This window comes from Argentina silus (assembly GCF_951799395.1).
Source record: "Argentina silus genome assembly, chromosome: 8".
Taxonomy (NCBI): domain Eukaryota; kingdom Metazoa; phylum Chordata; class Actinopteri; order Argentiniformes; family Argentinidae; genus Argentina; species Argentina silus.
Genome location: NC_139662.1, coordinates 12,156,542 through 12,300,720, shown reverse-complemented (window position 1 = coordinate 12,300,720; position 144,179 = coordinate 12,156,542). Strand labels below are relative to the sequence as shown.

Below are 144,179 nucleotides of genomic sequence, written 5' to 3'. Positions count from 1 at the left end.
TAAATCAACCCCAAGTTATTTGATCAGTTTTATGTCTGAATAGTATTTCTTGCCATTAAACATTCAGTACCTTAGTAGTACATATCACTAGTAGTATAAAATATGTTTTGCTGGTTATACTTTAGCATATTAGTAGTACATAACATCAGTAGTATATAGTGTGCTTCTTTGCTGATTATATTTCAATGTGTTAGTAGCACACACAGATACACACAGTATCAGTAGAATGTAGTATGTTTTGGCGGATTATGTTTCAGTGTGTTAGTACTACATACTCTCAGCATCAAAATCCAGCTGCGGGTAATCAATGTCACAAAGGAGCCCTACCACATATTCCTCCGTAGCCACAGCCTCCGTAGGTACCCCCCATCCGCCACCCCCGACCCCACCTCAGAGATCGGAGTGGGAGCGGGAACCGTCACAGGGAGGTCCCCAGGAGAGACACTGACATCCCATCTTCCTCTCCCCCCTCTGGCTCAACAACCTCTTCTTTCAGCCCATCCTGAATCATCCCCTGAGCCGAGCTCATCCCCGGACACTTCTAGCCTGAGGACACGAGATGGAGCCAGCCCCCCACGCCTGGGCGCTCCATCAGGAATCCACCGGTACCCACGTGACACCGCCATCCCCGCTCGTCCATAAGGGAGTCTGCCATGATTTAAGCTCCGAAGCCCCCTTCTGAAGTTCTGAGCGGCATGCTCAGGTGGAGATGCAGGTCGGGGGAGGGACAGACTTTCGACACCACGGAACAATCCCGTCCTTCCAACTACCCTCACGACATGCTACGCTGCAGACCACACCCATGTCACCGTACCTTAATTGAAACGCATTTCTTATCCTATGTCTAAATGTATGTCAGGCACTGAAATGTAAATGCATTTTGTACTGAATGCACATTTAAGTTAGAAATGTTTGGCATGAGAACCTGTAAAATGCATTATCATAGGTCTGTGTTTTAACAGAGGGGGCAGAGGTAGTGTCAATGATAAGGTGGATAGAGCTTTCTGTTCAAGATGAGTTGCTGGCTCCTTACAACTGCACCAACTCTAAACTCACTGGCTAGCTAACTGACTGTCTTGCATTACAGTTTAGCTAAAGTCAAGCAGACAAACTCATTAGTTGAACTGTTATCATAACTAACTAGCTAGCTAGCTGTGTGATTTGCTTAATGTCAGACAAAAGTCTTCATTTGAGCTGCGGTGCAAGTGTCTGCGGTCCTGTGAGTGGAATAAGATAACCGTTACCTCAACAATAGAGGAGTCCAAATCAGTGTTTAGTAATACTCTGACTTCAACTGGCTCCTTCTTGTTATTATTATTATCACTATGTGAAAGGAGTTTTTCAAATTTCTTTGCTCTGTAATGCTATTTTTGTTGTTCAAGGTTTAAGCATTTTCTGTTTTTAAGTTATTCAGTTTTGTACAGTATATCAGAAAAACCTTTCCATAAATATGTTACAGTAATGAAACCTGATCTGTTCTTCCCTTTTCTCCCTCTCTCTGATGACTCTCTCCTTTCTGCCCTCTGGATCTCAGAACTCTGTATGACATAAAAAATGCAGATGAACTGGTTGAACAGAGGCTATAATTCAAAGCCACGTTCCTTGGTTTCGTACACTGGGAGTCATATTGGATGTACCATTTAAAAACGTTTCCCAAAGCTATGAGAAACCCCCCAACCAGGGATAGAAGGAAGCTCCTTATGAGAGTCAGACTGAGACCTGTGGTAGAAGCCAGCAGAGGACCTTGGGCAGGGCCCTAGGAGGAGGTCAAACAGTAGGGTTAGAAGTAGATAGAACATTCATAATTAGTCTATAGATCAGTTAATAAAAAGCTATAACTTAATGTTGAAGTTGTGCAGTAGTTGTTTTGGTGCTGTGTAAGGCCCTTAGTGGGTAATGGTTGAAGCAGTGATGGCTCTCCTGCAGGGTTGGACAGGGCCTCCTGGTCAGGGTCAGGCAGGATCCTCGAAGGCAGGCTCTGGTCCCTGGATAGGAACCAGTGGAGGACCCAGAGCACAACAGCGTTCAATACCATAGTCCCCACCAGACTGGCTGAGAAGATGATTGGTTTAGGACTGAACATTCCCCTGTGTGCCTGGATCCTGGACTTCCTGACGGCCAGGCCACAGGTGGTCAGGGTGGGTAGACACATCTCCAGCATACTCATCCTGAGCACAGGGTCCCCCCAGGGCTGCGTCCTTAGCCCCCTCCTCTACTCCCTGTCCTTCTCTAATCTTGAATCTTGAAACTGAATGGTCAGGGAAGATCCACAACTGGATCCAGTCAAGTTTTCTTCTTTACTCCAAGCTCCACCCTTTATACACCTGATACACACCTAAAGGGTAAAGTACAGTTGGCTACAGCACTGTAAAACTATTTTCTAAGGTACAGGTGTTCGTTTAATGTTTCTTCGTTTAGTCCGAAAATAGACACAAAACAGGACTTCAACTCTATAAACAGCAAGATACAGAGCGATAGCAGGAAAAGAGAACATTCTACTGAAACTTTGACTTTTGGATGCTGTCATCCAAACTAGGGTTTAAACATGTTTAAACGTGAAAGTTAACTGCTCCCTTCAGAAGACATTTCAGAAGGAGGGAGAAAATGGCTTCCAGATCATCTCTCGCAGAGGAGTATCTCTCTTGCCCTGTGTGCTGTGACATCTTTAAAGATCCTGTCGTCCTGTCATGTAGCCACATCTTCTGTAAATCCTGTCTGCAGGAATGGTGTGAACAGAAGGAATCTCCGAATTGCCCACTTTGCAGGAAAAAGAGTTCCATGGACCTACCTCGCAGTAACCTGGTTTTGAAGAACCTGTGTGAGGCCTACTTACAGAAGAGAGGTCAGACAGCTTCACCAGGGGCTGAGGTGCTCTGTAGTCTGCACAGTGAGAAACTCAAGCTCTTCTGTCTGGAGGATAAACAGCCAGTGTGTTTGGTGTGTCAGACTTCTGAAAAACATTCAAGCACACAGAGAGGCAGATTAGGGAGGAGTTTAAGAGGCTTCACCAGCTCCTTCGAGAAGAAGAGGAATCTAGGATAACTGCATTGAGAGAAGAAGAGGAGCAGAAAAGTCAGATGATGAAGGAGAAGATTGAGGGGTTGAACAGTGACATATCATCACTTTCAGACATAATCAGAGCCATAGAGGAGGAGCTGAGAGCTGAAGACATTTCATTCCTGCAAGTCAGTCCTTCTCTTTTTAAGTTAACATGAGTTGTTGGTATCATTATAGATTGCCTGCTGAATATTAATTCAATCTGGTCTTTTTTTCCTCTGCAGAACTACAAGGCCACAGTGAAAAGGTAAGTGACCTGCCCTCCTGTCTCTCTCTTCTCTGTGGTTTTTAACCCAACAACACATCAGCACTGACTCCTGAATGCTCTTCCAGAGCCCAGTGCACACTGCCTAATCCACAGCTGGTCTCAGGAGCGCTGATAGACGTAGCCAAACACCTGGGCAACCTGCAGTTCAGAGTCTGGGAGAAGATGCAGGGGATCATTACATACAGTGAGTATCAAAGGTGCATTCAAGTGCTCCTAGGAAACTCTGAGCTTCCCACTAATATTTAGCATTAACCCTTTGGTTAATTCTGAGATAGCTCAGAGTGAGAAAATCGGAGATCTCAAAGTATCATGAGTTGCAGAGTCCGAAAAGTCGAGTTATATGTGGGTCCTGGGCTCAGAGGGCTTTAACTCAGGGACACACTACTGGGACGTTGAGGTTGGAGACAATACATCCTGGGCTCTGGGTGTGATACCAGAGTCTGTCCAAAGAAAGAAAGGGATAAGGGAAAGATACTGGGGATTATATCACTCCAGTGGTGCATACACAGTATATTCCCAAACAAGACCAGGCACTTCTCTCTCAGTGAGACAGAAACCCAAGAGAATCAGAGTGCAGCTGGACTGCGGCAGAGGAAAGCTGTCATTCTCTGACCCTGATAATAACACACACCTACACACGTTTACACACACTTTCAATGAGAAAGTCTTTCCATACCTTAGCATTTCCTGTACTCCCCACCCTCTGAAGATCTTACTAGTGAAGAACAGTGGAACAAAACTTTAACTGTATTGACATAGCTACTGCAACCTATCACAATATTACATATATTGTATATTGATTGTTCAATTCCTTTGTTTAATCAACTTACAGTGGTTTACACCGGGTACTGGGTGAGTTTCCCGATAACGATGGATCTTGAGTTTTACGAACCACTTAATTAAGGACTTAGCTAACGTAAGCTACAAAGGGTTTCGGGAAACTCACCCCAGTTCATTTTGTTTGCAATTGTGTCAGTATGAGTAGGCCTTCATTAACATTAACTTTTGTACAAGTTTTGGTGAACACGGTCAGTCACATGTCGTTCACTCAAGGAGCTGCTCACACACATTCGCTTCAAGAGAGAGTGAAACTCTCTGAAATTCTTGCTCAGTGTCAGGTCCTTTTATCTTTGAGTATTTATACTTCCTCAGCCCCATATCTCAGCTGACCTAACAACGTGGCAGGGCCAGACTGATTAGGCCTTTGATTGATGATCTATGAACAGCAGCCAATGATGAGCGCATCAAGTCTGTATCTGTATAATACATTATTCACCACGAGAGGGCATCCAAGACCAATGGAGTGTAAGGTCTGTTGAGTGACTGTTGAGATCTTTTTCTTGAAACACATTGTAAGATGTCTGTGTTTCCCAGGGTTGAGGTCAATTCCTTTTCACTTCAGGCTATTCCAGGAGTGAATTGGCATTTCCCTCAAAATAAGTGACACTTTTTGACTATCGAATGAATGAATTGAACAGAAATGGAATTGACCCCAAGCACAATTTCCCAAAAGTGAACTGACCATGGGTGAGATTCACAGAAGCTTTTTAACTTAAGTAGTACTCATATAATGTTTGCATTCTGTGTCTGATAAACTACATTTGTTGAATGAAGAACTTTGCTGGGAGGCGTGGGCCTGCATAGTCAAAGGAAATAAACTACCACTTTCACTACAATGCTTTCAGGATACTATTCCTTGACCAATGACCGAGTGCACACACATTCAAAAATGACAGTGGCTCTTAGATCTTGATACAGATTCAGCCATCACCTTGGTCAAATACATGTCCACAAAAAACATTTGAGGTATTTGAGGTGTGCTTGATTTCATTTAGAGTTTGCACTTTAGGGACTTTTCCATTGGCTCCATTGTACCAGGCTAACTAAATCAAGCACAGCTCAAGTATTTGGCCCAGGGCAGCTCAACACCAACAGTGAATGTTGTATAGCCTACTCTGTGTGTGTGTGTGTGTGTGTGTGTGTGTGTGTGTGTGTGTGTGTGTGTATATATATATATATATATATATATATATATATATATGCAATGTGCTGTGATATATGTATGGTAAAATGTCTTTCTGCCAAAGGGAAGTGATGTCCTCTTACAAATCACTGTTTCATAACACACACTATCACTTTTCAGATTAGGCTACACAGCTAGCAACAACAGGAATGATAGGACATGTGTCTTTACAAAAAACAATGATAATACCCACCATGAGAACTGGCTGTGTTTATATAATGACAAACAAACGATACACTGTGTCTTTTTTTCAGACAATGAAGTCTCTGTTCCGCTCAGTTTCATGATAACACATCCACTTTCCTGTTTCAGGTCACACTTGCTGTCGCAATGAATACTTGTTTGGGAGAAGCTGTCCTGTGACCCCACAGTTGATAGTCAGTTCATCCTCTTTCTTATGTTTTAGTGGGGGAAAGTATGAGTAGTTCACTGGTAAACGTTTCACTAGAGCTCAAACATTTGTAATGGCCATCTGTGCGTTTAAGGACCACAGGGGGACCTTCTCCGATGATGATGGCGATGATGACAATTATGATGTTGATGATGATTTAATTGGATCTGTTGTCATTCATTATTTTCCGTAGATATGAAATCATCTCCTTAAAAAGGCAAGAAAAACAAGGACATACGAGTCCCTTGGGGAGCAGTCTTATAACTGGGGCCTAACATGAGTTTTTTTTTTTCTCAGATCACAAGGTCAAAAGAACCGACTGGCCATACATACAAAACAGTTTAGTATCCACAGACGTATTGTATTTCATACTAAACGATAGTCTGACAATGAAAACAAACACTGAAAACTTTTAATAAATAAGTTATTTTATTTATTTAAATAGATTAAGAATACATAATTCAGAGTTGTCAATAAAAAAAAGCACTTACCAAAATACTGTAGATATATTACCCATAACATAATAGCGCTGTCTGCCTTTGTCATAGCCCAATCAAACAATGTCAAGTTAGAGAACAAGCCTTCATAAAAATGTCAACATACTTTGACGTAACAAGTGTATATTATTATTATCATCATCATGTAAACAAGTTTCTGAACATCAGGGTAGCACTTCCTTTTACAGGACCTTGAGTACTAACAAATAATGGTAAATACTAATAGTAATTACTTGAATTTATATAGCTAGTAATCAAGTCGAGAGAGTTGGCACTCACAAGGACTTAGAACTTAGTGCTCCTTTTTCTTGAGAGCTAGTCTGTGCTCTTAATGCTCAATTCCAAATACAGTATATGGAATTCCTTCATAAAAGGTGTTAATTTGTTTGTTTAAACTATGCCATATTTTGTCAACAAGGACTGGTAATCAAATTCCAAATCAAATTCACTCACCTCCGAATGTATTGTACTAACTTTCAGTGACCATTTAAGTACAGTTAGTAATAATATTTACCTGTTTATTACACAGCAAAAAGCACTGTATGGAAGTGTAACCAATATATCTAATATCACACAATTTCTTATCTTTTCCCTTCCTTATACAGTAACACATGAATCAACACATCAACAATCAAAAATACTGTAAGGTGAAAGCAAAAGCTAAACCTGGCCAAATTATAATTTAAATATGTTTGAAGGCAGAAAGTAAACACAAAATAATCTCTAATTTATTTCATTTAAGCCATTTTGGAGAAAAGAGAGGGTCTTTTAGCATTTGCATGGTAGAAGCCAGCTATCCTCTGTGTATGGACCTCCACTCACTGCATGGACCAGTTATATTGAGCTTTCCTCCACCGAGTAGAAAATGTGACATTATGTTTGTTATAATCGTTTTTGACCAGGCCCAACTAGACCTATTGTTATTAGTTTAACAGACATGGAATCCTTCAAATTAATCCTTCAATAGATTGGTCTTTCAAGAACAGCAAAATAATGTTAAACAAAAATAAAATTTGCATAGCAGTGATACATCAAGGGAGAAAAGCATAAGACCCGCCTATACTCATCCATCACAATATTTTCTAATGAGGTGACAGTAGAGATTTACGCCAAAACTCCCTTAAAAAGTCATGACAACCAACAGGAAGCAACAACAATCACCCTTAAATCTGGAGGTGATAAACTCTGAAGCCTCCAGCTAAGGTAACTATCATTGCAGTCATGCTGTATGGTAGGTCAAGTGAGGTAATTTTAGGAAAGTGTTTCTAGGGACTAAATAAATGAGAATGTGAAAGCGTGGGGAGCGAGAGTCAGCCTCCAAGCTTCCTGAATGCTGACACTCTTTATGTTGACTGGAGAGGGGGTTTCTGCCACTCAGATGTGCATGCGCTGCTGGAAGCCTCACAGTCCGCCTCAATGAGGAACCTCTCTAGCCTGTCCATGTAGGCCGGTCGTCGGGGTAGGAGGAAATAGTGTGTGGCACTGGCCTTCCTCCCATCCTCCATGACAGGCACGATGCAGGGGGAGGGCGGACCCAGGGAGGGACGAGCTGCCGCTGCCCTGTCACTCTGCTGCTGCCTCTGGGGGACCCTGCTGACGTACTTGGGGTTGGGGGCAAAGCTCTGGGTGGGGGGCATCACCCCGTTGACGTATATGGGGAGGGACCTGGGACTTGGGGTGCGGGGCGGGGCACTGGGAGTCAGCGGTTCCCGGGGAGGGACCGCAGGAGGCTTGTCTTCATCCGTGTCGTGGACAGACCAACGATGACAGTCTGCAGTGAAGGCCTTTGAGGGGCGTGGGGGGATGGGGGCACGGGGGGGGACCTCTGGCTTGTCCTGGGGGTAACCTCTGCAGCTGCCGTGGTGGTGGGGTTGGTGGTGGTGGTGGTGGAGGTGGCATGCCAGGCGTACGCCGGCAGGCTTGAAGGACCCTGCAGGGCCAGAGTGGGAGCGACGCAGTCTATTGCGTTGCGGACGATCAGGCTGCTTGCTGGGGACGTCCCTGACTGCAGCCGCTGCCTGCACCCCTTGCCCAAACTGGGCATGTTGCTGCTCCAGAGCTTCCCTCTTAGGCCCACCACAAGTCCTAACATTAGCATATCCACTAGCTCCAACTTTAACACTAGCTCTAGTTCGACTGCTGGTCCATCCATTAACCTCAATACTAGCCCCATCGTTAACCCGTCCGCCAGTCGCACTGCTGGCCCATCCACAAGCCCCATCACCGCTAGCCCCAGCAGGCCCCTCGTGGTAGGCATAGTTGACCTGGCCGCAGCCCCTGAAGCTGCGTCGACTGGGGGCTCCATAGCGTAGGGCGAGGGCCTTATCAGGGCAGCTCAGAGGAAGCAGGCGGCGTCTATCGTCGGTGAAGAACTCCACCTCATCATCTGCTGCGTCATCCGAGGAGTGCCCCTCCTGGTCAGGAAGAGGGGGCAGGGGCTTGGGGCACCTTTGTGGGCCTTCATACACCGACAGTCTCTGGAAGGAGGGGACCACCTGGTCACCCCTATGGGAGCGGGGCATGGACGAGTCCTGGGCACCAGAATAGAGTGGAGAGTGGGGGAACTTGCCTGTCGAAATAGACAGAATTTACGGTAACCTGTTAAAACTACTACAACAGTGCATGAAAATTTAAATGAAACACATTCGATATACAGATTGATATATAGATTGCTACCATTGAGGGTTCAAACGGAGGGAATATACAAAATTGTACAAATCATACAAAGAGCGACCATTTCAGTCACAAGGAATTGACAAGGTGCCATTATAGAGAGACCTCGAAACAAAAAAAAATCCCAAACTGACAAACTACTAACAAGACACACTGCTCTGCTCCCGTTTGTAAAACATCAGCCACAACACAGATTATTTCAGGAATCATTTTTTATCAGCAACGCAAGTGACAATCTTAAGAGCTTCCCATAACCTTCTGGGCTTCCTGAGAAACATCCTGCATGGAAACATCCGATCTACTACAGACCTCAGGAACAACCAGTGACCAGACAGTAATAGCTTCTTCTTCTTCTTCTTTTTTTTCTCTCTCTCTCTCCCTCCCTCCCTCTCTCCTCTCTCACCCCCCTCTTTCTCTCTCTCTCCCTCTCTTCCCCCCCCCCCTCTCTTCCTTCTCCCCCCCCCCCCTCTCTCTACCATCCTACCCCTCCTCCTCCTCTCTCTCCCAGCCCTCTCTCACTGGACATGCACACCAAGAAATCTCCTGCTGTCTCATGGGTCACTTGTTTCTTGTCTCCTCACTTGTCATCTACAAAATTCCCTGTGTGCATCTACATAGATGGTTAATGTATGCATTAATGTATCGATTATTATTATTATTATTGTACATTCTAAGTATAACTATGATATGATAAAACAATTATGTACTAAACCACACAATTATAACAGTATAATTCATAAAACGTCATATGTAGCTTGGCTATTGGGTAAGAACTGTTTCCGGCAGAGTTGTCGCTCTGCTCTGCCATCCAGAACACGATTTCAATTCGGTTTTGTCGCGTCGCACTGTAGTGTCGCCGGGGGCCCGAGTCGCACTGTTTCGCCAAGTGTCGCTGACTTTCATTGGAAATAATTAATTTCCAGCCGCTCTGTCGCTAACTCTGACGTGAATAGTCCTACAAAGTATAGACCGGCCCCTCATACTCAGTGCTCAATTCAACAATACCCACATTGCAGCATTTAAATACCTCACTAACCTCTAAATAGACCCTAACGGCCTTAAATATTGTAAAAAAAAAAAAAAAAAAAAACAGACTCCAGGTAGACTCTGATTTTGATTCCTGGTCTAGGACTCTATATCGATGGGCTCCATTGGAAGCTTCCAGTATCCATGATAAGACAACCACGTCAACGTGAAGAAGTTTGTAAACAACAAACATACAACAAAGAACATAACCATACCGGGTCTCATTAAATTCAGCCCTTCCGACGCAGACGCAGAAAACATTGCAGAAAATCCATGTAATTCACACTTACTCTCAAATCCCTCCGATACTTGTTGATGCTCTCTGTGGTTGTGTTCCATGATGTCAGTATCTAGGCCAAAGAACACGCTGCAAAACAGAAGATGACTTTATACTATACCTCTTTTTAATTAACTTCTCTAGTTTCAGATATCCAAACAAAAACAATAAATCAGCACAGTCACATTGCATTGGCAAATAGAACATTACAAATAAAAACTATATTTAACAAACCAACAAAGACAAAGCAGTGACATAAAGGAAGAAGACAACTTGAATTCGACAACACACATTCAATAAATATACTGTAAATAGGTCCTGCCAAAACCCCAAGTAAAGAGAACAAACTCTTTTGGGGCAAAAGAAAATGAGAGCAGTGACGCTTCATTATTAATTACCATCTCCAGATTTACTGCCAAATTAAGGAGATCATTTCCTCAAAATACAAATTCACCAAATTTGTCACTCACCTTGGCTATTGCCAAGACGCAGAGTTAAAGGTGCAATTTGCAACTATGGCAACAAAGTCAATTGCAGTTGAATTCAACAGCTCACTCCAGGATAATTTAACAACAACACAAAGCTACTGTAAAGATGTGATTTTACAAGCTGAGGACAAGATCTCTGGCGGTGAGTTTTTGTTAAGGTAGCTACAAATTGATTATGAACATTCAATTATATGTCCCCATAAATTAGTTGCAAATTGGACCTTGAAGTGCATATTTGGGACAGTGGAAATTATGTACATTTATTTGAGTAAATTACCCCTTTAAGAAGCATTTTATCCTAATTTTTATTTACTCACTTGTTCATGTCATTTTGCTGTCCCCAGTAAGGCTGGGTTCCAGCCATAATGTAGACTGGACCCTGTTTTTATGGGGCATGTGGGTCTGTGAAGTACCTAGCCTTGTCAGCACCATTCATTAGCTCATTCAGACCATCCTCAATGGGTGACAAGTCATCCTGCCTCGCTGTTAGCTGCTAACATACCTGAGAGAGAGCGAGAGAGAGAGAGAGAGAGAGAGAGAGAGAGAGAGAGAGAGAGAGAGGGGGAGAAAGGTTTACAAAAAAAACAACCAAAAACAGCTAAATAGCACCCCCCTTCTCCACCTTCCACCCCACCCTGCCACCAATAACCCAACCATACCACGTCTACGAGCAGTGGCTTTACTTTGCTGATGCATTGTGGCTCCAACTCAAATAGACTTGTTTGAGGCATGGGCATTGCGCAACCTCTGGGTCACCAGTGGGAAGGCCAAAGCACTCCCTACCCCTCTTGCAGCTGTGCCAGCCGTCCTCTGTAGTATTTAGTAGAGTAGGCCGACACTATGGGGCCCTCAATCAGGCCTTTCAACAGAGGCAATTGTGTAACACTCCTGTGACGCTGAAATGACAAACTCCCCAGTGTGACAGTGTGTACACATACACACAGTCTACTGTACACTGTTGGTTAGCAGGAGAACAGCACTGACACCAAGCTACAGTGCTTGTGTACTATGAATATTTCAAGAACACTACAACAAGTTTATGTGTCTACAATATCAAAGACGTCTGTTTCTTTTTGGGACAATTAAAGTCTTGTTAATTTTCCTTCTTGCTCTCTCTCTGACTTTGATGCATGTGCTGTGTGCAGACCTTTTGAAAGTCAGAAAAATACAATATTTACAGCTAAATACAGTATTTCAAAAGACTCAACAATGACAGAACTGGTATCGGTATCAATAAGGACAACAAGACAACTGGAGAAAACAGTACAAAATGTCCCCAACGGAGACAACCTGTGCCTTTCTCTTCCTGTCATAAAAAGTTCATGGTCTTGCAGTGACTCTTGCTGTAAACATCAGTCTGACAAATGATGAACTGATTTTCATATTGATGATTCAACTAGCATTGAATTACATTTAGTCAAATTAAAATTAAAATAAATCATATTTTCATAGATTAGGTATTTTTACATAAATCTTAAGAACACCAAGCTACAGTATAATTCATAAAAAGAAATGTACATCCAACAGAATCAGTTTTTCTCCATTAAACACTCCTCATATGTGGTCACATATGTATACTGTAGCCAGCAACCTACGTGTGCATTGTGGCTTTTACACAAGACATATACAAATGTGTCTGCATATTTATGTGTCTGCCTTCTACAGGCAACAATCAACAGCGTCATTTCCGTCAGAGAGCTTCGGAGATAGAAGAAACTAAACAATAATGAATTCTACCGGCAAATAACTCCATGTGCATGAATGGGGCCACTCTAAAGCATGAATGGTCCTTTGTATGTATCTGTTGCTGAGAGAAGCCTGAAAAAATCAGAGTGAACTCTCCCATGAGGTCAGGAGCAAAGACATGCCATGGAGACATCCAGGGATGGCTGAGGTATGAGCGCAAGCAACAGCCCAGACGAGATTAAGACCGAAACACAAATTTACCTAATCCTTCTTCACTACAAAGCGATGTTTGCTTATCTGCGTTTGTAGTCTTGGGGTGTCTCACAGGCAAAGTGCCCCTATTAATAATGTGTTAACAATACACCATTCATTCGATGTATATCCATATAAAGCAGGTGCATACTATGCTATCCGTCATATCATGATTCTCTGTTGTGAAATTGTCAAAACGAGCTTGTATAGTGAGCAAGCCATCCAAGCCCAGCCAACAATGAAGGTGACAAGTGGGTGAAAAATTTAATGTAAAAAAAAAAATGTAATCTAACATTATGCAGATGCACCTGCTTGGCTACATTAAGATAATCCTAACAGGTCTATTATAGTAGCAGCAGCAATACGCCGGACCAAGCCTGTACAGTTCCTATCATAAGAACATTTGAAATGGATGTAAAACTACTAAATTAGGCCTACACTGAATTGAAAGCATTGTCGCCAACATGTGTTTCTAGGCAAGTCTACCCGCTCTACTGGTGCAACAGGCACAGCCTTCCGTGCGAACAAAACACACCCTGTCCTGCCCCGCAAACTCACCCAGCTGACCCGTGACTCAGGTGCGAATCATCTCCCAAATAGCGTCTACATTAGGCGTATTTCAACTACTGTATTTCCGATATTGTTAAGATATGGAGGAAAAACCAGACAGCACAAATCCCTGTTGTTCCACAATGTTATATCATATCTTCTTTCGTTGCTTTTCAGTCTTTTCAGTCTTTTCTTGACATGAATGGCAATTTGACGCGTCTTTCCATTTGATCATCTTTCTGCGCACACTTTTAAATAGGTCTTTTTTAACATTTTGCGACTGTATGCTATCTCTATTGAACACAAAATAGCATCTCACTTAACTTACCTACCATGAAAGTTATTATTCCCAAATGATGTTTCATTCAAGATCCTTCAATTTTCTGACACGTCTCCCCAGTGAGTCGACCGCTGACGACTGGCCACTTCAAGTGTGATTCGGTTTCCGACAACATTCACTCGTGAAATTCGTTCTCTCTCCGCGACGCTCTTCCTTTTTATAAGCCTGGCTTGAACGAGGCTCCACCTAAATTGCTCTTAAAGGCACCCGTCAATTATTCCCTCTCCTCAATGTTGATGATGTTGATCTTTTATATTTAATCCGTTAGGATGATCCATTTGGGTAACACTTTACTTAATCCATACAACTATAATTCATTCATAGCGCATTTTAAGATTTGTTTTATAATGTATTATGCATTATATTATATGTTATTATATTATTATTTATTTATTATTAGTATTACAATATAATAATAATAATAATAATAATAATAATATATGCATTAATGATTCTGAGCTATCATCAGCAATTTTCTGTCAGTTGAAACATTTTTCTTATAGACAGACAACATATTCTAACATATTATGAAGACATTATAATGGCCTAGCCCATTCCATCTGAATGTGGCCCTGGCTGCTAGAGGTCACATTTTGATTGGCTTTGAGAAGAAGTGATTTTGAAGAAGTGAACAACAACCCTCTCCTTTGTTTCCCTGTACCTCAAGCAAATCAGTCTGTGTTAGCCAATCAACTTAGCTAACATTACTAAGTTACTTAGTTACTTACTTAATTACTAAAGAAGTCACTGGTCAACAAAGTTGTTTTTTTGCTGATTGGTGGGCTAACACTCTGTGCGGCTCCTCCTATCGCTGTGACATAACAAACTTCATTATGACATAGGCTTATCGAATATGTTATACACAGCATTATGGGTAATGTTGTGCTGCTACAGTTTTGAAAACAGCCTACAGTGATGTGGGCAAAACATGATCCTGCAATTCATGATTTTTCTGGCCTTGAAAGAACCATGTTTCCTGTGGGCAAGCGGTGATGAGAGAAATGCTCCTTGAACTTTGTTCTATTAACTAATGTTCTCCATCCTCCTACTACCCTTCCACCCCCACCCTCTCTACCCTCCCACTGACCAAGTATTTGATCTGTTGTCATAATACAGAAAGGAACTACCTTATAAGGCCAGGCTCCGAAGCACCTGCAAAGAACAGTGGTATATTTTAACTTAGCTGCACTGCAAGTGCTCTATTGCAACACCTACACTATAGAATAATCTGGAACGTTTATGTTTTTACAGTAAGTGTCAAATAAACACACATGACACGTGTTTTACACGTGTTATTGCATGAATCAGTGTTGTGAGGCCCTCTCGTTTAATAACTAACATTCTTTGTTGAAGGAGTAACACAACAGCTCACATCTGCAGTCTAAAAACAGCTTCTTTACGACCTAGGTCTCTTTCTGCCAAGCTTTCCACACACTCGGATGCTGCATTCTGCCTGGATGATTCAAGCAGGGAGGAACATGATGTCATTGAATCACTTGTGGCATAATTATTAGTGCACCAGGACATATTATTCCCTTCACCAACAAAACACTTGAAGGGTGCCTCCCTACACATGAGGGGTGCCTTCCTACACTTGAGAGGTGCCTTCCTACACATGAGGGGTGCCTTCCGACACATGAGAGGTGCCTTCCTAAATATGAGGGGTGCCGTCCTACACATGCAGGGTGCCTTCCTACACAGGAGAGGTGCCTTCCTACACATGCAGGGTGCCTTCCTACACATGCAGAGTACCTTCCTACACATGCAGACTACCTTCCTACACATGCAGGGTGCCTTCCTACACATGCAGGGTGCCTTCCTACACTTGAGGGGTGCCTTCCTACACATGCAGGGTGCCTTCCTACACATACAGGGGTGCCTTCCTACACATGAGGGGTGCCTTCCTACACATACAAGGGTGCCTTCCTACACATACAAGGGTGCCTTCCTACACATACAAGGGTGCCTTCCTCGTGAAGCGGATTGAATCAAGCTCACACTACTGTAAACCTGCACACTAGAAACATTCCATTGCTCTTAATTCACAAACTATATTATACCAATGAACCTTTATGACAGTAATGCTCTATTCTCCAGTCCTGTTTCCACTGGTATTTACAGCTGGTAATAGATATGTTCTTGTACTTACTAGAATTCAACACAATTGGTAACTGGTACAAGGTTAGGAAGTGGTGCTTGTTTCCAAGACTCCCAATGAAGTCTAGATGATAATAATAATGTAATTGATAGATAGATACCAGTAGATACCATTTTACAGTATACATGTAAAAAAGAGGTAAATAGTGAACCGTAAAATAGCAACAAAAAAAAGAGTAACAGAAATGTTGTTTTGCGTCTAAGTGCTACATAAACCTGTGCTTGTTCAAAGTTTTATGGAAGCCCACTTTGTGAGAGTACATTATCAAACATTCATGATATGGAAAAGTGTAGCATGTAGTTTTGCTTGTTGCTGCCCTCTTTGGTGACACTGAAAAATTTTATTTAAAATATGCCATAGCGGCAAATGTATGCATATTCAAAGTGTACAAATGGCGGGTAAAGGCCAGTGGTCGTCCAGAACACCAGATTTTAGAAAGCGCCATGTCTGGACCAAAACAGTGATCTCCAGTAATCTACTATTTTAAAGCTCAAATGTATGATATCTCCACACTGTGCTATTTTTCTCCCTCTGTCACCCCTACATACTACAGGCCCTTTCAATGGGCTACAGCTCTGGGAGTGTGAGGCTGGGAGCTATGGGGGTTGAAGCTGGGGTGGGCCCAACTCCCACAGGGGAGGTCGAGTCACTTCCTGCTTGGAGACCTCCATCCCTCACAGCTGTTAGTGCCATGCAAACCCCCCCTCTAACCCTCCTTCAAAGACGTGATGGATTGCTCCGGAAGAGTAAATCTTCAAGCTCTTTGGCATCAAACCGTTGGCTTGAGCAAAGGCAGTGTTTTTGTTTGTTTTAAGATGTGTGCCTTTACTGCCTTTTCTGACAAGAACACTAAAGAAAACGTCTTATTCTACATGTGTGATGTAATATGACCTTGACCATAGTAGCAGTACAAAATAACCCTTGTCTATAAACCAAAGCAATCAGTCAATCCTGAATTTAATTGAATAATGACGATTCCATTTTTTGTGATAAGAGTCAGATAAAACTACGAATCAATCTTCGTTGACTACAAATATGTTTCCTGCCAGAGCAAAAATACGAATCAGAAGGCAGTTCAAATTTAAATACCACATTATATTAGGATATCTTCCCACTGATCTACTGTACACAGCTCCAATCAGTCTTATGTATTCAGGGCAAGTAGACTCTTGCTGTGTAAAGTATGAAAATGTGAATTTTTGGATTTCCTGAATAAATAGATATAGCCTACATTGTATACATTTTGAATGATCATTATGTCAATAGCTGCCCACACTGGCAGATACATACTGTAGGAAGTAAAATACAAGTAATCTAGGAGGTGTTTAGACATGGACTTACAGTCTCTGGTAAATACATTATGTAGGCTTTACCGGATTACCTCATGTCAGGGGGGCTATATTATAGAGAAACCACCTGTGAACAAACATGTAATAGTAATTAAAGCACAGGAGGAACAAGGTTGTGTTGCTTTGAGGGGAAAGCACAGGGCTTGTCTTTAAGGTTTGTGAGTGGGATAGCTAGACTCTGTCACTGACCTAGAACCCCATTCTAAACATGATTTTAAAGCAGTGTTGCAATGTTCAGGAGAAATCGGTATGACCAATTGTATAGTGAGGCAAATCATTATTTGTATCTTGTAATGTTATTTACTATATGAGTGTTGTATACAGTTTGCGATGAGCATGATAATTAAGATTATAGACATAAGTTAGAGTCAAATCAAACTTTGTTTAAAGTACACCTAAAACATTTCCATACACTTCACTGAACAGGACAAAACCAGTGCTCCACTGAGAAGATGTGAACTGAAGACCAGGTCACAGGTTTGTTTTAACGTTATAAGTAAATAATATCCAGTCTTGCATTCCAGTTCCATGTGCTCATACCTGTACTGTATAATATCCAAGTCTGTCACATAGTGTACACAACCGGTCCCTTTCACCGCTTTATAACCATTACAAATCATCCACCTCTCTATTGCAGGGGATGTCACAATCAAAATCCCGAAACTTTTATGAGGGCTTTATGACTAACATCCTTAACCATGTTCTTACTCACCTCCTACCCCAATTGTTTACACCTATTATGTTTTGTGTTGATTGATGCAGCAGCTGTTTCCTATTTGACTCAATTGTTAGTTTTTGTATGTCTTTGTAAGTCTGACCATTCATTCACTCTGCTCATACTGCCATGATGAAGGCAGTCGCCAAAACACGTTGGGGGTGAAGGCAATAAAGGCTACAGAATTGATTTGCCTTGGTATTTTTGGGGATAATGGCTTCTGTTTTTACATGTTTTACCTCAAAGATACCTACCTACCTTAAAGATAGACTGTGAAGCACAGCAGCACTCCTTAATCTTGTTTTTTCTTTTCGATTGCTTGCCTGGTATGTTCTAATGCACTGTTGATTTGACCCGGACCCCTTTAAATGCAAGCTGATTTATATTTATTATTATTATTTCCTGGGACAAACTTGTAGGTGAAATAAAAGAAAACATGCACTGGGCCAAAGACCATTAATATATTGACAAGATACATATATGGGTTCAATGGGAATTGTTATCGCCAACATGGGAGGGTTGGCTCATAAATAATTATATTCATGAGTGGGAGCCAGTGGGAGCACCAAGGCAAGAGCAATATTAATATTTATAAACGGTTGACATTGTGCGCATGTGAAAACAGGCACAACTTCGATATAAAGTTGTTTTTCTCAAAGCTAGCAACATGACATACTTACTTACTCATAGCAGTACCTTCTTGACAACCTAGGCATCATTAACATGCAGGTGGCTTAGCTAAGCCTAATGTTATTAATGAACAATACATCTTTTTGTTTCGTTGCTATGGCGCCGTAATGGTAGCCTACGAAGCTCATTATTTGTGCCATTATGTGTTTTCTTGTTCATGGCTTTTGAGTAGGGTGTTGGTTTTAGGGAGCTGATTGAGTGTAGATTGCTTTGACCATGTGATTTTACTCCATAGTGATAAGATCGCTGGAAGTCCTGCATTTGTTTTGTTTGTTGCGTTCCCTAGGAATCGAAAGATGCATGGAGACCCGGGCCTTCCTTCGTTACACTGTGCCAAAGTAAAGAGGAACGAGAGCTTGTCGTGGCTCCCTCTCCCGGTGTGGTCTGTCACTGAGCTGCTGAGAGCGTTCTATCCATCAATAGACCATGTTGCAGATTCAGATTCAGAGTGGTTCATTGCAGATCACATGCAAGCACAGGAGGATGCACGCCAATCCCTCAAACCGTCCCACAAATCTTGAAGTCCAACTCCCAATATCATAGCCAATTGTAGTCCACTGTCTTGTTGTATTTGTTTGTTTATTGTTGTCTTCTTGGCACTGTAATGGCAACAGGTGGTGTGGATTGGCGCCGGCGCCAGCACACAGACAGGGTTCCACATGTCACCAAAAAGGGTTCTTCAAACCCTGAATGTCAAGAACCCTTTTTGGTTCTAGGTAGAACCTTTAGTTTTTTCGAGGCAGGTTTATGGTTACCAATGATTGCATATTGTAGTTGGTGTAACCCAGAGGGGTGATAGGGCCTTTAACCAAGGGGGGCAATGTGATAATATCTCTACTAGCTAGCTAGCCACGTTGCATTGTGTCGTGTAGTTGTTCACATCTGCTACATAGGCAGCTATGGGTTCTCTGTGTAATCTGAATATCCTGGGGCTGTTTCCCTCCTCTAACACGTCACTGCCTTTTCCCTCAGATGTCCTTATTGAGTTCTCTTCAGTCTGAGTGATGGCTGCCCATGCATCCTCGGGCTACTCTCTGGGGAGGATGCTAGCCAGATTAGCCAGTGCTTGTGGTTCTTCCCCCCTGGGCTCTGGAGGAGGGACTTCCCTCCTGGGGAGAGTGGGGATATAGCTTGCCCGCTAGCGCAGTCCTATGTATGGTAATGAGATTGCAGTACGAGACAGCAACTCTGCCAAACAGCTTATTTTCCTCTACCCCCACCATTTCCTTAGCCTTGTACCCGATATGGAGGATACAATCTCTTGCTATCTCGATTAGAAATGCCAGACGGGGTAATTTTACTAAATTGATCACTGATAACAATCAGAGGGTGTTCTTCTCTAGAATTCATGGCCTGGTTAATCTTGTCCCGGTACTTACCCTTGTGATCTGTTCTCCACATCTAAATGCAGAGACTTTGCAGCATACTTCAGGGATAAATTCTACTTCACCTTTGAGAATAGGAAGAAGATTGTCTAGGCAATGCTCCTCCCTGTACTCGACTTGTGTCTTCATGAGGAGTGTATCAAAACACCTAGTAGAGCAGGGACTCCTGATAATGAGTGTATCTATTAACATATCATTCAGCGTGTTGGGAAACTTCGGAGGGAAAAGTGTCTTGGAGCTCCAAAAATAGAGGTGTTCCAATTCTGCACATGAATTGATTCAAAACACCATGGTATGTATCAGACACCTCTAGATTAGAGTTTTGAATTTGCTTCACAACTCTTGATTTACTAGTCTCACAACAGTCCATGTCTCAAAGCATCTCATGATGAGTGTTTCATACATCCTAAAACATGTCTCAAAACCTTCACAAAAAAGGAATTTAGTAATTTATGTAGGGTGCAAACACCTGAAAGAAAGGTTTTGAATGCTTTAAAATGGTGGCAGCTTAGTTGCCACTATTTCTTGGGTTTCGCAACACTTCCTTAACAGTGTTGTGGCTGCTGAGAGACATTTCAGCTACAGAGGAAAAACAGATCGCCTTCCAAATCATTTTGTGACCCATGAGGGCACTATGTGAAAGTGAGGGGAATCTTCCACTGGCAGAAGTTATCCCAAACAGAAGAGATGCAAGCAATATTCAACCTGGTAGTAACAGCTGTAACATGGATTGGCTAGATGGGCTGTCAGTCAATCACAAAGGATACACATCCTGTCAATCCTGGGGCTTCTGAGCTATGGAAAATCTGTATTCATAAAGGCTAATTTGTTTTAAGTTAAATAACATGAAAGCTTGAGTTTATGCAATATTGTAGTTTCTCTGAGATAACGTAGATGGCTAAATGCATAACAAGAAGTAAATTCAGACCAACTTTAACCCGTAGATACAAACCATGCATACAAACCCCTATTCCATTTCTGTGTGTTAACCATTAGCTTTGCATCTTGCTCCAGAAAGAGAGAAAGCTCTGGATATCGGGTTTGGTTTAATACAAAGGGGGCGTGAGGAGGAAATGGACTCCAGTCCTCAGATATCTGAGTGGGCTGCTGTAACCTCTGAACTTGACCAGGAAAAGAGCAGCTGCGACGGCCAAAGAGTGCTGAGCCATCAACCATAGGGAGGGAGGGAGGGGAGGATGGAGCAAAGAGGATGTTGGTTTTTCTTCTGTGAGTTGGTCATGGAGGTGAGTGATCTTAACTGGGTCACAGATGAATATTGTCATACTGTATGTTGGGAAAGTAAAATGTCACTCCCGCTTTTTTTGCGTGCAAAAATGTATTTAACAACATTTAATTAATTCATGAATTAATTAATTCATTAATGAATGAAATCATTTCCTTGACCTTGTTTGAAAACGTCACAAAGTTAATGGTAAGGATGGCAGAAAGAGTCCAAAAGAAAGAAAGACCCTAAAAATATTCCAACCAGTATATATGGTCACTGTACCTTCACTGTGTTACCGGAATGTCACATGAAGCAAAATTTTTAAGGATTTATGACTACATGTTTAATTCACCAAACGTACTAATAATAACACAGTACAGTACAGTGAGCATATACAGTGCCCTGCGTAAGTAATGGGAAAGTGAAGCATTTTTCTTTTCTTTTGGCTCTATAATCCAAACGTTTGGATTTGAAATCAAACAATTACTGTGAAGCTGAAGTACAGATGCTAAGCCTAACCCTAACCCTAGCCCTTTATTTGAGGGTATTTGTGTATATATTGGTAACCATTTAGAAATTACTTTTAGAAAACACCCTAACCCTAACCCGTTTTACACATCCCCTAATTCAGGGCATACATAGATTCATTTGACTGATAACAGGAAATGGAGGATATACCGTAACTTCCATCCAGATTTCCGAAAAAGCCCAATGAAATCGTAGATATAGTAATTAAAGTATTCAACAGCAGCTATGGAATAGTCACAAAAGTGCAATATAGAATATACAATTGATCACATAGTTTCAAGGACTGGCTTAGTTTCAGGGGGTTGTTGCAACCAAAGCAGGGTCTCAAGCAGGGTCTCTCAGACAAGTTTGTAGAAAGTAGGTGCCTGAAGAGTTCATGAAGATTCATGAAGATTTTTTAGCCCAGTTAGCTAATGTTTTTCGTATGATACATTGGGCATGTACTGTATGAGCCACACAGATTAGAACTGAATTTATCCTGTCAAAGTTCAACAGGACAGCTAGGGCATGGGTTTTAATGAAGAACATTTGGTAACTGTAGTTAATTTACCAAATGGAGATGGAAAGTTAGAGGATTAGTACCAAACACACACACTTGCACACACACACACGCACACGCACACGCACACGCACACGCACACGCACACGCACACGCACACGCACACGCACACACACACACACACACACACACACACACACACACACACACACACAGAGCCTTTCCCAGGATTCCGAGAGAGCTAAACAAAAGCGAGTCAGTGGACTAAACCAAGTGGGCAAGGAAGTGGCACAGACTGAGGTGATTAAAACCCAAACAACAAATGATTTAATGGTGATGGAAAACTATGAAAGGCGAGCTCTGGAATGAAAGGGGTGATTCTTTGCTGTTTGCCCAGGATACGGCACTGGAGGCCTGGGCAGCTTCCATACCAGTGGTCCCAGGCCTCAGCGAGGGCAGAAAGATTGCAGGCCCAGCAGGAGGCCTTCCGCAGCTCATTGTGAGAAAAGGCCAGTGCATTAATTTATCACTGATGTACTTACAATTAAAAAGAGGGAGAGAGGCAGGAGGGGGAAGACAGGGTGACAGAAAGATACTGTGGTTCATTCAAGAGGGAGATGGATTGGAAAGGGACTACTGCTTTCCACACACACACATTTTTTACATTTACATTTTTTACATTTAGCAGACGCCTTTATCCAAAGCGACAAAGTACATTTGTCTAAAGTAAGTGAATCATCTGTATCAGCCATCATAAGAAAAACAAATCTATGCTAGGAGCAGGGGCCATTGGCAGTCACAATGCTAGAAGAAGGAAGGATTACTTTTTACAGATAGGGGTTGTTCCCTTTGCCGCCCGGTAGGTGAGCACCAGGGTCTTGATATCTGATGCAAGCTGCTACCGGGAGCCAGTGAAGCGTGCAAAGGAGGGGGGTGACATTTGAGAATTTGGGGAGATTAAACACCAGACAGGCAGCGGCATTCCTGATGAGCTGCAGAGGTGTGTGTGTGTGTGTGTGTGTGTGTGTGTGGTGTAGCTCACACACACACACACACACACACACACACACACACACACACACACACACACACACACACACACACACACACACACACACACACACACACACACAGGGATGTGTACTGTACTGTAAACATCTAGGTACTAATGTTTGGCTCAATATCATGTCTCTGTATAAAGCAAGTATAACAAAATACTACAGCATTAAAGGTGCAATCCGTAAATAGTTTTTCAGCAAAATGTCAGACCCGCAACTTGTTTTGGTATAAAGTTAAAAGATAGGGCTTGGGAAATCAAGTCTCAAATTCATTGACAGAGCTCTGGGTGGTATCAGTCCATACAATTAAAATGATAGTTTCAAACAAATTTCAAAGCTATACATTGTTTGTTTGTGTCAAGAGGTAGGTAACCAGGTAAGTAGGGTACCCTCACACAACTTGACTCAACAGGTTCAAAGAGCCCACGACAAACACAACCACAGATACGAGTGGTAATCAGGAAAAGGTTCTTTATTAAACAGCAGCAGAGTTAGTCAAATTAGTAAAGTCAGTCCCCAGTCACGTTACCAATGTACGTTTCTAAGACAGTTCAGTGCAAAAGCAAAAACTTAATCTGTTCCCGTTACAGCCAATGTGCGTTTTCCGTATGTACGCTGCGTGATGACGTTGTGGTGTTGTCTTTGAGAGAGGGGGTCCGGTGGCACTGTGTCCCCTGATAACTCTGGCAGGGAACACACAAAATAGAATGAGAGACTATACTGGTCAACAAGGTGGGACTCACTCACTGGAATAAGCACTTTCCTTTAGCAGTGCTATAGCGAGTGCTGTAATAGTGTCTTTTCGGTGTTCGGGTCCGGTACTCTGGCTTGCAGCCCGCTGTCCCTCACTCCGTGTCGGGCCGTTGGGCTGTAGATCTCGTTGTAGTTTTTCCGCTGCGTTGGGTCTCTCCCACATCAGAAACATAGCCAAACTGTAGGCATGCCAAAATCAACAGTTCGGAACATCATTAAAAAGAAAAAGACACTGTGAGCTCAGATATCTCAAACAGGTTAGTAGGTCAAGGAAGACTTCGAGGAAGAATGCTCACCATAATTTTAAAAATCCCCAAAACAAATGTCCCACAGATCGGGAACACTCTCCAGGAGGTAGGTCTGAATGTGTCAGAGACTACCATCCACAGAATACGTCACCAGCAGAACTACAGAGGCAAGATGCAAACCTCTAGTTGTCCACAAAAAGGATGTTCAGGTTACAGTTTGCTAAAAAGCCTGCAGATGTCTGGAAAAAGGTATTGTGGACAAATAAGATGAATATTATCAATATTATCATGTACCAGAGTGAGGAAAGCTTGGAGAAAAAGGGATCCTCATCTGTGAAACACGGTGGAGGGGGTGTTATGGTTTGGGCATGTATAACTGTCACTAGAACTGGCTAACTTGTCTTATTTGATGATGTAACTACTGAAGGCAGCAGCAGAATGTATTCTGAAGTGTACAAAAACATCTTGTTTGCTCAAGAACAAGCAAATGCCTCCAAATTCATTGGATGGCGTTTAATCATACAGTAAGATAATGACCCAAAACATACTGCCAAAGCAACTAGGGAGTTTTTCAGGTCCAATTGGGGAAAGTTCTTGTCTGGGCAGTCAATCTTCAGATTTAAATCCACTTGAATATGCATTTAATTTCCTGATGATAAGGTTTTAGGCAAAAAGACTTCAAAACAAACAACAACTGAAGATGGCTGCAGTACAGGCCTGGCAGAGAATCACCAGAGAAGATACCCAGTGTCTGATGGGATCAATGGGTTGCAGACTATATAATGCAACGGATTGTTGACCAAACACTGCATTATTTGAACATTATATGAAACTGTCCTATTACTTTTGGTGCCCTGTGAAATAGGGGACTATGTATAAAAAGTGTTCTAATTTCTAAATGGTGAAACAAATATGTACACTTATGAGCTGAGAATCTACACTTTAACTTCATAGTACTTGTTTGATTTAAACTTAGTATAGAGCCAAAAGAAGAAAACATGCTTCAATATCCCATTACTTATGCAGGGCACTGTATTTCATAAGTTGAAATTTAAGAGTATAACAAATCCAAGGTTGTGCCAAGGTCCAAGGTTGTATCAATCCATCCGGCGAATTTACAGAAGCAGTGACTATGTATATTTTCGGCCCACAGATTTCCTCTGAGGCCCTCTGGTTTCTCTCTCTGCCAGGAACTTGTTTTAGAGTCCATTGGTATGACAGAATCCTTCCCCCCTCCCTTCTTCCCTCTCTCCCTCGGTCCTCCCCTCACTCCCAACCTCCTGCCTTGCTCACCTCACACTCCACTTCCTGTTGAGTCATAGAAGACAACAAAACCATGTTACACTGTTTCACAGCTCCACTCATCCCTCCCTTCCTCCCACTCCCTCTTCCATTCGTCTTATCCCTTACTGGGGGAAATAATAGTTTGACATGTCTCCAGTTACCAGGATATAAAGTCATTGGGCAGCAGGCAAAACTGATAGCCTATGGTACGAGTGTATAATAGTATCCATTCCTGGTATTTATAGTTCAGTGTGGCCGTGATTCATTTTTACAGTTGGTGACTAAGTGGATCATTGAAATATTAGCCTTCCAGAGACTCATCCACCACAATAACATACTCAACACAGCATGTCACTATAACAATGTCAATGTAGGTCATGTGTCATAGCAATCATTTCCTGTATATGGACTTTTTTCTATGAAATGTGTTAATGTTTATCTCAATTTCGCTTTGGCAGGGATTCAAGCATATGGAGTGAAGGAATTGTTTTTTTAAGATAGATAGATAGATAGATAGATACTTTGTTGATCCCCGAGGGGAAATTAAGGCTTGACAGCAGTTCTCATTACAAACAACAACAACAAAATAAAGTGACAATATAATAAAACATACATCTGAAACATTATATACAGTAAGAACAGTCCAGTTATGATTTAACATCCCCCAGCCTGACTCTGATCACCCCAATCGAGCCAAGAGCCAGGAGTTGTACGGTCTTATTGCGGCAGGCAGAAAAGATCTCTCATAGCGCTCCTTAGTACAATGTGGTTATAGTAGTCTGTTGTTTTAAAACAAACTTGACAAGTGTAATTTACAACTGTGTATAGAGAACGTTGTGTTTATGTTTTCCTAAGTGGGTTTCCACATCATATTCAATGTACCTTTCTCCTAAACCTCTAGAGCTAACTCTGTTGGGTAGGATTTAAAAACTGTTGCTTGTTTTTCATTGGCTAAGGCTTCTGATGTGTGGTTACTTTTCACAACAGGTGACCTAAATTGAATCCATTTATACACAGATTTAAAACAGGTGTTTTGATGCAATTCTTTTTTTTTTTTTTTTTTACTGTTTTGAAACACTTTTACCTGTCTTTTTTCTACCTATGGTTTCAAACCTGCTAAATATGTTACATATTCTTACATAACTGTTGTTTCATGGGGCATCAACCAGCTCGTAACCATGGGTGATATGATATGGTTTATAATGGATTACAGATTATTTTACAAAAATAATTTTGGTGGATTTGCAATATCACATATATTACCGAATGGTGGTCAACAAAATGTTACTCAAGAGTACTCAGAGGCAGCTGAAGAGCCAACGTGAAGTGTTGTTCTTCAAATGCTTTTTGCACAGCAGTGACTGTATCTGAATGTGTGAACGTGACTGAATCTGTGTCCTGAGATCCTGAAGGAGATCAGCCACATAGTGTGGAGCCAACCCATGAATGCTTTCAAAGTAATAAGGAGCACTTTGAAGTCAACCCTGAAGCTAGTGCAGTGACTTAATGTTTAGCCTTAAATATATGTGTAATAGATCAGAAAATAAGATGTGATCCTTATGAAAAGCACATCTAACAGTTTCATACACCTATATCAAGAGATAGAGATGGATTTAGAACACATTTTCATTGATCCATATACTACATACAACTCCAATAAAGTTGCAAGCTCCAAATGAGTTGGGCAACTGTGACACCTGGTGGCAGTCAAGTGCAATTGAATCTCAATTTCGGTTGCTGTATTGTTCCTTGCATCACGTTTGCAGGAGTCAATTCAACAATGTGTTATTTAAATGGAACAATGTTAGCACAGTATTGCGACATTATAAATGCCCCTCAAAGTGTGCAACATTGTAAAAAGTGTGTAACATTCTACTGCACGTGTTTAAAAAAGTGTAACCATAATTCCATCAGCAAACGGTCGACCTAGGGAGCGGTAAATCAACCAGTCGCTAAATAACTGCATATTTACCGTTACTTTTTTCAGGTGACCTACTATTTTTAATCAATGTGACCTGTATTTCATAAGTTTAATAATTTTAACTTAGCTAGCAATAGCAGCAATGTTGTTTGATGATGACTGCTAGCAGCTTGCCATTAACACATGTACTAGGCCGAAGCTAGCTAACTAGCTAATAATAATAATAATAATAATAATAATAAGAATAATAATAATAGAAGAAGAAGCTATCTGCCTAAGGTAGATAGCAGAGTCTGTGAGTTAGGGCTCATGTTGGCCCTCTTAGTAATAGTTAGAGATTTCGGCTAATAATGCCACTCCAGCCTAATGTTGATCTATTCCTCAACCCCTGAATTTCTCTCCTTCCTTCACAGAATCACAAGCATTCACAATGCGTCGTAGAAGATCAGCCTGTAGTATGTCAGACAGCAGTGAAATAGATATTGATCTCCTTGGTATGCCACCCATCTCACACAGTCAGCCAAGTATACATTCATAATACCTGTATAGCTATCCTGGCAAGTATTTACTTTAGCCATGTATGTGGTCATTTAAATTGATAGCCGATCATATAGGGCCTTTATATCACTTGGTCAGAAAACAGCCTCACGCAGCAAGACATGTATACATGTTGTTCTTCAAATTCTTTTTGCACAGCAGTGACTGTATCTGAATGTGAGAATGTGACTGAATCTGTCCTGAGATCCTGAAGGAGATCAGCCACATAGTATGGACATGTATACATGTACATAGCCTACATATCCATACTTTGTCAATGTGTGTTGCAGCTGAGATAGAGCTAAACAAACTCCAGAGGCAGTTACGTGTCATGGAGGGAGACAGGCAGGCATATGGCATCGAATCTCAAGATCTCATCCGCAGACAGCTGTGAGCATCTTTCCTCAGAATGGCACTTCTCTGTAATCCATTGTATCCGTATTTAAGTTCTTTTGCCTATGTTTAATACGGCTTTCACATAACTATGCATCATTTGATAGCTATTTATTAGAGGCCTGATTGACAAGGATATATAGTTGAAGAGACATGTATTCAATGCCAACCGAAGGCTTAATTGATTATGTGTAACTAAAATGCCTCCTCTTTATCTACATCATTACACGGTATTAATTAGGTAACCCTAACCCTTTGTATTGAGAGAACCAAGCACAATGTGACATAAGGACATGTCCTCCTCTTCATCTGTAAAATGTTCGTGCATCTGTCGCTCAATCAGGCGGGAGATCCAAAGGCTCCAGAGCGAACGGGAGGAGCTTCTACGTAGCCTGCGCGTATCGGGGAGCGCATTCCGGCGCTGGAATGACACAGACGCCACACACAATCTGAGCGGCATGCTGGTCTACCGTGACAGGGTGGAGGAACAGCTGAACTCAGAACAAAGGAAAATGGCTTATTTGAAACAGGAGGTAGTTTGGATTTTGCACTTTTTTTGGCTGTTCACAAATCTGATTTGTCCCCATTCATCACTGACATACCCAATCTGTAGACCAGACCTATCCTCTTGTTTTATTTTATTCATTGTAAATGTGCCAAGTCACATTCTTCAGGAAGTGAGGAGAGAAGATACATCCTCTCTCTGGACTCATTTAACCCATGATCTGATTGAATCTCTCATGGTAGATTTTAAATTGGGAGAGGAAGTTGGCAGGTCAGAGGAGAGGAGGAAGCACCACATGCCTCAGTCAGAAATCAAAGTTTCACCAGACTCAGAAGGTCAGCCACATCCTGGAGAACAAATTGGATAGGGTAAGCAGCAGACAGCCAAACAGATCATTTTGAGCCCACTAAACCTAAGATGCTATATTATATGACAAGACTTAGTTAGAAGACCAATGTACACCAGGAATGGAAAAATTGGTACTCTGGCCCTCAGCATCTGCTTTAGTTCAAACTTCAAATCAGCTCACTCCTTTAGACCAGATAAACCAGGTGTGTGCACTCTCTGAGCCGTCAGTGACTATACACAGACTATAATCTCACAGATGTCAGACTAATAGGGTCCAAACCTTATATGTGAAATAAACAACCATGGAGGCCTGTGGTAGATACAGCACCTCAAATTCCTTCAATGTATATTTCTGCACCAGGGTCGTGTCCGCTTCAACAAGCTGTTGGCCAAGAACGGGCAGCTTAGGGAGGAACTGAAGATCCTGCATGTGGAGAGAAAACAATTCCTGCACATTTACTCCAGGATGGAGAGGGTAGATGCTCTTCCCATCCCTAACTGGCCTTTATCCTAGCCTCTATCCACTTGTGGAGATTAGGGCGTATTTCATTAGTTTAAGTAACATGGTGGAGACTTTTTGGAATAGCTAATACAAACTTTGTGTCGGCTTATAGTTTCTATGTTTTTTTTTCTTTTGTGATTTTTGTGAACTAGCAGTTGGTTCTGGTAACCGTTTCTTAATTCAGTAAGATAATAACATACAGAATAATTGGAAAATGGTTCCCAGAACCAAACGCTCGTTACAATACTCAGAAAAGAAAATGTACAAGAAACCTGCCTATATGTTACACAAAACCTACACTGCGTTCGCTAAAGTTACTGGGTATTTCAGGTTCATGGACTTTATTTTGATGCAAAACACTTCAGAGCCCTAACTAATAGGCATAGACATCCCTGTGGGGAATCCGGTAATTGAATGCCAGTAGCAATTAGGGAGGGATATGAGGAGAGGAAGCCACTATAGACCTTTTACTGTAGGTGTACTCACACACTGAAGAATGTCTTGTTTCAGGAACTGCAGGAGATTCGCAAGGCCATCCACGACATGATAGCTCAGTCCACCGCTGCCTTTGAGGCCAGGTGACGCAGCTTTTGTTTTGAGGTCATTGAGAGAGAAGGGTTGAATGTCTTTAGATATTAGTGTTTGTACAGTACTTTGTATGCAGTGAGTCGTGTTGCAGTTTGTGGATGAAGTACTGTGTTTTGTATTGTTGCTGTGGTATAACGAGTACGTCCACCCCATGGGCTGTTTCTATTCTTTTATACTGGTTTGGTTCTTGTACCAAGAATGTTATCCTCTGAATGAAATAAGAGTGTAATCTGGTGAGGAGAATGATGGGGTGACAACATGTCATGTCCTCCGCTCGGCCCTCCAGAGTGGAGGCTCGGTGCAAGAGGATGATGCTGAAGGAGAAGAAAGTGAAGGACCTGGTTCAATACGGCACGGAGATAAGCGAGCTGGAGCGGGTCATCACGCGGGACCACTGCCTCAAAGCCTTCCTGAGAATCAAGAGCAACGAGCGCAGTAGCCAGGAAGAGTGCCAGGACCTGAGCCGTAGACAGGGTAACAGAGCAGGGGAGACCTGAGCCGTAGACAGGGTAACAGAGCAGGGGAGACCTGAGCCGTAGACAGGGTAACAGAGCAGGGGAGACCTTTAAAGGAACACTTCACCCCAAAGTTCAAAGTTGGTCAGATATTTTTGTCAGCCTAATCATATTGAGATGTCCCACCGCATGTGATCCGGCTACTGCTTATGCCTCAATTCTTAATGAATGGGGACGTATGGGCACCGTCTAGAATGATATAAGTACAATTGATTCTGCCTCGTTTCCCTGACCAACCCATATAAGCCTGAGTTGGTGGTGTATGTTTGAGTAAAGTTGCCCCTCTTTGACCTATGCCCCCAGTCGAGGACAAGCAGCGCCGGGAGTGGGGGCTAGATGCCTTTGAAGAGGCCTTCCACATCATCCACTGTGTGACCGGGGAGCGAGACCTGGACAAGCTGGTGTGGGCCTTCATTCAGCGTGAGTTAGTTACCTGTTGCTGTGTGATAGCAGCAAGGGCTAGCAGCATAGCAGTGGAGGCCGGTAGAGGTCGATACCATCACGTGTGTTTTGATATCATTCCTCATTCTGTTCCATGCATTACAATGAGCCCATCCTCCGATTTCTACCTCCACCAGCCTCCCCTGCAGCATAGGTATAGGCCCCATTGGAGAACTTTGAAACGCATCTTTCCCTCCTCTTGGACTGGAGGTTATCACTGATCTGCAAGTGCTTGGATGAGTGTGAGCAAGGTTGTTGTGACCCTACAGGAAAAATATCTTGTTTGATCAGTGATAACCTCAGTTCTCAGTCTTTCTTTTCACCTTGTTTTGGAAAGCCAAGATTGCCACACTCCTAACCAGTCAATAGTCAACTCCAAACAGAAAAGCCAATCATTTCCCGACACGGGCAGTGTTCTAACAACTAAACATTTTCATGCGTCAGGCAGGGAAAACTGGGCCAAGTATTGATTTCTGTCTATCAAAGTAAGATAAGCCGTAATGCTGTCAGCATCATTCAGCTTTTGTGTGTAAACTAGAAAGAAATCGTGGTCACTTGATATGTTCAAGCAAGGGTTGTGTTTGTGCGAGAATGTATCACAAGATCTCTATGTATTGTGTGTTACTGTGTTGTATTTCCTACAGTGGAAGACAAGAACTTTGCTTTGTTAAACTTTGTGAATGAGCAGAGCAACGAAGCAGAGACCTTAAAGGAGCTAATCAACCAGGTAGTGTTGCTATGTGTTTAGCGTCTACCTGTGTGCATTTGCTAGTGTGCATTTGCTAGTGTGTATGTGTGTGTGTGTGTCTGTGTGTATAGTACTTGTGTGTGTATGTGCCTGTGTATTTTGTGTATTATGTGCATGTACAGTTTGTCCATCTACCTGTGTGAATTTGTGTGTGTGTGTGTGTATGTGTCAGATCCGTCGTGAGATGGGGGCCTTCGCTACAGAAGAGCGGAGGCAGCAGGAGGAGCACTTTGCTGTGCTGAGGGGCGTTAGTGAACAACAGCAGGTCATGGAGGAGCAGGTGGTGGCTTACCAACAGAACATCATCTCTGTGGACAAGATCCTGGACCAGCTCAAGACAGGTACAGCATAGAGGCTTTGCCTGGGAAGTGCCAATTGGTTTCCGCTTTAGCCTAAACCCAATCCAAGTCCTGCCCTCTTTAGTTAATGTTTTGCAACTTTATTTCAATTTCAATTTCAAACTGGGCCAAGTATTGATTTCTGTCTATCAAAGTAAGATAAGCCGTAATGCTGTCAGCATCATTCAGCTTTTGTGTGTAAACTAGAAAGAAATCGTGGTCACTTGATATGTTCAAGCAAGGGTTGTGTTTGTGCGAGAATGTATCACAAGATCTCTATGTATTGTGTGTTACTGTGTTGTATTTCCTACAGTGGAAGACAAGAACTTTGCTTTGTTAAACTTTGTGAATGAGCAGAGCAGAAAGGCGCCTCCAAATAAAATGTATTATTATTATTATTATTATTATTAATTCACCCACTGAAGTTCAGGGGAATAGCGTATGACTGCATAAATCCTACAGCTTGACGTCTTTCAGCAATTGTGAAAATGTTGTCCGTAGATCATTTTCGTACCATTTAGAAACACTTCTGACGTGCAGGAAATAGTAACATAGTGTAGCCTACTAACGCTGAAACGAAAATGAATAAAGAAATGCACAGCAACCTATGCTGTACACAAGCTACCGTTCAAATCAGCAAATGATGCACCGTGGTTAATGTGTGGCGGAAGGACAGCTGCTGTCGTAGCGTTCAGTGCCGTCAAACTGGGCGCGACATCTTGATCCGTGTCCGCTATTGATTGAAATTCAAATAGGATTTAACATTAAACAGGGTCCTAAGTCCTGTGTTTGTTGGTGTGCGTTCAGGGATAGACAGTGTATACCACAACATCGACTGTGACCACTCAGTGATTGACGACAAACTCGGCTCTTCCACTGGCATCAAAGACAGTACTATCATGACCTACCTGGGATTGGTGGAGAGGAGGACCAATGAGCTGCTGACTCTGCAGTCCTTCCTCAGCTCCAAGGTAACTGGTCCGTCAATGTCTCAACAGCCACTTGTACAGTATCGTGCTTACCGCGCTATACTGTATGTAACGGAGCCAGTGAGTGCTTTGCACCAGAGAAATGTAAAGCCAAAAGACTCAATAAATGATTGCTTCTGAAGCATGCATTCCAAGACTTGTTGTGCTGCAAAGAGGAAGAAATCGTTGGTGTTTGAGTTTTTGGGCTTTACATTTCTCTGGCTCTCTCGGATATAGTGTGGTAAGCAGACTAGTGTACAAGAGGCTATTGAAGAGTTTACTGGATGGGTTGTGGGCAATTTCCTCAAATTCATGAATAAGGCCAGGGGTTTTCCTGACCATGTGACCAGATCAACAAATTTACTTCGCAACCACAACTAGAACATAAACGGAGACACAACATGCGATAAGACATTGTCAGCATTAGTGTCAAGACTTGTCACTCATTAGCAATTCCATAGACGTCTGCGTATGTGCAAGGCTGTGTAGTTCTGTCAGAGCAATGCGATGTGATAGCAGTGTGGTTAGCAAAAAACAAAACATATTTTCAAATTTGTTGTTGGTTTTTTTCGGAAGTTGCCCACCCTGCTACTTATGGCTACGTCATATCGCTGAATCTAGCTTTAAGTTTGTTCCTTGTCAGGTCGTGGGTTCAGGAAACTGTCAGGGCCCTAGCCATAAAGTATGACATTGTTCTTTCTGTCTCTGTCCAAGGACCCGGATAGCTATTACAATCCAAAGGTTGTTGCTCGACACCTTCTAGGACAAAGTCCACCACTCCCAAGGCAAAATATAACCGTTGAGCCCCCTACTCCTGGGTATGTCTTTGATTGTGTGTGTGTGTGTGTGTGTGTGTGTGTGTGTGTGTGTGTGTGTGTGTGTGTGTGTGTGTGTGTGTGTGCTTGTTTGTATGTTTGCTTGTTTGCTTGCAACTTAGTCTCTAAATTAATACAATCTAGGGGATCGTTTCTGCAGACCAAAGAATATGTTCTGTGTTCACATATTTGTTTCTGTAGACCAAAGAACACTTTCTGTGTGCACGTATTAGCTAGCTATACGATACCACCTAGCTATATGTTGACCACATGATGCTCTAAGATGTGTAAAAAACGGAAGATATGTTGCCTGAGAGTCACATGAAACGTTACTGAGAGTTACACTAATTATGACTTACAACATGGCAGTATTAGGCATTAACTTTGAGTGCTTAAAGTAAGGGTATGTTGTCAGGGGAAGGTATTAGCAAAAATGAGGATTACCAACACCAGTAGCAACAACAACAAACAACAAACATCAAAGTGTGATTCGAACCAGCGACATTCGGGTTGCAAGTCAGGCTGTTAAAGTCTCCAGATCTCATACAGTCTATGAAATAGTATTATTCATAGACTGTATGAGGATTGAACACCCCACTCATTACTGAGTATGTTGCTTGTAACTTTAGGGATGACAATGACCCAGAGGAGTCCCTGTTGTCAGACGAGGTGAAACCACTCTCTAAGGACGAGCTTCTCCCACTGGTCATGAAGAAGGTAAGGCCTGTTTAGTTTACCTAAATTAAGGTACGCTGTAACCAAAATCTATTCTACGGTAAAACAGCGTGTTGAGTTGGGATTCAAAACAAGCATATCGCGGGACGGGTTGGGTTTTATGAATGATTTATTATCTTGTCTTTATGTGTTATCCTGCCATCAGTCCCCAGAGGAAGACAGAATGCTTGTTTAGTTCCCCTCCTACAGTGAGAGGTTTTGAGAAGTAGCAATACAGGTTACGACAACAACAATGTTACTTTCTCCCTATTGCCAGGTCAAGTCGGGTTTTGGTTTAATTACATGCAGGTCGGGTTGCGAGAGCATTGTCCTGACTATGGCTTGCGGTTTGGGTTAAAAAAATGAGACAAAAACTCTTGAAAATTAAAATGAGCACCAACAACCCTGATTTTTTCTAACACACTTTACATATCCAATATCACATAATATACATGGAATTGATGAGGGATATTTACGAAGATGTTGCAAAGAAGGTTTGAATCGTAAGCAAACTCCAAAGTGGCAAGAACATTTTGTTTGCAGGATAGTAGACCAGCAAAACACACATACTTCAGAGAAAACCTTGAAGTGGAGCCTGTGTTATACGTAAAGACATACTGACTATAATCATTGTTTTACACACAGATGCAGAGAAGGGCAAGAATTGTCCGGCCAGAGGTGATAGTTTCCAAGACCAGTGTGATGTCCAAAAGTCGCCGCCGCTCCCTGAATGTCTAACCTCAACCTTCTGGATCAACTGTAGGGCCTGGAGTTTTTTCTGCCAATGAAACCTGACCAGGGAGAACTGTGGGGCCTTACTTATTTGCCAAAAATGTTGGTTCCAAGCTTATAACAATGGTCCAGTTTTCCTGCTGCAGAACACTGGGGGCCAGCAGGAGGCGCACCTCTGTAAAAAAGCACCATCAGTCCACTGTGCTCTGTGGCTGCCCACCCCAGTCCACTGTGGCTGCCTACCCCCAACCTTTCTCACAGTAAGACATGAATGTAGTCTCGCTAAGTGAGGAGATTTAGATGTGTGTGTCTGCTTGGTATCAGTTATCTTACTGTACACAAAGCTGTACACGTGTGGTGGACTCCAACTCAGTGGTTGTAAAATGTATTACATTAGTTGAAGTTGAAGTTGTCATTCATTGTTTGCTAAGAAATATTCTGTGGATTTTCTTTAAATAAAATTGATTTGAGCTGTTAAAGGTAGCCTACACTATAGAAGTTGACCTACATGTGTTGCTTTAGTGTTGACTGTATGGTTATCATACTCATATAAAATGTCATCAATAAATTTGCCTCAATGAACCACACAATCCTTAGTTTGAGGCTAACACACTTGGGCAAAATAAACCCCCATGGTTATATCGGGGATGGGACTGTGAATCGGTCTCTGTCAGTTTGCATGTCACACAATTCTGTCCGTTCGTATGTGAAACGAGGCAATTCTGGAAATACAGAACTGTCCCAAACCTACTACCACTATAACTACCCCCCCACTCATCCACTAACTACTATCAAACACTTACAACACCATCATTAATTCACTCTAAAATGTGATGATATAAACATTTACAATCTAATTTCTAATCTCTTTCATTAAAGGCATATTCAAAGTCAAACTGTTGTTGGTTTTTGATTCCTCAATGGTGAAGGATCCTGGGGTGTTTTGTTATAATGAATTAAAGGGTTATTCATTACATTACAGAAATATTTGGACATAAGAGTGCATGCGTGTCATCTTTGAAATGCTGTATTTCATAAGTTACTTAGCTGTAAACTGTTTTGAAAGAAAATAAACATGGCAACCCATGTATGCACAGGGGGGAGATAAGATGAAAACAAACAAAAATCACAGTCCAGTGCAGTACAAAATCAGTCATTTATATCAAAATATTAGATAATATCACATAATCAGACAATCAATGTCTAATATAAGCAGTTGTTGAAAATATACACAGACATGATATTTTTTTATAAAACATGTTAAAGTTAAGCTCGGTAAAAATACAGCAGCCAAGACAAGATGAAACCGGTCAGTTTTAGAATGTTTAGGTAAAACAGAGCATGAGGGCTCAGATCACAGCTGTGAGCAACTGATCTTGCTCCCTGCAGCTGTTATCTTGCTATAGTATTTCCCATACAGAAACAGCTATTAACGTAGGCTAGCATTAGTGATCTGGTTAGCTAGAAAACTGGTTAAAAACAGCCAACTTTGGATAGAATTGCTAAAACGGCTATGTTTCCTGTTCTAGTCTGACTATAAGCTAGGATTTGACATTTTCAATCTTAGGAGAGGCCAAGAGCCAACAGGGAGACATTGTAAAACTAAGTAGTTCAGATCAATAAAACTGCATTCTAGAACTGTCCTGTCTCGTCTCGGCTGTTGTATCTGAACTGACCCCAACTTTCAGGAATGAGCACAATCATCTAAAAATCCCTGAGCAAAGGTCATGATTAAAGCACCACAGCAGTGGACATTAGTGAACATTGGATAGCACACATTGGACATTGGACATTGGACAGTAGCCCTACGTGTAAGGCCATTTGTTATGGCTATAATGGCTATAATGGCTATAATGACTTCATAAATCTGTCTTGACTTCATAAATCCAGTCATTATTAGTCTTGAATCATTTCTGCCTTTATAATCAATATGATTACGATGAAGTCCCTTTGATGGACAGCTCCTCTCCTCCCCATCTAGTCCTGTTCAGTCCCACAGAACACCACCCGGCTCTCCAGTCTGGCTCGCTCAGCCTCAAACACCAGCTTATGGCTTAGTAGGGTCTCCTCTGGACCTGATCGGATCAAGGAAGCATCTCCGCTCTGTACACACAGAGATACATTGTGCATGTACTGTATGAGCTACACAGATTAGAACTGAATTGATCCTGTCATAGTTCAACAGGACAGCTAAGGCATGGGTTTTAATGAAGAACATTTGGTAACTGTAGTTAATTGACCAAATGGAGATGGAAAGTTAGAGGTACCAAACACAAACACTCGCACACACACACACACACACACACACACACACACACACACACACACACACACACACACACACACACACACACACTCTTGCTTATACAAACGTCTTCACACAAGTAATATAGATGTTCGGTGTTGTTTCTGGACAGTCTCAACGTTGATGTTTAGTCAAAAAGCCCCAGCACTCACCGCTACAGCAGAGATGAACGCCTCTGCGAGGTGATAATCTGCGCTGCCATGCCCACCCATGCCAAAGCGCCCAGGGGCGTTGGTTTCTGCCGTGTGTTTGGTGGCCCTCTGGGTGAGGAAGTCAAACACTCTAATCTCATGGCCATCATAGGACAGCTCCCCCTACAACGGCAAAGCAGTCATTCCATATTTCAGAAAGTTTTTTTTATGGATCCAAAGTCCACAATTGTTTATAAATGTAAGAACAATAAGTCCCTTGGTATCTGTAGGGGGTGAAATCTAGACTCAATAAATCTTGACAAAATCCATCTCTCCAGTTTTACTCATATTACAAATTACTTCTAGAAAGGTTCAATACTAGAGAGAGGGTTAAGGAAGTTAACAGAAAGTTACAATTATTGCATAAACACACACATTTTGTGCATTTTAAGTCTATCTGCAGTTCTACATTTACATTTGCATTTATGGAATTTAGCAGACGCCTTTATCCAAAGCGACTTACAACAAATACATTTGTAAGTGTATTTAAGTAAGTGAATCATCCATCCAAGTAAGTGAATCATCTATCCATCAGTCATCATAAGATAAAGTAATTAATGCTAGGACGAGGGGCCATAGGCATTCACAATGCTAGAAGAAGAAGAATTATTATTATTATTTTATTTTTTTGTATTAATAGGAGAGAAACTATTCTACCTTGCTTCCATAAATGCTTGTTCTCCGCTTACACATCTCCTCAGTAAACGCCACCATAGAGAAGGCAGCTGTGACGCCACCCTCAAACTCCATGTTCACAACCTGCAGAGGACAGGAAAAATAGACAAGAAAGAGAGACAGAGAGAGAATGGGTGAATAGTCTCTGATGGAGATGTAAGTGTAGAGGAAGTTCTGAGCAGGGTTTCTCCCTAGGCAGTAGCCATGAGATGTCCAGCTTACCTGATTGGTACAGACGTCGTTGTCACACTGGTAGACACAGCGGCCGTACGGCCCAGTCTTCAGAGCTTCTGTCACAGACTCGATGTCGGGGAGAGAGCTGGAGCAGATCACCGACACAGGCCAGCCCACAGAGCCCTAGACATAGACATAGACAGACAGCCACACACACAGCCACACACACAGCCACACACACAACCACACACGCACACACACACACACACACACACGTGTTTCTCTCACACTCCTCACATTTTCCATTGGGGGAGCATGTTTGTCATAGACCAGGGATTATTCTACTCTACAGAGATCTTACAAAATATATTTTCATCTGAACATGGCATAGTTACAGTAGAAACCAATGATTCTAAAAATGATGGGCCTTCGAAAAACAATGGGATGGTGGAGAGGTGATGGAAATAAATACTTGTGTATAACCTGTTTAACTCTGTCCAGGTAGATCTTGCAGGCTGAATATGGACAGTCACCCTCAACAGGACAGTGGAGGCAACGCTCTGCAGCACCAGGTGGCTAGAAGAAAACTCTTGGCATTGAAGCATATGACATATTGAACAACTCTTGAATATACAAGCATCATATCAAACACAGCAAAATTCTACAGGATAGTAGAAAACATCAGAGGTTTTTTTGGTTGCTGCTAAAGTACCATCAACTACAATATTCCTTTGAAAATATGAACACCAGTACTGTAAAATGAATTATTGAATACTAGCACCTTTTTCATCTCAAACACACATACATACATACATATATCGACCACAAACCTTGTTTTCTTTGCGGAAATGGCTGAGAGAACCAAAGGATGACACTTTTAAACACCTGTGAATTACAAGCTAGTTTATCTTCTATAACAAAATCTCAAACAGAACATTTTGAGATGAAATAGCATAACTATTAGTTCTACTAAATAAAGTAGTGAATAGGGCCAGGCGGAATCTATTAACAAGTTCATAGAAGTATGTCTTCATACCCATATACATAAACATGACATTATCATATCCTGCATAAACATGACTATTTATAGAAATTTGGTTGGATTTCATTTGACATATTTTTGATTTCACATCAATACTGAGGCTTAAAAGGCACAATCAGTAAGCTAATTATCCGTAACATATTGTCCAGAAAAAGAGAGTGTATGATGCACTGGCTTAAATGAAATAAATGAAAATACTGTATGTTTGTGTTGCTTACAGTAGGTGTTTTGTTTGATCCTCGTCACGTTACACCTTTAAGTAAATTCTGCTCCTATCAATGACTAACATGAGCTCCAGGCTGATCATTCACGGTTGTCTAATGTTTCACCTGCGTCCTCCGGCCCAGTGATGTATTACATCAATGTCATGGCAGGATTTGGCCAAAAGTGCAAAGGAGCTCTCAGCTTCATTCCTCCAGTTCCCTCGAACAAAAGAATGGGCAAAGTGATAATACCCCACCTAGAGGCAGAGTGAGAGAGTGGACATATATTTGAGGTTGCACAGTCAGCATTGAGAACTGCACCATACCGAAAAGCAAGTCATTGTACCATGCTGTACTCTACTTTAAGTGTATTTTACTTTACTATTGTAAAGGAATTCCTACCGGTTCCAGGTGCTGAATGTGGACCACATCCCCAATTGCTCCCCTGTCTATCAGCTCCTGTGGGATCAATTCCAAACTGTTGGCATGCTTATAATACAGGGACTCTGGTCATGGTAGCCTTTCCCATTTTCATTCCTGTTTTTGGCTGTGACTGGTGAGCTAACCAGACCCCTTAGCAGGCAAAATGTGCCATGCGTAATTGTGCTATATGAGCCATAATACGTTTTGCTGCTTTACAATTTTGTATATAGTAGAGTAAGTTTTTTTTTCAGGCCACCCTTACTTATCTCTTTTGGCTGACCTAACTAATGATGTTGACCTTTGGCCTTTGAACTCATCTCTATCATCTCTCCCAAATTAGTTCTGGGTATTTAGTTGTATCTTTTAGCTAACATGGGAGTGAAAAGCCCTTACTTTTATTTTGTTGATGACAGGGTCGTATCGGAGAACATGGCACACGGTTAGCATCACGCCACTCTGAATGCAAGTCTCCACGATCTCTGTACAGTCTTCAGCAGTTACCTGATATCTCACACACACACACACACACACACACACACACACACACACACAAACATATCATGATCTGTATGACTGAAAGTTGCACTGCTGATTTGCATGACAAGACTTAAAATGGTCATGTCATCATCAGGAGGCCAACTCAACAGATTAAGCCTGATCATAGACTCAAACGCATCCTCAAGGGATATGTTCCATTGAAAGTGTGATTTAGTCCCGGACTACGTCCGGGAAACCTCCCCGTTTATCAGTGTATTATACTCACAGCCATGGGCTTCTCCAATAAAATGTGGTAGCCTTTCTTTGCCAGTGCCACTGCAGGATCCTGGACAGGACAAGGACACACTCTTAGATCAACAACAACAGATCCTGGATACACATACGCTTAAGTGAATACTTTCTAGTGTAACCTCATCTCAGTCTGGGTCATAAAAATAATTTCAAATACTTTAAGTGTTTGCTTGAGGCTATCACTTTTGGGACTATTCCATTGAACCAGGAAAACTCAAGCTAAGTATTTGAAATTATTTCAAATACAATTTGAATTAAATAATTAATTATATGCACAAGTGGGCAATAACAAGTCTGGTATTACCTTATGATGACGGTCTGGAGTGCAAACGAACACGGCATCAGCAAACTTCTCCCTTTCTACAATACCACGCCAATCTAGGTAAAAAGACCAACATAAATTAAACATACATCAGGTAGGAGAGAGAAAGGACAACTGACAGAAAATTACTTTATTGTTACTCTTACCATCAAATACATTGTCATCTGATATTTTGTGCTGTTCCTGAAGTTTCTTTCGCGCAAATTTTCTGGGATCAGCCACTCCAACAACCTAAAATGAATTTGCCTTTAATATTTCTTCCTACCTTATTGAATCGATGAATTCTCATAACACACATCCATCAAACTCAGTCCTTTCAGAAAATGAAGAAACCAACCAGAACAAACATCCTTATCTTATTTCAGTTGCTAGGTTGGATAAATCCTGATAAAAAACAAACATGCAGTGAATTGATGCTGAGGATTGCTTTATAAGAGTATACAGTATGGACTATGCCAGGGGTTCTCAACCTTTTGCAAGCTGGGCCCCCCCAAAGCTGGTTCATTGCAGTTGGGGCCCCCCCTCCTCCCGGCGCCACCCCCCCCCCCCCTTCCCGGCACCACCCCCACTACACCACCTTGCATAGATAGATAGATAGATAGATAGATAGATAGATAGATAGATAGATAGATAGATAGATAGATAGCCCTAGGCTAGGCTATTATTGTTAGGCCCACACTATTATTATTATTATTATTATTATTATTATTATTATCATCATCAGTAGCGGTAGGTAGGCCTATTATCATTACTAGGCTATTGTTATAATTGGCAGTAGCACCAGACTTCTAATGTGAGCTTGCAGGCATTATTATTATTATGAGTAGTGGTAGGCCTATTATCATTACTAGGCTATTGCTATATAATTATATGAGGTTACATGCTTTATTGTTGTTGTTGTTGTTGTTGTTATTATTATTATTATCATTATCATCAGTTGGCCTATTATCATTACTAGGCTACTGCTATAATTGGGAATTGGCACCAGACCTCTGATATGAATTTATGCTTTATTATTGTTATTATTACTAGGCCTAATAGTAGGCATATCATCTGCATTTTTTACAGAAGCTTGCAGGTTGGCGATGTTAATGTGAGACCTGAGCCTGCTTTGCCTTGCAAAGATCCTCAATTCTTGGCGCAATGTCTGATAAACATAGCCTCAAATCATCCTTGATTTGTGCACGATTGCGGTATTTGCGGTATTTCATTCATCGTACCTTCGAAGCTTTTTTGCAGCTGGTGGTGCGTCGGTTGCCTTGTTGGTCCTCACTCGAAATCTCTCCATTTTTGTTTGGTTTTGAAATAATTTGGATGTGGATTAGTTGTGTTTTCAATCAAGTTTAGGCTATGATGTAACGATGTATGCGTGTGTGGCTATGTTGAGAGACTAGTATCGGGGGCTAATCAGTCGGGACTTAGGCACGATCTTTAATACAACAGTACACAATAACGATTTTGCAGGCAATGCAGATTTCTTTTTTAAGACTTAACAATTGTAGTCCTTTGTGAGTGGGTGAGTGTGTGTGTGTCTTAGTCGCGTGGGTCGTATAGTTGTGTTGCAACACGGTGAAAAAGTTGTTAGCTAAGTGCACGCCTAGCAGTTAAAAAAATTACTGGCTAGGGCTGAGATGGGGATAATCTTTAAAAAGACTGTTTGTGGGGTTAGTCTTTAAAAAGACTGTTTGGGTTTTGAAGTATAGGCCTAAATAAATCGATATCGAGATTGATAACAGATAGACTAGCGAGAGTTGGCACAAGCGAACTTGGCAAGAGACTAGACTAGAGTGAATGGAGCTACGACGCGTGTGCGGACGCTTATATAGTAGCACTTACGTGCCGTTGCGTCACAGGCTCAAAATACTACCCCCTGTATTGGTAGATTTGAAATGAAACTGTGTGGTTGATTTGTTTGTGTGTTATAATAGTCCAACCACTTGCATTTCGACATGGGGGGGAATCTGTTGCATCTCCTTTGTAGGTCTACTAATAGCCAGTGAGTCCGTGATTTTTCGTGTTTTTTGTGTGTTTTTTTCCCCCTCCCATCCTGTAGCCTACTCGCGCCCCCCCGGGAGAGTGTCCGCGCCCCCCCTGGGGGGCGCGCCCCACCGGTTGAGAACCACTGGACTATGCAATTTGTCCTTTCATTTAATGTTGACCAGATCAATGCTGAGGATTCTTACCCGCATGCGTTGAGGATGGACGGAGGCAAATTGTGAGTAAGTCTCACCACGGTTCCCAGCCCCCACCACAATTACATCGACAGGTGACTCCATGACAGAACAGCAACACAGCAGGACCCCCACCCCCTTCAGTGACAAAAACAGAAATGAAACCTTTGACAATCAAAATATGCTTACTGGTTTGTTTAGTTCAGTTCACCCAAAGCGTTACTTTAAGTTACAAAGTCAGTCAATATACACACGTATAGACTCATATGTGACTAGGACTTTATATGTGAATGTGATGGTTGTGCACAAATGTAGATAGAAATATAATCCTAGTCACAGACCTAGTCTATCAACCGGTCAGTGGAAGAAGATAATTACCCACCCACGCCCCATTATAACTATAACTTCACACGAAAACATTTTTCAAACATACAAGAAAATACACAGACCTAGCTCAAAAATATGGCGGTGTCTTTAGTCCAGTCGACAACACTACCACGGGATTTGAGGGCAGCGTTCATCTGCGCTTCATCTGATCTGCGCATTGCGCATTGGTGAAAGCAGAGTAGGGTGGAACTAGTCGCGGAACCACTGTTTGATAAAGCCGTGTATATACATCGGACATTAAAGTCGAAGCACACGGAAGACGTGATGCAAAACATTCTAGCTAACGATCTTTTTCTAGTGAACGAATGATCTTAATGTGCAACATTATCCTAACCACAATATCATTTTAGGGTATTTTGCTATTTTTACCGTAGCTAACTAGCTTACTTGAGTTTTTTTTAATTATTATTATTTTGGCAACTTTATCGAGCTGAGGTCTGTTAGGCAGCAAACAACAACATGAACGTTGATACTCCACAGTCAGTCACAACTGGGGGCTCATCTTCTAATTCTTCAACATCCAGTAACTGCATCACCAATAACACGGCAACCAACGTCAGCAGCATCCCATCGGTCGCGACAAATGGTAAGATTTTATGAATTATTTCATCGATCATTGTATTCGCTAGCTAAAACGTTCTGTGAAGTGTAACGTTAGCTAAAATAATGTTAGCACTGCAGGCTGGCCAACGATCCACCACCACAATCACGGTCGGTAGGTAATAATAGCCTCGTGTATTTCTCTCCCTGAGCACTACAGATATTTCCTAGAAGTGAAGTGATCGTTTTGAAAATGTATCTGCTCCGTTGTTTACGTTGTGTTGGTGACCTGGTATGCAGAAATCACGGAGTGGGGGCTTCCAAGATTGCAACCTTGGTGGGAGCAATTATTAGTTCTGATGAGCTACTGTCCAAGTCGACATGTGATGTTGAAATAATAATAATAATAATAAAAAAAAATGCTTGGGTCTTTTTTTCTGTAACAGCTTCCACCTCCGCTGCCATGGCTACACCATCTGACACCTCCGTGTCCAACGGCGTCTATATTCCCGGTGGCATTGCGAACGGTGACGTGAAACCTGTCCTTTCCACCACACCACTGGCTGACTTTCTCATGCAGTTGGAGGATTATACTCCTACAGTGAGTCAACCCCATCAAATGCACTGCACAATCCTATCCTGTGTTAATCCTATCACAGCAGTGTCCTATCCTTTTGTCTGACTGAGTGAATTTGCTAGACTCCATAGATTGACAGGCCTATCATTTGTTTCCTAGATCCCTGATGCAGTGACAGGCTACTACCTCAATCGTGCTGGCTTTGAGGCATCAGATCCACGAATGTAAGTACACCCTTTAATGCTACTGGGAAGTGGGGCTTTTGTTCCATCTCAGCACTAACACAACAGGATCGATTAAGGCCCCACTCAGAGATTTCTGCATACATGGTCACCAACCAGCCCAGGGACTGCAGATGCAAATGAGCTTTATAGCTATGTCTGATACCACACATCAGATCTCAGCTTCTGAGATTTGTTTTTGTTGAACATTGCCCCTGTCAAATAAACTTTGTAAAAAATAAAAAACAGCAGCACAAATACATGTTCACATGCAAATAGCCTTTGATTTTTATGATGTAGGTGTAGTGCTCAAGGAATTACATTCATTTGAGTGGACAGAGTGGACTGTGTAGTAGGCTGTTTCAGGACTTAAAACGGACAATATACTGACTTTTTAATTCCTTTTAAGCCTCTCCATGGCACCCTCTCAATATCAGAACAAACACTTTTCTATATTAACAGCATGGAATGGAAATGAATACATAACATTACTATTGCTCTGTGGAATAGGATATTTCTCTCACGCTGATCAAGATCTGTTGGCTTCCATTATTTTTCAATAACCTCCAGTGTTAATGCACAGTGTCTCTTTGGAAGACCATTGCGATGGCTCCTCTCCAGCCTGACAAACTCACTGGAAGAAACCATTAGGTCTCTGGTTCTCTGATCCCTAACTCCTAACAAACCCTGAAGTCCTCTCTCATCAAGCTTAATACAGCCATTTTGAATATTGTGTTCCTCCGGCCCGGGCCCAGGCAAACGCCCCAGCACACAGTTATTTGTTTTGATCGTACAGTAATTAGATGAGATTAGATTCAACTTTATTGTCATTGTGCAGAGTACAAGTACAGAGACAACGAAATGCAGTTAGCATCTAACCAGAAGTGCAAAAAAGCAGAAAAGTGCAGTGTTAACAATATATACAGGTAGTGCAGTATATGAGCAGTATAAGTAGTGCAGTATAAGTATAAGTAGTGCAGTGTAGCAGTATATGTATTAGCAGTAACATTATAGCAGAATAAATAGAATGCAGTGTGAACAGTATAAGCAGCATATGAGCTGTATAGGCAGTACAGTATAAGCAGTATATATGTATTAACAGTAACATTAAAGCAATATGCATGCATACATGCATGGGTCCATTGTTGCTATTAAACTGCTGTAGTTAAACTGCTGTAGTTGACTTGGTTAATGAGCTCACAGTCCTAGCTGATCAATCAAACAAAGGATTAAACTTCTTGGTGCTTCTATTATTGCTGTCTTGATTTTGTTGAAATGCCCATAGGATGAGTACAAGGCAGACACAAAAAAAGGTAGAATTTTCCCTGCAAGATTTTCAAACCCTGCAGGCATAAACATGAATCAAAGAACTAGCCTTAGATAGGAGAGATCTAACCTTTCATCACCAACTCAAACAAAGAGTCTTGATGTAACTTGCCAATCGATCGGCAGCAAGTTCAGTAATACCCTTTTACTTTAAAAGTCACTATTCCTGCTGTGTAGTAACAAAAAGTCCACCACAGTATGCTCTTAAAAAAGCAATGACTATGTAATAACACGAAAATAAATGTAAAAACACAGAAGGTAGATACAAAACACAGGTTAACATACAAGTATGACTGCCAAACCAAGAAAATATTCTGTACTGCGTTAACAAGGAAATTGTCCTAAGATGCATCTGAACAGGGTTTAATTTTTTTTCTGTGAAAAGCCTCTTACTTTCAAGTCAGTCATGCACAACAAAGGAAAAACAATGGAAACACTTAAGATGAATTGGGGATTGTGTCAATTTGTGTGAGCTCTAATGTAACTTCTTCACCCCCCCCCCCCCCCCTCTCTCTTATTTTCAGAATCCGTCTGATCTCCCTTGCATCTCAGAAGTTCATCTCAGACATTGCTAATGATGCCTTGCAGCACTGTAAAATGAAGGGTACCGCATCCGGGAGCTCCAGGAACAAGACAAAGGTTTTTATATGTTTATGATCGTATACAGACACATGTTGTAGATGTCACAGAAACATTGTCTCAGGCAGCTAGCTCTGAATCCTGACAAGCCATACTTTCTCTACCACAACGTTATGTTCAAGCACATTCAAAATGCCATTCACCGGATCTAACGCAAGCGCTCAGATGCTCCTCACGTCAATACAGGTTGTTAACTTGTAAAGATCGATTGGTGAGGTCCTTCTCTCTCTCAGCAATGCGTTTTCCATTCCCCACAACAACAAAAATGAAATACTGAACAACTAAAAATGAAATTTGTCTGAGTCAAGTGTTGGCGAATTAATGGCGCTTCTAACATGCTTGAACATGATGTTGCGGTAGAGAGAGAAGCACTCTTCATGATTCAGGGCTATCAGGTAGCATACTGCTCAATCTGAGGTTTTGACAGTGAGATGCACAAAGAAATGCTTTTTGGAGTCATTGTGGGTTCTTAGTCTTCCTCACTTCTTCTCTCAAAAGCAGGACAAAAAGTACACGTTAACCATGGAGGACCTCTCACCTGCCTTGTCTGAGTATGGCATCAACGTCAAGAAACCTCATTACTTTACATAGGAGAAGATTGACCTTTGCAAGAGACTGACTGCTTCAGCTCCTCTCTGACCCATTTGGGTTTGTCAACACTTTCATAACCCCATGGTGCTTTAGGATGGCCATACTAATCACAGCACTGTTCCATTTTGTTTGATTTTTTTTTTCTCATGCTTTGCATTGTGTGGAATTCTAAGGTTGTAATATTTTACTGAGACAAATAAAACCTTCAACAAAAACTTACTACCATTCTGTCCTTTGTTGCTTTTTGGCCTTGTCAGAAAGATTGCCTTTCTTGCATTTGTGTATGAACAAGTATGGAAAGGGCAGTCGGGATTAGTTTGTACAGAAATTGTTTTGTGATACATTTGGTGAAAATTAGACGATCTAAGTATTGTTGCTAGCATAAACATACAAACATGATAGAGGCTAAATGAATTTAGTAATCAGTTTCTTTGTAATGTGTTTTCATCATAGTGACCGTTGTATGTTGAATGTCCACCGTCGGCTACCGTAGATGAAGGAAGTATACAGTTCTGTTTGAATTATCGGCATGCTTTTAGCCAGTTGGCTAACAAGCTAGTGAATATAGTATCTACATATTTAACACATTTTTATACGTGCTCAGAAAGAAATCACAATGAATGTTCAGCCTTCAAATCCCAATAACCCGATTGTGTTCTTTGACGTCACTATTGGAGGACAGGTGAGTCGTTTTAGAAGCATCGGCTACACAGATATTGGCATTACTAGCGTGTTAGCTAACCATATCATAAACTGCAGGCAACCCAACAATATCACACATCTAGCCAACGAATCTGGTACTACTAGTTATTTGGCACTCATCAAACCTTAGTTGCAAATTGAATAAATGATTGCATTGCGACAATGCCTTGCTTGGTTGCTCAGCTTCAGAATCAGTGCTGTTAGCTTGTCATCAGCTATATAGCTAAACGCGTATGTGTCGGTCGGTGCTAAACACATTCGGTGGTTGGTTGGTTGGTAGCTAGCTTGCATCAATATTTAGCAAAAAATGCGCAGTCTTGACCTCTAAAAGCATCTAAAAGTCAGAAATACGGTTTGAAAAAAAGCTGATGTTGTTCGGCTAACCAGTGATGCTGTGGCGTTGACAGGTGTCCGTCCCTAGTATGTGTAGAAGTGTGCAACATGTAAGTCATCGTTCAATGGAAGTTACTTGCGCTACATATTTGTGTGATTTGCTGGCTTCGCTTCCCCGACTGTACTGAACAACAACTCTCCATTTATTGGAGCATGAGATGAGGATGTTGATGCAGTGGTTTGTAACTGCTACTGTATGATTTCCCCTGTTTCTCTTTCAGCTGCCCCAGTGGAAGAACCCTTTTAAATTTCATGTAGGACCCATTTGGGTTCCATGTAGAATCCTCTGTGAAAAGGTTTCTACATGGAACTCAAAAGGTTTCTTCCACAGGGATAGCCGAAAAACGCTTTTAGGTTCTGTACAAGCTGTGAATATAGTGAATATAGCCAATTCATTTTCAGTAATTCCGTTACCAATTTGATCTGATCATTATGTTAGCGATTTGTTAACAGAATGACCAGTTATCACTTATTCATTCACAAAACTAAATCGTAAGTATTTGGTAGGTCTACCTATACGTCTTACTTTATTTAACTTTCACTATCGCTCCTTATGAGGCAGAGAAATTGGAAAATATCTTACACTTGTGACTGGGCAATAATTCTTAAACTTACAGATGCCAAACCATTTCTATGCTTGCACATTAATGAGGTTTGATGTTTTTTTAAACACATTTTAAATACTTTTTTGGTAGATGTTTTCTTGGATGCTTTTCCATATGTTTGACCAGAAGTCAAAGCCTTTGCTTATCCCTATTCTTACGATAGAAAATGGTTGAGAAATGTGTTTTTCGCTTAATTCCTAAAAAGTCTAAAGAGTCTTAGGTTTTATTTGACACATTTTGGGCCTCATGGGTCCTTTTACACGGATACAATGCCTGTATACAACAGATAAGCCTATTGCCTGTGTCTTATTTACTTAGACAAGATGGTCTGTCTTGGTCTGGATCTCAGTTTGGGTCTTGTTTTTCCATATTAAACTGGTCCTGGACTTGTTGTGGGGTCAGAGAGGTGGGCTAGTAACCAGGAGTTTGCCAGTTTGGAACCCAGGTGACATACTGTATGACACTGTGTTGGAGGGCTGCTGGAGGGTTGCTGGCATCAATGGCTCAGGTGCCATCCAATGCCCTTGAGCAAGGCACGTAACCCATCGCTTCAGGGGCGCTGCATTGTGGCTGACCCTGTGCTGCTCCCAAATTGCACGTGTATAAAGGTATGTCTACAGTATGTGTCTCAGGTTGGGTACTGTGACAGCATATTTTGAAAGATTTCAGTTGAAGAAAGGACCAATAAGGATGTAGCCTATTGTATTTTCATGGTCTCAAAACACTAGGTCTGGGTTTCAAGTAGTCCTATAAGTCAAACTCTTCATGAAACAAACTCCATGTTTTCATTTTGTGCAATGCGTGGAGGTCGGGTTGTAAACAGTGGGCAGGGCGGAACGGGAGGGCCAAGCGGCTCAGGTGGAGCTACATCGAAAACATTAGGTGGGTGGAGACTCGCTGACAACTTCCTGTGTTTACTTCTTACGCTCCCAGAATCACCAAGACAGAGACTAGCCGTGACCGAGCTGAGAGACCAGTACACTTGTTTTATATGACCAGGAGATGGAGCCAGCATTAGCTGCAGTTATACAGCCTGGTCATCCTGTACTTGTTTGTGTAAATGTGGTACAATGTCTGGCATGTGGTCCTCTGGGGCTCAGTTGGTAGAGCATGGTGCCAACAAAGCTTAGGTTGTGAGTTTCCCGCTGGGACCATATATACTGAAATGTATGCACTCACGACAATGTAAGTCGCTTTGGATAAAAGCGTCAGCTAAATGGCATATATATGAAGCTTATAGGTGTGTTTGATGTAAATGTTGTCTGATGTTTGACATGACACTTACAAAACAGTTGGCCATAATATTAATTTTAGATAACCGACAGGCTTAATGTTGTTTAAATCATTTAATCTTTAATTTTAAGGTTGTCTCATTCTTTAAAGGATGTTTGCAAAACATAGTTAGGCACAATCAATTAATCAGTTGTCCCACAAGGTCACTTTACCTAAAACATTCCACATGGAATGGACAACATGTATTTGTGAAGAAGATGTTATAGGCCTACGCTTTAGTTGAATGACAAATCTGCAAACAATGATTCTCTATTTAGGCTGGGCCTAAATAAAGAATCAGCCGCTAGGGGTATACTTTTGCAACCTTCCGAATAGATTAAACCTAACATTAGACCTAAAACTGTTGAGGAATGAAAAGTCAAGGTTTCATAGAACAGGTAATTCAACATATAGTTTATGCAGTATTGATTAAACCTGGCCTCAGAGCGTAAAACCAGAAAAACCTGATTCAACCCGCTACTGTTGTTCTATCTTAAAAGAAAGGATAGCAATTATATGGTGTTATGAGTGAAGAGAATTATGATGGTTATCTGTGCTGCCTGTGTGTGTGTTTAGAGGGGAGAATAACCTGAAAAAAAGTGATTAACATTGACATTTATCACACAGCTGCCTTATGCCTGTAGGTTTTATTCTATCCTCGTTCTCTTTGAGAAAGAATTTTACTGACACCAAAGTGTAAATCGAAACTGAACTGCATGTTCAGACTGTGATGATGATGAGGCAAGAACCTTTATTCTTTCCGGTTGTCAAAAAGATTTAATATAGTAGACATTTAAACATTTAGATCTACAGAAGTCAGTAAGAGGATAATTGCAGATTTTTGTCCTCAGCTTTCTCAGGTCCAGATACTGTTGAAACGTTGTTAGAAGAATACAAAAGTAATACAGTGTCTTGCAAGAGTCTGATAAAGCAGCACAGACGACCTCCTGCACATCTCCTGTGCATTTAGACAGAATGTGTCGTCCTAAGGGCTCCGCTCTACAGACAAAAACAATTCTGGAATGTGATTGGCTTCTCCAAAAAACAGGAGGTGTGAACTAATGGTCTCTGGCTGAGTCCAGGAGAAACGCCTTCCCCCCAACTGAACTCAACCACATTTGGTTGCTCTATAGCCATTCAACGCACACATTTTGCCAAGACTCATGAGTAGAGCCCTTCAGTCTAGGCAAGCGAGACTAAACATAGCCTGACTCACACATCCCGGAAGAGGTTGCTGTCTTTACCTGATATTTAGAAGCTTCTGTTCCTCTACTCAAGTGCCAGAATGTGCGCCAAATACAGAAGTCTTCCGGGAGATCACTGTAAGGTCCCTGCTGGTCACTCTTGAGCCAGAATACCATCCCTACCAATAAACTGTTGGCACACTCTAACCACAGAAGATTGACAGTGACGTAGGCGGGGACTGCAAAGCCCAAGAGTTGACAGGCAATGGACAGGATCAGGTAAGGCATCCACGATGTAGCAATGCACAGAGTCAGGCTGACGTAAAGAATGGGGCTTTGCTGTTCTGTGTCTGTCATCAGTCTGCTTGCCTTGTCTGTCCTCTGTGGTTCGCGTAACTTAGTGTAACTGAGGAGTAAATCACTCTGCAATGTTGGGTAAACATTGTCCCTCTGTTCGGACAACCTATTGGCCTCCCTGAGCCACCGGGGCAGTTGTGTACAGTGGAGCAGCAGTATGCAGCCGATGGCTACGGAGAGCCCAGCGCAGAAGTAGCTGACCACCATTGAGTCCTGCACCTGACATACAAGAGCCTCCCTCCCTTCACTGTATTCAATCTCCATCGGGTCGGTGACTGCTGAGCAGAAGGACTGCATGCCGGCCAGCACCCACACCAGCAGCACCAGGGCATAATTCTTTATGGTACTGCAGGGGGCATGGTAACACAGCTTGGCAGCGTAGTCCAGTAGCCCAAGGCCCAGCATGGGTAGGGGCAGCGCCGCGTACGTCGCTGAGGCATGGGCCAGAACGAAGCACACAGACACGGGGGAGCGAGCAGGACCGAGGAACCACACCGAGGCGAGGGCCCACGTCAGCGCCATGTCGGCCAGGAGGATAGAGAGGCTACAGACGTTCATGAAGGAGGTGTGCAGGCGGCGAAAGCACATGGACAGAACCAGCCCATCCAGGCCTGTCTTGAAGAGCAGGAGGAACAGGTACTGCTGTGTGTTGTCCTCTCGGCAGCTCCCGTCCCCGTCCCAGTTCTGCAAGATGGCCAACATTTTGATGCTGCTGCTGTCCAGAACCAGCGGTGACCCGGAAGTGATCTTGATGGTCTGGGATGTTTCACCAAGTATCACCATCTGCTGGGAAATGCTGTTAAAGAGAAAGTGACAAGTGGAGAAGTTGGCAACCAATTTTATAGTGCTTCTACAATGTAATACCACCAACCCCAAATGTAAAGCAATATACCTGGCAAGTCTGAGGGCTTAGTCATGGGGTTGGATATATTATTTTTGAAAACACCTTGACTCATCATTTGTTCTACTTTTCCTTAACTTACTACATACTGTAATAGTTAATATGTCTCACAGGTACACAAAACAATGCTTTGCTTGTCACCAAAAGTATCACCAAAATACCTAAAGTCTGAAATTTATGCATGATATACTTAGCTTTTAGTGTAAAAACTTTATTGTATCAGTTCGAGTCATTATTTTAAATTGGATCTACTACATTTTTCTACTCCAGAACTGTACTGTATTTTTTCTGATTAGTTACTTATCGTAACCAGCTTCATGAAACATATTTTATTTCAGTTCCTAATGTGATTTGATTAGATTTTTTTAAATGTACATCCTACTCAAATAGTTGCCTCAATTTATTTTTGTAAATATTACTCTATTACTGTAATATAGGGTTCAACATGGAACCCGGCTTCTTCAAAGGGTGCCCCCTCAAAAGACAAAAGCACTTTTTTTTCTCAGAGTGTACCACAAAATTCCTCAAAGGTGAAGAACCTTAATTGTAAGGTGGAGGGCTGGACCTATAGACTTGCAACCACCACAACAAAACACTTCAGCAGACATAATACAGTTAGAATTACACAAGAACCAACATCATGGGTACATTAGTTAGTGAGATAATGCAACACAAAGAACAGAAATTCAGAACAGAAATTCTCAATGCCTTGCAACAGAAGGAAGCCTATTTGCATATTTGCTAGGGAATTGTGAGTAAGTGTGAATTTCTCTTCTTTGTGTTGCATTATCTCACTAACAAATGTACATGTAATCGCTCATGTTCGTGTGTTTTGTTGGGGTGGTATTTTTTTTATATGACAGAACTCGTACAGGTTATGACAGTTGCAGTAAGTAAATGTATAAATGTAAGTAAATGTAACATAATATTTGCTATATTAAATATGTATGCTAGAGATGCATGTACTCACAAAAATAACATTGAGATTATGCAGCTGGTTATATTGAATATTTATTTATTTATGAATATAATTGTGAAACAAATTAAAATTAAGTATGGTACTAGAAATATTCATGTAAAGATAGAAACTTAAATTGTTTTTGTCAAAATCATAGATTTTTGGGAGTTATCTTTACTAACCCCTGAGTCATGTTTTACAGTGTAGCATACTAATAAATGGTTTTGGTATTCATGTGTAGCACCACATATAGACTAGTCTCATAAATCTACATTAGTAACCAAACCAAAACGTCATAATTGAAAAAGTACACTGCAGTTATAATAACAATTCGCCTTCATACGTGTTTGAAGGCAGTGCATGCTTCTTGACACAGGCTATCACAATTGCCTACCCTTATACTCTCCAATAAGGTATTTCACATTCTGTAAGAAGACTGTTCAGCAAAGGTTTAATCCTTTAACCTTTTACCTAAAAGGGATCAAGTATTGTAATGTTATTTTTAATAGTGCCATTATTTGAACACTTCTCATACCTACGCATACCTCTTGTTGGTTTAGGGTTATCCTGGTCACGTGGTTTGGCATCCAGTAATCAACAGGTTTACATGTATCAATTAAGCAGCAGCTCTGGTCAAAGGTTTCCAATGAAGGCAGATCCAGTCACAACCTACTTCATGTGGACTTTCTCCTGTGAATGTGTCTCCCTCTTTACCTGCCCAGGCTTTCCTGTGTCTAACTGACTGGCCAGTTAGACACACCTTTTACATTCTCCCTTCTATTGAGTGTTCCTTTCTATACCTCCCGCCCAACTATCCCTCAAGCCTTTCTCTCTCTGGTTCTTCCCAGACCTGTTTTGGTATGTGCATGTGGATTGCCATTAGACAAGTTAGGGTGGGGTGAGGGTTTTGCTCACACATGGCGTGTGTGGCGTAGACCTGTGATCCTCTGTCATCAACATTGGAGATACATTAACAAAACTGGTCAAATGAGCTTTTGCTATACATTTTGAATGCACAAATTGATGTGCTTTCTATAGCAGTAGGCTGAAGTACGCTAAGCAAGTTATAGAATGTATATGGTTACCACAAGTCCTTTCACTATACCTTGTTTGAAAGCCTAACCATTCAAATGCAAAAACCACTCAAATCTATTTTTGTATACATGTATTTATGACATACCCTGCAGAAAAACCAAAACCCCTCCCGCACATGCTGCACAATATAATTTCTTCATCATTCAACATCACGACCTTCTTTTACTCCGACTGTAGATGAATGTATTGCCAAATATATTGCACGTCACCTCCAGAGTTGTCAACCACTGGTATCTATGGTAGATGTACAGAAAATGTTTATTTTTTACACTCTAAACTATTGGTCGTGGAATCACAACTCTTAAGTTGGTGACCAACAAATGATGCAGTGTAGAATGACGCATAGTTGTGGAAAAGGGAATCCACAACCTTACTGTACCACATTACAGTTGATGTGGTAGACTGTTGATAGAAATAGATAATGGAAACCAGTTGGACTCCTCAATGGCCCTAAGCAGCTAATGGCTAATGTTCAGTGTTTGTTCTCTTATCCCAATGTAAAGGTTAACATTATTAAAGATAAACATGATTTGTGTTGGCCCTAGGCAGAAACCGGTTACGGCATAATGGGGTCAAAGCAGATGTTGATATGGCAGTTTATGTTTTATTTGAGTTTCTGCCTGTAGCCCTGAGTGATTATATGAACTGTGTTGACTTTAAGGTCAACATTGACCTATGTTCACCTTATGTCAACATGAGGTGGTTAAAGTGGTAATTGGTACATCCATTTTTTACTTTTTAAATTAATGATATATAGGCCTAGCCATTGATTCTTGGATTGAATCTAACTTATAAATGCCTTATGAGCTTAGTTCAACTGTCTTACCCCATCAGAACCCAAAATGTAAAGTTGTTTTACTCCATTGTTTGTAAACCATGAAATTGTAAAAACAAAACAAACAGAAAAACACTATAGCTTCAAAACATGGTTAAAACAATCATTTTTGTCTCATGGATGGTCAGACCTTGCATCCATAGCTCTGTCTATGAAAATGAGAGTGGTTACATTTCTCCAGCCCCCATCCCTCAGCTGTTAACCAAAAAAGTGTTGAGGAGCCCACTTTGTTGTTTTTTGTATTACAGATTGCACCTTTTAAGGAAGCTCATTGTTTTATAGACATATCTTTCAACCACCTTTACTTTGGATTTTTCTCTGTACTGTAGTAGCTATTTGTGAATACCAAAGTAAATACCGTCCCTAAAAGCAATGTAATATATGCCATTTAGCTGACGCTTTTATCCAAAGCGACTAACATTGCAGTGAGTGCATACATTTTTCAGTATATATGGTCCCAGCGGGAAACAAACCCCCAACCTAAGCGTTGTTAGCGCCATGCTCTACCAACTGAGCCACAGAGGACCGTTAGCTGGGAGCAGATTTGCACTTTACCAACAGATTTGCATTTTTATAATTGAAACTACTGTATGGGTAACACTCAACAGTAACGTATCTGTCTTACAGTGGAGGCTTGCGGAGGTAGAAATCGGAGGACGGGCTAATTGAAATGGATGGAACGGAATGAGGAACAGTATCATACACGGGTAGAGTATCATGCACATATCAAACACGTGTTTGATACCATTCCTCATTCCATTCCATGCATTACAATGAGCCTTTCCTCCAATTTCTACCTCCACCAGCCTCCCCTGATGTCTTACCTTTCTCTTCTCCTCAGTCAGAGTAGCTTGTTTACTGGCTCTGGGCAGGCTCACAGGCAGAAATAACACTGAAGGAAGTAAAACGACTTCCATTTGGTCTAATGGACGCCTCAGAGTAACCTTGTTAAAGTTATGGGAGTTTTAACGAACCACATCGGGAACGAGAGTGTTTGGGAATCAGTTGATAGCTGCGACTAATGAGGCTTTAACATGCTAGAAGCGCTACAAGGCTTTTGGGAAGCGAGCACCCCTCGGTTGGTTACAACCCTGCGCTGTTGTCATCGTGAGCTGGGTCACAGTGCATCACCAGGGACCACATAGGGTTTTTGTCTGTTCTGGCCAAATCCTACATTTAGTTTTGGTTGGGTAACTAAATTGCTGCTCAAATGACCTATTAACACCGACGCTTGATTTACGCGAGTCTTGAGTGGTCAAGTTCGGATTCGGCCCTGACTGAGCAACAAACACAGGATAAAAATATTAAAGCACTTCTATTCACATCAGTCACCCTTTCAACATGTCTTCAACTTAATTATGTTTCTCAGTGACACAGGCCTAATGGAATTCAATTCAGTCTGCTATTTTCAAGCTAGTTCTCTTACCTGTTGCTGGATGTTGACTTGCGCATTGCAGTGCACTATTGAAAGAGACCAGATCACAAACGGTTGTCTCTTCCCTGTACCTCCTCAGCATGTTTACTGCCCATAGAGAGAGACTCAGGACATAACCTACATTGCAGGGAATAGAGGCTGACTGATGGTCAGTACGGGGGGGTGCTTTGGGGACAAACAGTTCTTTTCAGAGGGGCTGGATGCTACTACTCACCCCCACTGCCCAGTGACAGCCCGAGATGTGTACGGTTTATTCTTCCTATCGTCGTCCACACAACCCTAGTGGGAGCCCTGTAGGCAGAGACCCTGCCCAATACACCCACACACACTCATTACATAGTATGATAGATTACCAGGACAACCATTCTCCTCACAACACACAATAGGGGTTAGGCCCTAGATGCTGTATGTATATGAGCTATTTGAATGAGGTGGCAGAAAAGTGGGGAATTGTTATATTCTACAGCCTGTTACTGCTGTTATGTACTTGTCAGTTATATACTAACAACTGAGTAGCTTAATTGAAAATGACTAAAAGTGAATGAATTAAATTGTTGGTAACTGAGCCTGCTTTATGGCTAATGGTACCTGCAACTAGGGATGTCATGATGGACCGGTTCTACGGTAAACCACTGTGTCAAACACTAAGGTTATCATACCCGTAAGGGCATCGGTTCACCGGTGTTACTGCTCAATATACTGGACAACTGTGTTCCACAAGCCTGGAGCCAAGAAGCCGACTACCAACTCATCCGATACTTTTTCAACTTCATTAACTACTCTTAACTAATTAATTATTAATTAACTTTCTCTCCAATGCCATCCTCTCACCTAAATAATTAACAGATTTCATGGCTATTTGACAGACAGGTAGGTCTATTTGTGGCTCTGACGATTAGGGTTAGGGTTAGGACAGCTCAAAGAGGCAGTTATTTTATAGCTAAACTGTAGGCCTAGGGCGGGATCCCCTGTATTTTTGGTGATATGTGTATATATGACTACCTTTTAGGATTCAAGGCTCCAAAAATGTTTAAAAAAGAAAATTGCCCCAGCCTCCAGTTCCAGAGAGCCTCAACTTTACTAATCAACTCCGCTAAAAGAGAAATATGTGCATTAAAATTGCGTATTTCATTGACTATTTTTATGTTTTTATATTTATCAGAACAAAGCACTGTTCATAAATGCACTTATGCAATTGGAATACTGTTCTCTCAGTCCACCATTATTTCATATGAGTTTAGATGTTACAGTAGGCTTTGTAAACTAATGTAAAACCGTAATCAAAACTAAATAAAACCGGGGTTACTGAGCACTTGACCATGAAGGTTCTCATACCGTCAAAATCTTATACCGTGACACCCCTACCTGCAACTACTTGTTTCAATTGATCTTAAGGACACTGAAAGGTAGTGTGACTGGAATAACAGTTATACCTTGTGATTATTAGATGAATATACAAGTTGACCGTTGAACAAAAGGTAACAGCCGTTGCTGATCCTGCACTTCCTCTAGAGAACTCATAAAAAGTAATCATTAAAGAAACAGTCTATTGGTCCAGATGATGCTTTCAGTGTGGACTTAGAGTACTCTCCCATTGCTACAGGCCCATGGCGAGCCTAGATAGGCTACACCCTTCAGGGTATTAAGTCTATTACAAATGTCCAGATAACATTGATCAACTATGTTGACTTTTTTTTTCATAAATTAATAAAAGCTGAACTTGAATAGTCAATTACTGTATACCTCTCTTTATGTACCTGTAAAGTCTAAGTTCATTTACGAAAGTTAGCTGGCTAACTTATTGATCCTGCTTTGTGACATCCCCTGCTCACATTAAAATGAACTGTTTCTATACCCAAGGGCAAATCAGTATCCCCTGTCATTTTGACATCTCTTCAGTCAATGATTTTGTTCGTTTGTTTGTTGAATGTCACTGCAATCAACCAATTTGACAAGTATGCTTTACTGTTTTTCAGGAAATTGGAAGAATGAAGGTAGAGCTCTTTGCTGATGTGGTTCCTAAGACAGCAGAGAATTTCAGGTGATGGACTATTTGATCGTTTGATTTAAGTTAAGAGACACAAGAGCTGCTCAAGAGTCATGTTATGCTATTTGTTTATGAAGGGGATAAAACTCTTCAAAGGAACGACATTGAGTGATGTAAGCAAATCGATGACACACAGCACGTTTATATATAGAGGTGCCAGCAAAAGTGAGCGCCGGACAGACAGAGAGCATACCATTCAACGAGAGCAGTGAAGGACAGGAGCGCAAGAGATTTATTTTATTTCAGAGTGATAGGGAGGCAACATGCAGGAATAAAGGCACATACAATTGTTAACAACTTTACCAAATGTACTTTGAATCGCTACCTAGCTTGCATTCCGAGCACAGTGGAAGAGAGAAATCATATATCCCTTCTGTGGACTGCTTTCCTCTCCAGAACGACAAAGGTGTTCACACCAAACACATACAGAAGAGCTAAAAATCAATAGAAAGGGGGTTATAGCAGGGAGTGAAAGTATTTAATTCGTAGTACTTTATGATATCTCATTCCCTAGAAACTACATACATATTGTAGATATTTTGTTAAATTTTAGGATGGAAAAACCACCTAATGAACCTTTAAAATGAGTTTCAACTACAAGCTGTAAGGAAAATTATGGCGGGATTTAGCGCAAGGCCAGGCCTCAAGTTTTTGTTGAAGCTGCATGTTTTCCTCCAACAACACAAGCGGTGGGGACAACCACTGGAGTTGCAGCAACTCCAGAACTAGCCTTTACCTACTACATTACTTCATGGTGAAAATTGTAACCGAAAACTCATGAATTTGTTGTGCCCACCGTATCATTAATCATAGCTTATCTTATTATCATTATTATCATATCTTCATTAACCATCATCATGCTTTTAGTCATGCATGCAAACTGGAACATCCAGTGAAATACGTTTTTTTTTGTTTTGTTCCACAGAGGTGATTTATGAATAATCAAGTCCTTGTTTTTATTTTCACAGGCAGTTCTGTACTGGAGAATTCAGGCAAGTCAATCTCTGGAGTTGCAATCGAGCCCTGGTCCACATTGGCTTACTTACTTTAAAATCAAACCATTAATGGTCCAAGTACTTTCAATTGAATGTACACTTTTTACAGTTTTGTTGTTTAACTAAAGATTTAGTTTTGTTTAACTAGGTATGTTGTCATTGAAAATACATATATAAATTGGCTATGAGAGACATCTTCAATACTCTTACTGTTCTGTAACAATGCAATATCACAAAGAAGAATTTACATTGGTCAACTTCAATTGCTGTCCATAGTATACTCCCCAGAATTTAATGTCAAATACTCTAAAATCGGACAGACCTATTTTTGTCTTATATACCTATGCAAACTCTTTCCTACAGAAAGGATGGAGTCCCTATCGGATTTAAAGGCTGCACATTCCACAGGTATGGTTGAATGGGATGATATGTGTATTATACTTACATATTTGACTAGATATATACTGCCTAGTGTACTCACATATTTTGCCCAGGTCTGTCACAGAAGCTGAATATCCAATTATCTATCATATCAACGATCATAACATACAAACAAAACATACAACTTAACATGTATACGCGGTTTTGACTGCTGACCTGGTTGTAACTGGCCAGCGGAGCTGATGATGGGGGTGAAAAGTGGCATCTTTAGAGACTGTGCAAAACTAAATCATTAAAGCCTATGATTTGAAGTTAAGTGATACGATAGTTGGATAATCTGATATTCCGCCTCTGTATACCAAATCTGGGCAAAGTACGCATTTTAAATGGTTTCAAAAACTTGAAAAACTTCAATTGTGCTTGATTTGGCTTTTCAGGCACAGTAGAGGTAAAGGAATGATCTCAGAAGTGCTATCACCACATGCAAGACAAGCTAAATCAAGCACACCTCAAAGTTTCCAAATATTTGAAACAATTGCAAATGTTTATTTTGCAGATCTGGTGCATACTAGGATAATTAGCCTCTGACCACTATGTAATTTATTGAAGTTTAAAGGGTATTTCACACATGGTCTCAATACATTGTACAATAGAGACACACACACACACACACGCGCAATACAACGATATAGACACGGCCCAGCAACAGAAAAACTGGCATTTCGCCCCGTCAAAGTTTTCTCAGTGGATTATGCATGTCTAGCCCCTACTCTTGCAATTAAGCTTTTGGGCCATGCTGAATTTTGCCCCGAATCCAATATGGCTACCATAATACCATTCAATGGAGGTTCAATCACCTACACATGTAAAACATATGATAAAAGACCATTTTCAGAGTTGTGTTCTATGCAATGTCCTCCATAGGTATTTGGACAAGAAAGCATTTTTTCTTGTTTTTGCTCTATACTCGAACAGTTTACATTTGAAATCAAACAGTTTCTATGAAGGCAAGGAGAGATTCTCAGCTTTAATTCAATGTTGTTTTCATTTAGATTGGTTCACCCTAACCCTATTTCAGTGCACCAAAAGTATTTTTAAAAACAAATATATATATATATAGATATAGATATAGATATAGATATAGATATATATATCCAAATGAAACACTCATGTTTACTATTTGGTTGAAAATCCTTGGCATGCAATAACTGCCTGAAGACTGCGAGCCATTGACCCCACCAGATACCACTGGGTATCTCCTCTGGTGATGCTCTGCCAGGCCTGTATTGCAGCCATCTTCAGTTGTTTGTTTTGATGTCTTTTCCCTGAAGTCCCCTCTTCAGCAAATTAAATGCATGTTCATTTGGATTTAAATCTGGAGATGAACTTGGCCACTCTAGAACTTTCCACTTTTTGCCCTGAAAAACTCCCTAGTTGCTATGGCAGTATGTTTGGGGTGATTGTCTTGCTGTATGATGAAGCACCATCCAATGAGATTGGAAGCATTTGCTTGTACTTTAGCAGACAAGATATATCTGTACACTTCACTGAATATTGTATTGAACCTCTGTACTGGCCGCACGCAAAGTCGCCTATAATAACCTTTTAGAATTGAATATTGTTGATGGAAATTAAGTTTTACACTTTAGATTTTTCAAGCTGGACTGTAATTGGGCTGTGCGCGTTGGCTATAATTGTTATACTGCAGAGGGCATCACATTGTCGAGCTGTAAAGGTCAATACAACACTTATTGCTGCCTTCTCACAGACACAATGTTGCTCCAGAGTTTAGTGGTTACACACGCTACAGTGCCTTCGGAAAGTATTCAGACCCCTTCGCTTTTTCCACATTTTGTTGTGCTATAGACTCAATTTAAAATGGATTAAATTAAAAGAATTTGCCATCAATCCACACACAATACCCCCGAATGACAAAGCGAAAACAGGTTTTTAGAAATTTCTGTAAATGTATTAAAATTGAAATACAGAAATACCTCATGTACATAAGTATTCAGACCCTTTGCTATGACACCCCTAAAATTAGCCAAAGTGCAAAAATGTCATCAACAAATCACTCAATAAGTTGAATTTAGTCCATCTTAATGTGAGGATAATAGTTTTTTCATTTTGGAATGAATATTTCTCGTGTGAAGAATAGAATAGCTGCATCAAGTTGTGGGTATGTTTATCACTGGCAGGGACATTAACAACGATATTAATTCCAAAATTACATGAACTATTATCTTTGCATTAAGATGGAAAACCCATCTCTTCAGGCTACATCTTAACAGTCCTTCCTAAGACCTCTTCACCCCCACTACCCTCCCTGTACTAACCCTAACCCCAACCCTTGAGACCTCTTCACCCCCACTTCCCCCCTGTACAAGTTCTCTCCTGTTAATAAATAATTAAATTTAAAAAATGCCTTTATAAAATAAACTTTTTCGGTTGCCAAAAATGGCATTACGACTGCCAATGGCCCCTGGTGTGAACAGTGATTACTTTGTCTTATGATGACTGTTGGATAGATGATTCACTTATTTAAACAAATGTATTTGTTGTAAGTCGCTTTGGATAAAGGCATCTGCTAAATGCCATAAATGTAAATGTAAAATGTGAAAGATGGACTCAATTCAACTTACTGAGTGATTTGTTGATGACATTTTTGCATTTTAGCTAATTTTAAGAGTGTTATAGCAAAGTGTCTGAATACTTATGTACATTAGGTATTTCTGTATTTCAATTTTAATAAACTTACAGAAATTTCAAAAAAACGTGTTTTCGCTTTGTCATTCTAGGGTATTGTGTGTGGATTGATGGCAAATGATTTTAATTTAATCTATTTTAAATCTATAGCACAGTCTATAACACAACAAAATGTGGAAAAAGTGAAGGGGTCTGAATCCTTTCCGAAGGCAATGTACATCCACAAAGTTAACTGGCCCCCCATCACGTGAACCTGACTTTGTTGATATAATTGCTCAGCCTACACAGAGCATGAGGGATAATTATTCGACCACATCAACCAAATTGTTTTTTATTTATAAAATCAATCCAAAATACATTTTACTATTAAGATTGACTCCAAATTGTCACAAGAACCTCGTACCAATAGTTACAGGAGATAAGAACCCTGTCTTGAACACACAAAGGCAACCTGTACACGGGCAGTGGTATTTACACTTATTTTAGCGGCCATATTGGATTCACAGTAACAACAAGAAACAAAAACGGAAACAAGTCTACAGAAAACATGTTGTCCCCCATGGCCAATCAGTGTAATTTCTTAATTTCAGTTGTTCACTTTAGCACCCCCCATTGACCAATCAGTGTAACTTTGTAAATGCGCGCTCTTTGTAAATGCGGGTAAGAGAACTTTGTTAGCGTCCAATCGCATGGAAGAGTCTGTGATCATAGTTAGGGAAGAATGAACATTACAACAGGAACCATTGGGATAGCTGTTCCAGAGTGACGAGTGAGAGAAATATAAGAATATTGATTTCAAGCCGTCTGAAATGTTTCTTTTGTTTTTTCTGAAAGGGTAATTAAGGATTTCATGATCCAAGGAGGTGACTTTGTGAATGTAAGTAATTCTATGCTATTTACTTTGGTTTCTGATTGATTGTTTTGTGTAAGCCATTATTGACACATCGTTTTTTCAATGAATAGTACATCGGAAGTTGGCTTTATATTAGTTTAGCTCATGCCTAGCTGGCAGCTATTTTTATTTGCCACGTATTTGGCCCTGCCTCTACTCTTGCACGGAAAGGGAACAGCCAATCCATAAACAAAGTTTACTCAAGTGGATGCGTCCCATGCCTCTGCAACATATATATATTTGCCTTTCAAAACCTATTGTCCTATGTGAAAATAGGTCATGGCCATTATGTGTTGGAGAGAAATGGGCTTGGCAAACAAATTAGGTTCATGGGATGCAGTGAAGAAAATAAATCCCGCCATACTAATGCAACTATAGAACTAACACAGAGTCAGAATTTCAAAACAGACCTATATGAAACCATTGATGCAGTTTAACAGGCCTGTGTGTACTGGTTTTATTTGCTCATCTCTCCCCCTCTAGTGGCCCTATTTGTAGGTACATGTAAATGAAATTATGAGTATTTTGTTAAAACTGGATGCAGTATGTTGTTCACTACTGACTAGTGCCCTGCTATTACCTTTTGACCTTGTGTTTCACCTGTAGGGTGATGGCACAGGTATTTGCAGCATCTACAGAGGTCCCTTTGCAGATGAGAACTTCAGAATGAAACACTCTGCCCCAGGCCTGCTGTCCATGGTATGTCCTGTACCTTCATCTTAAGAAAAACACTCACTGCCAAATCTCGATAGGGAAGGCAACCATCATGATGCCATTAATCACTATATATGAAGTGGATTGTTAAAAATGATTTTTTTTTCCAATATGCTTTTGTAGGCAAATAGTGGCCCTGGAACCAACGGCTGTCAGTTTTTCATCACTTGTACCAAATGTGACTGGTTAGATGGGAAGCATGTGGTATTCGGTAAGTATGACATATTTTGTGCATCAAAACAAAGAGATTAAAATAGTGCATATTAACGTATGGTACATTTCATTTGTTATATTTTTATTTTACATTTCAGGAAAAGTGGTCGACGGCTTGCTTGTCATGAGAAAAATTGAGGTAAGAGTGCTGATTTGGATATATACAGATTTACAATCATGATCCTGGGATTATGTTGTCCTGGATTATGGAGTCCTTATCTGGACTAGTAATGAAGTACAAGACTAATTTGTAGTATCTCTTGAAGTACTGAGGTAGATCTGGAGTAGATGTGAAAGAGAGCTTAATCTAAGATAATGAAATCAACATTTATGGCTGGTTTCACAAACCCCTTTTAAGACTGCTCCTGCACTAAAAAGACCATGTTTGATAGAAAATCTCCACTGACTACTCCAGGGGTAGGCTCAATAATGGTCTGTGAAACTGCCCCCATGCAGCTCCTAAAACCTTGATATTGGAACATGGTTTGAGAAAATATGTGGTGCTAACTGCTCTAAATCTCCCCACAGAATGTTCCCACTGGCCCTAACAACAAACCCAAGCTACCCATCTTAATCTCCCAGTGTGGGGAAATGTGACCCCAACTTTACAACCAGGATTACATCATCATCTTTTTTTTTTTTTTAAGAAAGCCGCTCAACCAATTGTCTTACTGGAATGAGTGACTTTTCTCCCTTATTTGCCCTCACGAAAAACCAACCTGTTATATTTTTGTAAATTGAATGCAGTTTATGAAGTGGAGAAGTCATGTTTGTCCAAATTTGCCACAGGGCATCTGATGTTGCAAATAGGCAGGAAGAATTTTGGGTCAGTTGGGAAATGCTCTTAAAAGTGCAATTTGTGTCCTCTCAAGTCGTCATTACTTTTCACTGTAAAGTAAAACTTTTTTTTTGGATGCAGATATCGCCAACAAATGACACTTCACAATTCAGTGAACTTGAACATACCATTCTCAATTCATTTCTCAAGTAATGCCTAAACAATATAGGAATTTAGACTCTTTTTGTACGGAAACCATTTCATGTTGCCTTTTTATAAATGGATGATACTTGTGTTTTGTGGTCCAGCTCTCTGTTTTTTGTAGTTAGTAATGGCGGGTCTTGATTGGTATATCCTCCACAAGCAATGCAAACGACAAGACATTGGTGTGTTTTCTCCACCAAATATGAACAACATTGGCATTTTCAACATTCTTTGTGGCAAATTTACAATAAATGCTTATGTTTTTGTTAAGTGTTGTTGCTGGTATTCTCATTTACTATGACACCTGAACTTGTTGACCAGTAAAGGTTTGAGATTCAATCTCAAAGAAAGCATTCTTTCATTAAACCAGTTCCTCTCAGTTGCTGGGTTGCAATTAGTATCTCTAAAAGGGAAAATACACAGACTATCATGATCAGTATGGTCGAAATGTGCTGCTAAGGACAAAGAAAATCCCACTGTTTTGTTTTAAAACCAGTATGATGGTATGTATTTTCTTTTTCAGGTGTATAAATGATTGACAAACAAGATTGCCCTCTTCTGGGAAGGGAATTATGTTGTGCAATAGCTAACCATTGAATCATCAGAAGATAAGAAAACAATACAAGCTGTCACTGTGTCCCCACTGTCATACACGCCTTTTGGGAATGCCCTGACTTGAATCTAATGTGGTGGAATTTGGCACACCCAATTGTTCACCTACATCAGTGAGGCCATTGGTAACCACTATACACCAAACACCATGGCAATGTATCCAAGGGAATAGGGAGAGCCTTTACTGGACACTTTACTGTTCCAAAGCCCACACTCCATTGCCAAGTACTCGCTGCTGAACTTACATTTGCCTCTTATCCCAGCCCCACATACATACTATCTCACCCAAACCCCTCCCCCACTAGCTCTAGCTCTCGCCTTGGACCCTGTCCCCCTGGCACAAAAGAATCCTTTCAGATGGAACCCTGCTCTCTTATGGAAGCAGGAAGAGTTTTGGGGGCTTGGTGGGAGGCTTTCTGGGGTCAATGTTAAAGCCTGTCTTTGTGTGGGACAACAGAGCCCGGCCATTAACAACGAGCCCTTCACACATCAACCAGTACTCATAAACAGTGCCAGCGGAGTATTAACATAACAAAGGGTGTGGGGGTGTGTAGCTGTCTCACACTCAGCCTCTGGCTGTCTGGTCTACGGCCCTGGAGGTGGATCCTCTAAATTTAGGATTTAGTCCAGGGACAATGATAACATTAAGAGTAAAATAGGTAATTTGATTTATGAAATGAACTGCCACATCATTATTCCTAAAAAAAAAACACATACTCCTTCTATTATAATAGGATATGATTAGATATATTTAAAACAACCTGTATTTCCCTTGAAAAATTGAAATAAAAAAGTAGCAATTGAAGAGATGTTGTTATTTACAGTAATTGTAATGCCAGGACAATATTTTGGAATATACACATAAACTGTTGGCACTCTTGTGTTGAAATGATTTTTAGGATAGAGGAAAACTTGAAATTCACGAGAGCACCCTGGTCTTGGTACCCTATTATTCCTATTCTCTCTTCTCAACCCACAGTCATTTCAGTGTGGGAATTTTGTCCAGCAAGGAAAACCTAAAAGAAATGTGTATCTAACCTTTTATCATTCAACAAAAGGTTACCAGGATGAGTTTATTGCCAAAGGGTGTTCTTTATTTGTATCTTTCTATTTCTCTGAGCTGGTCATTGTGAAGGATAGAGTAGAGGTGAAGGGTAGGGTTAATTCTGAAGCAGTGAAGCAGCTTTAAGTCTGATACTGCTCCTAACAACCAGTGCCATATTAGTGCTGTATATCTATGGCTCTGCTCATGACCTATGATAGAGAGAGTTGAACGTCACTGTTCCAATTTAGCCAACACAAACCATAATAATGTGTTAAAAATCACTTACTTAAGTGGATTTAAAAAAGAAAAGAAAAAAAAACTTAGCTTTTTATGTTACTTTTATTTGACCAAGATGCCAAAAAAGAGAGAGAAAGTAGATATTTTTTTTATATATTGCAAACGATAATACAACTCATACACAAGATCACTTTATTGCCACACAACAGAGGGGAGTGGAATTCGTTTCCAGCAATGTTGGAAGGTATGGCTCTACTGGAAACGAGTTCACACAACCTCGGTTATGTGGCAATGAAAGGATTGCATCTTATATTGCATTAATAATATTTGAAAATATTCAGTACTAGAACTTTATTTTTCGCATTAACCTTTATACACAGATCATTAAATCTGTCCAATGCTGTTTTTCTGTTAATGGCATATTTTGCTGCCTTGAGCAGACAAACAGAACATGCTGGTTTACAATGTGTCGCGGTCGTCTGTCTCGCTGATTTGACTGCGCTTTGCATCTCTGTATGCGGTAAGTCTTTACATTATTTTACCTTCTACCAATCATTTTCACTGAAGCCATTTTTCCAACCGACTGACATCTTATGTAACCACTAATATTAAAGAGAATTCGGCACGGACGGGAAATATTGGCCAATTAGATGTCAAGGGGGAGGGAATACAGCCAGGGATATTCCTCTGCATCTTTTCGCATTCCGCCCAGTTCGATCGGCAACGGGAGCGGAGAGAGGAAAGCAGAGAGCCCGAAGGCAGCAGCCCCCACCACCGCCGGCCCAGGTTACCATCTAGCACCGGGAAACACACTAGAGAGCCACCGCCGGCACAAGCCATTACCAACCAGTAACCATGAGCAGCGAGGCCGAGACACAACAACCACCGCAGCCTGCTGCCGATGCGGAGAGCCCATCCAGCCCGGCAGCCGAAGCTTCCGCGGCGGATAAGAAGGTCATCGGTAAGCTAGTTAGCGAGCTAACGTGAGCTAGGTGGTTCATTACGGAGCAGTTATTCGCTATTTCAAAAAATGATGTTAATGATAGTTTCTGGCCGTGCGTCGAGCGATGCTAGTAAGCTAACGTTAGTTATTTAAATCAGCCAACTACCATCGCGAATTTCATTACTGTTTGGAAGGGGGATGTCTAGTAATATCTAAATCAAACATAAATGATGTCAGTGGGTTAAAAAAAACCAATCTGTCATTGAGAAACGTACGCCTGTGTTTGTCAGTTTGCTAGTTCGAGTCGTGTTGCAGTTTAGCGTTAGACTGGCAGAAACGTTCCATACACCCGCTGTCGCTAACTACCTGACGTGCTAGTTGAAAATGTCAGTTGGTTTGCAAATCTATGGATTTTCCAGCTCATTTGCCAACCGTCACCTAAGAGAAAACATGAGTAATAGCAAGCCGTTGCAGGCTTGATGCTAAATATGAATATGCTACCGACACCCATGAAACGAGTTGAAGCGGGTACGATGCAATGCTGGCCAACGGCATTAGCTATCTTGGCACATGGAGATTACGTTAGCCAGCTAGCTACCAGCCCTCTTCGACGCCGTCTCTCGCGGCTACGTGAGCTGATATGTAGCCTAGCTAAATAAATGGCTGATCTTGGCCTTGGCCATGACCGTCTCCTACATTGAAAGTGATGGCACTCAAATAATACATTTGCCAACGGATGACCCAACAATATACATGTGAGCGTGTAGTAATTAATATCTTGGAAATTGTATTTTTTTTCTGAACTAACTGAACGGAGCCGGTTTATGGACTTGGAATGAACCATTGGCTGAGAGGCCTATCACGGATTTCATGACTAGCTACACAGCATAGCCACGATTGCTATCGTACCCCTTTGTTCGCAAGGATGCCCATAGCTAATTTAGCTAGCTCGCTAACCTTCATGCTTAAATGCTATATGCATTGCACTTCATCGGTCTTTTAAACTGACAACCAGTGCATACGTGATAATGAATGCGTCCGCTCAAATAACCCCCCAACCGTATTTTGTGACATGAATAATCAATGTTAGCGAGATGCCTATGCTATCTAAAACAGCTATCTTTCCGATTGGTCCAGTTTGATAGCTAACGAGGGGCACTCAAAATGTCCGCCGTGGTGAAATTAGGATTCTCCGGATTTCTTTTGTCCAACGTTGGCGTGGAATTCTAAAGTCAACATTCCGTCACATTAAACATAACCCGCCACTCGTGTAGGTATATGAACTGCAAGAGTATGGGCCTAACGCGCTGGATGGGCACGGTTTCTACAGCCTGGCTCAAATCCAACCACATGGCCGTATTACGATCATCAGCTAGCTAGCTGGTAAATTGGCTATCCCGGAGGACAAGTCTCATAAACCTGCTAGTTAGCTAGCATCTTAAGGCGCGACACCACGTGTGGAGCTTGGAGCACTTCCTTGTGCGGCATTGAACGTGTCAAAAAGATTCTGCTGTTTTCCTACCGGTCTGTTCGTGACAAATGGCCAGAGTGTTCCTGGTTAATAATTTGCCGCTCTGGTTTCAGATTACAGTATGGCCGGTCGGTTTGTGTGTACATTGGCAAGTAGAAAAATCAGACTAGTGTGCTCTGCCCTCACAAGACCCCCCCCATCCCGCAGGACGTCATTATTACTTGCTTAATGATATGCGTTTTGGAACATGCCTCACTCTGAGGGCAGCTGGCGGCAAACACCAAGGGTTTGTCATCAGAATCTATAAAAAGACCAACAGTTGGGGTGGTTAAATATAACTTGCATCCCCAATATCTTCTGTCCAGTTGGAGTCTGTAGTTTATCACTTTTGGACTTGATTGCTCACATAAGTGCTCTTGACCATACCCCCTCTTTGATGGTGAGTCCCCTACCCCCCCCCCCCCCCCAAACCACATCTAATACAGGGTTTTCCTTCATTTTTAGCAACAAAGGTCTTGGGTACAGTCAAGTGGTTCAATGTAAGGAATGGCTACGGTTTCATCAACAGGTAAGCCTACCCCCACCCTCAACCCATATCTTAAAGACCCTAACATGATCTGTGTGAGGGAACATTCTCAATCCTATTATGGCTATGATTTGCTTACTAAGCTGGGCTGCTGATTTGTCTGTCAGCAGCATGCTTGTGTACATATAAGATTAAATTCAACCATAAGCTAGCTGGTTTAGTGAAAATCTCCTAACAATGGCTAATAGTTATGCTATATTACATGCTTGTTGTCTAATAGTTGTTTATATTTCCCCTCTCACAAGGAATGACACAAAAGAGGATGTCTTTGTACACCAGGTAATATACACACCACATTGCTTAATGCACTTTCTAAATGTTGCCATTAAAGGCCCACTAAAGTGACTTTGATTTCCATACCAAATCATTTCACAATTTCTCAGGATTGGCGGAGTGTGAACCTCACATTTTTGATTGACAGTTCTCATGAGCTGTTTGTTCCTAGGTTCAGTGTTTTTTCGCTGACTGTGATGTTCACCAATTCGTTAGCAGCTACAGTCTCTTATGTGGATGTATGCAGCATTTGTTTGTATTTTTTGTTACCAACTCTACTAACATAAGTTAGCAAACAGGTAGGTTTACTAGCTTGCAAAATACAACACTGCTAGCTCAAACAACAAGATACCTGTAGCTACATAATTTTCTTACCTTTGTATTCTGAACTCCCAGGCATTTTATATGGCCAGTTTCAGTTTCATCTTGTCTCAGCTGTTATCTGTATCTACCGGGAGCTGACAGCGTGTGTACTTCTAGTACTGGAAAACTACAAACCAAATGTTTCATATTTGGGAAATGCAAATTTAATCTGGTCAAGCCAAAATTCAAACCAAAACACTGGAAATGAATTTCACTCTAGTGGGCCTTTGACGAAATCAGATTGTTTGGACTTTGAGGGTCCAAGTTTGTAATATGTATTTTTTGCCATTGTTTCAGACCGCCATTAAGAAAAACAACCCAAGAAAATACCTTCGCAGTGTTGGAGATGGAGAAACTGTGGAGTTTGATGTGGTTGAAGGGGAGAAGGTAACGTCCAATAGTTATTCAAGAGACTGAGTAGACTAATACTCTGGCAGGCTCAGGTAGGCCATTACATTGAGCAGGTTACTCATTTACTTATGACTGATATTACGCCCACTTATTTTGAAGTCCATACATGGCACTCACACTCTCCTATTGCAGTCCTCTGTCACCTCACATCCCTGTTCTCTTCTGGATCTGACCTGGAAATGTAATGACACAATTAAAGATGCAAATCCTAAATTGTTTTTTTGGGGGGGGGGTATAAAGTTGACACAGGGCTGGGGAAATCTGACCACACTCGAATGCATAGATGCATCTGGATGCAAGGAGTTACAGCCCCTGATATTGACACGTTTTAACCACATTTCAAAGCTATACATCGTTTAACAAGTAAAACAACCTTATATTTTGGGTTATGATAAGGTAAGACAGATGTACTGACATCATTAGGCGTGAACAGAGTTAGTCCCAGATTGTGCATTTAAGATGACCTCACAATCAAGACAGGTGCTCCCAAGTGATAACAAATCAAACTTGATTTATAGAGCACATTTCGTATACAGATGCAACACCATGCTCAGGAGTATAAATAAAAACAATTAAAATACGAGACAAAACATGAGGATAACAAGTATAACAGTCATGGGAGTTGATAAAAAAATAAAAAAACACCCTAAGTAGAAGCAAGGCTAATGAGCGTCTAGTCTAGCCTTGGTATCATGCCCGCCGCCCGTTTTCCGTTGTTTCCACCAGGGAGCAGAGGCAGCCAACGTCACCGGCCCAGGGGGTGTCCCAGTCCAGGGGAGCAAGTACGCCGCAGACAGGAACCGCTACCGACGGTATCCCCGCAGGAGGGGCCCACCCCGCGCCGGCGAATACCCAGAGAACTACCAGAGCGACGGCGAGGGCGAGCCAGGAGAGCGGCGCGAGAAGAGCCGTGAGGGTGGGGAGAGCGCCCCCGAGGGAGAGATGCAGCCCCAGCAGCGCAGGCCCTCCTTCCCCGGCAGACGACGCTACCCGCCATACTTTGTACGTAGACGCTATGGCCGCCGGCCCCCGTACACCAACGCATCACGAGGAGAGATGACGGAGGTATGCTGTCACAGGGCACTCCTGAAGCAGGCAACAAGGGGTTCGAGACGCGCGTCCGGCCCCGTTCCCGTGATGTCATACACACTCTCACGCGCTCCCTCCCAACACACACACACACAAACACTTGGTTTCGGACGAACGGAATCAAAACGTGGCATATTGGTCTATTGACCAATATACCGCCACTGAGCACCCAAATGGGTATCTAATACAGTAGGCCGTGGTCTCCACTCCTGGACAGCTACTGGGTGTGCTGTGCAGGCATGTGTTCCAGCCCAGCGCTGACACCCAGAGTTAGATAAGCCAGCTACTGGGTTGGAAAGAAAGAAAGTCAGTCATGATGATAGTGTTTGATTAATGCTGTTTGTTTTCAGGGTGGTGAAGGTGATGAGAACCAGGGAGGACCAGACCAGGGCAACAAACCAATGAGGCAGAACTACTACAGAGGCTTCCGATCAAGGTTCAGACAAAGGTTTGCATGTTGGATTCATTGACACAAGGCTGCAACAATGGGATGACGGCATTAAGGTTTCGGCTGTAAACTCTCAAACCCTTATTTGAGGGCGGTTTGACCAACAAAACTGATGGGCAACGGTCGTCATTTTAAAAGATGACTATGTAGCGGTTTAATAGCTGTGTATTCCCTTTATTGCAGCCTAACATTGAATGACAACTGCTTCCACAATTATCTTTTCTGTTCCATTAACGTGTAAATGCATTGTGCTCTGTTGGCCATCGTTCGGCCATGACAAGTATCTCCTGTTTGTCCTCAGCGTATGAAATGAATTACTACTTCTTTTAGTTGCATGGCTAGTCATGAACAAATTATAATAAAGGTAATGCTCAATAGGATGTAACATTTTCATGAAATTGAATTTGCTTTGGCACTCTGGCTTGCGTGTTACAATGACCAGAGACAAAGCATACAGCATGCTCACAAGGCCCACAACCACCACGGTTGCCCTGTCTGAGCCTGGCCCCGTCTCCCCTCCGTCCCTACAGCAGGGGTGGTGGTCCACCCCGTCCCAGACCGGTGCGGGACGGCGAGGAGGACAAGGAGAACCAGAGCGGTGACGGCCAGAACCAGGAGCCCCGCCAGCGCCGCTACCGCCGCAACTTCAACTACCGCCGCAGACGCCCGCAGACCGGCAAGCCCCAGGATGGCAAGGAGACCAAGGACGGTGAACCATCCGCTGAGAAAAAGTCCGCTCCCGAGGCCGAACAGGGCGGGGCTGAGTAGAACTACCGGCTTACCATCTTCTACCATCGTCCGGGTAAGTGCCCCTCTCCGCCACCCCCTTCATTGAACCATTGAGTGAAATTAAGAGTGGTTAAGTCCATACAAGATGGCTAATGCCACTTTGGTGTAATGCCCTGACAAGTTCAGTCTGATTTTCAAAGCTAGCCTCAGTCTGCACTTTCTATTGACTCTACACTTGATGATTCAAGGCAGGGACAGAATGAGCTAATGCAATGGATTTGATAAAGCAAGCTGGCTGTCGGACTGCAGCCCTCCTGCTATTGTGTCTGTGCCACATGTGCATTTGGTGCTGGCTTAAGCCCCAGTGGCCAGTCTGTAGTTCAGCTGCTGCAGATTCTCAATTAACTGCTACAGTAAGAGTATATAGTACAACATGGACTGTACAACGGGGTTCAAATGGGTTATGAAGCTCAGCAGACACACTTTAACTGGAAAATGTAGAGTTCAGATTTTCTTTTTAGCAAAACATTTATAAAGATCAATCATTTACACACCCTTTGCTTTTCTCCCCCTCTACAGTTATGTCAACAAGAAGAAACATCAAAGATCTGAGCAATAAGAAACAGATTTGACTTGACGATCGTCTTAAGCTTGCACCATGCATTTGACCAGATTGCCACCGATTGCCTGCAGAATCTATGCAGACCTGTTTTGTTCCATTATTTTTACGTGACAGCTACAAAAGTTTTGGGGAAACAGCAGATGTTTTTCTAAATCGGTCCTAAGTTTTTACACCAAATGGTTTTTAAAGAAAAAGTAATTTGATATCTGGTCAGTTTGACATTTTTAAATAACTTTTTATGTATTCAAACATGAATTTTAACAAAATGCAAGCTCAAATAAAAGTCAAAGGAGAACTGTCCAGAGTCGGTTTTATTTGGTCTGAATACATAGGTTTGCTATGATTCCATTCACATATCTACTGAATTGCAGACTGGGAAAGATGTATTTTTATTCTGAAGACCAAAAGGAGAGAACTACTTTGGTTGAGGACATTTTTGTAAACTATATAAATCTAAATATTAGTTTGATTGTTGCTCTCAGGCATAATCCAGGATTGTCTCAAACATGTTAGGGAAATCTTACCTGACACTTAATTAATGTCTCAAACATGCAACACAGAAATTCTTCCAGAATAAAGGATGTCAACTAGAAATTCAAAGTAAATACACATCACTATTACATGTAAGCATGACATTACAAGAACATCTGTACAATTAAATTCAAACAGTCCTCCACCCATCACCTGTATGTTCATTGCAAATGTAAACGACAACAAAGTATTTCCTCTGACAAAAGCAAGTGAGACGACCCACAGAAGTCTCCTGCCATACAGTAGCGTCAGACATGACTGTTGGATAGACGTTGCTTAAACGTTGGTCTCCTTGCGCAAACGCTTCATACGCTGCATGTTGTTTTCCATGGCGGTTTGGTTGGTGATCTCTGTAGCACAGCTGGCAGGAAACCAGCCCCTCTCTCCGTCCCGCATCCTCTCTCCGTGGCACCAATCTAGGACATGAGGAAATGGTCAAAAAACGTGTATTGTCAGCTTTGTATTATGTTTTCTGCAATATTCTATTCTATTCTGAAGGAGCCCGGGTCCCATTTCAAATGAAGGGTGGTGGCATTCCAGGTTGCAGTCCCTTATCATATTGGTATGATTCCTGAAATGTTAAAAACAGTTGTCCAGGGTGTTGAGGTCTGACAATCAACACAGCACGTCTGCAACTTGGAACACCACCAACGTGTCTTGATGCCCATATTGTCCTCACCCTCTTCTTTCTGCAGGACGATGACCACCTCAGCCTGTTGCAGGCCAAGCTCGTCTGGCACTTTAGGCATGTAGGCTTTGGTGGCTTCGTATTGAGGCAGGCCTGAAACCACCAGAAGGCCCACTTTTCATCGTAACATCGATAAGATATGACAGCAATCGACAAGACTTAAACACTTACTGTTTACTAACTTAATCGTAATTCGGAGGGAAGCAATATATTGAATGTTTCGGCATCTAACGGGATAATGGAGGCCTACCGTCTTTATTGACTTTATCGTTCACTGTCTGCTTGTGCTCCCGAAGAGCGCTGACCCAGCGGGCCCGGTCCACCCTGGGAATAGAAGACACAACAGACAATGAAAACGTCATAAACCTGCTTGATGCAGACACCAATGAATAGTATAGGAGTTTGTCTTCAGTAGAGGGAGCTAGACTCCAGGTTGTGTGATTGTGGCACCAACTGAAACAATGGGTTTCAAAGGACAATATGAATTGACATCATTTTTTATTTATCCTTTGGCTGTTATTGATAGATCCAGACTCATTTTAACTGCATGTTTTGTTATGTAGTTGGTATTATTAAGCCTCTTGCTGCAAGCATTGGTCTCTGGCAACTTTCAAGCTCAGGATAGAGACTAAAACGAGTTGATCATTGAGTGCGTATATGAAAGAGAGCTGCCGGTTACCTGGACTCAGCGACCAAGGCGATCTGCTCTGGTCTGCCCTCACTGTTCTTGCTCATGCGCAGCTGGAGAGAGAGGTGGCTGGAGCCCCCCTTGGTGGCCAGAGATGTCCGTCCTTCCTGATCCTCTACCTCCACCTCCACGTTCTCTAGCGTGGCATAGTCCATCACCACGTAGCTCTCTTCACTGGGGGGGGCGGGGGCGGGGACACACACACACACACTTACTCTACGTGTACATGCATTAATCTATGGAAGTGCAGATGTAACATATCACTCATACATTAATGTATGTACAATATAATAACTAGGGCCAGGTTTTTTTCCCCTAACAAACGTATCCCTTGAGTACATTTGAAAGGCTGCCAAAGCATCTCAGAATCATTGTGACCTGAAGACTGGGTCATAGGAGGCACTTAAATGCTTTGAAAGGGACACCAGCACAGTGGGATATTGCTTCCTCTCACCACGACATGGATAGCCTTCTCTTTTTCAGGCTCAACACACACACACACACACACACACAGAGAGGCATCTGTTGAACAGACGTGTTGAGAGGGATCTAGGAATCTCAGGCATGCCCAACTCCACTCCCGGTCTCCTCTGCCCCTCCCTCTCCTCCTCCTCCTCCCTCCCTCCCTCTCCTTCCATTCCTCTCACATCTGATGTTCCTTGACATCTCCCAGCTGGCTTTACTCAACCCCTACAAGGGTCGTGACCTCAGCCTCCATTGGCTTAAGTTGGAGGACACATTGACTACTCTTCAATGGACAGTCAGAAAGAGTTGGAGCACCAAAGCTAAGATGAGAGCAGATCTGAAGACAAATCACCTGACTGCCTAATTCCCCCTTCCACTGCTAGTTATATTAGCATGCTTGTCGTAACGTGTGGTGGTGATCCTCCACTCTTGACTTGGAGTGGGACATAGAGCAGCGAGGTTGTTTTGCCAGATTATAGTGTGTGAACTCAAATATCTAATATAAGCGTTGTGTTACACATAGGCGTACAATTTCTTGTACGCTTTCTTTTCTGATTTACTAGCTTTTGGTTTCTCAATTATTTTGTCTTTAAGTCAAAACATGAAAATCAATGAGCTAGGACTGTAGATAGCCAACTGAAAGACTAACAAACCCTACTTAATCGGACAAGAAAACTGTAAGCCTATATGTTACACAACGCTTATATTTGTATTTGCTTATAGCTGTTGAAAAAATCCAGATGGGAAAAATGAATGGTGATTTTCAGCTTTAACCATTGAACATTCTGACAGCACGCTTCGGAACTCTATACAGGCACGAGAAAACATTTTGACCTCTAGGCCCGTTAGGTGTGCTTCTGGGGAGGCTGGTGGAGGTAGAAATCGGGGGACGGGCTCATTGTAATGCATGGTATGGAATGAGGAATGGTATAAAACATGTTCCATGCATTACAAGGAGTCCGTCTTAAGTGCTCAGACTGCAGATCACATTGTTGATAAATGGGACAGGGTACCTCTTCTTCTTGGTGACGATGAGCACGTCGTTGAAGAGGAACAGGTAGTAGCTCTTGTGGCTGAAGGCCTTCCAGAAGATGCTGAGCTCCTCTGTGCAGACGGCCAGCTCCCCACGCTTCTGCAGCCACCGTGACGAGGACACGAGTGGGAAGGGCTATGGACAAAATCGATTTAGGATTTTATTTGATGCCCACAACCCTAACTAAAGAAAGTTCAACGTTTGTTATTGTTTTTCATATGTTCAGTACATATGTTCAGTTTTTCATATGTTCAGTTTGGGATATGTGCTTCTACCTCTCCCACACCCTTAATGACATATCTGACTGCTGTCACTTTAAGAAGGTGAATCCTTGCCCCTATAAAGGACATGGGAGAAAGATTGTGTGGTGGTGGAGTGTTTGCAGTGATTGGGTTAAAATGGTCCTGCATTTGAATTTCTGTTTTTCAAGCAGGGGAACCGACTCCACATATACCTATATACAATTGCCACCATGATCATTGTAGTCAGTTGATCAAGGGCCTAATCCCAAAAGTCCCCCATCCCTTTTCATTGCTAATTCTTAAAATGTAGTGGAGAAGGTAAGAAGAGGAAATTAGGAATGAGGGCCCTCGATTGACTGACTACAATGATCATAGTAGTAGGTGTATGTATATTCAGTATAGGTAAATGAAGAGTCTGTTCTCGCCTACAAAATCACAAATTCAAATGCAGAACCAAGTATCCAAAATAGCAGAGCAAAAACATGCACTAAAAAACACAATACAGGTGTATGTGAAGTGATGATTTATAGGGAATAGAATAGAATGGATGAATGAGATTAGATGCATAATACCCCTTAACAAGTCCATATACAGTGCTGCTTAAAGGTTTGTGAACCCTACAGGGATGGTCATTATTTTTGTATAAAATCTTAAAATGAATTTATAACATCTTTATCTAAACCCCAATTCATAATAAAGACATTCCAAGTAAAGGACTCAAACAAAAAAATGATATATTTTCATTGTTTATTTAACAAAAACTCAGATTTCATGTGTGCAAAAATGTGAACCTCTTCAGTCAATAGCTTGTGGCACCTCCATTAGCAGCGATAACTTGGAGTAAACTTCTTGTATAGCCACTAATCAGTCTCTGACATCTGTTTTGAGGGATTTTTGCCCACTCCTCCTTACAGAACTCAGCCAATTGAGTGAGGTTTGAGGGGTGTCTGGCATGAGCTGCCTGCTTCAGGTCCTGCCACAGCATCTCGATTGGATTTAGGTCAGAACTTTGACTTGGCCAATCCAAAACACAAATCTTCTTTCTCCTGAGCTATTCTTTGGTAGATTTGCTTGAATGCTTTGGGTTGTCTTGTTGGAAGACCCATTTTCAGCCCAGCTTTAGCTCCTTCACTGATGGCTTGACGTTCTGTTCAAGAATCTCCTGGTATATTTCAGAATTCATGGTTCCCTTAATGACGTGGAGTCGTCCAGGTCCAGAGGAGGAAAAGCAGCCCCAGATCTTGACATTCCCACCACCATGCTTGACTGTTGGGAGAAGGTTCTTTTGGTGGGTTGGTTTTGATTGTGATCAAAAAGGTCAATTTTTGACTCATCTGTCCAGAGAACGGACTTACAGAAACCTTCAGGCTTGTCCAGGTGGTCTGTTTTTTGACAGCAGAGGCTTCTTCCTAGCAACCCTCCCATGAATGTCATTTCGATTCAGTCTTCTTCTTATTGTTGTTGAAGCATACACAGTTACCTGAGATGCAGCAAGGGAGGTCTGCAAATCTCTAGATGTTATGTTTGGGTTGGCTTTTACCTGATTTATTATTTCTCTTGTGGCTCTTGGGGATATTTTGGAAGGGTGTCCACTTCTAGGCCGAGTTGCTGTCATGTTAAATGCTCTCCATTTGTAAATTATTTGCCTCACAGTGGACTGATGAAGCTCAAATCTTGTTGAGATGATTTTATAGCCTTCCCCAGACTGATGTGCTCTCACTGCCCTCTTCCTGATGTCCTCTGAGATCTCCTTTCCTCTCTGCATGGTGTTTTGCATTCGCATGTATCAGTAACACAAAACTGACCAGGTTTCTAGTCCCGCCCAAACTCTTTCCTAAAGATCTCTCATTTGATTGGTTCATTTGGTACTCAATTATTTACCCACCTGATTCTACTTACCTACTTGATTTAACCAATGCAAATTGGTTTTCACTTATTTTTATCACCTGAACTAATTTCTTTATAATTTAGTTTTTTCTACTTCACACATGATTTCCTCTAAACCAACATATGGAATTGGTAAATATGAACCTGTTATGTCAGATAAAAAAGACTGGTTCTAATTAAATAAAGATTTCATGGTAAAAAAATCGATAATTGCACAAGGGGTTCACATACTTTCAAGCAGCACTGTATGTGGAGTCAGTTCTCCATCTAGTGATTTTCTTACTTCAGGACATTGCTTTGGGACAATGGACTCGAGCAATAAGGGACTTTTGGACACAAGTTTAATTTTGTGCGACATTGACAGAATCAATGAAAACATTCCATGTAGGCTGATGTCGTGTGAGAGGGCTGTGAGACGTGAGGTGTGTGTGTAAGCCTGCCTGTACCTTGATCTTGCCAAACTCCATCTGCTGCTGAATGGTGTACATTTGCTCTGTTCTCTCCATACGCCTGGCTCCGTCGTTGCAGCTATTCACCAACTGACAGGACAATAACACATCGACCAGCAATAAAACATTGTGTTGATAATACTTTTCATAGTGAAGTCATTGGCGTATAGCAAAAGGATGTCTTTATGGTTATGTCCAAAACGGTACAGCACTATAACAAAAAATATCCAGATTCATTTTTATATATAATTATTTTTTTGTTGTTGTTGTAAAAGTTGTCCTGATTGAGTTCCCTACCTTGCTGATGGCCTTCAGGGCCCAGACTGCAGCAAAGTACTCAGCCGTGCTGTTAAGGGTCTTCTGACAGATGGTCTACAGTAGGTGGGGGAAAGAAGGATAAGGCTGGGTCTCAAATAGCTCATCCAACTTTATGCATCCCCTGTACCCCAGATAACAAATACCAGATAACCACCTTTTGTACATCCCACAGATAACTTTGTGTACCCCCTCAGATACCAAACACCCTAAAGTGAGTCAACCGTGGAAATGCTGGATTATTAGACAATGATGTCCTTCTGATACCCTATACCATTTTTTTTTTAAATTGTCATATACTCGAGATGCCCACATTTTTCGATTTTAGTAGTCTGTGATGGATTCCTCATTTCCTTTCACTCATCTGCATTCTGTGAAAGAACTGAATACTGCAGGTGAGCACACATTACAGATAGACATCCAGCATGTTACCTTCACCTGAAGGAGAGGATACTAAATAAGCCACTCTTGACTATTGAGACAAACTCCAGAGAATGGATATCCAACCTCACTGTTATAAGGGTAGTAACAGACAGAGTAGTCCATTAGAGGGCGATCAAGGCCTCTTTGACCATATAGTCACACCATAAATGGCTCACAGGGTAGATAACACACTGAGAAAGCTACAATCCTTAATTTGTATTCTAGCCAAACGGCAGAAAGACAGTTGTACTAATATCATGCAGCATTTATGAGTATTCTTCGAGAATCAATTGGTATGTATCTGCTACATATCATTAATTGAATTGACTATTGGACACCAGTAACTATTGCAGATTGTACCTTTAATTGGTTGTGTTACAAGTCGTCTACATTGTAGTCACACTACACAAATCACCATATATTAAACGTCTCAGGACCCACAGAAATGATATTCTAGCAATCTGCTGTGCTGGGCGACGCCTGGTAATGTCGGTGACCTGGGGTCCACCATTGACTTAGGGTAGACAGGTAAACAGTGAGTGACTCACGTCCAGGAGCAGGGGTAGCCGAGTCACTCGTTGCATGGGCAGGATGAGGAAGGAGATCATGGGCAGGCTTCCACAGTCGCTGCTCTCTTCTATCTTCTTCAGCACCTCCTTAAAGGCAGTGTTACTGGCCCTGACACACACATACACACACACACACACAGTGACGTCAGGATATCACACTTTGACCTCTCTGACTCTCTGCCGTGAGTAAGTCTTCAAGGGGCAGGCGACAGTTTCAAGCCACTTCTAGATCAGAGGCCTTCTTCAAACGCTGTGAAACCTTTCTAACCTCACAATGGGTTAAATCCAGCTCACTCATGTTAAACTAGTGAGACTCCAAGAATTGGAGGAAAGGAGGATCATGCATTCTCAAATGGTTTGAACAGAGTCAGAAGGCTCCAATTTGCCAAAAAAAGTGGCATATTTTGAATAGACGTGATAAAACATAATCCATAGGGGATTTTGAATACTGCGACTAGCTTTTGCATTTTTAGACTGTTTAATCACTGTTTTCTGAAAACATTGTTAAAGACAAGGTACAATAAAAATCATGCTGTAGAATATTTTGAGTTGTTAGGTCATTTTTGCTCTGCTCAGCAATATTGAGTGTGAGTTGAACCCTTGAGTGAGTGTGAGTTGAACCCTTGGCCCCCCGACTCACAGCAGTTTCTGTAGAGTTCTCTGTTGGAAGGTCTCATTGGAGCAGTACACGATGTAGGGCTCAAAGTGGTGGGCAGCATGGTTCTGCACGATGTCACTTATGTCCTGGATCAGGGGGTTGTCATGGTGACGCTGCTCAAGGTCCTCAAAAAACCTGGAGAGAGGGAAAGAGAACACATGCTTAACTGTTCCTCTCTCCTCCCACGGTTAGGCTACCTGAACAGGGTTATTATTATCTGTGCCTGACTAAAGAAGCACAGGAAGCAATAGCACCAGCTTTTTACAAAGGCCTCACGCAAAAAACACAAGTGGCGCAAATGATTCTCAATCTCTTCATCTTTTGCATGAGCCTGAGACTGCTAGTCTCCTACAGATGTAAATATTTGAGTGCAAAAGTGTGGCCATTTTGCTTTTATTTGTTAGTGAAGAACTATTGATGAGAGGATGAGGATCTCTGAAAAGACAAAGGCCTAGGTGTGGTCCTCTGTGGCTCAGTTGGTAGAGCATGGCACTAACAACGCTTAGGTTGTGGGCTTAATTCCTGATGGGACCCTATATACTGAAATGTATGCACTCACTGCAATGTAAGTCGCTTTGGATAAAAGCATCAGCTAAATGGCATATATACAACAAAAGGGTACAAACAACATTTCAGTAGAATGTATAACTTTGTCCATTTTAACATGTATTGCAAGTTGTGGTAATTATACTCTTCCACCAATGATAGAAACTTTCATCAACACTATGCACATTTCAACATAAAGATCTATATTAGATTTTCACCTTCATTTCAATAAAGCTATGCCACCAATTCGTATTAGTATAATTTCCAGTGTACAACATGCAACTATCCAGTCCCACACTGCTCCCTTTTCACTGAGAAACTGACACCCACACAAAAGTAAACTGACACCCACACAAAAACAAATCAAGCCAGGGAGCACACATGCCCCCGCCCGCCCCCCACACACAAATAGCTGATACGCAAATCTAATCTGCCATATTTCAGCAACCCCGCCGAGACAGATTTCACTCGTCACTCCCATCAGTTTCGACAGAGATCCATTTAGTGCTTTTACATTTCAATGGGGGTAGGAGGACATAATAATGGTATGGAGAATGACTTCTACAAATGCTGTCTATACTACAACCATTTCCATTCAAAAGCACAGCAGCCAATAATGCGCTATGCTTTGAACACTGCCTGCTTTCATTATCAACTGAATACTGACAGACCTCCACAGCTGTAGAACCTGTTTGGTCGGCGTGTTCAAACACGTTCTGTGAGTGGCTAAAGTGAGAATCTGGTTCCCCCCTGAGAGCTAAAAATGACCTTTTTCCACTCAGAGAAAACCTATTTTAGAACTTTAGGAATCACATAAAACAAGCAAGTTCTTCTTTCTTTGACTCTAGGACGGAATATTGCGGCTTGGTGTACGTAGCTTACTGTATACTAGTTTCTCATGTTGAGATCCCATCTATGTAGATCACTGTGAAGATTCCAAATGTGAACTATGGATGACTCAATGAATGACAAAAATGTTTCAATGATAGTACTTTCATTCAAGCATGATGTTTTGAAAACACTGATAACATCAAGGTACCGTGTGTGTGTGTGTGTGTGTGTGTGTGTGTGTGTGTGTGTGTGTGTGTGTGTGTGTGTGTGGTGTGTGTGTGTGGTTTTCTACATCTTCAGGTAGAAAATGACAGAAACATGCAAATAGATAGAAAAATGCTGGGCTCTAGTTAAAGCTAGCTAGCTAGCAATATATATAAAGTATATACAATTCCTAAATATATATAGCTAGGCTTTAACTAGGACCATGCATCTTTTCTTGGTTAGGTCAGAAAAACGATTGGAAAACACCAGGTCAGGAGTGCCCCTGACCTTACGAATAGCACAGGACAAAATGAGAATACCTGCAAGTTCAAAATCCAGTAAGTTTCCGACAAACCCTTCTAAACTTGGGACGGATATTCTCCTTTCTTTTGGAAGAACCGAAAGGGAACACAAGCCTTACCTTTTGCTGACTCCATGGATGACTGCGATATTGGAGAAGAGGTGGTGGTGTTCTGTGGCGGTCAGTGTCGCCCGGAGCTCCTCGCTGTCCTTAAAGTGGCGTACCAGGATACTGAGGCTGTGCTGGTACGAGAACTCTGACGTGATGATCTCAAAGATGGCCTGTCAAACCGCAACAATATAAACAGGGCTCAATTCTAATTTCTTTTTGGGTGTTATTGAAGACAGTAGGAAATTGACGCAAGGGGCAACGTGTGAAATTCACTTAAATCAATGTGAGTGGGGATAAGGTCTGATGCCAACAACCGATCAAGAAATGTTGATATTCACTTTAATGCAAGTTCGAACTTGTATTTGAATGAACTGATCTGTAGCGTAAATCAAGGTTTACAACATTAGCCTGGGCCACATTAGTATTTCTGATGTTTCAACTTGGTATAATCAGTTAGTTCAACCAAGGACCTGAATGTTTCTGACTTATTAACCAAACAATTCAAAAGGGAGAGCTGTGGATTTGTCAGTGTTATAGGCTTAAAACAGCAGAAGAACCGGCAGAATGGAGCCAATGATGAGACGGTTTCTTCATCCCCTAGGGCCAAATTCATAATACCTTGCCTACCACGCCTATAACGCACTTCTTGCTGGATATATCTGTATTCCGATTTTGAAACGGCACACACCTATCTGACTAAATATGCGCTCCAGACATTACACACTCAAATCAAACCCTCTGCCTCATAAAATAACACCTCTCTGGTGGCCAACAGAAATCATCTCTGAGTTCAAATCTAGATAGATCTATGAAATTCTTATGTCCTGTGATATCACTGAAGGACTGGAACAGGAACAATATGCTTTTGAGACTTTTGAGACAGGTGATATTGACTCAACAGGGTAAGACAGCAGGAGAGCAACAGTGGACTGGAGTAACAAACAAAAGGGAGGGTGTGGCAGTTGTATGGGGAATGGAGTGCACGCAGAGTGAACCTTGTTATTGACACAGGAACATGGCTGTGTTCAGACTACTAATAAAGCGTCCCGGAGGCAGTGTCCTCCCACAGTAAACTAAACACATAGCTACATGGGAAAGCTACAACTGACACAGACACAGTCACACACACACACACACACACACACACACACACACACACACACATACCTCCTGGCGCTTCCGCTCTTCAGCTGAGATCCTCTCAAGAATGCCTGTGTCCTTCACCTTTGCAAAATGATAACAGAACAAACTATGACTGAATGAAGGTCAGAACTGAATGAATGACAGAATGTCAGAACAGCAGTGTATACAGCAGATCTGGATCAAATGCATACGTTAAATACTTTAAATGACTTGAGCCGCACTTGCAATAAAAACCACTGGAGTAGTCCCAAAAATGGAAACGAAGTCATTGACATATTTGACCCAGGTCTGATAAACTGTATGTTGCTTCAGCAGTGAAAGACCCATGAGATGTATGTACACCATGTAAATGGTGTATTTTTCAATGTCAGGCTCAGGCTCCATATACCCAGGCCAGTCCCCCTGAGAGACCCCTCTGGTAAGGAAAAGGCGTGCTCAACTCAATAATGTTTATTAATGTTAGAGTGCTGGCCATATCATGTACTTATTAGACCCCTGTGGTCCCTCTACCTGTGGCAGCTGGCTCCAGGTGACCTGCGAGGGCCTGTAGCTCTTCACCACGATGCCCTGATCCTCCCCGGGAGGCTCCACATGCACAAAGTCATCCAGGAGCTCTTCCTCCGCATGCTGATTGGTGGAGTGCAGCCCTCGCTCCCGGATCTCCTGGTAGAGCCTGGGATCTGTCCAGAGGATACGAATGGAATCAAAATAACTTGATTCTCCATACAATGCATGGAAATGTCCCTTTTTGTCGTGATGCACATTACTTTGAGAAACGTTACAAAAAGGAATTAGTCAGCAAGTACAAACCAGCATACAAAGATGACAAATAGAAAGGGCCTTTAGGGGCTAAAAGAAAATGGAGGACATGATAAAATCTGATTCCGTACGCTGACTGCATTCCGATTCAAGGATTTCCTTTTGCATTTTTAATGTTATTCCCTGAGGGTAGCTTTTCAATTGAGGATATGGGCTTCTGTGGCCTGGCCACTCAATGACATTACCAGCTGTTTTCACTACTGGACTATATTGTTGACTATATGCTCCAAACACTGACAGCATACAGACAGACAAATGTGGAGAATGGATCTTCTGGAACACAATTGTAAAGTACTGACTGATTGACTGTACAGTGGAGGTTATAGAAACATTGCGATAACACTTTCATTTACAGTACAGAGAGATGTCCACAGAGATGGCACCAAAAAGGGTTCTCCTACAGGGACAGCTGAAGAAACCTTTTCGGTTCTAGGTATAACCTTTTTTTTCTAGGAATGTATTAATTATGTGTAAATTTCTTTGAGATTCATTTTAACAAGCACTACTTATTATTAGGCATCCATCTATGAATGTTGACTGTTTGGCAACCATTATCTGAAATAACCAGGATTGAGATCCAATCAGTTCCATTCAAACTCAAGTTAGGAGGTGAACTGAGAAATCATCACAAGCAATAACAGCCAATATATTTATACATTGAATTTCGGTTAATCTCTCAAACTGCCAGGATAAATAAAATTGGTATTGACCCCAAACCTTGCACTGACCAATTTTAGCTTTTACAGTCATGGCCAAAAATATTGGCACCCCTGGACTTCTTTCAGATAATGCACCACTTCTCCCAGAGGGTTATGGTTAGATGCTTTGGTATTCACATGTTTATTTATTTTGTTTGCATTAGAACACAACAAAAGCAGAGAAAAAAAGCCAAATCTGATATCATTCCACATAGAACTCCAAAAATGGACTGGACAAAATTATTGGCACCTTTTCAAAATTGTAACAAATAATTGGATTTCAAGCATGTGATGCTCCTTTAATTTGTATTTAAACTCACCTGTGGCAAGTAACAGGTGCTGGCAATATAGAAATCACACTTGCAACCAGTTTAAATGGAGAAAAGTTGACTCAACCTTTGTGTTGTGTGTACCATGGAGCATGGAGAAAAGAAAGAAGAGCAAAGAATTGTCAGAGGATTTGAGAACTAAAATTGTGGAAAAGCATGGACAATCTCAAGGCTACAAACCCATCTCCAGAGATCTTAATGTTCCTGTGCACAACGTCATCAAGAAGTTCACAGCCTGTGACACTGGACTAACCTCCCTGGACATGGATGGAAGAAAAATATTGATAGAAGATTGCAATGAAGGATTGTTCGAATGGTGGATAAAGAACCTCGATCAACTTCCAAACAAATTCAAGCTGACCTGCAGATACAGGGTACAACAGTGTCAGGTCACACTATCCGTCACCATCTGAATGAAATGGGACACTATGGTAGGAGACCCAGGAGGACCCCACTGCTGACACAGAGACATAAAGAAGCCAGACTGGAGTTTGCTAAAAGGCTAAGGAAGCCAAAATCCTTCTGGGAGAATGTCTTGTGGACAGATGAGAGCTTTTTGGAAAAGCACATCATTGTACCCTTTACAGAAAACGAAATGAGGCCTTCAAAGAAAAGAACACTGTCCCTACAGTCAAACATGGTGGAGTTTCACAGATGTTTTGGGGTTGCTTTGCTGCTTCTGGCACCGGATGCCTTGTCTGTGTGCAAGGCATCATGAAATCTGAAGACTACCAAATAATTTTGGAGCGCAATGTAGGGCCCAGTGTCAGAAAGCTGAGTCTCTGTCAGAAGTCATGGGTCTTCCAGCAGGACATACCAGAAATGGTTTTCAAAGCGCTGGAGAGTTCTGAATTGGCCAGCAATGAGTCCAGATCTAAATCCCATAGAAAACCTGTGGTGAGATCTCAAAACAGCAGTTGGGAGAAGGCACCCTTCAAAACTGAGAGACCTGGAGCAGTTGGCAAAAGAAGAGTGGTCCAAAATTCCAGTAGAGAGGTGTAAGAAACTCATTCATGGTTACAGGAAGCGAATGATTTCAGTTATTTTTTTCCAAAGGGTGTGCTACCAAATATTAAGTTGAGGGTGTGATTTTGTCCAGTCCATTTTTGGAGTTCTATGTGGAATGATATCAGATTTGGCTTTTTTTCTCTGCTTTTTTTGTGTTATTTTTTTTACCATGACTGTAGGTCTTTTCTAGTCTTCTGCATCTATTTAACCCCTGTAATACCAGCATGGGAACCCAGAGTTTGTGTGTAAACAGGACTTATATAGACTCATAGGGCCAAAGTGCTGTCAGCAGGGAAGCAGTGACACACGTACCGTCTTTGAACGATCCCCCGTGCCTCTGGTTCCTCTTTCTCCCCAGGGTTCTCTGTGGGGGAGACAGCAGCACCAGAGCAAGAGTTAATCACACAGGAATGCAAAGGCCTCCAATGAGAGAGAGAGAGAGGGAGAGACACCACTCCATCTCTCCTCTCTCTCTCTTACTTCTTTCGTTCTCTTTCTCTTCCCCTTCTCCCTCTCTCTGTTTCTCTCCACCTATCCAATTCTGTCAGTGCTTTTTGGTCCATGCAGAGGTCATAGTGCAGGTCTTCTACATCAGTCCAGTTGATTGACAGAAGTGCCTGATGAACACATGATGAACTGCTCCCACTCCCCTTCTTTTTGCATATGTATATTTTGCACAACTATCAATTATCATGATAATGGTCTGCTCCTGTGTTGTAATGTATTACGTAAAAACTATGTATTTGCTGTGTATTCTGCTTTTTATGCCATATCGCATGGACAATATAGTATTCTATTCTATTCTTTCCCACCCTCCCCCCTGCTCCCTCCCTCTCCCCTTTATCGTCCTCTCCCCGCTTCTCTATCTCTCCCCTTCATAAAGGAAGCTGTTCTGGAAATTTGACATTGTTTTAACTAAAGTTGGATTTGAATGGGACTCATCACCACTACTTTGGCAATGTTGACTCAGGAGAGCTTCATATGAAAACTGTGACGACTCACACTGCACTTCTGCATTATTTGATTTACAGACGTATTATGAATTACTAGAGTTTGAGCTCTCCAGACAAATACTACAGCAATCCTTCACATGGCAAATCAGCTATATTCTAATCTAATGTTCAATCGAGTGTCAATGCTGGAAAAAACAACAGCTGTTCAACCAAATGATTTGATGACAGATTTAAAGGATGGGGTTATGAAATCATTCAAAATGCAAACACTTGTTCTGTGACAGAGCAGAAGCAGAGTGACCCCCCCACCCCTACACTCCTTCACTTGCCTTGCGTCCTCGCGGCGGCTGGGGGCTGGGGGCCCTGTCCTTCTTCACGGGCTTCAGCGTGGCGGCGCCACCTCGGTTCTCCACCATGGCCTCTATGTTCAGACTTGTCACCGCCGCCCTGTAGGACTTGTTCCTGCGGTTCCTCCTCAGGGCGAAGCCGTCCCCGTCACTGTCGTAGTCTTCCCAGGACAGGTTGGGGCCCTGGGTGGAGTGGCGGCTCCTGCTGATGGAGGCGGAGGCCTCCAGCCCCACGGGGAACGTGACCACGGTGGTGTGGTGGCGGTTTCTGGGCCTGCTGGCCGCTGCTAGGTTCATGGGGATCAGCTGGTGAGTGCCTAGCTTTAGTGCAGCCGGGCTTTGGGTGCTCAGCACTACCTGCTGCTTCTGCTGCAGGATGAATGAGGGATCATCTTGGGAAGTGGGCGAGCCTTGTGGTTGGCTGCAGTGATTCTCTGTCACTCCTGAGTCACCGTCCAGTTGGAGGTTGGAGGAGAAGTGGTGCTCCAAGAGGAGGGGGGCCTGGTCGCCCATGGAGCTGTCGGACTGTCTGTGGGACATGGCTCCCTGCCTATGCTCACACGGGTCACCCTGGTCCTGTCAAAGTCTGCCTGGTGAGCTTGGTTTTCTCTGCAGCATCCACAAAGGTTACCAGTGCCTGTCAGGATGATAGGGTGTGAAATAGTCAGAGGATTAAGGCTTCATATTCAGATTATGTCATTAAAGCATATTCTGTGCCAGAAAAGTTCTGCTTCGAATGTGACTGCATTAAATGTTTTCCCCGACAAATGGGGGTTCCCAAATCTCTTCCAGTATCGAAACTCGTGATTCTAACTCATCTGTACCAGTCAGCCGTATCCAAGCTCAGAGGAATAACATGGCAATCAACCCGTGACTCACCACTCACGCCTACTGCACAACAGTGGCTATTATACGCAAAAGCAGAGAGAATGACCTCCAACGCAAATCTCCACTCACTCTCATTTATATTCAAACACAGTTTATATAATAAAGACGTGTCTAAACTGCACATAATTTCCAGTTGCCTTGAAAGAAACTGCTCAACGCGCCCAAGTAACCGAATCTCAAATTTTGTGACATGACAATATTCATGCAGGTAGATTGTTACCAAGTCATAAATTAGTAATAAGTCTATCAGCCTTAGTAAAGTTTCAAGTAGCCTATGAAAAATAGTTCGCTTGCATTTGTTTGATAGGCCTACTTAATTTGTCTGTTGCCTTACTTAAATTGCGACCAGGTTTATTCTTATCAGAAGTTTTAATGAAGACAACTTTGTAGGGACAAATCTATCAATCAGCTAATCAAACAATATGTGGCAATGCAATATTTATAGCAACTCCTTTCCACCCAGATTCATGTTTCATGTCAATCATTTTCATATAATCATATGGACAGTGCACCTCGCAAAAACCTTACCGATTTTGTCTAAGAAAAAAAAAATGTCTGTCACATTCCCACGGTTTACGACAGCGGAGTTACTCCCTTCCACAAAAGCATATGGAAATTCATTTACAACTGTAGCCTTACTTTACCTGTCCGACTCGGGAAAATACGTCCTCTTGTAAACAAGTTAGTGTGTTATATCTCCCATATGTTCGGCAAGTGTCCCCCTGAATTGTTGAGAAATGTTTCAGAGAATATACGCGACAGTACATACGTTGCTTTCCTTTCACTTCCTCCTCTGTTTCCATAAGGAGCCCCTCAATCTGTGCATGCTACGTCACTACAGGTGAGTGTCCCGTCAATCAAAGGCGTCAAATCAAGGAGCTCTCAGATTTGCTAAATAATTTAAAAACAATCCAAACAATAGAACAATACGAGATAACAACATGTACAGTTCCTCGTTTGTTTCAGCTCATGTTATAAATCATAACTTAAAACATTTCACCTGATCTACTAGCCTAATACCGTAGTATTAGTACGTCGTATACACTGTGTCGTTTTTTCATAAAGGCCATAATATAGGAATGTGCTCTAAACATTTTCCAGACGGATTTCATACCCAAAAAACCCTTCCAACATCAAGAGGATTTATATTGCATGACGCCCTCCAGTGTTAGTGTCGACACATTGCACGTAAAAAGAGGTGGAACAAAGAATATTTGACGGATTGTTGATTCAAGCATATTCTACAAATGTTGTGATTAAAGATTTATTTAATTCCGTTTGACAGTCTGAAAATATAGTTGTACATTAATGAGCCAACATTCTATGTAAGCAAGGCTGAGAACTGTAAGATCAAGTAATATTGGAACAATAAAACAACAACGTATTGGGTTACTATATAAGGTCTTTATGTATAGAAAATCTTCTAATGGCAATGACGATTACATAGTTTTAAATTTCAACATAAGTATGGCATCCAATGAAGTTAATTGAATATTTCCAACTGATTTCTCAAGGAGGGAATGCATTTCATAATATATTATGTATTTGTTTGATACATTTGCGGCAAAAATGTACACCAAAAATATATGACGTAAACCTATAGCACATTTTCTGATATTGGGGACCGCCCATACAGTATTATATTTATATACACATTCAGAAAGACACATCCGGCACATTTCTGAGGTCCAATAACTAGACACAACATAGTGCACAGTCGACCATCCTACAAACGCCTGCAATGTGTCTCTATGGTCATTTCTAAGATATCCAAGTTACCATGATAGTTTGGTCCCACGACAATGAAATATTTGCCCAGAATTGTTATTTGTGAAACCAAGGCAAAAATAAAAACCTGCAAATGGACTGAATCTTATATAACTAACAAAACAATAAGCAATGATAGCTGACATTTTTCTATGGTTAACATATGGTTTTGTCAGTTAAACTAGGACAACATTATTGAATGGGACTATTTAATATCTTGCCTCAGAGTAGACTGCAAAGCACAAGGTAAGAGCGTCCACAAGGACTTGAGTTCTCTCAGACAGAAAGCACTCTCTTCAGCTGGTAAGGAGATCTTCTCATGAAAGATTTACTTCCTGTGTTACTGGGACAAACCAGATATAGGACACAGAAGTAATTGATGAATTTTCTGTTCTTTTGCAATATTCAGTATGTGAGCAGATGTGATATCTGGTATGATTGTACTCTTATTAGTTTACAGATCACTTTCTAACTAAACACTTATATGAACTCATCTGATTTTGCTGTGTTCTTTTTTGAAGGTGCATGGTTCTGTCCTGCTTTTAATGAATTACCACCTTGAGGGCTTTATGAACCCTTCATAAACCTTTTATAAGGCCTACAGAGAAACTTTACAAATCACTTATAAGCAAATGTCATGCTGTGTAAAGGTGGAAAATACATTTAGCAAAGCACAAAATCAAAGGACTTGTTAAAACACCCTTTAGATAGTGTCAGTTTACTTAAACATTATTTGTGAAGCATTTATGTAGACCTAATTAAGTATTTTTTTAAAAGCTTAATAAAGCTTTAAAAGTGGTCATTCATTTTTAAGTGGAACCCATGGTTCTTGGCATGATTGTGAAATGTTGAGCAGTGCTTTCATTCTGATCCTTACATAACAAAAATACACAAGACATTCACCATGATAACTTAACATTCAAGGACATTATATTGGTAAATGCATTTGACATGTTAGGCTGTATGCTTAATATGTGGATAATTATAGATATAATACAAGGTATTACTTTAAGTCAAGTTTTCAATGACAACATGAAACCCAATCGTTTAATGGTTGCATTTGAGAACTATATGATATTCATGTGGAATGTCAAATAAAGACACAATGCAATGGGACCCACGTACATTTCCGTTTGGATGTATTTTGCTTACTTCAAAGCATTACATTTCTCACAGTTCAGTTAAAACTTGTTTCATCTCTTAAAAACAGAGCTCAATGAGGAATAGCATTGCTTTAATGAATGGCCCAATTGTATCATATAATTATAGCTGTCAATGGAGATGATGATACAGTATGTATTTGCTCCAAGTCAAAAAGCTGTAGCGTCTGTTGATCATGACACTTTCCATCCTTGAGGCAAACATAGCAGCATAACTGTTATAGGTTTAGAGCACTAATGTATTAGTGAGTGCAGCAGATGCAGGGAACCCAGATCATAGACATGCCAAGACTGTTATCCCTCAAAAACTACAATTCCCACAAGGCCCCATAAGACCAATGAACAAGGAGTACCGAGCAAGTTTGAGTACCGAGCAAAGTGCACAATTATGTTAAATAACATCAAGTGAAGTAAGTGAAGCTAGTGTAGGTATATATGATTCAGGACGAAAGGTCCTCATACAGTTCTGATACGTACAGTTTTAGCAAATGTTTTGACAGAAAAAGAGCAGAGCATCTATTCGACATGCTAATGCAGTCTTTTGAATGTTACGCTATAACATAGTTTGTGTCCACGAGACCTTGGGTACGGGCCATTCTGTTTCAGGGCTGGCCAACCTGCAAAGCATGCTGGGAGGTGGCATGGTCCTGGAAGGTGGGAGTTGGATGAGGGGTGACTTGGGGGCGGTGGGGTGTGGTGATGGGGTGTGGGGGGTGTGGAGGGGGTTGGGGGGGAGGAAGGTTTGAAGAAGGCCAAGGGAGGGAGTTGGGGGTAGGGGCCAGGAACTGGGAGGTGCCACCCAGAGGTTTCTACTATTTGCCCATGTCCCCTTTCTTCAGGATGATCTGCCGTTGCCAGGGCGCCAGCTTGGTCTCGTCGTAACCCAGGGTCCGTAGTCGCTCCAGCTCCGTCTTCTCCTCGCTCTCCTTGGCCATCTTCACCTGCTCATCTTCTTTTCTGAATGCACCAATAAGGAGGGGGGAAGGAGAGCACAAGGCATCAGCATGATCCTTGTGTGTTGTAATTAGGTGATTGACCTATAGATTGGGCCAGAGGTTTTTACATCAGGGTGGTAAATTAAAGAGGATCAATTAGTAGGTGGCTGATATGAGTACGCAATAATGCAATGCCTGCTTCAAATTTTTCTGAACCGGCAATGGGAAGCTTTCATCTAAGAATATTCTATGACAATTATCTCTCATAGAACATTGATTCTGCTTCATTAAATTCCAGGCAGACATGCAGCATGTATTTAGTTTTATCATACTGTATTATTTTTTTTATATCATTCATCATATCATTATGGACCAGCAGATGGGGATCTTACTCTCAAATTCAAATTCGTATTTTCTTTCATTTTGTGTTTACATTGACAATGGTACATATTCAGAAATGGCTAAACATGATGTTCATATAAAACAGACGATAGTATCTTATTTTTTTACCTTTTCTGTTCCCTGCCCGACCCGGAGAAGGTAAGCACAGAGAGAAATTTTATAATTACAGTATGAATGCACACTATTCTATGTGTGAAATGAATAAAACAGCAATGGGAGAGAAATTCATGGTTATATATGTACATATTCTGAATATCAAAAAAGGCATGACTTTGGAATCAATTCAACTTAGACAGCACTGGAAAAAGACAAGACAGATCAACGTCCAAAGACAATAAACTTATAAAAACAGACGGAAAAAAAGACAGACACACAGACATATCAGAAAAAAATGATTAAATGGGCAGAAGAAGATAGGACAAATCAAGGAGCAGAAGAGGAGTGACAGTGAAGACCCTGGCCCCTGTTCGGAGGATGGGAGGGTGGCACTGCCTGTCACTCACTTCTCTTCGTCTATTTTCTTCTTCATGATATCCCTCCGCCAGGCTGGCATAGATGCCAGGCGTTGTGTCTCCTCATCTGCCTGTAGGGGGGGAAAGAAACAGAACTGTCAGAAAGGAGCCACACTGTTAATGCGGGCCTCTGCCCCTTTCTTAACACTCCAGTCACCTGGCTATCTGACCCCACTCCAATGCAGTCATCCAACTGGACATCCAAAGACTCTTGTCTTTTATCCTTTATGATGAAACACCACAGGATCCACTCAATGATTTCACTCATCTCACTGACCTAAAAGCTCAGATTTTAGGATTCTTAGGCAGTTGCCTATAGACAAGTCACAGTCTTTTAGCCATATCTGTTTCCGCTTTAGATAATTGCTTTGTCTTTGTCTTGCCAGACATATATCTGGCATGGCAAAGACTAAGGGACTGGCTAAATAAAAAACAGATCTGGCAACCAGGCTATACTATGCATACAAGACTACACCAAACAGAGTTCTAAGTCTGACATAATGCTTTCTTACAGTTCCAGTTCATCCCAGACAGGTAGAGGAGAGCAAACAGCGAACACACACACACACACACACACACACACACACACACACACACACACACACACACACACACACACACACACACACCTGAAACATAATCCTCTTCCCTCTTTCAGGTCGTAATTGGAGGTGGAGCAGAGAGAGAGGGGAGCCATCTTGGATTTCTCATCTCCACCTGACTGCAGATACATTACCCTTCACATTCCCCTCACCAAAGCATTTTGCTGGTCCCAGCCAATGGTATCCAGGTAAGTGTATCTACACATTGCATTTTTAATGACTCCCCAGGGAATTTTAGAATGGGAAAAAAAAAAACGAATCAAGATGTCAATTGATAGATAAGGAGATAACCCTAACCGTAGAAAAGTGAATCGGAGCAAGTTTAATGTTACCAGTACAATGACATGATCCACTTAGATTTACATGGCCTACCTCACAATCTTCCATCAGTCCTGCTACTTGACTAAGGTAAAATCCAAAGAACCCGATCCATTTTATCTATGAAAACACACACATACCCACACGCACGCACGCACGCACGCAGGCACACACACACACACACACACACACACATACACACACACACACACACACACACTTCCCTTCTTGTGTGAGGAACAGGAACTCAAACTGTGTAGAAATTCTGACCCTATGAACACTATGAATGAAGGGAATTGTCTCATGAAATCTTCTAAATGTGCATTATAATGTTACACTTGGGTATTTCCTCGATTTATCAAATATTTGTTCGCTTCAATAGGTAGATCATTTCCTCATTTGATTCCATCTCTTTAAATTAATGATCAATATTTGTCTGAAGGTGATATGGCTTCAATGGTCTTCTGGAAAAGGTAGACCTCTCAACCGTGTCAACAGTACGTCTACAATCTTGACTCCAACCTGTACTCAAATCTATGTATAGAGCCATCTCTATGGTTACCAAGAGACCGCCTGCGACTGCTGAAAGTAGATCAGAAGTTGTCCACCAGTGTAACCTCCTTACAGCTTCAGTAAGCCACTGCTAGCATGACAGCGGGGGAGGCTAAGAGGGTTATTTGCACTGGAGTCGGGATGAGATCTGGACATTAGGGAAAATACGCAATGATAAGATGTGTCTAGTCTGTCATGGCCGCCATGGCAGATTATCAGTCTACAAGTCATGGAATATCGTCATTGACTGCTCCATGATGTGTATTAGGTAGAAAGATGTATATTGTGTATGGACAACTTGGTCTTGGTTATCCTGACTCCAGATCAAATGTTAGCTTCAATGAAGGAGCTAAATATGGGTGTGGGGATCCTTGCATGACCTTTGCAAATCTATGAGGAGTAGGCTTTGAAGGGCTTGGGCATGATGTCTCTATCAGGTACAATAAGAGATCTTGACAGCTCTGTACATTGCATTTCTTTCAGTGACATTCTTAATAAGCCCTTCTCAGCAGCACAATTGACTATGACTCTAAAAAGCTCTTTAACAAAGCAAGAGGACCTCACCACCCTCAAAACCTGTGCTGTTGAAAACTGCGGAAAGAGTGGATATTTGGTGTAGAGTAACTTTGCAAACTTTATTGATTACAACAATTTATTAAATAAATGAAAAAAAAAAAAATCCAGAAACACACACATTTAAATGCAAAAAAATGTTAGCAAATGATCAACAAAAACTTCTATCAAATTAAAACTCGGCTAAATGTTAATAAAAAAAGAGTGGTGATTTTTGTTTGCACTTTACCAAGAGAATGGTCAATAATTACAACAAGAATGCTAATGGTTCTAATGAATGATCAAATGTTTGCTAATATATCAGTCTGTGAGAGTTATGTAACAAAATCATGTTTATTTTCACTGAACATAAACCGCGCAATAACTGTTCTTCATTATTGCTTTTTATCCACACTGAAAATAACACATTGTATGCAGTACTGTGCATACAGTACAGTACATCTTGATAAGGTCACAGACTGGGGAAAGACGATAGCATGTGAGCCACTGAGTAACCTTAAACACTTTGAACCCAACACTGGAGACCTACTTTCTTCGTCTTAGAGCTCATGCAACAATCAGCATGTAAGGTATTACATGTGTAAGCCTGATGGCTGAGGACCAGGATGACCGGGATGTGGTTTAGTCAAAATGTAGTCTGTGAACTTACTTCTGGTTTAAGCCGAAAATCCTCATTCATGTTTCGCACCAGTATTTTTTCTAATAGTTCATTTAAATAATAATGCCAAAGAGGCCATGATTTATCGTCAATATTGTCATGGTAGGGAGAGTTAGACACAATGCACAGTGGACAATGCTTTAAAAGGTCCAGTATGTACATTTTAGCTTTAAAATAGTGCTAAATGGCCATGATATATTGGTAGCCATAAAGGCTAGATAACATGATGAAGAACATTCAGTGAAAAGGGTGTATTAGTCCAAACAAAGCGTTTTCTAAAATCTGGTCCTAGGCCTTTGTGCCTATTTCATGTTTGGTTTGTTTACAAGGATATGCACATGTTTGGCCCTATTAGAAACGTTGCATATGCACGTTTTCAAATGTTCAGTGTGGCCAGCTGGGGCAGCAACACGCAAAACTACATGCTGGACCTTTAAGTATTTAATTTGTGATAGATTGCGGTGGTTTCTGCCCTGCGCTGAGAAATATATTTCCCCAAATTACAAACGTTGTCAAGGGAACATAATAAACAAATCTTCTGTGGTGTATGATTATCATCACAGGTGATTCAACTGTGACATTATCATTATTAATATCGTTGTATCGTTATCACAGCTTTGAATGCTTCTCGGCCAATCACAAGTCTTATTCTGATCAAACAGTGGTACACATAAGCTTACTGTTTCTTATATATTTTCTTTTCTGATTTACTAGTGTTCGGTTCTGGTAACTGTTTCTCGAAGACGAATCAAACGCTTGTTACTCAGACAAGAAAACGTACAAGAAACTGTAAACACAATGCTTATATTAGCTGCACGTTTCAGAGCTCTGTAGGCTTGGTGGTCCATTCTATTTTTTTTTAAAGAAGCGCTCAATAACGTGAGCATTAGGACATTTCACATTTACACACCCTAAATGTACTTGCATACCCCCCCACTCTTGCTCCTTTTTACAATTGTAAAGGTTTGCCATTTTCAACATCATTCATATAACATCAAATTATGTTTCACAACTTGCATTAGCATATGTGAATATGGACAGTCTGACTGAATATACTATGCTGTATTATTTATTGATGACTACCCACCTAACACAATACATTTAATGTCCAACTATTCCAGGTTTTTCTATTAGTTGTTTCAGCATAACTTCCATTTCACTTCTTTAATTAAGGCCTGTCATTCTATTTCAAAGCAACATCGAACTACCTCAGCAAACCAACAGAAAAAAGACAGTATTTGCTCCATAGACGAGTTAATGCACAATGCTTGAATTAATGCTTGAAGCAAATTCAATATTCCATCTGACATAAGTATTTTTCTCATACATTGATATGCAAATAATAAAGTGCTTTGACAGCCACACATCCAATCGCATACTGAATGCTCTTTTCATGACTGCAATGATGTCACTGTTACCTGAGGCCTCAAAGCTAAAGCATAGATTAGCTGTCTCTGGCTAACATACTTTGAGGAGGCTAGTTCCCATGACCCTGTCTCTCACGGTTTTCCTGTCTGCTTTATCCAAGCATGTTTAATCCATTTGCATAAAGGGCCATTCACATAGCTGCTGCTTGTCCTCTTCAGATATCAAATAATTCTGCTTCCTTTTCCTTCCAGAATGCAAAGCTGCGGTCAATGTATCTGATGATCTCCTCGTTGCTGAACTCTTTCAACTCATAGATCAGCTTGATGGAGTCCTCGTTGGGCTCTTCAGGCGTTTTAATGGTGACCTGAACCGTTACAGGTGGAACTTCTTCCACTGCACCCTGCCCAACACTCTGTCCTGAGTCTTCTGGCTTCACCTTCACTGTTGAGTCCTGAACAGTTTCCTGGACGGTATCTTTTACAGTGTTCTGCACTATGTCATTTCTAACACTCTCCTGTGCTGCACTTTCCTTGGTGAACTGCATAGGGTCCTGCACAAGTTCATTCACTGGATTCTGCACAGCAGACTTTACATCCTCTTGAATGGTGTCCTGCACAGTACTCTCCTCTGCATGTTGAGCATTGTCCTGAGCAGTGGCCTGGACACTATTCTGCACAGCAGTGGAAGGCAATAATGGTGTAGTTCCTGATTGGTGAGTAGGATGTGCAGGCACTGTAAGTGGTGGCCCTTGGACCGGTACTATGGGCATGTCGGGAGACATGGAGAGTAGGGAGGCAGTCATCATCCCTCCCCCATCAACTGAGTCCCCAAAGTACTTCTGCTTTATGTCCTCAAAGCTGTCTGCCCAATCCCTCTTACCTAGCTCAATCTCTTCCATAACATTGCGGTGAAACTGGCGAATAACCTCCCATTTATGGCTGCCGAGGCGGTCGAACATTTCATAGCACAACAAGTGCCGGAACTTGCGCTCGCCACGGGACATGTTCATCTCCAGCAGCTGGAAGTACCCCAACATGAAAAGGTCAAGGGTCAAGCTGTCGTAGCTGACTGGTGCACCATTGATGTGTGGCAGGAAGTGCTCCGGCCAGTAGATCATCTGGGCACGGCTGAGTCGTCTGATTTGACGAGTAGGAACCTGGCTCATGATGGTCCTCCAATGTCCAATCAAGTTCCCCACCACCTGCCTTGACTTCATGAAGAGGAGGAGCCTGTCGTCCTCACTCCGCATGTCCTCGCCCATCTCAGCACTGAACTGGTTATAGTCATCCAGCCCTACTCCCAGGTGACTTGGCCGTCTGCCGGGGTACTTGGGCCTGTAGGACTCAGAAAGGGTGTACTTCCGCCAGTGTTCCAGGAACAGGAACACAATCCTCTCCTTCCTCATCTCGATGCACTCCTGGACGTAGCTCAGGTCAGTTTGCACCTCCAGGCTTCGGGTCAGCTGATCGTTGTTCAGTATGGGGTCTGCAGACAAAACCTGGTTGAATTGATCTAGATCTGATTGTTGGACCACCTCAGAGGAAGCGTATGTGACAGGAGCATAAGATGGCATGATTATAGGTTCCTCCACCAGAGACATGTGCGATTCTTGTACTGGAGGCAAGACTCCATTGCTAGGAGACTGGATGGCTTCAGTCAAGCAAAAACTGGACCCGCTCACAACTGGAAGAGACCTCTTGCGCTTGTATACCCTGTTCATGTTGTCATCGGTAAACTGTGACTGATTCTGAATCTCATAGTTGGCCTTCAGGTTCTTTACAGAAACGCCACACTGTTTGATCTCTTTCTCCACCTCCTCTCTGGTGGAGAAGGACTGGGATCGTCCGATAACCCCTGAGGCAATGGACCCTGCTGGGCTCGACTGGCCCGCCATATTGTTTTTTGCTTGTTCTTGAGCATACCCAGGAGACATTAACTCCAAGATATCTATCTCTTTGCCCCCAAGGGTGGCAAGGAGGATGGCCATGCTTTTGAGCAAAGTGGAGATCTTGCTGCACCAGGCCGGTAGATCTTCGGCCTGCCCATGGACTTGCTTGGGGTTGACAGAGAAGTGCTCCTGGTTGAGGGCAGCAGACACAGGCAGGAGCTGCTGAAGCTCTCGCTCAAGCTCTTCCAGCTCCTTCTCCACCTCTGTGACCTTGTGCATGACCTGCAGGTTCTCGATCTGCTTTTCGATGCGGATGAGATCGTCCTCTGTCATCAGCTCTCCGAACGGCCCCAGGATGGCGTTGTGGACGTGGGAGTAGTGCCACTCCTGGGGCTGGTAGTGACCGCTTGCCGCAAACTAGATCAGAGGTCAAGGGAGAGCAAAGAACAGAAAAAAGGGAGGGAAGGGGGATGGGGTTCCTTCAGCTTGTAGTTCCTGGTTGTACACACACAGCGCATGTACAATGCTTCCTCGCCACACAGGATTTACATGGATTTAGTGGTGCAATGGCACTGCCTCTTTACAAGCTTCATAACTAGATTAGCTGAGAGTCAGGGCACAGTTTTTTCCCTTTATAAAAGCAGGGTGGAAAATTTCCAATACACAACTGCTGGCTGAATATTGTTGGGTATGGGTTTATACGTGCCACTGTATTTGAAGATCTGCTTATAAACTGCTTTTAAGTCTATAACTTATAATGCTGTTCATTAACATTAACAAGTAATATAAAGATAAACCAATTATTATGAGGACCTGTAATCATGATCAACAGGCCTTATGTGCTTGCATAATTTAATGTCAATCTATGTTTATAAGCAGTTAACAAGCAGACCTTCAAATTCAGTATTATTGGTTTATGTTATGATTAAAAAAAACAGTTCCCTTCTCAGTTGTGATCATGGGAGCAAATCAAATCAACTCTGTGTTGTCTATTTAGGTTTTTTAATTACACTGTTTCATGAAAATGATGTTTTATGAATGCTATTTGGTTTTATAGGGAGGTTTAACAGATTTTGCCATAAAGAGGTTACAAGGAAACCCACAGAAGCATACTCAGTGAAGTAGATAACATGGCCTGTATGGACATTAAACTGTAGTGTGAATGGGCCTCACATCACACCACTGAATCAGCATGTAAAGACTTAGAGCTGCCGTACTCGATCACCAAGCACTAGCCCACTCAGTCATGTGTTCTGCATGTCAGGTTTGTAAGGGCTAATGCTGGGTGGGGCACTGAAGCCTATAAGTATCCATTTCACAGCACTCCGCAGGGCCTGTGTTCATCACAAAAGTCAAGTAAAAGACACAAAAGGCATGCATAGAAATGGCGCAAGATATATAGCTCTCTGTGACCAGATGGAGGGCTACTATAAAAATAAGCGTCATTTAAAATGTACTCATTGGTCACTGAAGAAAAAGCCTTATTTCCAAGTGACCCACACCTTGTAAGGGTCCTTCATGGACTAATACCAGTCCAGTCAAACAGTCCAGTCAAAGTGCATCAGACTGATAATAGTATGCATAGCCTAAATAAAACTGGATATTCAAATAAATATAAACACATGAGATTGCATATTCAATATACTGTATAAATAGTCCAAAAGCACAGCAAAGACAGACAACAGTAAAGGAATTTTCAAAAAGCTCCAGGCACATTCCCCATGGGGAATAGAGTTCAAACCCTACCAATCAAATATTCATTTTGTAATTGTTCAAAACACAAAAAGAAACTAATACACGCACACGCACACACACACACCTCAATAGATAAGAATGCCCCTTATCATTCATTCTGATCACGAATCCTGAAGATTGGATACAAAAATGACTTGCAATCAGTCAACTTCACATGTCAAATCAACTTAATCTGAAGACACCCTCTACGTCATATGGGCATTAGAAGCATATTAAAGCAACAAGCATGATACTGTGCTTGCCAAAAATACAAAAAACTACTATAACACCGTTCTTACTTTCCCAAAACCATTAATTTCACAATAACAAACAAGATCAATTAATATACAATGCATTTTCTAAAACTGATACACAGTAATGATCACATGAAGACAATTATCTTTCTTCATAGAAGAAACAGCTCAAAAGCAATCACAATGCCTGAATGTAACTTCAGTTATGTAATCCCATGGCTAGTTTACTGGAATACTAGTTTACTTGAATAGCAATCGCCTTCAGCTTCAACTTCCACGTAAATAATGTATTGATTTTGATGAGTTGAGTTGCGTGTGTAATTAGAAACCTTCTACTCTAGGATAATAATCTGTGATTAACAAATCAAAAAGACACAGCAAGTGCATGCATTAAACCACAAACCCACTCACACACACAAAACACACGTCTCAGCCATCCTCCTCGTGCTGTCAATCAATTCAATCACCAGGCCTCATTCGCCTCACAGGACACTGAGTGAACGCAGCATGAAAAGGAGGGCTGAAACACACTAAAACATTTCACGGCCGTTTTTCCCTCCACCCCTCTTAAACCCCTCAAAACCTACCTTGCGCTTGTGTTCATCCTCCTCCTGCATCTTCACCTGGAGCTTCCGCACCATCACCTGCCTCTTCCACTCTGGGATGGCCCTGCCCTGCTCATCATGGGTGGGCACCAGCGCCTCCACGTCCGCCAGGCTGCCCTTACGGGTCTGGCCCAGCTCCGCAGCCCTGGCCCCGCTGCCGTTCCCGTTCCCGTTCAGCAGTTGCTCACTGCTCACAGAGGTGGAGAGGCTCCTGGGCGATCCGCTGCCTACAGGACTACGGGTGGCGGGCGGCGAGGTGATGCCTGTGGTGGCGTGTTGAGGAGGGGACGAGGGCTTGGCTGACGGGCTGACCATGGGGGTCTGGGGTGGAGACGTGGGGCTCTCTCCCTAGGTAGGGGGTGGAAAGAGGATGAAGTTACCGAATATCCTCTCTGGGAGGCGCTGTGGTTGATATTGCACACAGAGGAAAGCAATGTACTACATATACATTGCAGAATTTAGAATATCAAGCAATGATTGAATAAGTTATGTGAATTAACCCAAGACATAAAGTCAACTCCTATTACATGCAATGACTTGGGACCATCGGGAATGCATGAACAAAACAAAATCATGCCAATGTCCTGAGCAACCGAAAATATTGTTTTTGAAACAACTGGTAAACTGCAAATGAACTTGCACAAAGATTGCACTTATCCAATGTGGATTTATCAGGAGTCCACTTGTATTTGAAGGTAGACTAACAGTTCTGCCTATAGAATACAAAAGGAGAATAAAATCTGACAAGCTGCTTTGATGTTTCCTAATGCCAATAAAGGAATGAAACAAACAGCGCTCACACACAGAGTACCACTCGTATGAATCCCTTATTAATTGCACTTGCTGAGTGGAAGTTTACGGTTGAGTCAGTGTAATGCAACAAAGCGTGAAGTGAAGGACAGTTCTGCTACCATCTGAACAATGGCTCGAGTCAGGACGTCGAGTTGGCCCTGACTTTTTCTCCACTGTGACAGAGTGCACATTCAACGACATATTACAGCCGCTACGAAGTGACATGTTGACTCAGCGCTCCTGTCCCCGCCATGAGTCATCAAATGTTAATGGCTATATTGTGACATGTGCAAACGGTTGAGGTCACAGTCTGGTGGTTCTTTTCTAAGAACACTATATACAATATACGTCCTTGCAGTGTATGTTGATGATGCGATGTGTAACACAAACTGGTATCATGTTATAGATTGTTTGTGATGGTCATAGAAGTGAAGTCTCGTGGCTCTTTTGATGACTGAAAAAAATATTGTTCGAGACTATGATCTGCTTATCAAAGGAAACTTACGTAACAACAATATAAAACAGAACACATAAGATGTAATGAATCAAAAGGGGTATTGTTTCTCATTAAATTTGCTAATCCAAATATTTGCCTGCACTGCTGCTTTGTACAATAAAGTTTGAGACTGGGGTGTTCTGTACGTGAATAATGACTTACTGTAGATGGACATCCTGGTTGTAATAGGATGGCCATATGCAAACAATGATGCTTTATAACATGAACAGTCCACAAGCATACAGAACGCCGTCCTTCCTAAAACTCTGTGCTATACTATTGGGCAACGTCATCGCTAAAGGGGGCGTGTCTGTGTTCCTCTCTGGCTACCGTTGCTAAGGAAAGAGGCTTAGGTAAGCTAACATGCTGGCACAATTTGCTAAAACAATTCTTATCGTAATGAACAGATCGTACAACAAACAAAACGGTCAAAATGCTAATCCATGGCACTGACGAATGTCCTTAAGTGATTAAATCACTAACCAAAACAGATGGATTTCCTGTTCAATCAAATCATCCCCATGGCTTATGAATACCTTGGACCCATTGTTACTCTCTTGTGGTTTTGATTCCTCCCTGGGCAGCATAAGTTGAATATGTTTACTGTAAGTTGCTTAGGGTAAAAGAGATCTGATCATCCCGACAAGTAGAAATCTGTGGACTGTGGCGGTGACCTACGTTGTTCCCTGGCGGCCCACTGTTGGAGAAGACGGTTGTATATCCTTTACTGTGGGTCGTGGGCTTTAGGCTCTTCCCCGCTTTTATTTCGGCCAGCAGCTCCGAGTTATCTCCGGTTGGGGACATCATGTTGAAGGATTTTGTGCCTGGGGACAAAAGATGGAGGGGGAAAAGTGAGACCAGGGACTGAGAGAGAGCAGGGTGGCGAGTGACACTGGGCACTGGCAGACGCCACGGTGTTAAATATTTCATCCCCTGTGTGGCCGGCACAATACTGAACTGAGGCACAATACTGATCTGAGGCACAATACTGATCTGAGGCCTGTCTGAAAAGCAAAGGGAGACAAGTGCAGAAGAATTATTTTTTTTATGGTGCATTGAGTCTCCCTGCGCTTGAAACCGACAAAAAAGGACTATTGTTCCTCAATTTTCATTTCAACCCAGAATGATGGAAAGGATTGGCAACAATTCTCTAGCAATCGATAGTTTTGGTCTGGTGTACCCGGTCATAGAGAGTTTAAATATTTGGTGTAAGTCTGTGAATAATCTGTGATGCTATTCCACGTTGCACCATTAAAACGGCAAAGCAGTGCCAATCAAGTGACGGAGATTGACAATATTATCAATTATTTCATGTGACTGAGCATAAACAAACCATCAACATGCACAAATTAGGATGTACCTACAGCAGATAATTGTGTAATAATATAAAAAATTAAAAATAAAATAAAAACTCCCATTTCATACTTAAAAACTAATCTTTGTTAAAAGGCAAGAGTGCCACAAGCCCTAATCTTCTTATGGGGAATAGTGCTCCAAATTCGGAGTTGCTTTTAATTGCGGTCTTTATTGTTAATGCGGGGGACAAAAGCACTTTGTTTGAAAATTGTATGGACAGCAAAGAAACAACAGAGGGTTCTCCATCTGGGAAATGAATAACCATCCTGCAACTAGTTGTTTGAACTGTCACACTACATCATTTGCTTATGTGTGACAATGTGTCCTATTGCCAAGGTAACAGTATTCAAACAGAAAACAGCTGGTCACTGATCAAATTGCCGATGACACTTTCACTGCTAATCCTTGTGCGACAACTGTTGTATGAGTAACTTAAATGTGTTGTTTTTTTAAAATGGCAGAGGCACTTAATATAAAGTAAATATAAAGAAATAAAGACCAAACATCAATCATAACAGATAACACAAAATGATTGACGTATGGACAATTAACATAATGCAACAATGCCACATTAATTCTCATAATTAACTCCTCATGCCAGAGACGAAGAAACGAATCATGGTACAATACCAATACAATACAACACCAAACTATGATAATAAAATGAATGAACCACCACCACATAACTACTGCACACACTCATTCAATATTTAAGATGCTTCACACAAAACAGGAAGCTTAGCTCATAAAGATATAAGTGCTGATACACACTTGTTGATACCTCACCTGCTTTTTTGGATAGAAAACTCCTCAGAACTTGACAACCCAAATTTCCCTTATCGATCATTCATTCCTGCCCCGGGATACAAAAACCCAACTTGCTTTTAGGCAACGGCAACCGGCTGACCGGGGGTAAAGCTTCACCACAGTCACCCCCCCACCCTTTCTCACCCCTCCCTCTTGCGCTCTCCCTCTCGTGCACTCTCTCTCTCTTTCTAGCCAGAGAAAAGAGAGCAGCGTCTATAAAGGGCCCATCATCACAGTTGGGGGAAATCTAAGGGAATCAATGGTAATTGGTGCGGACAGGGATCTACTGCCAAATTGAGCCTGCTGGATTTAAGACCCACCCCCCCCCCCCCCTCTCTCCTCCCATCACTGTCTGCCTCACCCCATCTCCTCCTCTGTCTCCTCCCCTCTCATCCTTGCTCTGCTAGCGTATTAGCTGCAGAGAAAGAGATCTCAGTCAGTGAGGCTAATAGCCCAATGAGTGGCGTGGCCTGGCCACACACACACACACACACACACACACACACACGGCTTGACCATTGACACAGCAGAGATCAAAACGCAGATGGATTCAGTTGTTTGATTCCCCCGCTGTGGCTTAGAGTGGGCAATAAAAACCGTAAGACAAACTTACAGTTCACATTTATCTCATTTGCACAGTTCTGACAGGTTAGCAGTGTCCTAATAGAATGAACTCATGTGGTATTTGACTCCACTGAGCCTACCTTTGTCGATTCTGTCCTGGCAAATCTTCATTCTGGAGTGCAAGCTTTGGTGGTTCGAAGTACAAAGTGAGGATGGAGCCAGTTCAGTGGCAAGGAGAACGTATTATTTGAACTGGTGTGTGTGTGTGTGTGGGTGTGTGTGTGTGTGTGTGTGTGTGTGTGTGTGTGTGTGATGTTTAGGCTAAGGGTGTGGTCTCGGGAAGCTTGCCAGAGAGGTAGCTACAGTAGGAGGTGGAGTACTGACAGGTGTTTCATTTGGTAAATAGCCGTCCACAATAGACGACAATAGACCACAATAGACCACAATAGACCGCAATAGACCGCAATAGGATCAGGTATTGTGCAGTTAGACCACTCCAGACCACATCTGGTGTCAGGAAAATTTCTTAAAAGTCCCTTTGACAACTCTTACCAAGAAGAGACTCAAATGTGCTGGGGGAGAATAATTTCTACACACTTTTATGGAACTCTGCTATATCAAAACTTGTATTGTAACATATTTCATCTTTAAACTAATGAACTACAAAAGTGATATTAATTGACCGTGGTAATTATAAGACAACACAGACATTGCATTGAAAAAGGCACTCAACAGTGCCCAGTTTGAAATTCATGACAGAAAGCTACTCTCAGAGTAGACTGTAGCAGGTGTTATGTAACCTAAACCTACAGGGGAACATCTTTACTTTGCAATAAAATTGGTAATGTTACCATTAGAGTGCCAAATGCAAACCGAGATAGGCTATTCTTCTGAAAACAGTCCACTATAATGTCTATTATCTCTCTGTTGAGTAAGTATTAGGCTGTTTGAGAGAAGCAAACATGCCCAGTGCTGAGTGTTGTTTGAAGTACAGTAACCCAACAAATCTATTGTAGCATGAGTCAAAACTGGGTGTGCTGGAAAATCCTGTCAGTGCATAGGTCAGATTTTGAGTTTTAGAGTGCTCCATCGAATTAGTGGGCTTGCTTCGACAAGTCCAACTATTGTTATTGCTCATACTTGTTGTTCTTCTTCTTCTTATAATTCTTCCGATTTTTCGGTACTCTACTCCTCCTACAGCTTTTAAGCTATTCACACCAATCAAACTTTAAAACATGCAGAGAGGTCTAACTTGAGTTGCTTACATTTATATTTTCAAACTCACACTTTTTTAACTATTCAGCTTTTTGAAACTCAAAAACTCCTATCTTTTAATATGGTGGAATATTGATTTAGGTCAATATTCTAAGAGCCCCACTGTTACTGCAACTGCTATGGAACTTTCACAACTATTTAATAAAAACAACAGGAGACCTGCAGAATACATTCTTATAATGATTACACAACAATGCACTCTCTTGGCTAGCAGTTCTACCCCACTAAAACCACTCTTAATCTATCTATCTATCATCTATCAATTCATCTATCCAACCAACCAACAGACCAACCAACCATTCATCCATCCATCTAACCAACCAAACCATCTTTAACTTTATCCACTACCATAATAAGACTCTCACTTTCTTTCAACTACCCAGGAAATCTATCTATCTATCTATCTATCTATCTATCTATCTATCTATCTATCTATCTATCTATCTATTTATCTATCTATCTATCTATCTATCTATCTATCTATCTATCATCCAAACCATCTTTAAACTTTTTTCTTTTACCAAAATGAGACTTTGAAATCCCACGAATATTCTGGATATTCCAAACTGTTGGAGTATAGAGCTGAAAGACATCAAAATACTTCCTCTTTCCGATACTGATGGAAGGCACTGTAGTACTGATACTAAGCCCAGTGCTAGGGGAATGTCACCAAGTGGGTGTAACTATGACCTTCAGAGTGTAATACCAATACAACAGGAATTATAATTTTAAAAGGTTAAATACCTGTTGAGTGATGACACGACACTATGTCTGAGGAATTCTTGCGGATGCATAGGCCAACTAGTTTCACCAATCACTACTGCTTCACTCAGTATAACCCATACGGATTAACCTCTTAATTGTTTTGATCTTACTATACCTCCCTTTCTCATCTATCCATCCTCTCTTTCATGAGACTTCTGTCCAATCAAATACCTAATTGCTCACAATCATTGGTGTCAAGTGTCAGTTAAGTGTCAGATGGGTGCAGTAGATTCGGGATGGGTGATGGGTGCAGTCAGATGGGTGAAGTCTATTAGTTTAACTGAATTTTGCTGTAGCTTGGTGGTAGTTCAACTAAATTCAAATCATAGTAGTGTTTTCAGTAGTTAACTACATTTCTGCCATGTAGCGGGGTGTAGCTAACTACTGTCACTACTCACAAAAAAATAAATAAATCACACAGCAAATAAAAAGGAATTTAACTATTATTCCAGCCCTTGGACTTCAAAATACCCTACAAGCCCCATCTTTCCACTTGGATACACTCTCTCTTGACTTAATAGTCTTGTGATTTAACGCCTTCTTCTGTAACACAAACTGTTTTGTATGAGTCGCAGTACAGTGTGGACCAGCACCAAAACGTCACAGAAGCACTGTGGCCATACTTAAGCACATTTATGAAATTAACCAATTCCACTGAAAAGACTTATGTGTTCACATGTGAGCTGTACAAACCCCAAGTTAATACACTTTCCACAGGAAAGAAGTAAAAAACAAACTTAAGAACACATATCAAGTTGACTTTGTTAGCTATAGCTATCCGGTAGCCATGTGTTTGACTCTGGTTAGCCTAGCAAGCTCGCTATCTTAGCTAGCTAAATATCAACGTCATTTAGACTCAAATGGCAAATGTTAGCCAATGGAATAAGGGAGCTTGCAAGATTTGGATGAGAGTTAGTAGTCCTTGATTATCTATAATTCCTAAATGGAGTAGAAATATGCATAAACCCTTCTCTGTAATTGAATGTATTGTCGGAATAAATTGCATAAGTAGCTATTGTGTACAGCTAGCTTAAGTAATATATATTTATTAGAATAACTAGTGGATCACATGGGTGCAACCCTGTCTAGTTTACTGCCAACTGGTGTAAATATATTAGAACTGCATAACATTATACTGTGTAGAGTCTAAAATACCAGGTTTATACACTATACTGTCCTCAAGGACACTAGCCTATTTTAGAATTAGTATATAGATATATGGAAATCTTTTTTTAAACTATTATTATTAGATTAAATGTGTCCTTTTTTATTATCAGAGGATACATCCATCACAGTCTGAGGAAATGGATACATTGCAGCAAGATTACCAGAAAAGACCAAGACATCGTCTAGTTCTACAAATACTTATTGTTTAAATTCAACACGGTCTGTGTGTTGCATATGAGCAGCATTTCAGTGTCAGATAAGGACAACATTTGTTATTGGCCTAGAAACATGTTCTACAAAGTGTTTCAACAATTTGCCTCTTTGTATAATAAATTATCCTGTTAACATTCGACTCCAGAGTGATCTGTTCTTGCAGTCATGTTTCTTAATTGTGTATAATTTCATTGAGTAGTTTCGATATATTGAACTACTTTTTCAAAGTAGCTTTAGTTTGACAAACTATATTTCTCTCAAGGGTATCTTTGGTGTAGTTTAACTTCTTCAATTGTAAAGTAATTGGTCATTTGGTTTACTTCATTTTCTGAGTAGCTTCCCCAACACTGGATGGGTGGGAAACAAGTGGAATGAAATTAGGGTACCACTTTATTTCAAGGCACAATTTCCCACTTTCATGCTTAATTACTAAGGAAATATCTTGGAGTTCCTGTACCGCAAAATGAAGTGTCACCAAAGTTTGTGTCGGTTAATAACTACTGTAATGACATGTGTGAAGGGAGCTCAGAGTACTTACTCTTCATCTGCCTGACAGGCCCTGGTGCTAGATGAGAGGCAGACACAGAGTGGGAGAGTAGAGCCCCGCCTTAATGGAGCAGCAGTAAAAAGAGTCAACAAAAGAGAGAGAGAGAGAAAGAGAGAGAGAGAGAGAGAAGAGGAGGGTAGACACAGGCAGACCGGCAGGGATAAAGAGGTGAATCATGAAGGAAAGGAGAGGAATACGAGAAAAAAGAAAGGAGGAGATGGAAAATGGAATGGGGAAAGGGAGGGATTGGGCGACCATACACACGGGCAAAAAAGAACAGAACAGGAGGATGAGGAGAGCTTGTTAGTAGAAGATAGATGAGAATCAACATAAAAAAAACAGATGCAAAAGTATGAGAAAGCCTAAATGATGGTGAAGCATTTTCAAACATATGCCCGGCCAGAACAGAACACAGTAAACGATCAAATCTTCTCAAATGAGCATTCCTTTCGTTTCCTCCCAAGACCATATAAAATACCACATTTTATTTGCAATTGGAACAAACCAGGCACCAGGCAGTGAAGAAGCGGCACAGTTAGGAGCCACAATGTCAGGTATCATCAGGCAGGTCTGTGGGGCAATTAAGGAAATGACTGAACACAAAACCAGTTCTCAAAGTAACGATAGACCCACAGCATAAATTTGTAATCAGTTATTTGGGACGGCAGGGCCAGACTCGTCTCGTCTTTACCCAATGAGATAACAGTGTTCCCTTCTGAACCCGGAATTATAGGAATATATATCTTCTTTTTTTTTTTAAATATGTTTTTAGGGCATTTCTGCTTTATTGGGATAGAGACAGTAGAGATTGACAGGAAGGATGGGTGAGAGAGAGAGAGGAGGGATGACATGCAAGATATGTCGAGGGTCAGAATCGAACCAGGAACCTTGCGATTATGTGGTATGCGCATTAGTGTGCTACGCCACTAAGCGCTCCCGGAATTATAGGAACATGAGGGGGTTGGCACACTTACTTAGCTAGTTGACACTGCGCTGTTTTCCAATTGTAAATTGCCATGACGTGACATGCAAGAAATAAATGTTCATATCATTCTGCTTTCCTCCTTTGACAGTGAGAAAAGAAAAGCATAAGAGAGTGTGGGAAAAGAGAGAGAGAGAGAAAGAGAAAGAGAGAGAAAAAAAGCTAACAAGGGAGTGAAAGGGCACTCACTTCCTGAAGAGGAGGACGGGCGTCTCTGGTTGGTCGTGGAGTTGTACTGGTAGGTGGGCATTTCCGAGGGCAGTGGAGGGGGAGGAGGGGGTGTCAGGGTGGGGTTGTTGACGGGGAGGGGGGGTGGAGGGGGAGGTGGAGGAGGGGCTGTGGGAGGGTCCTCTGTGGTGCCATTCTCAGGACTAGGGGAGGGGTTGTCTGCAGGCTCCTCCAATAACAAGGAACCCTTTAAAAAAATAAAAATAAAAAAAAAACGGTTTTAGCCCATCTATACCCCACAAGCAGAAACACTTACCATGAGGTGATTGATGGGGAGGCCTATCCATCTTTATGTTACATGAGGGGCCCCCATTTTGATCACCTCTAAAATGCTGAGACGTGTTAACAAAACAGACTCATTTCAAATACCCAGCATGACACTTAATTCAGAACAACTTAATTAATTTGTTTGTATCTCATGTTCACCACCCTCTCAGACAAAAAAAAAAAAGATTTGAGATAAACAGCGAGGCGACACACAAACATACTGTGAGTAACACGGTAAACATCTCAATATTTTCATACATCTCAATAAAGTGTGCCATCGCTTTTCATAACTGAACAGAAGCTGGATCCGTAGGAGTCAATAAAGCCTAAAGCATGATTGCTGTAAAGGCATGCCCATCCACGTTATTGTGCTGGGGGGTGACAGATGGATGTTGACACTATAATGACAGCTCAATTAGACACTTTCCACCCCCTATTCAACTGCTGTCTTAAATCAACTCATGAAGACATAATGCCTGGTTGGAATAATGGATCTAATATGGTATAATCCTAATCCCTCTGGGACGTGAAGGCCATCTGTTGCTGCCAGTGATAGTGCCCCCTTTCCCCCTCCCCCCCCATCATACACCCCCCATAAGCGTGCAATAACACAGCTGGTTGTGAAGTTAATGGACCGTGACATTTAACACCCCCTCCTCCCACTTCAGACGCGTGCTTGTCATTGTCGCCCCCCTCTCCTCTGGAGGAGGAGGAGGAGGAGGAGGAGGAGGGCAGTCCAGACGGGGTCCTCCGTGGCACGCGTCCAACGATGTGACGTTGATTAGCCAGGCTGCATGTGGCACCATCTGCTAGGTTCCTCTGGGCCAGGGTGACGCCCCACGGAGGTCCTAATTGGCTCAATGTAGATTACACCCAATAGCAGCCTTTAACACCCCACTGCCTATACACATGGGATGACTGGCTGCTTCCTGGGGGAGTTGACTGTGCGTGCAGGGACTCATGCGTATTCATGTATATAGTGTCTGCACAACAACATTTCAGCACCGTTCTTTGTGTAAATGTAAACTATGTCGACAACAAAGTGACAATTGTCATTTTTGGGGAAGTCATTCGTTTAGTTTTAGAGAGTGAAAATAAAAGACAAAAACACAAAGCCGTCAACGAAATGAACCTTTACAAATTGGAATTGCATTCAGGTTTCGTGGTGTATTCACAGTGAGTTTGCACAACAGGGAGGAGACTCATGATGGAAATGAGGGTGCAGTTCGCATCAGGTGGCAAACAAGGCTGGAGAGTACACGTGATTACGTAACCTACTGAAAGTCACAGCCAATCACTGCTGTTTGTGGTGACTTCATGGCTAACACACCACATTGGCCACATTGCCTGGCCAAGGCCAAAAAGCACCCTGGGCCTGACCTGAAATACCTCCAGGGGTGCACAACTTCAATCCTCAAGTGTATGCTGTAGGTGGATTTACGCCTTTTAAGCTCACAATGAATTAGGTGTGTGGAATCACTGGCTAATCAGTGACATAATTGATCAATCAGTGCCAGGGAGAAATGGAAACCGGTGGACCGCAGCCCTAGAGAACCGTGGTGTTGTTCACCTCAACGCACACTAGATTGAGGTGATTAGGACGTCAGACGGCTGGCTCTCGTGTCTGCTCGAGGGCAGTCGCTGGGCACTGATCTGATCCCTACAGGGGGTATGTGCCAATCCACTTTAGGGGGGGTATAGCAGCCATCTTGGTTCTAAACAGCTTGACAACGCTGTACGGTTGAGCGGACTGGTCTTGTGTGTTTAACAGAAATACAGTAAATGGGAAAGATGTGAACTGTGAGAATGAAATATCAAGTCATTTAAAACAAGTGGGTGACTTCTTACAGTAAACCCCTAGACAGAAAAAAAAGAAAAACAAATTTCAAAGGATGAATGTCCCCCCGAACCCCTAATCTAATAATAAGCATTAGTTCTAACTAAGGTCCAGAGTTGTTCCAGGGTATGAAAGGTGTAGCTGGTGACAGAGGGTGTCTGGTCATGTTTACCTCCTCATTAGGTGCCATGCTCCTGGTCCCACGGTGGTCCGTGCTGTCGCTCCCCAGGGCCTTGTAGTAGTCCCCAGTGCTGGGCTGCTTGTTGAAGCTTCGTGACTTCCTGTTGGAGTCGACCCGCCGCAATTTGTCTGGGTTCTCTCTCTGCTGCTTGGACACAAAACCGTGGGAATAGGCCATCAGCAACAATATTGTTTTGTCTGCTTTTGTACATTGTTTTGTCTGCCTCTCTCTATATTTATTTTTCTCTTAAGCAGTCATAAAACTTACATCTAACATCAAAAGTAGGGAACCATTTTTGTAGTAATCAGACTGTCTTGTGTTTCAAACGTTCAGGCAATCCATTACAATCGTAGACTTTAAATTATTCTCAAAGTCGTCCCACAAAAATACATATTAATCCCCTTACATTTAACATTTCTGGGGAAACACTGCCATTTCTGCACTTTTGGAGGCTTTAGTGGCCAGATCAGCTCACCCATGTGACCTGAGCAGAAGCAGCTTTATTTGAGCAATGCAGGAACAAAAAGGCTTTTATCCGCCTGTGGATAGTCTCCATTAATATTGCACAAAAGCCTTTGGGGTCCCATAAAGTAAGAGTTCACATGCGGTTCCTGTTGCAGGTAAAAAAGGCCCTCGTGACCTCACAGGGGGTTCAGGGGTCGGGGCCCCTCCATCTTGAGTGCTCTCATTTTCCAGCTCTTAGGTCTATCTTGTTGGCCACCTGTTGATCTAGAAGAGGTCTAGAGACATGAGACCTGAGACCTGGTGTACCCGTCCTCCCTCCCCACCCTACCCAAACTTGTGTATGTAACTCACAGGACCCTTGTTTGAAAGATATTTGGGACCTTTCCGGGATGCAGTGAAGTAGAAGTTTCCATGCATCTCGTGTATCACAGCAGAAAACCAAGTGGAGGTATTTCCCTTATGCAAAGATGTGTATTTGCATTGTGAGCTTGGCTAAAGCAAAAGTCGATAGATGGGTGTATTTTCTCATTTCAAACCAGTATTGTCAACCTTACTCTGTGAGGTGTGTACTCTCTGCTCACTAAATAAGTATATTTGAACTGGAAAAAAGTGCTAACCTATGAAAAACCACCCAAGCCATTGTGAGGTGAAAATTGTGATATATTGATATCATGACCATATATATATTGCATAATTGTCAATGTCATTGTCAACTCATTCAATTCAGACACTTTGCCTTTCAAATCATACTAAACCAACTCATTCAATTCAGACACTTTGCCTTTCAAATCATACCAAGTGCCAAGTGCATACCAAGTGCATCAGAAGCAGCAAATGTCCTCATTTACATTTGGATCCTATTCACTTGGTCTCAAGAGGCACAGACAAAAGCCACAGACCTCAAACTAAAATCCAAGAGAATGTCAACACAGGCTGAAATCATTGACAGATAGGTCACAAAGGCTCTGACCTCTCTCCCTTTGTATTGTCATGTTCCGTGGACTTATCAGTCTGTTGACTCATGTCTGCGGTCAAAGAAGAGGCCCCCTGATTGAGCACTTGTGATGGGGAGGTGAGGCAGGTTGGGGGGTAACATGAGCAGGGAAGAGCTACAGATGGTTTGATTGTCATCCTCTGGGGAAATGGGCATCATAATAGCCAGCAGGCCAGTATACAAAGCAGTAAGACATCCCCCACCACCAAGCACTACCCCCTCCCCCCAACCCCACCACACAGGTCTATCAGTCTGATATTTATGTTTATTTTGTCCTTTTGTATTTTTGTCAATTTCCCTTTTTACCCGTGTGGGAAGTATCGTTGTGGCTTGCATCTATTTTGCATGGATGACTAGATTACCTTATCAATGTGCCTGATTTGCTTTTTACACCATATAGCACCTCATATGAAAGATAGTATATCATACATTTACATACTGCATTTATGGAGGGGGCCATAAAATATAACACTGTTATTAAAAAAAATACATGAAAAACAGAGTAGTTAAAACAACCTCAAATGTGTTTTGTAATCAAAATGAGGTCTAAGCAATATTTCTGCCATGTGAAATGTGTTCCATCCGGCTGCCTGTCAGGTTCCTATCATAAAGCCAAATTAAGAAGTCCCCTCTGGAAACCTCAAATTGTAGCATGCGAGTGCGAAAAGTACCAGCAAAAACCTAAGCAGAGTACTGTATGTTACTCCACAAAGCAAAGAGCCCAACCCTTTTTCACATAAAAGCGCATAGAGCATAGCCACCTCCAACCATGCAAATCCAGATCCATGAATTCACTAAACAAAGACATAAATTGCATCAAAACATGCCCTGTGAGGCAAAGTCAGACAAGTCACTCAGAAGTGGCTCCACCATTCTCTTACTCGCTCCTTACCGTTTACCTCGCTTCCCCCGCAGTCCCTTTAGGTCTTGACAGATCCTTACCAAAAGCCCAGAGAGGTGCACTGAGAGTAGCGGTCACCAGATCTCCCACATCCCTACAGCGCGAGGTCTGTCACTCTACCTGCCCTCTCACTTTACCCACGGGCCTCATCAATAAAGCACACCTATCGCACCGCAGCAACGGTGACATCACCGACGGCCGGCAGACCGACCAACCACAGCGCTACACACACACACACACACACACACACACACGATGGCTGCCCATACTCAAATCTCCCAGGTTTACGGATTAGAATATTCCTGGCAACTGTATTTCGATTGCATATGAATGAAAGAGAGCACATTTGTTGAGGGCTATTGTTGTGCGTTTCATTCTGAGATTAAATCGAAAAGCTGTCAGTCAACACACTGGGAGATATGAGTCTTTTACACAAAAGACATCACCTGCCACAAAAACAAACACAGGCAAATGAGAAGGGGTTGAATTCAAGCAAACCCGCACTATGGTAAACCTGCTCTGCGGGAAGATAAACATAGCACCAAATCAGCACAAATGTACCCTCATTTTTGTTGCATTTGTTAGTAAATGGGTACACATGAGGCACAGGGAAAATGCTATTTATTTAATTGTCCGGGTTTGATTGAATTCTAGTTGAAGCTAAATTTGAAATTGACAATAAACGCATCTACATGCACCAAAACAAAATCCTACCGTGCAAACCAGTACATTGACTGGCACACAAAGGGAAATTAAAGTTAGGTTGAAATAAGCCCACTAGTGTGACTGGTACTGGTAGATTAGATCAGCTGTTTCCCACGGTTACCCTGCCCTGGCGTTTCTATAGGCCCTTTTCTATGGTGCACACAGATCTTTGTCCCTGTGCTTTCTCCTCTCCTCCATCAAACGCAATTAAGAGGATCTATGAGTGTGTGTGTGTGTGTGTGTATATGTGTGTTTGTGGTTGGGGTATGGAGGGCTGGGGCAGGGGTGTGTTTAATTGTTAATGAGGGCACACCCGGGGCTCGTCACCTGGGTACGGTGACAGGGGGAGGGGTGCTCATTAAAACCCCTCCCCCTCAGACCAAATGGCACACACTCCATGGCGGGCCATAGCAACATGGTCTGACTGCCATTCACAACAAGATAGACTACATACTGACCAATAAGCAGCTAATCATTTGACAGCAGCCACCTTTAAATAAATTGCTTTATGGCAAATTCACAGCATACAGTATTTTCACCAGATTTGGGAGAAAATGCTTCATTTGGACTGGACATGTTGTAATGTGTCTCCCCCACATGCGACAATGTGGCCAGAGTAATTAGTGGAATTAACATTGGGTCCATCACGACGTACATGAGAGGTGCCAACAGGGAGGCCCGTCTTGGTAATGAGGATCCTCGTTAGCCTCGTTAACACAATAACAACATTGTGCGGAGCCCTTCTCTCATCTGCCTCCATGCTGGGGGACATGGGACATTGTTACACAGTCACACAAGTGATTAGTGGCGCATCAGGGAAAATGGCCCCCAGCTCCCCAACCCCAACACCCTGGTTCCTAATACCGCTGTAAATCTGTGCTGTCTCGCTCTGCTAACAAAGTGGTCTTTTAAGCCACTTTGCATGCATCAAACACTATGTATCACCAGGGGGTTCATTGTTGCAATGCTGTCACTTTCGTGATTTCGTGAGCTGACAGGATAAAACAGTGGCAGAAGCCACCCCCCTCCCACTTTCACCCCCCGTAATTACTGTACAGCAGAGAAATGGTTACAATGGTTACAAAAGTAGATGAACACAGTGTATGTCAATAAAATATCCCTATACACAGTGGGGTACATGAGGCCAGAGAATGAAGTTGCTCCTAAACCCTGATCTGAGGTCAGCGTTGGGTTTGCCCCCTAATGCTTAAAGCTAGCAAAAGAGTAGTAATCTGATCACAGGTCTGTGGCTAAGGGCAACTCCAACTCGACGTATGAGAACAGGCCTTAGTGAACTGTCCATGAACTGTGGATGCCATAGTAACAGCTGTTTCGGGGGTATCACAGGGGGCTAGGAGGCTTGTTTGATCAGCTTAATAGTCATTCATTCCGTTCATTCATAAGACACTACTGAGTAGGACAAGCCTCAAATCCTAAGCCCTCACGCGAGCCCTTCTCCACCGGGTCCCTGTCCACCTGTGCTGTGTCACTGACACCTGTGCGGTGGTGTCTTGGAGTGTTGCTACTCCACACTAGCATATTATCCACAAGGCGATCACAGGATTTAACAGGATAATGATACAGGGGTAAGACCCTGTGCAGACTGTACAATCTGTCATTACCAGTGTACAAATGGGGCCAATGGTATTAACTGCTGAGACACATTTTGTACTTTAGGATGGACACAGAAGGCACAGTCTTCAAAATAGGCTCATGACCATATTATTTTCCATCATAACGGATGTACCACGATTTATACAACCAATAGATAACATTGTCAGTTAACGTCAGTTTTTCAGAAATACGCGTTGGGGGATTAAGACAGCTCACCTTCTTGGCATCACTCTCCACATGTCTCAGGTTGCTTTTCACCTTCAGGTACATGTCGGCCGATGGCGTCTCCTCGGGCGGCAGGGGGGCCGGGTAGCCGGGTGGGGGAGGGGGCAACTTGGAAGGGTCCAGGGGAGGCGGTGGCGGGGGGAAGGCTGGAGGTGGCGGTGGTGGATGGGCGGGGGCAGCAGGCTCCTCCCTCTTGGGAGTGCCAGCCCCCACATCAGGGTTTAGCATGTCCATGTAGGTTTGCATGTCTGTGATGGCCGACTCTGATGCACCTGTGACAACAACGTGGTCAGAGTAGACTAGTGTTACTCGTGTGTAGACAGCACACCTAATGATTCAAGGGGCACACTGTCATTTTCACTCAAAAGTCCTGCCCCACATTTGTAAACTGACAGGGCGCTGACATTCTTATCAAAAAAGAGGAAATTCTCAAAATGCGGATAGTCGTAGTATTTATGATGTCTTCAAGGCCTCTCCAGCCGTGTGCAGGTCTTGGGCCTATTTTGGTCACAGGTAACCAGCCCCCTCATTCCCTTCCATATAATTAGCCATCGGGAAAGGTCAGACAAGCAGTCATGGCTCTGTGTATAAATGTGTATGAACAATTTCCTTTCTCATAAAACTCCTAATAGAAAATAAGAACAAAATGAACAGGGAACTTTTGTTTAGCTAAAATAATCTAAGTAATAACACATTTGAAACTGTATCAATCAAGAGAACGACTTACCGGATTACATAGGACAGTGGGGATGATCAGAAAAAGGTAGACTAGTTCACTCGTTTTTTAAAGTAATGGAGATCTGTAAAATTAACCTATGGTATGCCTAGTGTAGGCCATCTGTCAAAATCGTACATAGTCGCCGGAAGGGACTTCCTTGATATCGAGAACGCTTCACTTGAAGCTCCCTGCTATGAAGCCTTATCATATTGCCTCAACATTCATTATTCATTATTATTATTATCATTCATTATTCATACAGCCTTAAAGTCATAGAGCATTATGAAACTTTATAGCAACAGGACGCTTGGTTATATTTTGAGTATATTCTTTTTTTTCTTATTCCTATAATGACTCCTAATGCTCTAAGACTATCTATCTATCACCAGGTGCTATGAACATGAAGGTGTATCATTTGTACACTTAATTAGAGGGTGCTTCGAGTAAAGAGCAACTGCATTTTAAATGATTGTCATCACTGTGTCATGTCTTTGAATGGTGCACATGGATTTAGAACGCGGTGAACATGTTATTCCTCCCCCTACCACTAGAGAGCGGTATGCACTAGTATGGAGCCCTACTGTGTGGCACAAAAGACAATGGAATGCAATCTTTTGGATGGAATTTGTTCCACTCTAATGAGTAGTGAAAGTTCCCACCATTGTTGTGATAATAGCACCAACGATGCATTACCCATGTAAAGATGTCATGTTGAGGGCAGCTCTGTAACTTGTTCTAGAAAACAATGCTTCAATGTGGTGGAGAACACACACACAAACACACACATGCAATATAACGCTGGACACCCTCCAGGTTTTGGCCTATACTGATTCAGAATGTGAATCTCCTGAAATGATCTGAGCTGAAATGGAATTTCCCCCAACAATGAGGAGACAATAGTCGATCGATAGCTTAAAAAAATCCTTGACATGGTATGGTGAGGCAATGGTTGTTGGTTATATCATCAAAACAAGATCTTCAATTAGTGTTTGCACGACTTCACATCAAAGCTTCCCCTTTCACAACTCTTCCCTTCCACCACCCCCTGGTCCACTACCGTAGAAACCCCTGTGTCATTGTTTGAAGATTGATTGGATTCATATACCGTACATGATTATGGGCCATTTTCCCGGACACAGATTAAGCCTCGTCCTATACTTCAAATAACTGTCAATAGAAAATCTCTATTGAAGATGCATTTTAGTCTAAGATTAGGCTTAATCTGTGTTGTATGTAACTGACCGGCGGGGGGTCGTGAGGGGGGCGAGCCGCTCCTCTTCTCGCCTGTGCTGGACTGGCTAGAGCTGGCCGAGTCGTAGTTGGACAGGGTGCTGGAGGGCGAGCCCAGGTCAAAGTGGGCGGGCTGTGCTGACGATGACATGGTGTTGTTGGGGGAGGAGAGGCCCGAGTCTGGCTGTTTATACTCCAAGTCTGCAGAAGGATCCCTGGACAACACACGATGCTCTATACTCTGTAAAAATACACACAAGGAAAACCAGGAGCAGGGACAAAGCATTACAAGCTGACTCAGTTGCTTGGAAAGTGTTTCAAATGCATATTCTACACATAAACAATGAGATTACAACTTTTTTTTGTCGCCGAAGGAAATTTGTAAAAACAAATAACAACATACGTGTGTTCAAACTACAGTACTGTATAAGTCAACTGTTAGTAATTTGTGTCAATTTTAACTGTTTTGGCATGCATGTGCAGTTCATAATTTTATCAATTAAACACTTTGTTAAATATTGGCGATCACAATCCTCAGAGACCGGTATCTCGCGGCAACGCTGTATTGGCTCTCCGCACTTACCCGAACGAAAAGGTAACGTTGAGATAACGTTCATATCAGTTCACTTACAAATTTCATTAAGGAGGGTGAAAGACTGATAGAGGCCGTATGTCGTTTGAGGCTACGGTTTATAATAAAGTGTATTATTATTTTTAGTAGTAGTAGTTATATATCAGACTTGACTCAGATATTCTGTGACAAAACTATGTGACACAAGAACCGATTTGTAGTGCATAGTTTCATAAAATAATTAAACATGAAAAACAACTCAAAAGCATTTTACCCAAAAAAATTACAGGTGGAAACAATGAAGCAATACCACATATTAATTGTCGGATTCTGTGGGGAAAATGTTAAACCCCATAAAAGGTTGTGACACGACACAGATGGTGGGCCGTAACAAACTCAGTTATGATGATGCTCCCCTGCTACTGCTTATCCTCTCATCACTCATTATGAAACAACACAATAAGAATATGAAAACTGTAGCAACAACAGTTGGCCCTGAGCCAACACGTCTCCAGACAGTTCCTCCTCACTAATGACTACTGCTGTTGACACTCTCCTCCCTGTGGCCATCATGGCAAAACCCTTGAGTGGCCTGAGAAATAATAAAATATAAAACATGTCCCCCCCCCCTCCCTCTCTCTCCCCTGGGAAGGGAAGTGGGTAAATTTACTCCCAGGCTGCAGGAGGAAGGCAGAAGGCTGCGGCTTGTTGATCAGCTGTTGAGTTCTGTAATTAAGCTGCTGTAATTAGGACCATAATGCAACTGGTCTGTCGGTCCCTGTCATCGGGGAATGGTAATAGGCTGGTTGGGGAGTTTCCATGGCAGGGCTACGAGGTCAGTCTCTTTAGGATTTTAGAAAGGGCTTTACAGCCCCTTCAATGTAATATAATAATAATAATAATAATAATATATGCTATTTAGATGCCGCTTTTATCCAAAGCAACTAGCAGTACAGTGAGTCCCAGTACAGTTATGGTCCCAGTGGGAACCCACAACCTTAGTGTTGCTCTACCAAAAGAGCCAAATGTATATACAGTATGTGCTTATCAGATTCAAATCTTACAATCAGTGCTCTTTCTGTACAGTACATGTCTTACAGTTTTACTGTTTCCATAGCGGAATTCCTAATCAGAAAAACTCATGACCCCCCCCCCCCCTCCCCCCATTGATAAATATGCTTAAACACTTCACGCCTCAGCCCCAGCTGTATAGAGTAATGGTTAATAAACCACCTCCCAAACCAGCATCCTGGGTTCGTTGCCCCACATGCATAAAAATGTCTAACAACAACTAGCAAACAACTAGCAAACAACTATCTAACAACAACTAGCATAGAGCTAAAATGTTAGAGAATGGGAACAGCAGCTTGGAGAGACAAAGTACTACAGCACCTCAGAGAACATGCATGACCCTCCCTCAATGACCAAGACTAGTTCTTCGTAAAGTCTCTAAATTTTTTACAATATGAGGGTTGTTTACTAGTGAGAAGACATCGCCGTATATGCTGGTCACAAGGATGTGACTTGACTTGTTACTGGTCTATCTTGTTACTGGTGCCTGAACGTGTGTCTCAGGAGAGTGGTTCAGAGTGTGAAAGGTTGAATGAAAGCAATCCCCTGTTGAAGAGAAGATGAATGGGCGGTTGTCTCTACCATGTTTTCCACAGTGCGCAGGTACTTGGCACACTGGGCATGCCCGTTGTACTCTGCCAGGTCTGCTGCCGAGAAGCCGTCCTGGTCCCGCATGCCCATGTCCACCCCGTTAACCACCAGGATCTGACAGCACTGGGAGAGGGAAAGAGAGAGAGAGAGAAAGGGAGGGAGGGAGGGAGGGAGAGTAAGAAGAGGGGGGAGGGGGGAGGGGGGAAAGGAATAGGGAGAGGAAGAGAGAGGGAGAAGAGGGGGAGAGAGAGAAAGGAGAGAACGATGAGGGGAAAGATGGATAGAAGAAAATGAATAGAGAGAGGGAGAGTGAGGGAGGGAAGGAATAGGGAGAGCAAGGGAGAGGCAGAGAGAGAGACAGACAAAGTCAAATTCAGCCACATGGGGAACCCTGATACTGGGTGCAGCCTTGCAGTCTACTTGTTAGATGCAATACCATTTGAAATAGATATTTTTGACTTTGGTGTATCATTAAAGGTGTAAAATACAAACAAAATGTAACTTTTAAGGTTAATGTAAGGGTATTATGTATATGGAGAACAATATACTGTTTAAATCCCCTTTAGATAAAAATGACTAGTAAAAAAAAGACTAATCTTGTATCACTATCACTATGGGCATGAATCTAGTCAAGTGCCTATGGAGCAGAATACCATAATTAGTCCTTCACAACTGTAACCTCTGGCACATGTCAGTCCATCCAAAAAGTGTGGGAAATTGTTAAGAGAGTTCAAAAGGCCTGTTCTCAGAACAGCTGTGAAGCGTCTAGCCTTGGGAAGGGGAACAATACTTCTCTCACTAAACCAGATTCTGGTTTGGACAGGTATGAAGTTGCCGGATTTCATACCCCTTCTGCTCTTTTTGCTAGCCTCACTCCCCCTCCCCCCTCCCCATTCCAAGAACATAGGCTCAGTACCACACATGTATGTAGGCCCACACTAAAGTCAAACAGCATGTTAGATTCAACAACACTCAAATCAACAACTAGGGTAACAGCCCTGTTTAGTGGGTTAGGGTTAGGGTTAGGATTAGGGTTAGGGTTACCCTAATGCGCAATGTACATATCTTTAGGGACATCATGAAATATTTCTTCTCTCTCTAAACTGAATAGAAAAAACATATTGCTGATTGAAACTGAATAGGGTTGATTAAATTAATGTGGTTTACACCAAAACCAAATGAGTGGGTGAAGATTCTACCCGAGGCCAATGTATTAAAATGAATTGGTTTTCGATACACATCGTGCTACTGCACTGTGTGTTGCACTAAATTGAACATTTGGTCATTTCAGATTGATCCAAGTGGGTTCTGTTGCCTCTGGGGGTGCCACACTGTGCATGAATGTAAAATATGATCTTTTAGCAGTCTTATGAGCTTACAAAACATGAAAATACGATCTGCCAGACAGCTTAAGGCAATGGCACCCAGGACACTTGTGGACACGTGCTAAATGTACGACAAATATCTCCCTATTCCTGTTAACAAATGTACTGCAAGCTGATATGGGCATCAATCGAGTTATCACACACACAATCACACTCTCACTCACGCACACACACACACACACACACACACACACACACACACACACACACAGTCACACACACACACACACACACACACACAGACACACACACTCACAGTCACACACACACACACACACACACACACACACACACCTCCAGCTCCCCGTTCTCAGCGGCGTCGTGTAGCGGGGTCCCGCCCCAGCTGTCGTTGTTGATCTCCCCGCCATGCAGCAGCAGCCAGCTGAGCACCTTGGCGTGGCCGCGGCTGGCAGCAAAGTGCATGGCTGTGGCACCGTCACTGTCCCTGTCGGCCAGGCTGATCTCTGTGAAGCTCATCTGCAAGGAGCAAAGATCACAGGGTCATACCGTGAGCTAGGGCCCCGAGTTTTTCCTTCATGTGACCAGACCGGGAAAAACACTGGGCAACGGTTCCCTCAAGGCCCTTGTTATAGCTTATATAGCCCATAACCTCAGCCGCCTTTTTGCTATGAAACTGAACTGATGATCAAGGCATAGTATTTACAGTTTTACTACAAACAAAAGGATACAATATATTGAATGAAAATGTATTTAGGTCAGGTCAGACGATCAGGAAATACTCAGGGCCCAAGTGGTGCAAACTCCTGTTTGTTTCTTGTTGTGTGCATAACTTGTGGTGTGCTATGGAAGTCATATTAGACATGCTCCCTGGGTTTAAGTGCAGGTAGTCTCAGGAGTTTAAATTCCTGAGGTGAGACCTCTTATTTTCAAGGGGCATGTAACAACGGATAATGTCATAACACCGGATAATGTAATAACTTGTCATAATGTCATAACTTTTGCATTTATAATGTAACAAAAGTTGCCTGATAATGTTAGACATTAGAATGGATAATGTAATAACTTTTTTCCTGATAATTTAATGACTTTGTATTAAGTTATCCAGTGGTTATTACGTCATCAGGTAATATGTTACATTATCCTGAAAAAGTGTATTACATTATCCGGCAAGCTATTACATTATGACAAGTTATTACGTTATGACAAGTTAATACATTATCCAGTGTAATGACATTATCCGTTGTTCACAGGGCATAAAGAGGCCATTACAATCACCTGAACACTGACTGTACAATGAGCTGTAACTTTAGGTACCCAATATCACAATGACAACCATTGTGGTCAGTAGTGAACTTGTAAAATGGCATCCTTTGGCAAATTAAAAATTGGCTGGAAATGTTTATAATAATAAATAATAATTTCAAGTTATAAAGTGCTTTACATTGCAGAAAGAATCACAAAGTGCTTGACAGGACAAAAAGAAAATAGTTTGTCCAAGGGGATTTAGCATAAAAAAGGGGTAAAAATAGATTTAAAAAAAAAAAGAAAAGTGCAAGAAAAGGGAAACAAAAACAAACAAAAAACAAGTGTAGGCCAGCCAGTAGAGGTGAGTCTTTAATCATACTTTGACAACTCCAACAGACTGGGCAGCCCAGTTGTAATGCATCCCTTGGACTTACTAGCCAGACGATGACAGTATTATGGCCCATCTGGGCTGCGGCGTGCAGAGATGTCATCCCGTCATTGGCTCTGATGCTTGGATCTGCCCCGCAGTCCTTCACCAGGTATTGGACGACCTCAAGGTGACCCTCCTGGCAGGCCAGGTAGAGGGGCGTGGCACCATTCTTTGTTTGGGAATTGACAACTCTAAAAGGGATGCAAAAGAAGAGCTTATTAGTGCCTATAAAGCTTGGATGGCTTGGACATCCCTAAAACACATCTGTACGGGCCACATCTTATTCATCAATTGTAAGTAGCCCCCTCCCCATTTGCATTAATCTGATTAGACATGATAGGTGAAAGTCAAATGGTAGAGGCCTACCAGAGGGTTTGCTTTCATCTGCCCAGTCCTTTTCAGATTAGGGACAATGAATGAAGGGAAGTGAGGGAGAGAGGAGGCCATTCATTACTGATTTATAGATCATTGAGATGCATGTATTGTGTTGATCACACTCATTCTGGTACAGGTATGAGATCCCTCCCACTCCAAAAATACTGAAGAAACCAAACTGAATTCAGCTTAATATAATCAAACTGGACTAATGTATATCATTGAGTTACTTACCAACATGTGAATTATTTTTACTAGGCAACCTCGCTACTTGGGTGGGACCAAGATGAAGAAAACTTGCTTCTACTATGCTTTAGCATTTTGAACAGAGACCAGAGCTACTCCAAGCCGACTACAGCCCCTTGTTTCCCAAAGGGCCCTGGGGAAAGACCATCCAATGACAATTCCCCACGTGTCCCAGATCCTCTAGTAACAGTGGGAGGTCAGGGAGTGAACAAGTGCTTCCCCTCTAAATCCCATAAGGCCATGCTTTATTTGGACACTGACTGACAAGCAATGAGTCTCCTAAGAGGATTACCGCTCCAGTGGTTCTGCCCACACTCCTGAGGTTAACGAAGTGGTAACGATGGGCCAGAGAGACTGCAAGGAGGAGAGAAAGAGGACGAGGGAAAGGGGGAGGGGTAAAAGAGGACAGGCAGCTCCCCTCAAACACGAGGCTCCCCAGCTTTCCCTGGCCAGATTAGCATGACAAAGTTACAACCAAAGCCAAACTTGAACCAAGTCAAGGCTCCTTTTATAGCTAAATGCAGACGAAGGCATGGCACATTTCCTGGTCTCAACGTACCACTTTAAGCCTCCTTAGCTGATCTTCTTTGTTTATCTCCAGTCTTGAACAGCTACTTTACATGCTTCTGTTATTTCTTGAAAACAAGAAAACATGGGGGCATCCTTTCGGTGCACAGGGGAAAGGTTCCAGGTAAAAACAAGCAAGCCTTAAATATTTCACTACAGGAAGGGGACTTAATCTGCAGTTCTGTCATCAGGAAGTGGGCAGACGTCTAAATTATTCATGAGTGTAACCAAAGTGGGCCGAAGTGGGGTCTGTGGAAGGGAATCGACATATGTTTGCGATCAGCTGATTAAATGCATATACATTTGAGAGAGAAACAAAATACCACCAAGATGTCACCTGAATAGATTCAGTTAAGCATTGTTGGGGGATCCCATACTCTTAAGGCCCACAGGCTTGGGTGCTCTCCACTATGGAAGTGCTTTGAGTACAGGTGTAGATTTCAAAGGGCTTAACAAAGAGGCTATCCTTGTGTGAGAGCAGAAATACAAAGTGCAGCAACAAGCGATACCTTGTCCCTCACGTAGACACGCATAAACAATAAACAGGCACACAATGGCTGTGAGTGTGTGAACCTATTTTCAAGGTTTCTACATCGTCCTCAATTAGTAAAATTGCCCCAACTATGTACTATTATTGGTTGTACATTATCTTGTCCCCTCCCAGTGTAACAAAAGCTAATGTTATCTTCTTTATTAGCAAAGTAATTGATGTTGTCACACTAATACGCTTCTTGCCTGACAACAGGTCATTAAGGTCTCAATGGCTTTTCCTGTCTAAATAATTCAGAACCCGGGATGAAAAAAGTTTTCATCCGTAGTATTACAGCAGACTGGAGAAATGATGAGCGTTGAACCGACTACACTTATACCCATTAGGTTGATCTGCGTGTGAGTAAGACAGCAAGATGATTTCACTAGGTGCCGCTATTTGTGTTTGCTTGCTTTCTCTTTCTTGCACCCTCAGACACAACCTTGCACAAACAAGCAGACTTAGATACCCAGACACAATGCACATATATAGTGGGTTGTTGGGGTACAGAAGAGAACGTTTAAGGTTCTAGTCATTATAAAGAATCTGGATGAACTTCTGCTTTTATTGATACTATGATAGACTAACACGATTGTAATTGTCGTAATATCGACCCCAACCAATCATCAAGGAGTGACCTAGATCACATGTTCATCAACAAGACAAACTGCTCAAACCCACTCACTGGGGAGCACATCTAAGCCAGGGTTGGACGTCTCTCTCTAGAATCTGTCATGTTTTTACGCCCTACTAGGCAATTGCCCCACCCCCCTCGACCTCATGCTGCAATTAAACCTTTGCCAAAGCTTTTAATCGCTTTTAATTTGTTACATAACCTGTTCCCTCTCTCTCTCTCTCTCTGTCGATGCAACCATCTCCCAGAGATGCCATTTCAATGGCGGCTCATTCATGAGGTCTTTTGTGTTCCCTCCGCTATCAGTGGAGACACAGCACATTCTCCTGTTAGCTCTGGTTAGAGAGGATGAGAGTGAACAATTCACCAATTCTGCCCCAAGCCCATAAATCTGGTGGGTATTGTCTAGAACTTAATCTGCATCTGTCCAACAACCCTTTTTACTACAAAAGACAGAGATAGCTTAATGACCAGCACATTCTAGACAGTTGGATACGAGACATGTTTATGGTGGAAATCACCTCTGCATTCTTGGCTTAACTTTATGGGGAAACCGTGACCCTGAAGGAACTGAATGCCATTTTCGAGACCATTACAGCAACTGAACTGATGAGTAGCTGTTTCACAAAGGAGTTGTGTAACTTGTTTGTCATCCTTTTATGCAAATTCAATAATTACATAACTAATGAGTGAAACAACCACAAGGTTTACGGTCAAAAGGTCAAATTTATCTTACAGTTTCATTCCGGTTGAACGTGAAAATGTTTGGCTGAACAAAAATCTGAAATCAGTGAAAGTTGAGAGAATCCTAAGAACTACTGCAACTGAATGAGCATTGAATTAAAAAAACTGACTTTTGAGTGATTTGTGTATTTAAGGGGGATTCTAAAGACCTACAGATGCATTTTATGCACTGTAACTTGAGCAAATGTTTAGTGTGTGGCTTTACAAGGCACTGAAAGCACCAGTCTGTAAATAATGTGATTCATCTCAGACAAATTCTTGCCATATATACTGTTGCTTGCCACATAATCTGATTAGAAAGAAGAAAAAAACTAGGGTAAACTAAGGAAAACGTTCCACCAATGCCTTTTTATCCAGGGTAAAGAAGACATGCTTTCCTTGCGAGAGTGGCTCCCTTGTGATTTCTGAGATGTCACAGCTGTCAAACAAGCCAATTAACTCTGAAATCAATGTGAGAGCACATTTCTATGTCACGCAATAAAACCCTGACACAAGAATGCTATCTCTCCACGGCAAAGGCTTCGGGCGAACAATGCAAGAGACCAGCTACTAGAAAGCAGTCCCTCTATTCATCCGTATTTGTTTCCCTCATTAGCTTATCACTGGTTAGCGCTACTGTGTGTTACCTTGGAGACGGTGGTAAACAGCATGGGTAAGAGGGGAGGGAGTGAATGGAGCAATGCTATCAGACACAACCACGTCTCTGGGGCCAATTAAAGTTTCAGTAGCTACGCACCTGTCTGGGGTGCACCTACACAACATTGGAGTTCCTGGTAGCACAGGCTAGCATTCTAACAAGCTAGCTCTGGCTATAGATCTTCCATTAAGGTAATCAACATTGGAGCCCTTTAACAAATATGCTTTTCCAGCCACTTCTGGAAGTTTGAGTTAATGTCATAAATTGGTTAAACATTAACGTATTTCTATATGTTTATGGCAACGTCAAGCCTTCACATCAGGTTGAAGTACACAAGGAAATTGCATTGAACATGTGCCTCATATAGGTATTGGGAACTGTCTGTTCCATATCGCCTTTATTCCTTTACAACCTCTGGATGCGTTGTCTGTCATGTCTTATCTGTAATATAGGTTATATGGCTCAAACTGTAGGCTGTCGGAGACAGACTGTTGGGGAAACATATTATTCATATATTGTAAGAAAACACGTCTCTGTGACCTTTTAGATGCTTAAATGTGTCAAGCAGGGGTTTTTAAGGGGTTGTGGAACTTCAAAATGTGTTGATTTGTCATGATTATTTTTGACAGTTTGAAGTTTGTTCCATTCCCACTGTATTTCCCACTCAGAGGTTTTCATTCCCTCATCCCTAGAGAGAGCTTATTTGAGAGGGCCTACTCAGTGCTACTAATGCCTTGGTCTTTGTCCATGACAATCATAGGGCCATATGGCTGGAGTGTTATCTCTGTGTGGCACGGGTCCTCTGGCAGAGAAATGATTAGCGTTGACATTCATCTGGTAATAACACACACACACACACACACACACACACACACACACAGATACACACAGATACACACACAGAGACACACACAGACACACACACACACACACACACACACACACACACACACACACACACGGGGGATATCCATTCTCTGTAAGTTTGTACCCATTGATTCTGTTCATCCAACCCTGAGATGCGAGTCTTAAGTCCCGAGAGACAATTGAAAACCCCCAATGCAATTTGCCATTTATTTGGAAATGGGTATCATACAATGATCAGCTTAGTGATTTAAAAATGGGATTTGAGCTGAAGGTAGCTGGGTGCGCAACATTTGCCAGAAAAGCAAATGTTCTGCCCAACACAATTTGCTCAAGCAAATTAGAGCCCTTAGTCTGCGGGTGTGTTGTGTTAGGTTACCTCACTGAGACCAGGCTCTGCTCGTTCGGAAAGCCTAGGGAAATCCTTTGCAGAAAGTAGCTATGAAGAGGCGGAAACCCGTTTAAAATGAATGATGCCGCGCAAAACGTCAAACCAATGAAATCTTGGTGAGAGGCCCAAAAAAACCTGAATTACATTTTCTTGTCGCAAGCTAGCATAGGCAACTATTCTCTGCAAAATAGTCCTACCCGGTTGGAAAAGCAACATATTGGTTTTATGAACCAATCTGTAGTTCAATTATGTGCACAATGGTTTGGGTGAAGTTTGGTTTTTTTTATATTACATTCGATTATAGGTTGCATTCACAATTTGGTATTACGAACATTGTAGAAGCATTGTAACATCTGGATCCAATCTGAGTTAGCATAGCGTTCTCTTTTTTCTAAAGGAGTCGGGCAGTCCCACTCTTTTCATTTTTTATCCATTTATTGGATAGAGACAGTGGAGAAAGACAGCAGAGTAAGAAGGATTCTGGATTCAAAACCATGCCGACATGGACATATGTGTGCCCCAGATGTAGGTTATGGTTATAGACCACCCCAGGCCACACATAGCGTTCTCTTACTTTGGGCTGTGCCCCAATAGCAGTCTGAGGGAGGGGAGGTCTCCCTTGGCAGCAGCGTAGTGGACAGGCAGGGCCCCAGTGTCCGTGGCAACCCCAGGTTCCGCCTCTCCACTCTTCAGCAGCCAATCAGTGATCTCGTGATGACTGAAACGGGACGCCAGGTGGAGAACGGTGGCTCCAGAACTGTCTCGGTCCTGCAAACAAGAGACAAGGGAAAAGTCAAGACTGGTTTGAGGATTCAGATTAGAGCAATTGGAGCAACACAAATAGTTGTGAATAAATGATTCATCATGCTTTATGCATTTATCCTTTACTTAGAGATATTCATATTTTTCTCAAGGGAGCCCTACCCGCTGGATACATCTTATGTTCTGGAACACACATACAAAAATAGTATTAAATGGCCCACATAAGCACAAAATATAATAATCTCCATGTAGATTTTATTGCTTTAAACAGAAGGGAGTCATCTGTTTTTAAATAACATTACAACCTCTGCTCAAAGAGGACATGAATTGCCTAGACTTGTGTCAGCTGTTGAAAGAGACTATTGACTGACCATAAGCTCTGCATTCAAGATACCTTTACCGAGATAGGAGGTAAAATAGCCTTACAGGGAAGACATATCTGAAGTTGTAGACTTCAAATGGGTAACATTCAAATAAGTAACACTGCCAGCAACCACTTTGAACAAAGCAAGTGCTGAGGGTCCACTAATAGCCTACTGGGACAATGGAATGGAAACCAACACAGACCACCCACTAGTAAAACTTTATCTAGATTACATAACTAATTGTAATAGAGAAGGTATATAAATGTCGGCCAATTCGCTTGTCACTAGTCAGAGGCATGAAGTACTCTTTGTTGTGTTCATTGGGTCCATCAGCCATTCAAGCTTAGAAATTGATGGTGAAGATTAGTGATTGTAGTGGAGGAAGTTCTTGCTACTTGTGTTACTAATTTGTAATGGCTGACCTGCATATAGTAAGTAATTCATATCGCCGTGGACTCTGCTTGACTTATATCTTTATTGCTCTTTACAACTAGATCATTGAGGAAAATAAATACCAAAGGGGAATCACCAGTGGTGGGCATCATATCAGATTTGGGGAAGGAAACATTTAAATCAACCCCATTTTAAAGACACAATCTGACTGTACCTTTCAATTGCAGGCAAAAGTGCTGGATGGGTCTTGGCAAAGTGGGGGCAGGGCTTATGAAATACAACTGCCGCTGAGTGTGAATTCTGTGGTAACCACAGCAAATCCATCCCCAAGTCAACTTTGTCAACAACTACTACCCTCAGTCTGTAATGCAATAGAAGGGAAAATGATGATGATGATGATGATGATGATGATGATGATGATGATGATGATTATGGAGAAGATGATTATGGTGAGCTTAAGTGTCTCCTCAGTGGTTATGTTGTAGTGGCCCACTAGAGCTATACCTAGGAAGAACACATTAGGATTGGACCAGAGTGTTAGAACACCCCATAACTCTTGCAGAAGACTTGTCTACAAGCGACCTGCATGGACGTTCATAATGACTTGAGTGAATGGGCTCAGCATGAAATGTTTGGCATCAAAGTGAAAATATGCACATGCACCATGAGTTTCAGCTAGCCCATTAACAAACAAGTACCGGAAGTACAACTGTTTTGCTGCAATTCCGTTAATTGATATTGTTTCAAAACATCTAAAAGTCAATGCTAATACGTTCTGAATGCCTCAACAACTGGCACCATACATTTGTTAATGTTTGGATGTTTCCCCACATGACATTGTTGTCTTATACTGGGTATCTTGGTCCTAGAACTATACCAGGAAGTTCGTTATACAGTAACATTAAGGCTACTTGTCCAAGAATTACAGCTCATCTACAACCTAATCAGGACATAGGGGTTGAAATACTTAACCAATAAACCTCTCAGACAATCCGTTTATCGAATCATGATGGGTTTATTTAGGAAGTTGATTGATGAGTCATAGCGTTAGTGAGACTAATGGCATATAAGAAGTCACTCATCCCTCTTTCCTATTCTTCTCTATAGGCTGTCACAGAGATCACTTTCCCCAGGTTTGAGCCAATCATACCAAATAAGGAAAGAGAGAGAGAGAGAGACAGAGAAAGAAAGAGAGAGTGTGTGTGTATGGGCCTGACTTCCTTTTAAGACTCATGCAAATTCATATGACTCTTTCAAATCAGGTAAAAGACAGACTTACACCCTGAACCAATAATATACAAGTAGCCATTATTTGGACTTGGACACCTTGCTAACCCTTTGTGATGGCTACATCATGTATAGACAGGTACAGCCAGGTAGGCTACACACAAAGCACTGAGAAGCCTAGTTGAGGTGAGGTCAGAGCACCCCTATTGGTCTCCTTGTCCCCCTCAATTTTGTCACTCTCAAAACAGACGCTGAGAGCTATTTATGAATGAGAAAATGACCCCCCATTGTCATGGCTGCATTTTTTTGCCCGTCGGTTAGTGAACAAAGCAGTGTGAATGTCAGTGTCTTTCATCACCTAGACTAAGTGACTGGAGCTTGTGAATGGAGTTATCGAAAGATAAAGAGTCATTAACCCTAATTCATTGTGAGGACAAAGACGTCATTAGACTCAAGCATACACCTTTCCATACTTCCTGCCAGTGGCAATTATTTTCCTCACCATGCTTTCACTGCTATTATGTCTTTCTAATCCCTTTTTGAATGTGCTATATATAGTATTTACGTCGCTTGCAAATCCCTTGTACAGCTTTAACTCTCTTCAAGTGCCTAGCCACATGGAGTAGTTCAACAGTCCCACAAGTATAGAGTCTGAGCCAAAACACTAAACTACTATGTCAGTTAATTCACTTTATTTAACCAGGTAGGACCCTTGAGACTAGAAACCTCTTTTTAACCAAGTTGTTACTTGTTGTCAACTTCATCAGGCAGGTAGATGAGATGTCTTTAGGTTAGATAAGGTCACCTTGAAAGCTGACTTGACTATACAACCCAAATAACAAACAGCTTTTTGCAAGAATATGAAATTCATTCAATCTATTGAGGCAGCAGACATGTCACGACTGTGCTATCCATTCTCCAACCCTGTCTATCTCTTTTTCTGACAAAGCACCTCCCACTATAAAACTCAAACTTTTAACTTTATTCATATCGCACATTTCTAACAACCTTTTTAATACAATGCATTTTACAATGAAAAGACAAATGGAAATAAAGATGGTACATATGTTGAAGTACTTCATGTTTGAGGAGAATTCATTTTCGTAAACCCAGTGTGGATAGAAATAAGCGTATGCATGGTAGTCGTATTATGGTTTGATATAAAGTCACCGTTTTCTCGCCCATGTCTTTTTGTAAATGGTAAGGTCCAGTTTCCAAACTTAAGACCTAGACCTCAAATCCAGGGAAAGTAGTCAGACACACAACACTGTCGTTAAATCCTTACACATCATGTACATTAGCCTGTCCTGCTATCAAAGAAAATGACACTGCCTCTGCCTCCTTATAACCTTTTACTGGGGCTTAATGGCAATTCAAGTGTGATAATGCAACCTGAGTGGAATTGAACCCAGGTCTCCCCTTTGCCTTAGCTTGTTAAGCTAAACTTTTGCCCAGAACTCCTTCCTCCCGGGCCTGGTGACAAGGTTAACGCTAAGCTAAAGCATAGGAATTAGCTCAAGTGTTCTGGTCTCAGGCAGGGTTACTTATCATACAGCGTGAAACCATCTCCACTACACTTCACTCTCCTTTGACCTCCACTTCCTCTGTGAAGAGACCTGTCTGGGACACGGCACCCGCACCATTATGCAACCTGACTGAAATCGAGCACAGGTCTCCTACAAGCTAACCACTCGCCTTGGCATTAGCTCAGGGAGCTAGTGCAGGGGTTACTCATCAAAGAAGCACGGTACCAAACCACCTTCAATACAATAACACTGTTACAAAGTGACAATTTACTTTAGGGTAATGTATAATCTAGATTCTAGAACTATATATATTATTAAATTCTGACATATTATATGGAATGAGGAAATCCTGAAGGCACGTGGGGTAACTCAGTTAGGGGTAGGTGGAGTCACCCCTGTGCACAACCAAAGCTTTGTTGTGATTCACCTATCCCTCTTTGTTATAAGGCATCAACGCAGGGCAACAGCTAAAAGTCAACAGCAGCAGTAAGCTCATAGACTGCCTTTTTCAAATGTTTCAGAGATCTCCGAAAACCATGCCCCATCTCATAACTGATTGGGCTTCCCAAAACAGCCTTGATCACTGTGATGTTTATTGTGATTTGCGATTTGCAGCATTTTAAAGGCCTATCCAGCACTGCTATGAGGAGGGAATGTAACCCTATGACGCAGTGATTTTGATCAGGGCCTCTGGGCTCTCACTGAAGGACAGAGATGCAAACTGACAGACAGTCTACCACTAAATTGGAGAGTTTTAGGAACAATTACATTTGCCATATTTTGCTCGTGTTCCCACTTATTGTGTGTGAAATCCTTGCTCAAAAGGGTCATTATGCTTTCAAGAAATGGCATCTTCAAGTCATCTGCATTTTTAAGGATTTTGAGGTCAGGAAGATGAGTGCTTGTTTACTTTCAACAAAAACATATAGAGAAAGACACTAGCGCAAGACTCCTGTTTTCATTTAACTAATCTAATTTACCTTAAAATGTACAAAATAACTTTCCACTTGCAATTATGATAAAGCTCAAATAGCCCCCTCTCCACTAGGCCTATTCAAAGTATAGTTTTTTATCAAATAGTGGTTACAACAATTTTATGTGGTGAAGTGGATCACAGTTTTACTTCTCTCCTGCAGGGTCCTGGAATGCCACATTGCATTCATACGTTGTACTCCCAGCCCCACAATGACACACCTTATTCAGCTAATCAGGGTCTGGATAAGTAATTGATCTAACTAATCAGGTGTAATGGCACAGTGTGGCCCACCTTGACCAAGAGCAAAAAGCACTGGCATAGGCTATAGAGCCCAACGGTTATCCATGTAACATTATGTTAAGTTGATGATCTATAGATAGTTAGATACTGTCTTTCAGAAAAAAACCTTGAACCCAAAAGGGTTCTTCAGGTGTCACTGTGGGTGAACCTTTTTGGATTCCATGTAGCATCCTTTTCATATAGTAGGCTATAACAGTACGTGGAACCCAAAGGGGTTCTTCAAAGAGTTCTCCCACAGCTGAAGAACACTTTCGGAACACTTTTTTTCTCTCAAAGTGTTAAGTTACACATCAGGTAAACTGGTGTAAATTCCTCCTGTGGAAGTGACTTTTCAGTCACATACATAATGCCACTCCTAACGATGACAGTTGATGAGTGTTTATGAGGGCTTCAAAGTTTGTTGAAACCTTACAAAAGCTTTTAACATGTTTTTTATGGAAATGAGATCAGAGTGTTAGTGCTTAGGCTTCTCCAGGCCTCTATCGTGGACGTGGTTAGCTGGGGCAAGATAAAAGTAAGTTGGAGGCCTTGTTATCACACCTTAGGTGAATTGATCCGCCTGAAACGCATATTGGTCATTTTAAAACAATTGGTCCAAACAAACAAACAAACAAACAATATTGGTCTAAAAGACACAAACAATATGACTCACCAAGGTACGACATCCACCTTGTGTTAGTAGCCACTGTAAGCAGACCAGGTTGCCAGTGGCAGCAGCATCGTGCGCCGGACTAGCGCCATTATTCGCCAAGCTGTTCCCCGCCAAACCTGCTTCTTCCACCAGGTATCGTAGGCAAGTCAGTTTTCCAGCCCGGGCGGCATGGTGGACTGGTGAGGCGCCAAGAACGTCCTTAACATCTCTATTCAGTACTTTCTCCGCTAATTGCACTTTCAGAGTCTGTACATCCCCCTGCCTTGCGGCGAGTAGTGTCCTCTCCACTACCATACTGTAGCTGCACTTATAAATATGTTTATAAGCGCACCATCCAGATGAGGTTATCCTCTATGCAACTCTGGATATATTTTGTTGGCAAAAAATACTATCATTTCAGTCCTCTGGTCTTCCTTTGGAAAGTGTCTGTCAACTCTTTAGAAGCCTATTGTCGAAATGGTATAGATGTTTGCATCACACCGACTGAGCGCACTTTATGTGGATGAGAAAAATACCGTTTCTTTGGACAGGTTAGTAATGTGTTCTTCAATGCGCAGGTATGTTGTCATTTTATTGTAATATTAATTAAAACATGTGGTTTCCCGCATTAAATATCTACAACATAGACTAATTGCTGATTCTAAATTTGAGCGAAGAACGTTACATTACATAGTTACATTACGTAGCCTAGATCATTTGTTGTTGCGCTCGACGGTAGTTACCTGACCGCTACCTTGTTATCCTCAACATGCATACGGTAAACACCTGTTGCGGGGAAATTCCTCGGTTTTATCCTGTCCTAAAGACGTTTGTTTTTCATGTTTAGTCAGTTACACCAATTTCTTCGATGTATAGACTATTCATTAGCTTCAAATTATATTCCGGACGATTGTCTTGGGTCGTATACTTGGTTGCTGCAGATGGCGACATGGGACTCACCACTTGTTAAATAATCCATCAGGGGAAGGAGGGGGAGGATCACTTCGGCAGTAGCATGTTTAGCTCTTAGAAATCGGCTAAAGAGTTAAAGGGACAGTACATCACTAACTTTATGTACTGTAGGTGTCTGAAATGGTCACTAAATGAAAACATTGGTGATTGATTATATCCCCTACGTTGTAAACCAGCACAACAACCCGATTCAGGCATAAAGCTATTAAATGTATAAAATAAGCCTACAGGTACATAAAGTATAGACTACCAAACATGTATAAAGTGGTTATAAACAACGACTAAGCATCCCTATCCCGAAATCCTAATTGATCCATTTTGCACATTGTTTCTAGTGACTTTGATCTCTCTAGGACATACAGGCTACAGCCTCCCAGGCCAGTCCAGTTGGCCCTCTCCTCTATCATATGGAATATGATTATGTTTACTCATATCAACCCATGTCGAGCCGAAAATAATATGGGACCATACAATGTTTATTTGGGAAAAAGAAAAAGGGGGGAGGGTCATGCTTCTTGTTTTTCCCCCAAATGCATACACCTCCCCACTAAATACTTGACGACTGACAGGCTGTGATAAATTGCAATACGTTTCATCACCAAAGGGTGGCAGGAAAGCATAATATTTTGTACTTCAGTGTGGGCTAAACAACCTGTTTAACAAATACATGTACATACTGAACCTTTTAAACGTCCATGATCATATTAACAAGGCATATAGGCATATAACGTATGATTCATGTTTGACGGATCTTTACCTCAAAAGCATTTTCAAGAGGGCATTAAGTTAGCCCAACCATGTGTAGGCCACCAAACAAAATGCCTATAGGCCTAACGATTATCATTTGGCTATTTCATTCTATTTTTTTATTTTTATTATTGTGTTCGAAACGTTAATATTGTAAGAATAATCCAACAGGTTCTAGTTATGGGTCTATAGTTATGGGCCTATAATATTAGGGGATCATCGCCTTGCTGCTGTCATGGGGGCCTATTTAGTGCTGTCAGGTTTTGTGGTTTATGATGTTCCGCTCCAGCGCACTCTGCGGCGGGGGGGGGGGCATCCCATCCCTGGGGGTTAGTCTCGTGCTCGACGCGTGCCTCGGTGGACAGTCTGTCGCCACTCAACTGTCATACACACCACGGGACACATGTGGTTTAGTACAAATTCCCAAGGGGGACTGATATTTAATTGACAATAATCGGGTTGTTTTATGGTAAGAAATGTAGGCAGTGGGAATGCTTTTTTTCACAATCAGGGTTTTTTTAAGCGTTCAAACTCATATCACAGATACATACGTACCTATGATGGTACAATGCCTTTTTATGAGACACGTGTTTATGGTCATAATATGGGTCATGTTATTGTTTAAATGTATCTAGTCTATTGTGTTCTGTTTTACAGCAAAGATCTGGATGAATAGCCTAATATGGTTAGGCCCTATAAAATATATGCCATTTAGCTGACGCCTTCATCCAAAGCGACTTACATTGAAAAGCGATATACATTTCAGTATATATGGTCCCAGCGGCAATCAAACCCACAACCTAAGCGTTGTTAGCGCCATGCTCTACCAACTGAGCCACAGAGGACCACAGCCCTATCTCAAGGATTTTTTTCCCAGGCCAATTATAAAAGCTCCCATTACTTAAAGCTATTTGAAAAAAAAAATCCCTATTGAATGGAGAGAGGCCTGCAACGGTTTTTTCTTGTTCAGTTTGAACGTTCAAGACAAAGCCTGGGAAAGCTGGGATATGCGTTGCACGCGTCGGACGTGTGACAGTTATTCAAATTCGTTGCACTATTGTCCTCGCCATCTGTCGCTGCGCGGGAACATTCAAAATCGGGAATCAGCAACAACGGCCTTAATGGTCGACTAAGAACTCCGAGGATGTCATCAATACAAAGTTGTTTTCAACATTTTACTCACCAATTGGAAGATTTCAAATCATGATCACTTGATTAAAATGTTGTTTCTCATGATGAGTCCCATCATTCCGGCTAACTGAAAAGATGAATATAAGCTCAAAGTGCCTAGTGTAATGTAAGAAAATGCACATGAACCCAAAATGTAGCCTATGTTTGTCAATAATTGTCAGAAATGCATTGAATCAACACGAGGCCATTTGACATTTGTTTTGTAGGCCTAGTCTTTCCAATCACTACAACGTATATACGATAGGCTTACACTGAGAAATAGCGGTGGTTAAATGCCACACTTAGAATTATTAAAATACTTATTTATATTAGGCTTATATGTATAATACAGGTATACATTCAATGATTTAAGTGAATGTCGTCAAATTCCTTTACTTAGGCCGTGCCTCCGCATCCTCGGCCTCGCGCCCATCTGTCCAACGGCTCAGCCGGCTGGCTCGTGCCATCAATTAACCGTGCATGAGCGAGCAGGACGCGTGCACGATCTCTGGGAGCAATTTGGAAATAAAAGGCAATATAATAAAAAAATAAAAATAAAAAAACAGAATAGGTTCTCTTCAATATTTTATTCAATGAAATAAATATAATTGATTTAGTTCACGTCCATGTTTTTCTTTGACAACCGTTGAGATGCTCATATTCCAGCCTATACGTTTTTACGATTCGCTTGTTCATTGTTCATCGTCGGACTCGAAACATAATCTCAAAATAACATAGGCATATTGGGGATGTTTTCCTTGAAATAATCCCGTGAAGAACACATTCAACCCTCAAACGTTAATTTCATTAGACGTGACAAATATGAAAATAGGTGTTCAGATTTATGTACATCTTGAACACCTCTCCCCTATGTGGTTTATAAGACCACATTTATAACTCAAGACCTTTTAAATAATCAGGCAAGACCACAACAACAAAAACGTTTATTGTGTTCAGCATCTGTTGAAGTCTTTATGAAGTGTATATGTAAGATTGAATAAGACACACACACACACACAACTTTATTCGTCTTTTCGATCCTTCTGTTGAGAGAATTTGTTCATGTTCTCGTTCTCTCTCTCTCTCTCTCTCTCTCTCTCACACACACACACACACACACACACACTCTCTCTCTCTCTCTCTCTCTCTCTCTCTCACACACACACACACACACACACACACACACACAGTTAATAACCACTTGTAGTGTAATTATTCAATTGATCGTTCAAACATATTTCAAAGCAAAACATTATTTGTTTGATAATACTCTTTTAAGTAAACCAAGCTTATTATAGGCCTAAGACAGTTATACTAAGGTCATTGGTCATTAACAGTATAAAGTCACATTTTTCAAGAATCAATGGTTATCATGAATTGAAATGACCATTGAACAGCAGAACACATCTTGTATTTATTTAAATAACATAGTCAGTAGCCTGTGGTCCACATATAAATCTCTCTTGCTGATGAACCCATAAATGACTGTCACAACAGTGTCATAGTAGTCAACATAACAGTTCATAAATT

At 41.8% G+C, this 144,179-nt stretch overlaps 10 protein-coding genes and 1 pseudogene across 16 annotated transcripts; 5 read left to right on the top strand and 6 right to left on the bottom strand.

Annotated features, from left to right (window-relative positions):
- The first annotated feature begins 2,604 nt into the window (after positions 1-2,604).
- On the top strand, positions 2,605-4,070 carry LOC310808939 (E3 ubiquitin-protein ligase TRIM35-like; annotated as a pseudogene). Its single transcript has 4 exons — positions 2,605-3,185; positions 3,282-3,304; positions 3,391-3,532; positions 3,601-4,070. The product of its transcript is annotated as an E3 ubiquitin-protein ligase TRIM35-like (transcript).
- A 3,425-nt stretch (positions 4,071-7,495) lies between these two features.
- Positions 7,496-10,278, bottom strand: LOC310808938 (ERBB receptor feedback inhibitor 1-like). The gene is made up of 2 exons (XM_083676037.1): positions 10,226-10,278; positions 7,496-8,805 (listed from the first exon to the last, which is right to left on the bottom strand). Exons 1-2 carry the CDS (start codon positions 10,272-10,274, stop codon positions 7,580-7,582), a joined length of 1,275 nt encoding a protein of 424 aa, XP_083532163.1. The 5' UTR covers positions 10,275-10,278; the 3' UTR covers positions 7,496-7,579.
- A 23,517-nt stretch (positions 10,279-33,795) lies between these two features.
- LOC310808633 (uncharacterized protein) lies at positions 33,796-36,164 on the top strand. Its single transcript, XM_083675647.1, has 3 exons — positions 33,796-34,041; positions 34,668-34,755; positions 35,398-36,164. The coding sequence occupies exons 1-3, from the start codon at positions 33,908-33,910 to the stop codon at positions 35,488-35,490; spliced, it is 315 nt and encodes a 104-aa protein (XP_083531773.1). The 5' UTR covers positions 33,796-33,907; the 3' UTR covers positions 35,491-36,164.
- A 462-nt stretch (positions 36,165-36,626) lies between these two features.
- LOC310808798 (putative oxidoreductase YteT) lies at positions 36,627-44,360 on the bottom strand. Its single transcript, XM_083675893.1, has 14 exons — positions 44,229-44,360; positions 43,792-43,917; positions 41,755-41,839; positions 41,591-41,664; positions 41,261-41,320; positions 40,891-40,998; positions 40,477-40,533; positions 40,201-40,331; positions 39,660-39,714; positions 39,313-39,405; positions 38,878-39,012; positions 38,638-38,739; positions 37,942-38,103; positions 36,627-37,587 (listed from the first exon to the last, which is right to left on the bottom strand). The coding sequence occupies exons 2-14, from the start codon at positions 43,882-43,884 to the stop codon at positions 37,462-37,464; spliced, it is 1,281 nt and encodes a 426-aa protein (XP_083532019.1). The 5' UTR covers positions 43,885-43,917; positions 44,229-44,360; the 3' UTR covers positions 36,627-37,461.
- Positions 44,361-44,421: 61 nt separating this feature from the next.
- taf10 (TAF10 RNA polymerase II, TATA box binding protein (TBP)-associated factor) lies at positions 44,422-48,269 on the top strand. 2 transcript variants are annotated; one of them, XM_083674663.1, is made up of 5 exons: positions 44,422-44,752; positions 45,153-45,307; positions 45,443-45,507; positions 47,355-47,469; positions 47,971-48,269. In XM_083674663.1, exons 1-5 carry the CDS (start codon positions 44,626-44,628, stop codon positions 48,058-48,060), a joined length of 552 nt encoding a protein of 183 aa, XP_083530789.1. In that variant the 5' UTR covers positions 44,422-44,625; the 3' UTR covers positions 48,061-48,269. The 2 variants fall into 2 exon arrangements, with proteins under 2 accessions (XP_083530789.1, XP_083530788.1); XM_083674662.1 differs by having other exon boundaries at positions 47,968-48,269.
- Positions 48,270-48,576: 307 nt separating this feature from the next.
- Positions 48,577-67,002, top strand: ppih (peptidylprolyl isomerase H (cyclophilin H)). Its single transcript, XM_083674436.1, has 9 exons — positions 48,577-48,742; positions 59,774-59,838; positions 60,813-60,836; positions 61,203-61,247; positions 64,761-64,803; positions 65,425-65,517; positions 65,656-65,743; positions 65,844-65,884; positions 66,274-67,002. Exons 1-9 carry the CDS (start codon positions 48,677-48,679, stop codon positions 66,340-66,342), a joined length of 534 nt encoding a protein of 177 aa, XP_083530562.1. The 5' UTR covers positions 48,577-48,676; the 3' UTR covers positions 66,343-67,002.
- On the bottom strand, positions 51,130-55,147 carry LOC310808523 (putative G-protein coupled receptor 160). Of its 2 annotated transcripts, none has more exons than XM_083675468.1 (2): positions 54,968-55,147; positions 51,130-53,369 (listed from the first exon to the last, which is right to left on the bottom strand). In XM_083675468.1, the coding sequence occupies exons 1-2, from the start codon at positions 54,973-54,975 to the stop codon at positions 52,229-52,231; spliced, it is 1,149 nt and encodes a 382-aa protein (XP_083531594.1). In that variant the 5' UTR covers positions 54,976-55,147; the 3' UTR covers positions 51,130-52,228. The 2 variants fall into 2 exon arrangements, with proteins under 2 accessions (XP_083531594.1, XP_083531595.1); XM_083675469.1 differs by having other exon boundaries at positions 54,978-55,147.
- Positions 67,003-69,317: 2,315 nt separating the features above from the next.
- On the top strand, positions 69,318-75,856 carry ybx1 (Y box binding protein 1). 4 transcript variants are annotated; one of them, XM_083675222.1, is made up of 8 exons: positions 69,318-69,582; positions 71,540-71,603; positions 71,867-71,900; positions 72,555-72,644; positions 73,395-73,670; positions 74,108-74,205; positions 74,736-75,007; positions 75,514-75,856. In XM_083675222.1, the coding sequence occupies exons 1-7, from the start codon at positions 69,477-69,479 to the stop codon at positions 74,971-74,973; spliced, it is 906 nt and encodes a 301-aa protein (XP_083531348.1). In that variant the 5' UTR covers positions 69,318-69,476; the 3' UTR covers positions 74,974-75,007; positions 75,514-75,856. The 4 variants fall into 4 exon arrangements, with proteins under 4 accessions (XP_083531348.1, XP_083531347.1, XP_083531346.1 ...); XM_083675221.1 differs by having other exon boundaries at positions 73,395-73,733; positions 74,108-74,193; XM_083675220.1 differs by having other exon boundaries at positions 73,395-73,733.
- Positions 75,857-75,972: 116 nt separating this feature from the next.
- Positions 75,973-92,485, bottom strand: arhgef16 (Rho guanine nucleotide exchange factor (GEF) 16). Its single transcript, XM_083675219.1, has 15 exons — positions 92,327-92,485; positions 90,777-91,431; positions 89,807-89,858; positions 87,151-87,320; positions 86,665-86,721; positions 85,507-85,667; positions 83,487-83,639; positions 82,826-82,955; positions 81,837-81,911; positions 81,537-81,629; positions 78,942-79,096; positions 77,455-77,637; positions 77,026-77,099; positions 76,767-76,868; positions 75,973-76,503 (listed from the first exon to the last, which is right to left on the bottom strand). The coding sequence occupies exons 2-15, from the start codon at positions 91,332-91,334 to the stop codon at positions 76,364-76,366; spliced, it is 2,103 nt and encodes a 700-aa protein (XP_083531345.1). The 5' UTR covers positions 91,335-91,431; positions 92,327-92,485; the 3' UTR covers positions 75,973-76,363.
- A 489-nt stretch (positions 92,486-92,974) lies between these two features.
- On the bottom strand, positions 92,975-140,075 carry espn (espin; the record flags this gene model as incomplete). The annotated part of the gene is made up of 15 exons (XM_083674938.1): positions 92,975-95,566; positions 96,055-96,075; positions 96,450-96,529; positions 104,993-105,358; positions 106,977-107,122; positions 112,984-113,004; positions 114,164-114,389; positions 116,479-116,628; positions 121,383-121,663; positions 123,352-123,580; positions 125,564-125,695; positions 127,252-127,434; positions 128,598-128,784; positions 134,155-134,348; positions 139,782-140,075. 15 exons carry the CDS (start codon positions 140,073-140,075, stop codon positions 95,422-95,424), a joined length of 2,655 nt encoding a protein of 884 aa, XP_083531064.1. The 3' UTR covers positions 92,975-95,421.
- LOC310808819 (espin-like protein) lies at positions 100,744-103,937 on the bottom strand (the record flags this gene model as incomplete). Its single annotated transcript, XM_083675920.1, has 2 exons — positions 100,744-102,834; positions 103,920-103,937. The coding sequence occupies 2 exons, from the start codon at positions 103,935-103,937 to the stop codon at positions 100,744-100,746; spliced, it is 2,109 nt and encodes a 702-aa protein (XP_083532046.1).
- Positions 140,076-144,179: the final 4,104 nt, after the last annotated feature.

Bases quoted from the DNA above. Each gene is read 5' to 3' on its own strand.
- LOC310808798 (XM_083675893.1), bottom strand. From the start codon at position 43,884: ATGGAGTCACCTGTCGATGTAATTGTGGTGGGGGCTGGGAACCGTGGT. The intron at 41,840-43,791 runs GTAAGAATCCTC...AATTCATTTTAG, and splicing joins TCCATCCTCAACGCATGCGG to GTTGTTGGAGTGGCTGATCC. The intron at 38,740-38,877 runs GTAAGCTGGACA...TGTCCTCTGCAG, and splicing joins ACGACGTCTGTACCAATCAG to GTTGTGAACATGGAGTTTGA.
- arhgef16 (XM_083675219.1), bottom strand. From the start codon at position 91,334: ATGTCCCACAGACAGTCCGACAGCTCCATGGGCGACCAGGCCCCCCTC. The intron at 85,668-86,664 runs GTATGTGTGTGT...GCGGTTTGACAG, and splicing joins AAGAGCGGAAGCGCCAGGAG to GCCATCTTTGAGATCATCAC. The intron at 81,630-81,836 runs GTAGGGAACTCA...TTGTCCTGTCAG, and splicing joins CCCTGAAGGCCATCAGCAAG to TTGGTGAATAGCTGCAACGA.
- LOC310808633 (XM_083675647.1), top strand. From the start codon at position 33,908: ATGACATTGTTCTTTCTGTCTCTGTCCAAGGACCCGGATAGCTATTAC. The intron at 34,042-34,667 runs GTATGTCTTTGA...TTGTAACTTTAG, and splicing joins GTTGAGCCCCCTACTCCTGG to GGATGACAATGACCCAGAGG. The intron at 34,756-35,397 runs GTAAGGCCTGTT...TTTTACACACAG, and splicing joins TCCCACTGGTCATGAAGAAG to ATGCAGAGAAGGGCAAGAAT.
- ppih (XM_083674436.1), top strand. From the start codon at position 48,677: ATGAATGTTCAGCCTTCAAATCCCAATAACCCGATTGTGTTCTTTGAC. The intron at 48,743-59,773 runs GTGAGTCGTTTT...ACTGTTTTTCAG, and splicing joins ACGTCACTATTGGAGGACAG to GAAATTGGAAGAATGAAGGT. The intron at 64,804-65,424 runs GTAAGTAATTCT...TTTCACCTGTAG, and splicing joins AAGGAGGTGACTTTGTGAAT to GGTGATGGCACAGGTATTTG.
- taf10 (XM_083674662.1), top strand. From the start codon at position 44,626: ATGAACGTTGATACTCCACAGTCAGTCACAACTGGGGGCTCATCTTCT. The intron at 44,753-45,152 runs GTAAGATTTTAT...TTTCTGTAACAG, and splicing joins CCCATCGGTCGCGACAAATG to CTTCCACCTCCGCTGCCATG. The intron at 47,470-47,967 runs GTTTTTATATGT...TTCTCTCAAAAG, and splicing joins GCTCCAGGAACAAGACAAAG to CAGGACAAAAAGTACACGTT.
- LOC310808938 (XM_083676037.1), bottom strand. From the start codon at position 10,274: ATGGAACACAACCACAGAGAGCATCAACAAGTATCGGAGGGATTTGAG. The intron at 8,806-10,225 runs GTAAGTGTGAAT...CTATTTCGACAG, and splicing joins AGTATCGGAGGGATTTGAGA to GCAAGTTCCCCCACTCTCCA.
- ybx1 (XM_083675220.1), top strand. From the start codon at position 69,477: ATGAGCAGCGAGGCCGAGACACAACAACCACCGCAGCCTGCTGCCGAT. The intron at 69,583-71,539 runs GTAAGCTAGTTA...CTTCATTTTTAG, and splicing joins GGCGGATAAGAAGGTCATCG to CAACAAAGGTCTTGGGTACA. The intron at 72,645-73,394 runs GTAACGTCCAAT...TGTTTCCACCAG, and splicing joins ATGTGGTTGAAGGGGAGAAG to GGAGCAGAGGCAGCCAACGT.